At 43.7% G+C, this 127,246-nt stretch overlaps 1 protein-coding gene across 2 annotated transcripts; it reads right to left on the bottom strand.

Annotated features, from left to right (window-relative positions):
* Positions 1 to 17,299: 17,299 nt before the first annotated feature.
* Positions 17,300 to 78,540, bottom strand: IKBKB (inhibitor of nuclear factor kappa B kinase subunit beta). 2 transcript variants are annotated; one of them, XM_055334962.1, is made up of 22 exons: positions 77,728 to 77,744; positions 65,330 to 65,424; positions 64,523 to 64,659; positions 64,246 to 64,363; positions 61,654 to 61,723; positions 43,170 to 43,258; positions 42,032 to 42,121; positions 39,265 to 39,389; positions 35,560 to 35,667; positions 34,030 to 34,159; positions 33,456 to 33,650; positions 32,663 to 32,777; positions 31,537 to 31,660; positions 30,846 to 30,997; positions 30,597 to 30,658; positions 29,430 to 29,539; positions 28,047 to 28,096; positions 27,843 to 27,942; positions 27,487 to 27,634; positions 24,291 to 24,418; positions 21,948 to 22,038; positions 17,300 to 20,879 (listed from the first exon to the last, which is right to left on the bottom strand). In XM_055334962.1, the coding sequence occupies exons 3-22, from the start codon at positions 64,543 to 64,545 to the stop codon at positions 20,817 to 20,819; spliced, it is 2,091 nt and encodes a 696-aa protein (XP_055190937.1). In that variant the 5' UTR covers positions 64,546 to 64,659; positions 65,330 to 65,424; positions 77,728 to 77,744; the 3' UTR covers positions 17,300 to 20,816. The 2 variants fall into 2 exon arrangements, with proteins under 2 accessions (XP_055190937.1, XP_055190936.1); XM_055334961.1 differs by lacking the exon at positions 64,523 to 64,659 and adding an exon at positions 78,402 to 78,540 and having other exon boundaries at positions 17,301 to 20,879; positions 77,728 to 77,850.
* Between the last annotated feature and the right edge of the window lie 48,706 nt (positions 78,541 to 127,246).

The following is a 127,246-nucleotide window of genomic DNA, read 5'->3' as shown; positions in this document are numbered from 1 at the left end:
AGCCACTGGTGAGGATGAACAGGATTAGAGTAGGTAAGGCATGTAAAAACACTTTCAGAGAGAAAAAACAGTATGGTGTATATGAGGAAAATAGAGTATTGGACAGAAGTTGGTGGAGTACGAGGTTAGGAATCAAGATGAGTGTCATTGTAAGCCGGGATGTGGAGACTAGACATTGGTCTTTGGCGCTGTAGAGTCACAGAGGGTTTCAAGCAGCCAAGTAACTCTAACAGCACTATAGAGGATGAATTTTTGTTAAATGGGAGATGTTAGATACATGATCTTAGCCAAAAGGCCGAGAAATAAACAGGAGATGTTAGAACCAGGGAGACTATTTAAGAGCCTAAGACAGGAGAGCATAAGAGAGGAAAATGTTTTTAAATGTAAGAGGTGAAAAATAGGCAGGTCTTGGAAGAGAGGAGTGGGGAAGAGTCTAGCATGATCACTAATCTCTGCCTCACAGGACTTAGTTGATGGCAATGTCATTACTTGAGATCACAGATATACAAATAATAGGTTTGGTAAAAGGGGAGAGAATAAATTCAGTATTTTTGAGGTACTTAGGTATGTTTATGTTTACCACATAGGTAAATATACATATTTGAAGTTTAGGGATATAAATGTACCATCAACATAAAAATGATAAGGAGGCCACAAGCATCCACCATGGAAAAATTCAACATCTCATTTCAGTTTCATAGAATATGCATTCTATTTTGAATCCCCATGAGAAAAGTATAGGCCCATTTAAAATATAAAAATAAATGTAAACATCTGAAATAAAATATTAAGCAACTGAATTTTTTAATTTTTAAATTTTATTTTATTTCATTTCATTTCATTTTAGAGCAAGAGAACATGCTGGGGGTGGGGGTGGAGGACAGAGGGAGAGAGAGAATCTTAAGCAGGCTCCACACCCAGTATGGAGCCCGACTCAGGGCTCTGTCTCAGGACCCTGAGATCATGACCTGAGCCAAAATCAAGAGTCACAAGCTTAACCGACTGAACTACCCAGGCACCCTTAAGTGACTGAATTTAAAAACCAACAATTACAGAACAATGAAACTATTCTGTATGATACGATAATGGTGGATACATGTCATTATAATTTTGTCCAAGCCCATGGAATGTACAACACAAAGGGTGAACTCTAATGTAAACTATGGACTCTGGATGATAATGATGTGTTAATGTAGGTTCATCAACTGTAACAAACGTACCATTCTGGTGAAGGATGTAGATGACAGGAGAGGCTATGACTTGTGAGTGCACAGGGTATATGGGAAATCTCTGTACCTTCTACTCACTTTTACTGTGAATCTAAAATTGCTCTTATAAAATTAAGTCTTTTGGGGCACCTGGGTGGCACAGTCGGTTAAGTGTCTGCCTTCAGCTCAGGTCATGATCTCAGGGTCCTGGGATCGAGCCCCATGTCAGGTTTCTTACTCAATGGAGAGTCTGCTTCCCCCTCTCTATCTGTCCCTCACCCTGGCTCATTCTCTCTCTTGCCTCTCAAGTAAATAAATAAATCTTTAAAAAATAAAATCTATTTTAAAAATTGTGGGCATGTAGAGTTTATTCTATCAGTGCAAGAATAGTTTAACATCAGAAAAGTCTAGAACGATTTCTCACAGTAATAGGAGAGAGGAAAAAATACATCACATGATTATCTCAGTATACAAATAAAAAGCATTTGATAAAGTTCAAACCAATATGGGATTTGATTTGATTTGATTTTTTTAAAAGTAATCTCTACACCCAACATGGGGCTGGAATTCATGACCTGGAGATCCAGAGTCACATGCTCTTCCAACTGACCCAGCCAGGTGACCCCAATTTGTGATTTTGAAAGTGCTCAGAAAACAGACAGAAAATATACTTTACTTGATAAAGACTGCCAGAAGCCCACAGTAAACATAATTTTTGACAGAGAGGGGTGCCTGGGTGGTTCAGTCCATTAAGTGTCTGACTTCGGCTCAGGTCATAATTTCAGGGTTCTGGGATCCAGCCCCACCTTGGGCTCCTTGCTCAGCAGGGAGTCTGCTTGTCCCTCTCCCTCTGCACCCCACCCCTGTTCATGTTCCCTCCGTCTCTCTCTCAAATAAATAAAATGTTTAAAAACATTTTTTTGACAGAGAAACTTTAGTCTCAAAAGAGAGCAAGGATGTCCACTATTTTTTTAAGATTTTATTTATTTATTCACGAGAGACAGAGAGAGACAGAGACATAGGCAGAGGGAGAAGCAGGCTCCCTGCAGGAAGCCCAACGTGGGACTCGATCTTAGGACTCCAGGATCGCATCCTGAGCCAAAGGCAGACGCTCTACCACTGAGCCACCCAGGCATCCCAAAAATCCACTATTACAATTGTGTAAACAGTAAAGACATTAGTATTAGAAAAGACAATACCATAATTATGCACAGCTAAGAGTAACTCTTATACAAGATAACACAATAGAATTAAGATAAACTATTGGAACTAATAAAAGTTCAGTAAGGTTCCCAGATACATGATTGACTTAAAAACATGAATTCTTCTCTACCAGTAACAACCAATGAAGAAGAAACTGTGGAAATAAAACATACTGAAAGAATGACTTAAATGACAGAATAGGAAGTGCAAAGAGGCAAACGATCTATGGTGATAGAGGTCAGAAGACTTGTCCTCTTTGGTCATAAGGGTAATCGGAAGGAAGATCCAAAAGGTGTGAGTGAATTGCATGAGGTAGTTCATGAAGTAGCTCAGACTCCTTCAACACTGTCTGATGTTGCTCTGTGTCCTCTCTCTCAATGCATGTCTGTGGCATGCTGAGGATGTTCTGTACAGCAAGTTAACTAAAGAAGAAAAGCTGCAGTCTGGTTAACAGATGGCCCCACGTGACACGCAGGTACCCCCTAAAAGTAAACCCACTCAGGGGTAGCTCTGAAGCACGGCAGTGAAGGACAACCCTATTGGTGGGCAGAATTTTGAACAGTACAATTTTTGTCCACTTTGTCTGGAATAAGAGATGACCGGAAGTATGAGTCTACTCTGATTCCATGGGCTGTTACTCAGGGATTGTCTGGGTGATCAGGAACTTGTAGAGAATAGGATTGAAGACTGTTGACATGGAAGTCCAGAGAAGAGGCATGTGGATAAACCTCTCAGAATGGATGCAGACTGAAGTTATTCGTGTCTCATGTGAATGCCCACCAGAGGACATCACTGTACAGGAGGCTCTTGATAATAAGCCTGGCAAAAGTATATCGTGAGTTGATGTCAGTCTTTCTGCCCCATCATCTCATTATTTTTTCTGTAGGCTATGAACACAGTGGCCATGGTGACAGGAATGGAGGCTATGCACAGGCTCAACAAGGCTGACCTGGATGATGCTACCATTAACCTGCCAACAGAGAGCAACGCTAGCTCCAATATAGCACAAGGGCCCCGGTAAACAAGGCAGTCAAATAATGGCAATTTGATTATATCAGAAGGAGCAGATGCTTATCTTTACCATCATTGCTCGCTGGAAAAGACACATTTTCTGGACATGGATTTGCTTTCCCTGTCTGCTTCTGCTTGCACCACCATCTGTGGACTCACAGAGCTGCAATCCCTAAAGCACTGCTTCCATCAAAGAATTCATTCATAGCTGAGGAAGTGATTGCTGACTCATATGGTATCTAGTTTTGTTTGTTTTAAAGATTTCATTTGTTTATTATCTTAGAGAGACAGAGCAGGAGCAGAGGGAGGGGCAGAGGGAGAGAGACTCATATGCAGACTCTACTTGGAGCTCAGAGACTGGAGCCTGACACAGGGCTCGATCCCACCACCCAGAGATCATGATCTGAGCCGAGATCATGATCTGAACTGAAATCAAGAGTCACAGGTTCAACTGACTGAGCTATCCAGGCAACCCAGTTTTGTTTTTTTTGTTTTTTTGCTTTTTAAGAAACTGCCCATCTATTCCCGACTATCACTTTATATTCCCACAGTGATGTATGAGAGATCCTGCTTCCCTGCAGGTTCACTTGCACTTGATATTGCTGCCACTTTTTTTTAAGGGGGGGTGGCAGAAGAACAGAGAATCTTAAGCAGAAGCAACCAGCATAGAGGCCAACGTGGGGCTCCATCTCACAACCCAAGATCATAACCTGAGCCAAAATCAAGAGTCAAACGCTTAACCAACTGAGCCATGCAGGTGCCCCATTGCTGCTATTAATTTAGCGATTTTGATAAGTTTGTAGTAGTACCTCATTATTTTAGCTTGTATTTCTTTAGTGACCTGGGATATCAAACATCTCCTTATAAGCTTGCATCCACACCCATTTTGGTGAAATGTCTCTTCATATCTTCCGTTCATTTTCTAAGCAGATTGTTAGTAAAAATGACTGTTTTGAGAATTCTTTATATATTTTGATGAATTCTTTGAGATTTGTAGATTGCAAACATTTCTCCAAGTCTCTAGCTTATCTTTTCATTCTCTTAACTGTATCTTTCACATGAGAAAAGTTTTTAATTTTCATGAAGTCTTTATTTTTATTTATTTTTAAAGATTTTATTTATTTATTTGAGAAAGAGAGAGAAATAGAGAGTGAGCAGTGGGCAGAGAGTTGAGCAGAGAGCCAGACATGGGGCTCAATTCCAGGACCCTGATATCATGACCTGAGCCAAAGGCAGATGCTTAACTGACTGAACCCCCAGGTGCCCCATTTTTTATTTTTAAAATGTTAACTATGCTTGTAATGTCATGTCTAAAAACTTCATCAAACTCTGTACCTTAATATATTTTTTCTAGAAGTTTTGTAGTTTTTTTCTAGACGTTTTATACTTTATTTAAAAAACTTTTATAAAAATGTTTTGTTTTATACTTTTTTCTAGAAATGCTATAGTTTTACATTTTACATTTAAATATATAATCCAATTTAAATTAGTTTTTTGTATAAGTGTGAGAATTAGGTCAATTTTTTTAGTTTATGGGTATCCACCCATTTCTTGAAAAAGACTATCCCTTGAATTGCTTTTGCACCTTTATCAAAAATCAGTTGGCTGTACAGTTGACACTTGAACAATGCAGAGATTACGGGCACTGACCCCTTGTATGTTTGAAAATCTATGGATGACTTCTGACTTCCCCAAAACTTGACTACTATTGACCAGAGCCTTACTGATAATAGTTGATTAACATATAATTTGCATTTTACATGTATTATATCTGTATTCTTACAGTACAGTAAACTAGAGAAAAGGAAATTTTATCAAGAAAATCATAAGGAGGGGCACCTGGGGCACAGTTGGTTGAGCGTTCCATTCTTGGTTTCAGTTCAGGCTGTGATCTCAGGGTTCTAGGATGAAGCCCTGTGTTGAGCTCTGCTAAAGTTTCTCTCTCTCAGGCAGCCCTGGTGGCTCAGCGGTTTAGTGCTACCTTCAGTCCAGGGCCTGATCCTGGAGACCTGGGATTGAGCCCCACGTTGGGCCCCCTGCATGGAGCCTGCTTCTCTCTCTCTGTGTGTCTCTCATGAATAAATAAATAAAATCTTTAGAAAAAAAGATTTCTCTCTCTCTCCCTGCCATGCATGTGTGCTCTCTGTTTCTCTCTCTAAAATAAGTAAATAAATCTTTTAAAAAATCATAAGGAGGAAAAGACACATTTACAGTACTGTACCATATTTATAAAAAAAATCCACATATAAATGGACTTGTACAGTTCAAGGGTCAACTGTACTTGTGTGGGGCTATTTCTAGGTTCTGTATTCTGTTCAGTTGATCCATGTGTCTACATATCTAGTATCACACAGTCTTGATTACTGTATCTATAGAATGTCTTGAAATTGAGTAGAGTTATTATTTCCAGTTCATTCTTCTTTTTCAGAATTACTTTAGCAATTCTAGCTCTTTATATTTCCACATAAATTTTAGGCAAATCTTTCCTATATCTGCAGAAAATATTGCTTGGATTTTGATAGAAATTGTGTTAAACCTGATTATCAATTTGAGGGCAACCAACATTTTAAAATGTTGAGCCATTCAATCCGTAAACATAGTATTTCTCCCTTTATTTAGTTCTTTGAATTCTTTCATCAGCATTTTGTAATTTTTAGCATATGAGTTCTATACGTGTTTTATTAGGTTTAGATCTAAGGATTGATTGGGTTTTGAGTAATTTTATGCTATTGCATTTTTTATTTTGGTTTCATGCATTCATCTAGTATAGAACTTTGTATGTTTATCTTTTTTTTGTATGTTTATCTTATATCCTGTGACCTTGCTGAATTCATTTTTAAAAATTTAAATGACTTTTATTAAGTTTTTAAGTCCAGTTTAGTACCATACAGTGTTATTCTCATTTTTAAGTTTTTAGGTTCTTTTTATAAAAGATTTTATTTATTCTAGAGAGAGGGAGTGTATGTGCAAGCAGAGGGAAAGGGAGAGGGAGGGGAAATGTGGGGCTTGATCCCACAACCCCAAGATCATGACCTGAGCCGAAACCAAGAGTCAGATGCCCAACTGACTGAGCCACCCAGGCACCCTCCTCTCCACTTTTTAGTTTTAAGAGGTTTTTCTATAGATTCTTTGGGATTTCTATACAAATGATCATATCATCTGTAAATAAGGACAGTTTTATTTCTTCATTTCCAACCTCTGTGTCATTTATTTCCTTTTCTTGCCTTATTGTGCTGGCTATAACTCTGGCAAATTTTGTTTGTTGAACAGCAAACGTGAGAGAGGACATCTCTGCTTTATTGGAAATGTAAGGGGAAAAGCATTCAATCTTTCACCATTAGGTAGTATTAGCTGTTGGTTTTTCATAGATGCTCTTTATAAAGTTAAGGAATTTTCCTTCTTTCTATTTTTCTGAGTTTTTATCATGAATGGGTGTTAAAATTTGTCTAGTGATATTCTTTTTTTTTTTAAAAGATTTTATTTATTTATTCATGAGAGACACAGAGAAAAAGAGGCAGAGACATAGGCAAAGGGAGAGAAGCAGGCTCCATGCAGAGAGCCCGATGTGGGACTCAATCCTAGGACTTCAGGATCATGCCCTGGGCTGAAGGCAGGTGCTCAACCGCTGAGCCACCCAGGCATCCCTGTCTGGTGATTTTCTGCATCAGTTGATATGATCATATGATTTTTCTTCTTTAGCCTCTTAATATTATGCTGATTACACTGATTGATTTTGAAATATCGAACCAGCCATGTATCCATGGAATAAACTACACTTGCTCATAGTTGTAACACTGCTGATTTTTCATTAATATTTTGTTAAGGATATTTTCATCTATATTCATGAGGGTATTTATGTGTAATTTTCCTTTTCTTTACTGTTTTTATCTAGTTTTGGTACCATGGTAATGCTGGCTTCATAAAATAAATGGAGAATTCCTCCTATTTTTTGAGAAAAGATAGTATAGAATTAGTGTTAATTTTTCTTTCTGGTTTTGATAGAAATCTCCAGTGAAACCATCTGTTCCTAGAGATTTCTTTTTCAGGAGTTTTGAAATTACAAATTTAGCTTCCCTTACAATTATAAAGATATTTAAATTGTTTCACATTTGGGGCACCTGGGTGGCTCAGTCGATTAAGCATCCAATTTTTAATTTCAGCTCAGGTCATGATCTCAGGATTGTGAGATTGACCCCTGTATTGGGCTCTCCATTTCCCTCTGCCCCTCCCCCTATTCACGTACACGCTCTCTCTCAAAATAAATGCATACATACATATATACATACATACATACATTTTACACTTGATGAGTTGTGATAACTTATGCATTTCAAGTATTTGATTCACTTTATCTGTCATATTCATGCGTGTAGTTGCTTGTAGTATTCCCATATATTTTCTTATTTGGGCAATATAAATAATGCTATCCTGTTTCATTCCTGATATTAATTTGTGCCTTCTCTCTTTGTCAACTTTGTAGAGGTTTGTACATTTTATTGATCTTATCAAAGAACCACTTCACTGTTCTTTTTTTATTTTATTTTAATTTTTAAAAAAGATTTTATTTTATTTTTTTTTATTTTTATTTTTTTTATTTATGATAGTCACACAGAGAGAGAGAGAGAGAGAGAGAGGCAGAGACACAGGCAGAGGGATAAGCAGGCTCCATGCACCGGGAGCCCGACGTGGGACTCGATCCCGGGTCTCCAGGATCGCGCCCTGGGCCAAAGGCAGGCGCCAAACCACTGCGCCACCCAGGGATCCCCTAAAAAAGATTTCATTATTTGAGAGAGAGAGAGAGAGGGAGAGAGCAAGAGACAAAGAGAGAGCATGACAAGGGAAGGGGTAGATGGAGAGGGAGAAGCAGTCCCCCACTGAGCAGGGATCCCAACTCTGGGCTTGATCCCAAGACCCAAGGATCATGACCTGAACTGAAGGCAGACACTTAACTAACTGAGCCACCCAGGCGCCTCCTGGTTGTTCTTGTCTGTTTTGTTTTGTTGTATATTTTTTTATTGGAGTTCGACTTGCCAACATATAGCATAACACCCAGTGCTCATTCCATCAAGTGCCCCCCTCAGTGCCCGTCACCCAGTCACCCCATCCCCCATCCCACCTCCCCTTTCCTCTACCCCTTGTTCGTTTCCCAGAGTTAGGTGTCTCTCATGTTCTGTCATCCTCACTGATATTTCCCACTCATTTTCTCGCCTTTCCTCTTTATTCCCTTTCACTATTTTTTATATTCCCCAAATGAATGAGACCATATAATGTTTGTCCTCAGATTGACTTACTTCACTCAGCATAATACCCTCCAGTTCTATCCACGTTGAAGCAAATGGTGGGTATTCGTCATTTCTAATGGCTGAGTAATATTCCATTGTATACATAAACCACATCTTCTTTATCCATTCATCTTTCAATGGACACCGAGGCTCCTTCCACAGTTTGACTATTGTGGACATTGCTGCAATAACATTGGGGTGCAGGTGTCCTGCCATTTCACTGCATCTGTATCTTTGGGGTAAATCCCCAGCAGTGTAATTGCTGGGTCGTAGGGCAGTTCTATTTTGAACTCTTTGAGGAACCTCCACACAGTTTTCCAGAGTGGCTGCACCAGTTCACATTCCCACCAACAGTGCAACAGGGTTCCCCTTCTCTACATCCTCTCCAACATTTGTTGTTTCCTGTATTGTTAATTTTCACCATTTTCACTGGTGTGAGGTGGTATCTCATTGTGGTTTTGATTTGTAGTTCCCTGATGGCAAGTGATGCAGAGCATTTTCTCATGTGGTTGTTAGCCATGTCTATGTCTTCTTTGGTGAAATTTCTGTTCATGTCTTTTGCCCATTTCATGATTGGATTGTTTCTTTGCTGTTGAGTTTAAACAGTTCTTTATAGATTTTTGTCTTTTTACATTATTTTTTATTTTTTAAAGATTTTATTTATCTATTCATGAGAGACAGAGAGAGAGAGAGAAAGAGAGAGAGAGAGAGAGGCAGAGACACACGCAGAGTGAGAAGCAGGCTCCATGCAGGAAGCCCAATGGAGGACTCGATCCTAAGTCCCCAGGATCACACCCGGGACCGAAGGCAGCGCTAAACCACTGAGCCACCCTGGCTGCCCTCTTTATAGATCTTTGATACTAGCCCTTTATCTGATAGGTCATTTGCAAATATCTTCTTCCATTCTGTAGGTTGTCTTTTAGTTTTGTTGACTGTTTCTTTTGCTGTGCAGAAGCTTTTTATCTTAAGTCCCAATAGTTCATTTTTGCTTTTGTTTCTCTTGCCTTCATGGATGTAACTTGCAAGAACTTGCTGTGGCCAAGTTCAAAACTGGTGTTTCCTGTGTTCTCCTCTAGGATTTTGATGAATTCTTGTCTCACATTTAGATCTTTCATCCATTTTGAGTTTATCTTTGTGTATGGCGTAAGAGAATGGTCTAGATTCATTCTTCTGCACATGGCTGTCCAATTTTCCCAGCACCATTTATTGGAGAGACTGTCTTTCTTCCAGTGGATAGTCTTTCCTGCTTTGTTGAATATTAGTTGATCATAGAGTTGAGGGCCCATTTCTGGGTTCTCTATTCTGTTCCATTGATCTATGTGTCTGTTTTTGTGCCAGTATCACACTGTCTTGATGATCACAGCTTTGTAGTACAACTTGAAACCCGGCATTGTGGTGCCCCTGGCTCTGGTTTTCTTTTTAAATATTCCCCTGGCTATTCGGGGTCTTTTCTGATTCCACACAAATCTTAAGATGATTTGTTCCAACTCTCTGAAGAAAGTCCATAGTAGTTTGAGGGAGATTGCGTTAAATGTGTAGCATAGACATTTTCACAATATTAATTCTTCCAATCCCTGAGCATGGAATATTTTTCCATCTCTTTGTATCTTCCTCAATTTCATTCAGAAGTGTTCTGTGGTTTTTAGGGTATAGATCCTTTACCTCTTTGGTTAGGTTTATTCCTAGGTATCTTACAATTTTGGGTGCAATTGTAAATAGGATTGACTCCTTAATTTCTCTTTCTTCAGTCTCATTGTTAATATATAGAAATGCCACTGATTTCTGGGCATTGATTTTGTATCTTGCCACATTGCCGAATTGTTGTATGAGTTCTAGCAGTCTTGGGGTGGAGTCTTTTGGGTTGTCTATGTACATTACCATGCCATCTGCAAAGAGGGAGAGTTTGACTTCTTCTTTGCCAATTTGAATGCCTTTTATTTCTTTTTGTTGCCTGATTGCTGAATCTAGGACTTCTAGTACTATGTTGAATAGCAGTGGTGAGAGTGGACATCCCTGTCATGTTCCTGATCTTAGGGGAAAGGCTCTCAGTTTTTCCCCATTGAGAACGATATTTGCTGTGGGCTTTTCATAGATGGCTTTAAGATGCTGAGGAATGTTCCCTCTATCTCTACACTCTGAAGAGTTTTGATCAGGAATGGATGCTGTATTTTGTCAAATGCTTTCTCTGCATCTATTGAGAGGATCATATGGTTCTAGTTTTTTTCTCTTGTTGATATGATCTATCACGTTGATTGCTTTACAAGTGTTGAACCAGCCTTGCATCCCGGGGATAAATCCCACTTGGTCATGGTGAATAATCTTCTTAATGTACTGTTGGATCCTATTGGCTAGTATCTTGTTAAGAATTTTTGCATCTCTGTTCATCAGCGATATTGGTCTATAATTCTCCTTTTTGGTGGAGACTTTTTCTGATTTTGGAATTAAGGTGATGCTGGCCTCATTAAACGAGTTTAGAAGTATTCCATCCCTTTCTATCTTTTGGAACAGCTTTAGTAGAATAGGTATTGTTTCTTCTTTAAACGTTTGCTAGAATTCCCCTGGGAAGCCATCTGGCCCTGGACTTTTGTGTCTTGGGAGGTTTTTGATGACTGATTCAATTTTCTCCCTGGTTATTGGCCTGTTCAGCTTTTCTATTTCTTCCTGTTCCAGGTTTGGTAGTTTGTGGTTTTCCAGAAATGCGTCCATTTCATCTAGATTGCCTAATTGATTGGTGTATAGCTGCCCATAATATGTTTTTAAAATCGTTTCTATTTCCTTGGTATTGGTTGTGATCTCTCCTTTTTCATTCATGATTTTATTTTTTTTTAAAGATTTTATTTATTTGTTCACGAGAGACACACACAGAGAAAGAGAGCGAGGTAGAGACACAGGCAGAGGGAGAAGCAGGCTCCATGCAGGAAGCCTGACATGGGACTCAATCCTGGGTCTCCAGGATCAGCTCTGAGCTGAAGGCAGTGCTAAACTGCTGAGCCACCCAGGCTGCCCAGTTCGTGGTTTTATTAATTTGAGTCTTTTCTTTTTTGTTTTTAATAAGGCTGGCTAATGGTTTATCTATCTTACTAATTCTTTCAAAGAACCAACTCCTGGTTTTGTTGATCTGTTCTACAGTTCCTCTGGTCTCTATTTCATTGAGTTCTACTCGAATCTTTATGAACTCTCTTCTGCTTGGTGTAGGTTTTATTTGCTGTTCTTTCTCCAGTACCTTTAGGTGTGAGGTTAGCTTGTGTATTTGAGTTTTTTCCAATTTTTTGAGGGATGCTCGTATTGAGATGTATTTCCCTCTTAGGACTGCTTTTGCTGTATCCCAAAGATTTTGAATGGTTGTATCTTCATTTTCATTAGTTTCCATGACTCTTTTTAATTCTTCTCTGGTTGACCCTTTCATCTTTTAGCAGGATGCTCTTTAACCTCCACTTGTTTGAGTTTCCTCCAAATTTTTTCTTGTGATTGAGTTCAAGTTTCAAAGCATTATGGCCTGAAAATATGCAGGGGACAATCCCAATCTTTTGGTATCAGTTGAGACCTGATTTGTGACCCAGTATGTGGCCTATTCTGAGAAAGTTCCATGTGCACTTGAGAAGAATGTGTACTCAGTTGCCTTTGGATGTAAAGTTCTGTAAATATCTGTGAAATCCATCTGGTCCAGTGTATCATTTAAAGCTCTTGTTTCTTTGGAGATGTTGTGCTTGGAATATCTGTCATTTACAGAAAGTGCCCTGTTGAAGTCTCCCAGTATTAGTGTATTTTTATCTAAGTATGTCCTTACTTTGGTTATTAATTGATTGATATACTTGGCAGCTTCCACATTAGGGGCATAAATATTCATGATTGTTAGGTCCACCTTGTTGGATAGATCCTTTAAGTATGATATAGTGTCCCTCTTCATCTCTTACTAGAGTCTTTGGGATAAAGTTTAATTTTTTTTATTTATTGAGAGAGAGAGAGAGAGAGAAGAAGAAGCAGGCTCCATGCAGGAAGCCTGACATGGGACTCGATCCCAGGTCTCCAGGATCACACCCTGGGCTACAGGTGGTGCTAAACTGCTGCGCCACTGGGGCTGCTGATAAACTTTATCTGATATGAGGATTGCTACTATCCCTGCTCTCTTACGAGGACCATTTGAATGGTAAATGGTTCTCCAACCTTTCATTTTCAAGTTGTAGGTGTCCTTTAGACTCATTAGGTCTAAAATGAGTCTCTTGTAGACATCAAATAGATGGGTCTTGCTTTTTTATCCAGTCTGAAACCCTGCGTCTTTTGATGGGATCATTTAGCCCATTCATGTTCAGAGTTACTATTGAAAGATATGAATTTAGTGTCATTATAATACCTATTCAGCCCCTGTTTTTGCGGATTGTTTCTTTGGGCGTCCTCTTTCTTTTACAGAGTCCCTCTTAATATTTCTTGCAGAGCTGGTTTGGTGGTCACATATTCTTTCAGTTTCTGCCTATCTTGGGACCTCTTTATCTCTCCTTCTATTCTGAATGAGAGCCTTGCTGGATAAAGTATTCTTGGCTGCATGTTCTTCTCATTTAGGACCCTGAATATATCCTGCCAGCCCTTTCTGGCCTGCCAGGTCTCTGTGGAGAGGTCTGCTGTTAATCTAATATTTCTCCCCATATAAGTTAGGAATCTCTTGTCTCTTGCTGCTTTAAGGATTTTTCTCTTGGAATTTGCAAGTTTCACTATTAAATGTTGAGGTGATGAACAGTTTTTATTGATTTTAGTGGGGGACTTCTCTATCTCCTGGATCTGAATGCCTGTTTCCCTCCCCAAATTAGGGAAGTTCTCAGCTATGATTTGTTCAAATATACTTTCTGGCCCTCTGGAACCCCAATTATACTAGAATTTTCCTTCTGAGGCTGTCATTTATTTCCCTTAACCTTTCCTCATGGTCTTTTGTTTTTCTCGTTTTCCCTCAGCTTCCTTCCTTGCCATCAATTTGTCTTCTATGTCACTCACTTTTTCTTCTACCTCATTAACCCTCATCATTAGGACCTCCAGTTTGGATTGCATCTCATTTAATTGATTTTTAATTTAGGCCTGATTAGATCTAAATTCTGTAGTCATGAAGTCTTTTGATTCCTTTATGCTTTTTGTCAGAGCCACCAGTAGCTTTCTAATTGTGCTTCTGAATTGGCTTTCTGACATCGAATTGTAATCCAAATTCTGTAACTCTGTGGCAGACAGTACTGTTTCTGATTCTTTCTTTTTTTTAATTATTTATTTATGATAGTCACAGAGAGAGAGAGAGAGGCAGAGACACAGGCAGAGGGAGAAGCAGGCTCCATGCACCAGGAGCCCAACGTGGGACTCGATCCCGGGTCTCCAGGACCGCGCCCTGGGCCAAAGGCAGGTGCCAAACCACTGCGCCACCCAGGGATCCCTCTGATTCTTTCTTTTGTGGTGAGTTCTTTCTAGTCATTTTGCTCAGTGCAGAGTGGCTGTATGAGCGAGCTGAGTCAAGAATATCAACCACAATCTAAGTAAATTTCACCCTGGATGATTCCTCTGGTTCTATATACTGTAAATCCCTTGACTTCCCCTGGAACTTTCTAGCACTGCTAGGTCCAGAACTTGTTCTTCCCCTGTCCTTCCAGCTGGTCTTCTGGGGGAGGGGCCTGCTGTGCTGATTCTCAGGTGTGTGCACCTGGGGGAGCTGCCCCGCCCCCTGCCGGGTGCATGGCTCAGTGGGAGCTGTTTATTCTGTGAGGCTGCTGTTCCCTGGAGGCTCCCCTCAGTCCTAGGCACAGGGTGACACAAGGAGGAACAACCACACTGGCAGTGGCCAGGTCTCCAGCCCTGGAGTCAGGTCCTGCAGTAACTACCACAGTCTCCCAGTCCTCACTAGCCAGGATGCTCCGGGGCCGGGGGTGCTGACCTGCATAGTTCGGGTCCCTGGCAGCAGGAGAGTCCTCGCTGACGTGTGCCCTCCCCGTCTCCATCTGTCCTGGGGGGGAACACAGGATCCTGAGCTGTGTCCCCTAGAGCCCTGGAATCCGGCTGTGTGCTGCTGGAATCACGCTCTGGGGCCCCGGCTCCGAAGGCAGCAGGGCGCAGCCCCCGCCTAAGCGGCTCCCCAAGGCCCCGCCAGGTGTGCTCTAGCCCTTTACAGCGCTTGGCCTGCGGTCTGTGGTGCGCGCTCCCCCCGGGGGCACTTCCTCTGTTAGTGACTCTGGGAGACTGGAGGCTCCACTGCCCCTCCTGCGGTTCTGCCTGATTTCCCGGCTGAGCACCTTTCCATCCGGGAAGAATCTGGTGCAGAGTTTTAAAGTTTCTGCTTCTCCAGGGCCGGGCTTTCCTGTCCCGGAGGCTTTCGCCACTCGCGGGGCCCCTCCCCCACTGGATTTTTTTTTTCTTTCTACCTTTCTACCTTGTTAGAAGCGCAAACTCCTCTCTCTGTAGCATTCCAGCTGTTCTCTCTTTAAATCTCAGGTCAAGGGGCAACCTCGGTGGCACAGCAGTTTAGCGCCGCCTGCAGCCCACGGTGTGATCCTGGAGACCCGGGATTGAATCCCATGTCAGGCTCCCTGCATGGAGCCTGCTTCCCCTCTGCCTGTGTCTCTGCCTCTCTCTCTTGCTCTGTATCTCTCATGAGTAAATAAAACAAAATCTTTAAAAAAAAATAATAAATCTCAGGTCAAATTCGTAGGGTTTCAGAATGATTTGAAAGTTATCAGTTCCAGAGCTCGCAGGAAGGCAAAGGGCTCCTTCAACGCTCACAATGTGCCCACGGAGGAGCTGTTTGTTTTTTAAAGATGTATTTATTCATGAGAGATAGAGAGAGAGGCAGAGACACAAGCAGAGGGAGAAGCAGGCTCCCTGCAGGAAGCCAGATGCAGAACTCAACCCCAGGACCCCAGGATCATGACCTGAGCCAAAGTCAGATGCTCAACCATTGAGCCACACAGGTGCCCTTGTTACTTTTTTAAAAAGATTTACTTATTTGAGAGAGAGAAAGAGAGAAAGACAGAGAACACATACACATGCACATGACTAGGGGGAGGGGCAGAGGGAGAGAAAGAGAGAATCCTCAACTAGACTCACTGCTGAGTATGGAGCCTGTGCAGGACTCAATCTGAGGACCCTGAGATCATGACCTGAGCCAAAATCAAGAGTTGGATGCTTAACCCACTGAGCCACCTGGCCACCCACCATCTTACTGTTTAGATATTATCTTTTTGTTTTCCTTTTTATCAATTTATTATTTTATCTTTATTGTTTTGCTGCTCTGCTTTTGTTTATTTTGCTCTCTTTTTTTCTAAGTCCTGGAAGTGAGAGCTTAGATTATTTGAGAGGTCCTTCTTTTCTAAAGTACTCTCTTAGTGTTATACATTTCTTTCAATACTTTAGCTGTGTGCCACAGTTAAAATTTTAACTCTTTCTTTCTTTTCTTTCTTTTCTCTTTCTTTTCCTTTCTTCTTTCTTTCTTTTCTTTCTTTCTTTCTTTCTTTCTTTCTTTCTTTCTTTCTTTCTTTCTTTCTTTCTTTCTTTCTTTCTTTCTTTCTTTTTTCCTTTTGAGATTTATTTATTTCAGAGAGAGAGTAAGCAAGTGAGCAAAGGGAGGTGGGGGGCAGAGGAGAGAGGGAGAGAAAATCCCAAGCAGACTGTGCTGAGCATGGACCTCAACATGGAGCTCAATCTCACAATGCTGAGATCATGACCCTGCGATCATGACCTGAGCTGAAACCCAACCAACTGTGAACCCGGTGCCTTCCAGTTATCTGTTACTAATTTCTAGTTTGATTCCATTGTGATCAGAGAACACACTCTGTATGACATCAGTGCTTATAAATGTGTTGAGGTTTGTTTTATGACCCAAGATTTCGTCTATCTTTGTATATGTTCCTTGGGTAATTGAAAGGAATGAATACTCTGCCATTGTTGGAGGTGTGCTCTAAAATTGTTGATGCGGTCCTGTTGGTTGATAGCATTGAGTTCTTCTTTATTCTTTATGTATTGCCCATTTTATATGTAGTTCTATGAATTGTTGAGAAATACTGACAATTCCAACTGATTGTGGATTTATCTCACCTTGCAGTTCTGTTGGTTTTTGCTTCACATGTTTTGCAGCTCTGTTGTTTGGTACATTAAGACTTAGGATTGCTATGTTTTTGGTGGATTACTGCAATTTATTATTGTAATGTTCCTCTCTGTCCCTGGTCATTTTTTTTTTAAATCTCCAATAGTAATGAAGTCATTCCCACATTCTTTTGATTAGTGTTTGCATGGTGTATCTTTTTCATCCTTTTACTTTCAACCTGCTTCAATCATTATATTTGAACTGAGATTCCTGTAGGCAGCATATAGTTGGGTCTTTTAAAAATGGAGAGTGAGAGATGGAGTAGGGGGAGAGGGAGAAGCAGAGTCCTCACTGAACAGGGAGCCCAATTTGGGGCTCGATCCTGGGACTCTGGGATCATGACTCAAGCCAAAGGCAGAGGCTTAACTGATTGAGCCATCCAGATGACATCAAACATAATTTAGAAAACTCCAGAAAAGGAAAGTCTATTGTATTTATCCATACTTTTATTTGGAGACATTAAAGACATTGATGAGGGCTCAGAAAGTGACGAGCATGGTAGATAAAGCTTCTATCATTTTCGAGAATACATATATCATCATCAATAGAATGTTGGTAGAAATATGTATGTTACTTAGCTGAATTATGGTTTGCCATTATGTGGAAAGCAAAACTTGTAGGCAATGAACCTGGATGTTTAGCTGCTTAGATTTCCAAGCAAAGTGTTGAAGGTGTAGCCTGATTTCTCATTGCAACTTACAGTAAAATACAAAATGAAGGAAATGAAGAAAGGTCTAGAAGAAGAAAAAAAACAGCACTTGATGATTTTCAAGGTTTTCAGCCTATCCAGATTGCAAAGGGTGCTAAAATTAAGAAATTCACTATTGGGAAAGCATCCTCTGAAGAGCAGACCAAAGAGGCAACCAGACAACCTTTCACTGAAAAGAGTATGTGTGTGACTTATAGACCCAATCATCTCAGCAGAACCCAGGAATAGTGATGGGGTTGCCTAAGAAAGATCTGTGGACCTTTTATCTAATGGTATGGACTCTCAGAACATACACAGGAGACCTGCAAAATCTTTTTGAGAATAGCACAGAAATCAGGTCGGACTAAGAGGGGTAGAGAGAAGATGAAGAGATGTCTGTTAGACTTCCAAAACTCTGCAGGCTGGGAATGGTTGATAGAGTCACTCAGTTTTAACATATGCTAGCCTTCAAGAAAAAGAATGATTCTGAGGGCACACACTTGGATACAAAGGCAGAGGCTAGAGGAGCAGGCACAGAAGCGGATGCCTATGAGTCACTGCAGGCACAGACTCAAGAAGCCATGAAGTTGGCTTGGGCCCCATGGGCAGAGCCGCAAGTGACAGAGGATTCTCAAGACTTGAAACCTAATGAAATTTACCTAGCTGGATTTTAAGCTTGCTTGGGACTGGTGACTCCTTCATTCTTCTAGATTGGGAGTATCTATTATATGCATATCTCACCTTTGTATCTTGGGAGCTGTAATGGTAACTTGTTTTCTGGTTTCACAGATCCATAGATGGAAGATTTTTGACTCAGGATGATCATGCCAAGTCTCCCCAAATGAGCTGTAGATAATGAAATTCAGGACTTCTGAGTTGACATTTAGATTTTGGTCATGGAGTTGGTTCTGTAATGGGTTGAGACTTTTGGGGATGTTGAGATGGGGTGAATATTTTACATAGGAGAGGAGTATGGATTTTGAGGGGCTAGGTGGTGGATTGTACTGGGTTATATGGTGGTCCCCGCTGAAAGAAACATGGATCTTAAACCCAGAATCTGTGAATATTGCCGTACATGGCAAAGCATGTCATTACATTAAGGGTCTCGAGGAGAGGAGCTTATCCTAGATTATCCAGACCAGCCCTAAATTCAGTCACAAGGGTTCTAATAATAGGCTCACAGGGGAGATTTGACGGGTAGAAGACGAAGTGGCAATATGACCATGAAGGCAGAGATGTAGCCACAAGTGTAGGATCACCTGGACTCATCAGAAGCCAGAGGAAGCAAAGGAAAGACTCTCTCTGCAGTCTTTGGAGGAAGTGCTGTCCTGTCAGCACTTTGATTCTAGCCTACAACTGTGAGAACAGATTTCTGTTGCTTAAAGCTCTGCGGTGGGTAGAATTTGTTACAGCAGCCCTGGGAACCTAGTACCACTAGAGGGAGCAGGCTCTTCAGTTGTGCCTGCTGTTAGTTTTCCCACACCCAATTGGGGACTGATAAGGCAAAAGGAAAACCCAGGGAACTCACCACCACCTCACTCCTCAGGTCCAAGGTCCCTAGCTGGTCTGCCGCCTTCTACCTTTCAGCGACTTCTTATACTTGTTTATAGACAACGGTGAAGGATTTTAGTTATGCTTAAAGGAAAGACTGGGGAAAGTACATCTATTTCATCATCTTGGAAGCAGAAGTCCTACCTCCAGACCTCACTTTTTTAATCAAGTAGCATATACCCGTTACGTTAGTCATTTTAAGCCATTGCTTTGGTGATGTCATTTTCTTACTCAAAATTCTTCAGTGACTCCTGGCTGCCTGTAGGTCCATAACCCTTAGGCCAACATTCCTTCCCTCCCCAATCTGGCCTCATCCCAGCCTGTCTTTCTGGACTTCTTTCCCACTGTGCTCCTCACCAGTGTTTCCAAAATCATGCTGTATCCAACTCTAGCTCTTTGGGATGTTAAAAAATGTTACGTTCACACAAGGGGTGGGGGGAAAGGCTCTGTTGTCAAATGTGTTTGGTAAACAGATTTATACAGTGAAGTCAGTTTACTACAGGACTCTCAGAAACTTTAATATGCTAGGGTACAATGTGAATCTCCAAGAGAATTAAAGCATGAGGCATTTCCTAAACTTGCTTGGCCATGAAACCCTTTGTATGGTTTTCATGGAAGCCAGTTTGTGAAACTCTCCTATTCCAACTTATTTCTGACCAAACTTGCCTATTTGTGATCATCTGAACTCGTTTTGTATTCCTGATTTAATATAAAGAAGTTGTAAAATGTCAAAGAAGCAGTGCTAGTGCTATACGGCACCATCTGATCCATGTACTATTCCATTTTATGACACGTTCCATTAAGTTGGTTTTTGAGTTCCTAAATCCTAAACATAAATATTGTAAAAATAGATTGTGGAACCCAATACAAATGTTTGAGTTATGTTACAAAATATAGAAACTATTTTTTTAAATAAATCGATTTAATAATACTGCTAGCTGATACGAGAAGCAGGAACTCCCCTGTCCCACCACCACCCCACACAGATGTGTCTGAGCAAGGACAAGTGTGGGTACAGTGATCAGCAGACATGGGGCCGACAGATACCCTTTTCTTTTCCTTCCCCACAATGACACACTCCTTGGTGGAATCTGGAACCTGAAGGAAGGAAGCTGCTCTCCTGCCCTGGCTCTAGCGAGTCACTCTGTGTCTGAAAGGACCATGGATGAGGAGAGCTGGTATTCACCTATAACCTTGCTGAAGGTGCACAACCACCAACGTAGTCAGGAAAAGGGAAATTTTAGCAGCAGTGAAATGAAAAGATGAAGAGAAAGGATGGGGCCAGGCCGAGTCTATGATCTAAAAGTCTGTCTGGTTCCGAGTCCAGGTGAAACACTAGTTGTGAGGACAGGTGGATCAGGGCCTCTGGACATCAGGAGGGCTCAGGAGAGGACAGACTGACATCGAGTGTCTTGCATACTTTGTCCTGAAAGAATCACGTGACAGTTGTCCAGTGGTCTGTGGGGCAAGTACTTTGAGCATTTTTTTGGAGCAGAGGAAGTGGCTTGGTCTCCCCAAATGCTCACGCCTGGCATCAGTGTTTGCTGAACCTCTGTGATGGAGGACTTCCAGTGTGCAGACAAGTTGCTGGTAGTGCCCACAGAGGGCCACACCCCTGGCCTGTTGTAAATGTCACAACTCCTGGGGAAGTGAGAAGATCTTTGTCCAGGTGCTGAAGACTCCTGGGACACTGTTATAGCAGGGGCCACCGCGGGAGGGCCTCAGGCCAGGCAGCCCCATCAGGCCTCAGGTCAAGGCCACCCACACAGTCAAGAGGCCTGTTCCAGGCTATTCTGCTCTTCTTCCGTCTGTAACCAGCTCCAGTCTAGAGACTGAAAGTCAACAGGCATGTTAAAAATACAGTGGTCACCAATGCACTTCAGGCTGTTTGTCTTCCTCAGGAGGCAACCAGCACAATTTAGAAGGGAATTTAAATCCTCTCATTAATAGCAGTCTTGTTATTGCAGGCTACTCTTGAGCTAAAACTACATTTTTCAAAACCATACAGGAACTTTCCTTTGGCCTAGCTCGAAGTCCCTCAGATTCTGTGACTATGGAAAGAAGACGGGAAGTTTTAGTATTCCCTGTGGCTCACAGCACTTATTTTTGCCCAACTGTGGGTAGGTGGTATCAAGAGCTAAGCTCAGTACCCATTTTCAGTCCTCCCAGATGACATGGTCTGAGGAGACTTCCTTTTCCTCTGGCAGAAGTGCAAACCAGCAGTGAACTGCTCAAAATATACCGTCAGGAGGAGGACAAATGTCTCCCCAAACCGGAGATGGGACACTTGAATAAACAGGAAGTGATTACAGTCAGCAGTGGTATCTCATCTGATTCTCCTGACAGCTGAGTAGTTAGGCGGAGGCTTGCAGGTCACTGGCTGGGCAGGAGAGGGCCTTTTAAAAATCTGAGGAATGACTCAGGGTCCTCTCAGCAACCTGAGCTTTGCTTTAAAATGTACCTGTGCCTTGACTAGCTTTTTATCAGGTGAGCTTCACTCTAACTAGTACGGCCTACTTAAGCTCTGAGTCCTGGAGAGGTGGGGCTGTGACAGGTTCTTGTTTCATCCCCAGAGTCTGACCCAGCACCCCACACACGCAGACGCCCAGCAGTGCTACAGACACCGCAGGGAGAGAAAGACCTTCTTAGAATGATGTTACCTTCCTGGTAAAAATTAAATGTTACAACGTGTTACAAGGATTAAATGAAATAATGCACATAAAATACTTGTACCCATTCAGTAATTGTTAGCTTTACTATATATAATAATAAATAGGTACTAGAAAAGCATAAGCGTTTACTGAGACAGAGGACAAGCTGGATTGCTTTTGCTTTTGCTTTTTCTGGTGTGCCATGGAAAGGAAGCATATGGAATAGCTGGGATTCACACAGCCCATTACCCTCAAACTCTGGTCCTGTTCTTTGATGGTGTCTTGCATTGCATTTTCTAGCTGGGTGCAGAGAGTATGTGCTTCAGCCACCAGTTCTTCACTAAAGAAAATGATCACATTATTAGAAAATGCTCAGCATGATTTTTCAGAGATAATACTATTGTTTAGGAAATAAATTACAGAGCTTTTGACAAGATTTTTTAAATTAAATTACAATTACTTGGATGCTGTCTTAAAGCACCATGTCCTACTAGTAATCTCATTCGTCTTGTTAAACACTTTTCAGAAGCCCACACCCAGTCATAAATAAGCATTACCATTCACAACATGAAAAAATAGATCTCTTTTTAATATAAAAGTTAGAAGTAAATAAATTCTTTCTGACTTAACTAGATAGCTGAATGTAATTCCCTCCAAACTGCCAATATCTGAAGCTATCTCACAAATCACCTATTTTCCAATTTTCGAAATAGAAAAAAAGATGATATAAACTAAGTTATTTCACAATTTCCACAGTTTCCTTGAGATCTGTGAAAAAGCATGTTCTAGGAACTGATTTCATTTAATCTGCTCTCTCTTTTCTATGATAAGAAATGCACCTGTCCTGTCAAGAACGGCTGTGGGGAGGAAGGGGAGAATATGATAAGCCACTGTCCTATTCCAACTTCAGCTCCATGACACAGAGGCAACCTGTGCTCCCAGGATGACTTTTCCAGAGCTACCAGGATATCACTGGAGGGAATATGCCAAATCCAGGAGGACAGTGCCCTGGAATTCTGCTCACTTTTGGAAGCACGACACTCTGATGGAAGGAGTGCAGGCCACATTTTTGCTTGGCTCCTTCTGCATGGCTACTGACTGGATTGAAGGCTCGGTGCCAGCTCCAAAGGGCAACGTAAGAGGCAGAGGACCTGGTTACCATCCTCAGGCTCACAGGAGATTGGGGAGAAAGTTAAGAATCTAAGGTCATGTACAATGAAGTACCACCACAGTATAGACTATGAACTCCCCAAGCACAGAGCAGGATTTTTAAAACTGCTTTACTGAGATGTAATTTACATACCATAAAGTTCACCCATTTAAGGTGTATAATTTGATAGTTTTAGTATATTTATAGAATTAACACAATCTTTACAATTATCTAGTTTTAAAACATTTTCATCATCCAAAAAGAAACCTTATACCCTTATCAGCCCTTTCCCCTTCCCCGCTTCACCTGCCCTAGATAATCATTCATCTATTTTCTATGTCTGAATATTAGGTCACAGCAATGGCTTTACCATCGCCAGTGCCCAAAGCCTGACATATAGAAGATGTTGAAGAAACTGCGTGGGAACATACCAGAAACAAAAGCACCCACAGGCGGTCCAAGAAGAGAGCTGGGTGTGTGAGTGGTCAGGGCACTGCGGGGGGTGGGGGGAAGCAGATGCGTCCTGCAGATGGGAGGACCTCTCAGGGCAGGACACCGGCCAGAGGTTCTGGAACTTCCCTGTGCATCAGCAACCAGCCAAGGCTTCTGAAAAGCTGCCTGCTGGGCCCACCCCTGAGCAGCTGACTCAGCATCTGCATTTCTAACAAGTACCCAGGTGCTGCTGACACTGCTGCTCTGGATCAGACTTTCAGAACCAGTGGGCTAGGCCAGGAGTTTGTAAGGAACAGGGGGTCAGCCTGGAGAGTGGCTCTGAGGTAGCCACATACATCTGAAAAGGCTCAGCTTGCATCCTCCAGGGGAGTGGGAAGCCACTACAAGTCAAAGTCACTGGCCAAAGAAATAACCTGATCAAATCATATTTTGGGAGGACTCCTTTGACCAGAGAGGGCTTGGAGGCAGTACTGGACAGGAAGCAGGGAGGCCAAATACTTTGCAGAAAGAGCTGAAATGCTCTGTTCACCACCTCGGTGGCAGTGGCCCAGGTGACAGAAGTGGGGGTGAGGACAGGCAGCAGGAGGAAAACCACAGCTTGGTAACTCAGAGTGGTGGGGGGCGAGAGGGAGGAGGCAGGACTATGGGATTTGGCCAGCAGGGTACTCCCTGGGGGGAATCTGGTTTTGAACAACAGATGATGGCTGACAGGACTGTATTATAGTATGTGACTGACTAGCACTTTCAATATCCTCATTAAGCAATTAGTAATCCAGGCCTCAAACAAGAAAAGTACTTAGTTAGCAAGTTATAAGGGACTAGGAGAATAAAACACCACATTTGCCTAGCGTATTAACAAACACAAAGAAAAACATGGACAAGATCACTAGATAAACGAACCCATCTATCAAGGATAAACACGCATTTCCATTCCCACAACCTCCCGAAGCGCCCATGGCTATCACACCAGGTGCTGATCAGTGACCTACCTTTTCTTGATGGCCTCGGGCAAGCTGCTGGGGGCTGGTGAAGGCTGAGCCAGCAGCTGACCAGAGTGACTAAGGCGAGAGGCATTCATGCTGTCTGGGCTGCCGCTGACAGGACCACGGACTTTGCTCTAAAGGACAAAACCAAAAGAAAGTCAATGGAATTTTGGAGCAAGGGGATGATCCCAATTTTGCATTCACACAATGGTATTTTCTCAGGAAACAACTGGTCACAGGACACTAGGTATTCCTACAAGTTATTGGTCAACAACCCTACTCATGACCACAGTTTGCATTTTGGCTTAGAAAATCTATCTGTATCTATCTTTTTGATAGAAGATTGTTTAAAAAAAAAAGATTTTATTTATTTGCAGAGAGTGCACAAAAGTATGAGAGCACAAGCAGGGGGAGCAGCAGAGGGAGAGAGAGAAGCAGATTCCATGCTGAACAGGGAACCCGTGAGCTTGATCCAGGACTCTGAGATCATGACCTGAGCCGAAGGCAGATATGCTTCCCTGACTGAGCCTCCCAGGCACCCTAAATATTCTCAATATAGGGAGATTTGAGTACCTGTATTCATAGGCTTTATTCATTAATCTGGTTGTTTAACAAATTCTCACAAGGAAATTAAGACAGAGGTGGTCTTGCTTTTCCACATAGACGTCTGAGACCCACAAAAAAGGTTGGGAATCGCATCATCTGTGCGATGGCTGAAAGGAAAACCAAGATGTTCCAAGTACCACCCCCAGCCGTCTTCTGGCTGCTGCAGCCACTCCACCTCAGTCAGGCTGACCAGTGGCCCCTGCTCCACTGGCCTGTAGCCTGCAGACATGACCTACTATCAACCTTCTCAGCACCTCATGCGCCTCCCCTCTCCATGTCTCCGGCCAAACTCTCATCTCTTGGCCTCACCATCTCCTCATGCACCTGGCTCCTGCCCTTGCTGAAGCCCGTGGGGCTTCAGTCCCACATCCTTCCTTCCAGCTGAACATCAAGGTCCAGCTTCAAGCAGTCAGTCAAGTCCTGCTGAACGTCACGCAGGGAGAGACCCAGCCATCCACCCCATCTTCTCTGCCTGGGCCTGTGAGTATGGTAGGAGGGCAGCCCATCCTCTGTCCTGTCCTGTGCTCCACAGGGGCTCCAGGACTCCAGCCGCCAGAGCGGCCCCTCTCTCTTGGGAATGAGATCTGTCGAAGTCTCAGATCTGTTCTCCAGCTGCCATGAGGGATTTCTCTAAAACCCAGATATGACCATACTGTTCCCATATTTAACTTCCTGCAACATGAAAGATAAAAATAAATTCTGTGTTTTCTTTTTTTTTTTTTTTAATTTTTTATTTATTTATGATAGTCACACAGTGAGAGAGAGAGAGGCAGAGACACAGGCAGAGGGAGAAGCAGGTTCCATGCACCGGGAGCCTGACGTGGGATTTGATCCCCGGTCTCCAGGATCGCGCCCTGGGCCAAAGGCAGGCGCCAAACCGCAGCGCCACCCAGGGATCCCTGTGGTGTTTTCTATACCTTCAAAACAAAGTGTGGCCTGCAGAAGCCAGCGCTTTCCTCCCCATTCCATTCCATAGGACAGCTTTTCACACACATCACACCACTCTGCGTGCAGCACCCAGAACACACCCACTCCTTCAGGCCAATGTCCTGTGCCTCTGAAAGAGCAAGGTCTTCACTCTGGAATGTCCTCTGCACCTACCTAACTCCTATTCATTCTTCAACTGAAATAACACTTCCTTGTGAAAGTTCTCTGTGCCTCCCTCACCTCCAAGACTGGAGCTGGTGCTCCTCTTTGCACACTGCACTCAGCTTACAGCATGAGCTGCTGATGGACACTTCCTGCCCCCAATTCAAGCTCACTTCCCTGTGTGTGCCCCTCATCAGACTATAAGCTCCTGGGTTGGGCTTCACGCTTTCCTCCTATATCTCCAGTTTTCATGACATTCCTAGGCTCCTGGGTATATAGTCAACGCTCAATAAATGTCATGTGAATGCAGATGGCAGATCAGTCATCGCTGGGAAGACCTCAACTTTCCTCTCCTTCCTAAATCTTCTCTCCTTGTCTTCGCTTTCTTTTTTTCTTCCTTTCCTGCAGGAGGAAATCTCACCCACCCCTTCCCAAGGCCAATCCTTCCACGCATGCTCATCATGCTACACCCCATTGTTCTCAGGACGTGGGTGACTCGACTGTCTCCTACCTCTTGGCTACCGTGAGTCTCCCAGGGCACCGTCTCCTTCTGCTTGGCCTGCAAACCTGCTCCAGTCCATGATCTTAAAAACACCACCCTTGCATCCTGCTTCCACCTTTGACAGCTATCTTCCCATTCTCCTCTTTGCTCTTAAGCACTATCAGTGACGAAATCGCACAGTCATCCCAGGCAACCTCTCTGCAGCCTGCACAGTGTAGGGTCTCTCTCTCTCATCAGCTCGTTTCCATGGCTTCTACCTGACTCTTCGCCTTCTCTGCCTTGGGCTCTTTTCTTGTGTCCCATTTTCTGAGCAATACGCAGTAGAATCTCAGCTACAGTAAGACAGTGGGCACCGAAAGCACAGGTGACAATACTAAGCAGCACAAGATCGGATGAGGATGGACCAGGTCATGCAGACATGCCCTGCACTGGACTACAGGAAGGTCCCCCAAAAGATCTGTGTCCTAGCTCTGGGAACCTCAGAATGTGACCTTACTGGAAAAAGGGTTTTTGTAGCTACAGTTAAGGATCCTGAGAGGAGATTATCCCAGACTACTGAGTTGGGACCCAAATCCAATGGCAAGGGTCCTTGTATGAGACACCCAGAAGACAGATATAGAGAAGAAGGTCTTGTGAAGACACAGGCAGACACAAGAGTGATGTGGCCCACAAGCCAAGGAACATCTGGGGCCACCAGAAGCTGACAGAAGCAAGGAAGGAGTCCCCCTAGAGCTTGCAGAGGGACCCCAGCCCCGTCAACACCTTGGTTTCAGACTTTGGCCTCCAGACTGGGTGGCATACTTCCCTACAGCGGCCACAGGAAAGGCACCCATGCAGAATTACAAACACGGGATGCCTCCCTGCCACTCTACGTCCCAAAGGAGGGGAATGCAAATGAGTGGTTGGTCAGGGGCTTTGTAGTCTCCCTTAGAGGTGGTGACAGCAGGAGGTGGAAAGGCCCTGAGAGGCCTGCGGGCTGAGGGCCTGGCCATAGGGCTCACTCACACAAGCAATCTTCAGGAGGTTCCAGAGCTCCTTCTGCCGCTTCTCCTGAAGCCGGACAACAGTCTTCTCATCTTCGTTCATTAAACTCACCACTTCTTCCACCTTGGGCAACAGTTCCAGAGCCTTCTGCTTACAAACCACAGTTTTACTGTAAAGAATAAATGTGACAAACTCCAGTGGCACTGGGGTTGGAGAAAGTGGGAGAACACAATCCCTGGTAACTAGGAATCCGACAGCAGCTGTGGATAAATTTTCTCCAGATGAAGCAAGTCAGAGGGGAGCCAGAAAAAGACCTCATGTGAGGCCTCACAGTTTCTCCGAATTCCACCCTTGGGCAGGAAGGTCAGGGCGGATACCTGAGCTGCGTATAAATCATTCGCACTTTCTTCTCAAAACCTTGGATGGCCTGCAGGAGCAGCCGGACCATCTCCTGACTGTCGCCATCAGTTCGCTGGTCTGGAAAGAGGGAAGGAGCTGCACAGTTCTTCCCGGTGGCCAGCAGAGCGCCAACGCTGCACACCTCACAAAAGGCACCCGTGGCCCACAGAAGCCCCACTTACCTCTGGGCTTTTCCCGAAGCCTCCTATAAAGCTCCCTCGCCTGCTCTTCTCTGAAACACAGGAAGAAGAAATACATTTAAAACACCAGGTAGGTAATTCCTGCCAGTACAATGAGTGCCTTTTAGAAGCAAGACAGGGGATGCCTGGGTGGCTCAGTGGTTTAGCACCCGCCTTTGGCCCAGGGCATGATCCTGGAGTCCCTGGATCGAGTCCCACATCGGGCTCCCTGCATGGAGCCTGCTTCTTTCTCTGCTTCTTTCTCTATCTGCCTACCTCTCTCTCTCATGAAAAAGTAAATTTAAAAAAATAGAAGCAAGATGGGCATTACGTCTTGATTGGAGGGAATTATTACCCCTGGAGCTATTCCAAGTGATGCCTATAACAAGGCAACGATGGCCCTCATTATTAAACCTGAACAATCTCTAAGGTTTAATGAGCGAGAGTCTCGAGGAAGTGAGTTTCTACTCTGTCCCTTGGAATTTCCTGTCCACATGGCTTCTGCAATAGTGACTCCAGTGCCATCACCTGGAGAGCAAAAGGCCTTCTTGAAACTCAAGCCCAAGGGCAACAGAATCTCCTAACCGTTTCCAGCCTTGGCACAGTGAAAGTGACTGACAATCTCAGAGGTGACTTATTTGAAAACTAAAGGAGAATAAAGGGTTAAATAATTGGAGAAAACACAGAATCTGGATCATGAGATTTCCTGTTTGAGATTCTGGTCCTGAGAACTCTAGTAAAGGCATCAGAGGACCCTGCTGAGCCCAAGTGAGAGCTCCCATATGTGTGATGCAACTCGTCTGCTGCCCGCCCACCTGCACCCTGGGAGCTCCGTGATTCCCTTCAGGTCTGATTCCCTTCAGGTCAGATGGCTTGGCGGGGACGCCTTATCACCCCCTACAGCCAAGGCCAAATTCCTGATAGAGACTCAAATGAACAGTTCTGGATTCAAACTCCTAAGCCCTGCGAGGCTCCTCCTCTGTTCTACTTTCTGCTCTTCAAGCCACACCTGGATCACGGCAGGAGGTATGAACAGTGATGTCTGAAGCCACGGCAAAGGCTGCTTCCATCACAGCCTTTACAGTTTTTGAACCCCTGCTCTACCTGAGTCATCTGAATTGATCACAACTCTGTGAGGGCTGACAGTTCTTCTTGCCACTCGATAGATATGGAAATGAAGGCTGACAGTGATGGTGATTTGCCCTTGCTCATCCCTGGCACTCCTCTGGAACATGCCAATATGCTCCACCAGAGGGTCATTCTCTATAGAATGGTCTCCTACAGCTTCCATAATAACCACACTTGCACTCTTGGACGATTCCCAGACGCATATAGAAACTTGGCTGGGGCGTATGCGGGTTGGTTCACTGGCCAGCTGGTACTCACAGGTCATCCAGCGTCCCCCCCTGCTTCCGCCCCATCGGGCTCCTCTGCAGGTCCACGATGTCCGTCTGCAGTGCCATCATGCGTTCCACCAGGTGCTTCACTTCATTCTCCTGATGAAAAAGCTGTGCTCATGTCAACTGACGTAATAAGAGCCTTCTGAGGTGCAGGATTTGGCGGGCAAGTCGCCCTCCCAAACTCACTGAAGACTCTCAACTGACCGGCTAGAAGGGATACAGACTTTGGAGTCAGATGGCCTGAGTTTGGATCTCAGTCTATCACTTTCTGGTTGTGTGACCCCATGGGCAAATCACCTACAGTTTCCTCCGCCATAAAATAATCCTCTAATGAGGCCATTTTAGGGCCCAGACAAGATACGGTGTATAAAGTATCCAGCCCGGTGCCCAGAACAAAGAAGATGCCCCATGTGTATTCCTTTCTCCCCTTTGTCTATCCCACGTGGAGAGGCCTGGGTGCCTGTGTTTCATAGTTTATGTACATAAGTGCCAGTGTACACTCACTGCCTCTGTGGTTAGGTGAGTTATTATCTATATCATACTCACCTTACACATACACGACGGTATTGGTACATAGAAACTGATGTGAAGACACAGAAGTGAAGGTCCCTCCTCAAGTTCTCAGGAGAAAATGAAAAGTCCAGAAAAGGCCTTGGAGCATTCAGTCTTTGATTTGTGTGAGGTCCACTAAGCCATACTTACTTCCCTTACCTCACAATTAACATTTTTCAGTGGGTACTGGATTTCTGCTGTTCTAAGACTTTATGCCTAGATGACTTCTCTCTATGGATTTAGTGTCCCAACAAAATAGGCCAAACCCCTGGCAGGATGGAGTGTTGACTATTCATATAATGCCCTTTCTAATAGGAAGAAGTCTAGGCCTCCCACAAGGATCCTTCGCATTTGGCTCCTTGTTCAAATCTGTACCAGGTCCGGATAGCTTTCACATCTGCCATTGAGGGGGCCCCTGTACTGCATGCATATCAACTTGGCCTTTTCCCCAGCAAGTCCTAGTTAAGGTCAGAAAGCAGGATGAGGACAACCTGATTCCGGACATACAAACAGACCTAGTGTTTGAGGAGAGAGGGAGAAATGGTAGTGGGAAGCCTCAGCCCCCCTCTGTAAGGACAGGAATTTAAAATGAGTGTCCTACCCGCCCACAGAGCTCCACGGCCTGTTCCATTTCCCTCCAGGCCAGCAGAAGTTTATCTGATGCTGGAAAAAAAAATTGTGGGGGGGGGGAGGGAGAAAAAAACAAAATGAAAACACCACAAAAACAAAATAGAAACAAACAACTCAATTTTAAGAGACAAAAGAAACCTCAAGAAAAAAAAAAAAAAAAAAGAAAGAAAGAAAGAAAGAAATGGTCTCTCCAAGCTCATAGCAGAAAGAGTACACTCACTGATTCCAAACTCAGTTTGCTCACTGTACTTCTCCAAGTCAATCTGGATGCTGGTTTTAAAGAAATCCAATTTGGCTTTGAGCTGCTGAGACATGGAAGCCATAGAATTCTTCATCTTGGAGAGGCAGCTATTATTCCGAAGGAGATTCATCCTGCAGGGACCACAAGAAACAGCCTTTGGGCATCTTTGCAATCCAAATACCATGTCCTGTACAATAACAAAACCACCTCAAACACTGAGGCAGGTCCCTACTCTAATTATTATTATAACATAAGCAGCCACTTCTAATCATAGTTTCCTAGCCCTCTGCTAGCACGAGGTTCTGCAGCAAAATTGGAATTAGGCACAATACCACACAAAGGGCCAGTGACCTGGAGAGCCTGAAGTCAGGGGGTTTTTGCTGACCCAATTGCAATGAGGTTTTCCACATTCCAAATTCTGCCCCTTGTTCAGCCAGCCCAGCCCTCAGTTTACACTCCTGCTCCATGAGCTGACCTCACTCACCTCCTAAAGTCTAAAAGGGCCTCCCTCAACCCTGCCCAGCTGACCACTTCCTGCCCATCCAAACCAGCGTCTCTCTCTTGTCTCTCCTTCCCATTGCTTCTGGGCTCCTGCCTCTGCCACTTTCCTGTGGCAAAAGCCACCAAGCAATTTGAAATAAGTTAAGTCCCAAACCGCCTGGCATAGTACATGGCAGCTCGCTGTCCCTGCTGCAGCCGGTTACAGTCTTCCTTCAGGGTCTGGATGCTGTGCCAGACCTGGCCCCACACTTTCCTCAGCTGGAAGAAAGACAGGTTCCTCTTGGGCTCTTGAACTGGAATAGAGACATAGGCAACTGTCAGAGGATAACTGTCCTACCATGAACCACATCCTACCTCATGACGTCACTGGTACTTTTACACTGCATGGTTGTAGAACTGCTATGCTACTCCAGAGCGGTTTTGGGGGTTAGACCTGGCTACTCTCGTGGACATTTTTTGTACCCCATCAACAGCACAAGTGTGTACCAATCAATACCTATCAATCTGAAGAAACATTTTGTGAACCATGTACAAATAATCACATGTATACAGAAAAGATTTCTGTTTAAAGCAGAAATCTTTCTGCTTTAAACAGAAATCTTTACATTTACAACATTTAAGGTCATACGTAGTTTTCTAAAAATTCAGCTTCAAACAGTAGTCCTGGAACATGCTGAAATAAGCAGTAAGTCTGGAACTAAGACTTTGGATCCTTGATATCTTTATCCTTTTATTCTTTTTTTTTTTTTTTTTAGGATTTTATTTATTTGACAGAGAGAGCGCGAGAGAGCACAAGCCCTCTCTTTGCCCTCTGATTCGATCAAGCTCAGAGGCTTACAGGCAGTATTCTCTGTCCTGTGCTTAAAGTTCTACATTGAGATAGAAATTGAAGACTTCCTTTCCTCTTTTTTGGCTGGGCTACTCGTAAGTCCTAAGTAATGAAGGCTGCCCAGGGACTGGGTAAGCTCATCTCCTTGGTTGTAGACCCCCTCCCCTGGTCCATGTCTCTCCCTCCTACCTTGTCCCAAGCACTGTAGTGATTTTTTGAAAATATTAAATTTTATTTGACAGAGAGAGTGACCATAAGCAGGGGGAGCAGCAGGCAGAGGGAGAAGCAGGCCTCCCACCAAGCAGAGGGCCTGACGTGAGGCTCGATCCTAGAACCTTGGGATCATTACCTGAGTTGGAGGCATACACCCAACTGAGCCACCCAGGCATCCCAAGTGATTAATTAAAACAAAACAAAACAAAACAAAACAAAACAAAACAAAACAAAAAAACAATGATGTTCTTACGAATACAGCTGACACTTTCAGGTTGGGGCCGTGGGGAGATCTGAGTCTCATAGGCGATTTTACTGTTGTCAAAGAGAAAGACAAGGTCCATATCCAGTGTGCGGCCCTCATTCAGCTGCAAAGGGACAAGAACAAGAAGAAATCTTGTGGGTCCCACTCCTGCCTTTTTCAAGTAATAACACAGGGATTTCAGAGCGCTTCCTGCTATTTGCCAATGGCATCATCTTCAGCCAGCAGGTACTGAATTTCCAGGAAGTCTTTTTCAATGACTCCAGGCTAGATGTCCCTTTGTGTTCCCTTTATACTTATCATCCAAAAGTGTGTCTTATTTACTACTTGTTAGTAGTAATAGCTTTTTTATATATACTCTATTATTTTTACTGTGCAATGCAGATGTTCACTATCTCCCTTCCTATCCAATGCTTGGTTCTCATAAGTTAACTTCATCGGTTCCTCGGGACAGGGACCAGGTGGTGCATAGCTGTAGCTGTCCACATGGTTCTGTACGCAAAGGTACACTGGAAACAGCTCTGGCTGACTCGGAGGAGCAAAGCATTGCTTTGGCAATGAAGGCAACAACAGAAAGGCATCTAAGTGGTCTGAAAGTAACAAGTCAACCGTAGAAGGATTCGTGTATCCCATTAGGTATTAGATCGATGCAGGGGATCTCACATTCCAACTAAAAAAACAGAGAGGTACCTGTACCATGCAACAGAGTAGAGCTGAAATCTGAAGAGCCTGGGGGCAAAGTCAGAGTTAAACACCAGGCATTCTGTAAGGAGCAGGGGCTGACCTTGCCGTCTGAAATGCACTGAGCGGCGGGCTTGTCAGGGATCAGTGCCAGCCCAGCTTCCTGCAGCAGCTCCTGGTCCTTCTCGGGGATTCCTGTGTCATGCTGGATTCGGGCCTTCAAGTTCTGCAGGCTCTCATCCTCAGTCACTGGATAGGTGTGAATGATGCCTGTGACCATGTTCAAGATATGAACCAGCTGCAACACAACCCAGATGTTATTGGAAAAAAAAACATCTTTACAGAGAAGCCCAACTCTTTGCCTGTGTCGTCTACCGCTCGCAACATTTTCCAGCCCCACAAAGAAAGGGGCAAGGCTAGCTGGGGGAAAGGAGTCCCAGTGGGAGCAAAGGAACGAGGGTTCCTATATTCTGGTCTTTAATACTCCTGCTTGTCCACAGCTATGACCTTACAACTGAAGTCAGTTAGCACAGGGACAGGCACTCATAGGAGCCCCCTCTCCATGGCTCAGATGGCCCATGACCTGCTTCATAAGGCGCTTTTCTTTCTCCTGAGCCTGGCCACAGCCCCTCAGGGGCCTGACTGCTGCCTCGGGGCTGACCTAGCTCCGCACTTACCTTTAGGTTTAAGATGTCATCCAGGGCCTTGAAGCAACCATTGGGCCCGTACACAGGGTCGGTGCCCCTTTGCCGTGGGTGCCACATCAACATGAGCTGCAGCCACTTCTCCAGTCGCTGTGCCAGGATGCTGAGAAGAACGAGGGCACGGTGTGGGAGGATACCGCTGCACTGCCCTCAGGTGGCCTCCCACACAAAACTGGAAGGTATGCACCTCACACACACTCACCACTACACATACATCCGTGGCAACCAGTATGATTACTGAAAATGAATTTCCCCAAGAGAAAGCGAACATTTCCAGCCAGACTAATGATTTGAGTGCTTATCCTTTTACCTGATCTGCTAAAATACCCCCTGAAATCCCAGATTTCTCAACAGATAGGTCAACAGACCAATGATCACCTGGCTGCAGGAGAGTGAACTGTGAAGCTCTTCATATGCCGCAGCATGTCCTACCTCCAGGTGAGCCCCCTGCCCCAAGCTAGACCCCATTCTGCCAGATTTATTTTAATCCACACCCATCCCATGTCCTCCCTCCTGACCCCCCTGCAGCGCAAAACCCACTCATGGTTCCCACAACAAAGTTCACACTCCTTCCCGGGCACAGGTCTGCCTCATGTAGGCACTCTCAGCCCCCACGAAGGCCAACTCTCTATACACTGCCCCTGGAACATGCCTTTGCTCCCCTCACTCCTTCCCCCGCAGCCTTCCTTCCTCTTCATCTATCCATGTCCTGCACATGTTTCCAGAAAGTTCCAGCTCATCCAAAGTCGTTCCAGCTCTAGTCCACACGCTACCGCTCTCCCCATCCTCTAAATTACTCATGGTAATTATTATCTGCACCACTCGGCTGTGTGTGACTGCCTTGCCACTTTCTTTTGTACTACTACACAATGTTGATATTACTATCTAAGTGTTCACATTCTGGCTCTAAGACTAGTTTGCAATGCTGTGCAAACTACAAAGATTTGTTGACTATGACACAGTATGAGGCTACACAGGAGTGCAAAGAGAAGAAAAACACAATCTGAAAAGGCTTACGGCTGACTAGAAGACAAACCCTATGCAAAACCAAATGTAATACAAAGTAGAAGCGGGATCCCTGGGTGGCGCAGCGGTTTGGCGCCTGCCTTTGGCCCAGGGCGCGATCCTGGAGACCCGGGATCGAGTCCCACGTCGGACTCCCGGCATGGAGCCTGCTTCTCCCTCCTCCTGTGTCTCTGCCTCTCTCTCTCTATGTCTATCATAAATAAATAAATCTTAAAAAAAAAAATACAAAGTAGAAGCTACTAAAGGTGGTAAGAGGTACAGATAAATTGTTATGTGAATTTAGAAAAGAGATCATTTCTAGATGGGGTGAGGAGTGGGAATCCATTCTAAGTTTATGACTGAGATGATCATCTCAAGTCCTTAAGTCACAGGATGCTATCCTGATAACCTCTTGAAAAGCTTTCCGATGTTACTGCAGACACCTATTTCTAAAAAAGGAAGAAAACTACGTAGAGGATATGTGCCACTGTGCCTTACCTGTTCAGATTATTGGGATAGGGTAAGGAGCTTGAAAACTTCACCGCTCCATTCAAGTCCTCACTGACGACAATGTCCATCTCACTCTTCTGCCGGACTTTGGAATGCCTGCAAACATGTCATCTCCTTGATTATAGCCCCCAAGTCACTTGGGCAAGAGGTACTTTACATCTGTAACATATCATTATACAACTGTACAGGATACCCCCGGGTTGCAATTTTATCTTTGGGTAGCAGTCAATGCATCTGCATCTGGCTGGGATGATTACTTTCAGAGCTGAAGAACAGTCTGTACCGCCTGAAGGAGTAGAGGCATCAACCCTCCTGTGCCCAGAGTACCACAGCTAGTACTGCCAACTCCTAATCTCATCCTTAGCTTGTCTTTATAATTTTCTCCACTTTTCATTTTATCTAATACAAAATTCATGTTTTGACAGAGGATACAATTAGAACTTCCAAACCAGGATCACTGCACACGTATCACGTTTATAGGATATACGCGCAACACATGCACACACAACACACTTCCCTCTAAATGTAGGTGACTAAATGTTAACTCTAGTGGTGAATGAATTCACATTTCCCAATTTAGAGAACTTACTGATGCACCGATGCATCGGAAATAGTTTTTGAAGGGGAAAAAATGTTAAACGCAACTAGTTTCAAAACTTTTCAGTGATGAGGAAAATGACTTAAATTTGAATTATGCTTCATAGATAATCAAGTACTTCAACACCGAACACAGGCTTCTTTGCCACAATAATCCCATGTGGTAGGCCCTGTTTTTAGTCCCCCATTCAGTGGTAAGGACATGAAGATTGGTTGACTTGCCCAAGGTCTTATAACTACAGAATGGCAGATCTGGACTCAAACCCAAAGTCTGCCATTCTTTCTACTCTGTCTGAATGTACAAGTCTTTCCTTCCCAAAAACACCTGGGAAATTCAAATAAAAAAATACTTTAGTCCTGAACACTTCTCATAGGCAAGGGGTCAGCTGGCCTGTCTGGAGCATGTGGGAAGCCTACAGGCACTGGCACATGGCAGTGGCCACCGGTTTACAGCTCTGGCTGGTACTATGATTACTGTAAGGCAGGGGCAAGCTTGTCATTAGTCCATCAATGGAAAATTATAAACATAAAAGGACATAGTAAATAAATGTTTATTGGTTACGTCCTGAAAAGTATTTCAAAGTAGCATTACAACAGAATTATGAAGCTCAAACTGCCTCTGTCCTGAAATTACTATCCACTTGCCATCTGAGACGAGAGAGTGAAATTTTTAAAAAGTTGTCTAAGGCATTACAAGACAAATGAGACAGATACTTCTCACAAACTAGTCCAGTGAACAGCTCCTGACTGGGTGTCCAAGTCTGCCTGAAGTGTCACCTGGCCTTCCAGCACTGGAGTGGAGTTCTAAAAAGCTGATTCTGCAGACAACAGACTTACCATATGGATGCTGGGACATTAGGGATATATTTTCAAATAGCACTTGTTCTTCCAGTTTGAATGGATTTTAATTCATCTTGTTAAAAATAATGAAAAAGTTCAACATTTGAACTGAAGAAAAGCAGCAATTCTTTGATTAGTTAAAAATATTGATGTACAGATATTTATTTTTATGATGGTTATAGAATAAGGTGTGACTATAAATTAATGAGCCAATTCCTTAATATTCTAGAACTTATGCAGCTCAACAAGTACTGCTTGTTTTAAAATAAACCACCACAGGAGGGCATACTTTGCCATTTTGCCAGACCAGAAAAGCAGTCACTTGGCCTCATTTCTCTTTGCATTTCCAGCGTTTAGCTTATACATGTTGACTGAACTGGACTGCCATCACAAAAACCACTCTTCTAGAGTTGATTTCCAAGGCTACATCTTATAAGTAAATAATTAATGATGTAAGTTAAGTACCTGTCCTTTGAAAAAGTTACTGTTTTCATTACTTCCAAAAAAGGTATTTAGAAAAATATAATAGCCAGTGCTGGCAATGGTATGGTAAAAGAGGCAGCTTTGTATGTTCCTGGTCAAAAGATTATTTATACAACCTTTCTGTTGAGCATTTTAATACACATCAAAAACCTTTACGATGCACATAATTTTTGATCAGTTAATTCCACTTCTAGGAATTGTCCTAGGGAAATAATTATGGATCCATAAAGATTTCCCTATAAGAACATTATTCTTGGTGTTATTTTAAGAAGCAAAAATTCTAAACCACCTATGCTTCCAATAAAGGGGCATAAATTAAATAAATTTCAGTATAGCCATTCAGTTGCATACCAGATATGACAAATAATGGAAAAACATAAAGAATTTTCAATAGCAAGACTGAGAAGCAGGTTATAGGAGAGTATAATAATTTGTGTTTTTGTAAAAAGTATAACATATACTGAAGAGCCTGGAGACACACAAAAATGTTCGTAGTGGTTCTTTCTGGATTGTGTGAAAGAAATTCTCATGGTGTAAAAATGTTTTGTGAGCACATGCAGGACAGTTCATATTATGTTAATCATTGATGTAAAAAAGAGGTGAAACACAAACGAACCAACAATCAAGTACAGACCAACTTGCTTGTACCCATATGAAACACCCTTGGAAGCACACCAAAAACCAGCAGTAGCAGGTACCTATGGGGAAGGAAGCCAGGTGGTGGGGAGGCTGCCCAGAGGGGACTTTTCAGTGCATAATCTTTTATCACTTTTGGAAGCTTGAACCATATGAACTTATTACTGCTCTAAAACAAAACAATACAAAACAAAAACTGGAAATAAAAACAAAATTTGGGGGATCCCTGGGTGGGTCGGCGGTTTAGCGTCTGCCTTTGGTCCAGGGCGTGGTTCTGGAGTCCCGGGATCGAGTCCCGCGTCACGCTCCCGGCATGGAGCCTGCTTCTCCCTCTGCCTGTGTCTCTGCCCCCGCCCCTCTCTCTCTATGTCTATCATGAATAAATAAAATCTTAAAAAAAAAAAATTTGGAATAAGAGTTGCATCATTTAAATTAGAGTGTGGCCTCTCAATACTCTGAATGAAACCTAATTTAGGGGAATGTTAGTTTTCAAACTACACATTTTGGTAATGATTTACCTTCACATATACAATGAACACTTATACACTTATTTTTGTAATAAAAAAAGGCAAAGATATAATTTTTAAAAAAGTATATCCTTCAGTTTTTTATTTATAAATCTTTTTTCTGGTAATTTTCTTGTGTGCAAATTGGTTCAAATTTTAAGCCACTTTCTTATGCTTTTAAAACAAAAATTTATATTTAGGAATAGTAAAATTTGTCAATAATACACTTCCATGTAAATACTTATCATTTGTCTTGCGTACATGTTCTTTATTTATTTACTAATACACAGCATCTTCAGTATAAGTACACCGTTGTATAAAGCAGTCTGTAAATGTACTGGCATGTTGCTACTGAATACAGGGCAAATATTTATACGGCATTATTTTTAAAGATGTTAACACTTTAACAATTGCTCTACTTTTCCAGGATTTTTGAGCCTGGACTGCCCATGTGCTGGGTCCTAACATGACATCCCCTATGGGAGACATCACCAATGCCTCGGGCCCAGGCTGGAAGTGCCCGGTGAGGTGGGAACAGGTAAAGGATGTGACAAAGACAGGGGGACACACTCCTCCCTACAGGAAGTGCTCCTTGCCCCACCCACAGGCCCCCCCCCAATCCCTCACTCACCACTGCACGGGCTGCCAGTTAGGGAGAAAAGGTCGGAAGCCTGTGATGCACTCAAAAGCCAAGGTGCCAAAGCTCCAGTAATCCACCGTCACCGTGTACTTCTGCTGCTCCAGGAGTTCCGGGGCCTGTGTGAGAATGTGTGGTGGGGAAACACCTGAGCTGCTTCCTCTTCTGAGGAGCTGTCACAGGAGGGGGCTACCTGCCCCTCTAATCATGTCCCCACATGCCCCTGACTCCATCCAGAGCACACTGGCATGTCCATTCCAGGGTGAGGAGGTGACCACATGTGTAACTGGTGGTGTCTAGAATTTTTTGGCACTTCATTCACTCCTGATATTGATACAAGGGCCCCTAGTGGTGTTTTGGGTAGACCAGAGAACATCATATGCCCTTTTCTTGGGTGCAGTGTCCAGGTGGGAAGATAGCTTACATACAACAAAGGAAAATGACACCAGGCTATACACACCAAATGCATACACACACATTAAATGATGACCAAGTCTCTTAAACTGATGTGATTTAGGAATGTGGTCATACAATGAGATGGGATATTTACAATCAGCCAGATGCAGGACTGTTGCCCAAGCAGACACAGCTGAAGTAACCAAGCAAAGCTTTGAAGCACAGAACAGAACCTGGGTCAGAAGAAGGCTCCTCACATAAGTGTCTGTGAGGGGACATTCCAGAAAGGACCATCACAAGCCCAGGCAGGGAGACAGGACCATGGACTGTCTGGCTAGAAGTGTGACCCTTATGGAAGGGTCAAGGAGTGCCAAAAACGAGGAAAAACTGGGGAAGGGTCAGATCAATCTCTGTATCTGGTTATAGACAGAAGCTTTAGTTTTTAAAGGTGAAGATTTGACTGAGCATCCTGGTCAGAGCACGGGGTCACCTCACGTCACTCCTGCTGAACCCATGAGGCTCCCAGAGTATGCTCAGTAGGACCTATGTAATTACATGATATGGACACAGGGCAGGGGCCTAAATCACAGCCCCCCATGGGTCACCACTCTGAGACCTCTATCCAGAGAGCAGGTCATAAAGCGATGGAGCCTATTACCCTACTTGGTAGGATAAGCAGGAAGTATAAATGCACTCAAAGAGACATCAAAGAATTTCTTCTTATTTTTTAAGAACTAGATAAAATATTTAAGCTTATTTAGCCCAGTGGCTTTCAACCTTTTTTTGTTTGTTCATTAAACTGCAGACCCCTCGATTAACCAAAATTTTACTGGTTGTTACCATCCACAAGCAATCTATTACCAAGTCTTATTGAGTCTCTTGCTAGGCATTTCTTTTTTTTTTTTTTTTTTAATTTTAATTTTAATTTTTTTAATTTATTTTTTATTTTTTTATTGGAGTTCAATTTGCCAACATATAGCATAACACCCAGTGCTCATCCCATCAAGTGCCCCCCTCAGTGCCCATCACCCAGTCACCCCCACCCCCCGCCCACCTCCCTTTCCACCACCCCTTGTTTGTTTCCCAGAGTTAGGAGTCTCTAATGTTCTGTCTCCCTTTCTGGTATTTCCTACTCATTTTTTCTCCTTTCCCCTTTATTCCCTTTCACTATTTTTTATATTCCCCAAATGAATGAGACTATATAATGTTTGCTAGGCATTTCTTGACTTATTTTCTACATCCTCAATGCTACTACCAGCTCTGAGCTTCTTATCACAACAGCCTCCTTACTACTTACCCGCTATTTACTCTTGTTCAGTGCAATTCATCCTCCACAATGCATCAAGACTCATCTTTTCAAGGGGTAATCCCAATCCCTCTCCAAATTTAAACCCTTCAGTGTCTTTCTGGTCCTCCATGGACTACATACATCCTTTTCTTCAATCCCTTCTCCTTTTCCCTACCTCCAGCCCCTTCCAGTCCCAGACTAGGTGAGGTCCTCCTAATACATATTTTTATGACACCCCACCCTTTCCCTTTGTAGCACTTGTCACAATTGTAGTTTCTTAGTTTCTGTGTAAGTGTGGGGGGTAATGCCTGCTCTCTCACCAAACTCCAAGCTCCTAAAGACCAAGGAAATGCCAGTCTCTTTCCCATTGCATCGCCAGCTCCCAGCACAGTGCCTGGCACACAGACACAAACTATAATACTCAGTCGGCATTTACTGAGTGAATGAGTGACTAAAATAGAACCCCAATATTTAGACCAAATGATGTACAAATAGGAACTCGGCTCCTTCTTGGTGGCCGAGACAACACATGGAAACTGTGGCTTCTACGGACCAGCTTGGATCTAGTTTAAACTCTTTATTTTCAGATAAAATATTGAAACCCAAGACATTATGGGATGTGTAGAAGGGCACATACTAGCAAAGCCCTTCTGATATCAAAGAAGATAACCATATCCTTCCATTGGGCCTCCACTGGCAAAAAGTGCTAACTTGAGGAACACCTGGGTGGCTCAGTCAGTTAAGCATCTGCCTTTGGCTCAGGTCATGATCTCAGGGTCCTGGGATCAAGTCCCTTATGGGGTTCCCTGCTCAGCAGGGAGTCTGCTTCCCCCTCTCCTTCTGCCCCTCTCCACTTGAGCACACACTCTCTCTAATCTTCTCTCAAATTAAAAAAAAAAAGTGCTGACTTGAACAGATTATATCTCTGTCATACAACAATTCCTATGTATTTGGGAACCGTCTAAAGAGCTGGCAAAATTTAAATACTAGAAGGCAAGGACAGAGAGGAGCCGCTCAAGTTCAGCCATCAGAGAGAAGCTGATAAGCAAACACATAAATCTAAATCTCATTTCTTACCAGGTATTGCAGGGTCCCCACAAAGGAAGTACAAAGACTGCCCTGATCCAGTTCCTTGGCATATCCTAGGTCAATAATTTTGTGTATTAACTGGAAAAAAAAAAGGAGAAATTGGAGGATTATGAAAATACACTGTCTTCTTATAAGAACTGATTGCTGACAAAAGCAGAGGATATTTCTGAATTCCCCAGTAGTATTAGATCCTGAGTTCCTAAGAACCACCAAAGAAGGCTCCCTTCAATATGGCAGATATAAGGCAAGAGAAAACACGCACAGTAAAAAGGCTAAAAAAAGATACATGTTCTCCTTGGCTCTGCAACTAATCACTAGTGGAAGGTCAATATGAATGGACTATGCCCCAGCCCTCAAGACTGCTAAATCTGAACTTTATGAGGTTAAAGACCTTCTCAGGAAATACCCTTAAGTTCTCAAATCTTAGAACACTGGCAAGAATGAGTATGAACCAAAACAAAGGTGAACCCTATGAATAGTCACGGGTCAGGCCCAAAAATGTTGATGGACTGAGCTGGATTACTATATTACTATATTCCTCTCAGCAGACCCCTTGCTTGTCACCCCCAGCCAAACAAAACAAGGCTGTGAAAGGGCACAGTGCCAAGGTGTGGTGCTGTGTGGGGAGGTAACCCCCACACCCAAGCAGGAGGGCCCCTGAGGAGGGCCCCAAGGAGCTCTAGGGAGACTGAAGGCTGGGTCAGACTCTATGGGCAGGTGCCAGCTCCAAATGCCTCCTCTGTGTCACATCCAATGCAAGTTGAGAGCTGGTTTCCAGGTTAGCATCAAACATTGTGCTCTCAAACACACAGGAAACAGAAAGTCTATTTCTAAGAGGTACTGGTCCCAAAGGCTGGGGCGGAGGTGGGAAGAGAAACATTATTTGCCTTATCAGATTCCTGCAACTTGGGCAATTAACAATGTGATCCATTCAGACTTGCCTCCATCTGCAAGCAAGAGCTTTTTGCTGAACTCCATTTCAAATCAAAAAGTGTTCCCAGAGAATCAAAGCAAATACAAAGTCAAGGAAATGCAATTATCAACAAAGATATAAAGGGTGTTCTTTTTCTACCAGAGCAGCTCCCTGAGGCAGTCCCCTGAGGACTTTTCCAGGAAGGTCACTCACTCTTTGCTCTCCTTGCTGCAGGACGATGTTTTCTGGCTTTAGATCCCGATGTATGATTCTGTTTTCATGAAGGTATCTAAGTGCAGAGGCTGAGAGGGTGGAAAGGGGAGTCAATTTTCATTAAACCTAAAAAAGTAGATTTTATTTCAAAATCTCCCATCCTGTGAAAGAGGAATACTGTGTGTCCCCTAACACACACTCTTTCAGTGCACAGACTCACATGGAGGGACAGGGCCTGGGGCAGAAGCTCCTGGGATGAAGTGAAGAGGGACTTGGTTACTGGAGAATTTGGATCACCACAAGAATCTGGCTTTTTCACACAACAAATTCTTAGCCTTCTGTCCACAAAGTCACCAATTAGCCTAGCGCAGTGGTTCTCAAACTGTATTGCCCGGACCAGCAGCATCTAAGCTGGTAAAAAAAGCAAAATTCTGGGATCCAGACCTGCTAAATCTGCAACGTTAGCAGTGACCCCACAATCTGTGTTTTAACAAGCTCTCCAGGTGATGCTGATAAAGTCTGAGAAGGGAGAACGTCGCTGGTGCAGAGGCTCCAAAGTCTAAACTCCACAGGGTGAGAGATGTCAGAGCCAGCTGCAAGGAAGAAGAGATGAGGGGCTCTGTCCCTGCACTTGATAGACCCAACATATTTATTAGGTGCCTGCTTCTCTGCCAAGCTCCGGGAGGGACATAAGAGACATGATGCCCAACTTCAAAGAGCTCAGAATCCAGCTGGGAAGGAAGGAGCCTACACAACCCTGGTTGTGCAGAGATGTGAGGATGCCATACAGGAAGGCCATGGCACAGAGCCAAACAGCTCCTGATGCAGCTGGGCTCCACACTGGATGTGATTTTCACCCATAAAAGAGGTTTAATAACTTTAACGGAAATCCCAGAGCTCGTTGTACTGCAAAAGAAAAAAAAATGGAGTAGGCATTGGAAGGTGATAAAATTATCTTTGTTTGGAGATGATGTGACTATGCTTAGAAACTCAATAGACTCAAAGCTAGAAAGAATTTAGCAACCTGCAAACAAAACAAGTATATTCAAATGAACAGCTTTTCTCTATGTCAGCTATATCCAGCTGAACTAGAAAAAGAAAAAAAAAATCCCATCCACATTAACAACAGAAACTCTAAAATACCATGGGATCAATTTAGGGAGGGGAAAAAAAACTAGCATTAAGTGAGGAAAGTAGGTGGCATAAAGAAGAGCCATACAAATAACATTTAAAAGTTTTAAAAGTTTATGGCAACATGACACTATTCACAAAGTCAAAAGACAAAAAGGCTGAGAAAGAAATATCTGCAACACACACGACAAAAAGTAAATATGCTTAATGGACAAAAAGTTCTTTCAAATTAGTAAGAAAGCAGCTCAGGAGAAAAGGCAGCAATCGACTCAAGAAATGCAAATGGCGAACAACTCTATATCAAGTTGCTCGAGCTCGTGAATAGTCCACAAAGTGCAATTAGAGAAAAATGAAATGCCTTTTCCCACCTCTTCAACCAGCAAGAATTTTAGATGAGAAATAAAGGCATTTCTCTACATGGCTGGAGGGAGTAAAAATTGCTATGCCTTTTTGGGAAGGATATCTATTAAGTCTTAAAATGTACACATCATTTGACCCGTTACTTCCACCTCGAGTAATCTACTTATAAAGTCAAAAGCTTCATAACATACAGACAAGGATGCTTATTGCATACCTTGGAGTACAATACTTAGAAATGAACTCTAAGTCCTTAATTAGGGAACAGCTGGACAAATGATAACAGAGCCACATTATCACAGGCACTGATTTCAAAATCATTTAAGTTTCTAGAGAATATAACTCAGATACAGATAATATGAGTCAGAAGAATGTCAAAGATGGGGCTTCTTTATTATTTTTTTTAAAAAAAGATTTTATTTGTTCATGAGAGACACAGAGAAAGGCAGAGTACCAGGGAGAGGGAGAAGCAGGCTCCATGCAGGGAGCCCAATGGGGAACTCCATCCCAGGACCCTGGGATCACGACCTAAGGCAAAAGCAGATGCTCAACCACTGAGCCACCCAGGCATCTGGGTTTCTTTGTTTTAAAGAGATCATTAGCAATGGGGTGCTTGGGTGGCTTGATTTTTGGCTCAGGTCATGATCTTGGGGTCGTGAGATCGAGCCCCATGTCAGGCTCTGCTCTGGGAATGGAGCCTGCTTGGGATTCTCCCTCTCCTTCAACCTTTGCCCCTCCTTACTTGTGTGCTCTCTCTCTTAAAAGAAATAAAGATTTTTTAAAAAAAGAATCTTAATAAGCAATGACAACACTAAGAGGTTCAACAAGGAGACTCCCCTGTGCTGCCACTATCCCCACCACACACACTCTCTCTCTCTCTCTCTCTCTCTCTCTCTCTCTCTCTCTCTCTCTCTCTCTCTCGTTCTCATCACACCAGACAGAACGCAGGCAAACCAGAGATGCCGGCAGCCTTCCTTGTCGGCTCTACAGAGCAGAAGGCCTTCCATAAAAACCAAGGGGTCAGACACGCTGCATAAAGACTTCATGCTGAAGGTTTTCTGAAAGTCAAAGCCAGATAAACAAATGACTTCCATCCTACTAGGGGAGTTCCATCTCAGAATATTAAATTAATTACAAAACCTCTAATTACATCTGCCCTTTTCACCCAGACTTTGACCACATGGTTCCAGTATTTTATACTGTTCCTTATTTTTCTTTCATAACTGAATACAGGGGACTGGCTTAGGTCCAACAAATGTCCAAATGAAGTGAAAGACTGTAAAATGTTCCAACCTCGCCTGTTCCTGACTGTATTAACTCTTAAAGACTGATACTCCTGGGGGCACCTGGGTGGCTCAGTTGGTTAAGTGTCTGCTTTTGGCTCTCGTCATGATCTCTGGGATGGAGCCCCTGCATCAGGGTCCCTGCTCAGTGGGGAGTCTGCTTGTCCCTCTCCCTCTGCACTTCCCCTCACTTGTGTATACTTGCTCTCTCTCTCTCTCTCTCTCAAATAAACAAAGAGAATCTTAAAAAAAAAAAAAAAGACTGATACTTCTGAGTGGCACGCATCTATTTTACTAATTTTTTTTCTTAGAATGCAAGGGGAGGGGGATAGGGGTAGAGGGAGAGACTCTTAAGCAGACTCTGTGCTAACCATGGAGCCAGACACTGGGTTCCATCCCATGATTCTGAGCCAAAATCAAGAGCTGGACACTTCACTGAATGAGCCACTCAGGTGCCCCTGTGTTTTACTCATTTTTATTAAAGAATCAAGGCAAAAGGGGGATTTGGGTGGCTCGGTTAGTTCAGCATCTACCTTCAGCTCAGCTCATAATCTCAAGGTCCCAGGATCAAGTCCTGTGTCAGGCTCCCTACTACTCAGTGAGGAGTCTGCTTCTCCCTCTCTCCTCCCTCCTCATGCTCTTATAAATAAATAAAATCCTAAAAAAAAAAAAAAAAAAAAAAAAAAAGAATTGGGATCCCTGGGTGGCTCAGTGGTTTAGTGCCTGCCTTCGGCCCAGGGCATGATCCTGGAGTCCCGGGATTGGGCTCCCTGCATGGAGCCTGCTTCTTCCTCTGCCTGTGTCTCTGCCTCTCTCTCTATGTGTGTCTCGTGAATGAATAAATAAAATCTTAAAAAAAAAAAGAATCAAGGCAAAGTACAGCCAAATATTCAAATAACTACACAAACAAGCCTTGCATGCAGGGATGGTGCAGCTGAACCAGAACTCTGGCTGCCTGAGAGTGTGCAGACTGACTGCCTCACAAAGGCCCATTCTGGTGCATGACAAGAGTGTCAGGGTATGAGCTATTTAAAAAAAAAAAAAAAAAAAAAAGCATGGGCTGGTCTGCTCAAAAGCAGAATATGTGAAAGTTGATACTCACTGTGTTTTAAGCAAGTACATACGCCCAGGCTAAGATAACTCCTCTGAAGTCAGATATGCACATCTCACTTCATATAGCATGGGCCCCAAGCTAGTGAGATATCCCAAGAAGCCCCGCTGCTTGGGGCTGGTGATGGAGAAGAGCATTCAGACCAGCCTGAAAGCACTATTCTCTACACCAGGCTGATCAGGAATTGTCATCTGATCTTTAGTGAGGAGGGATGCAAGCTGGTTACTAATCCGCTGATTACTATTAATAGCTGTCTATTTACATTTAAGCAACTGTGCATAATAAACTTTAACCCTCATCTCAGGGCATTTGTTCTCAAATACTTTGTCAACTTCATATTAAGTCTAGAATTAAGGAATTCTTCAAGCATTGTTCTATGTAGTTTGCGGGACTGAGTAAGATAGTTGAAATTTCGATTGGCAACAACTGAAACAGCTCCCCTTACAGGATCAGTCTGTAGGAGGCAGAGCCTGACTGTGTTCCATTTTACAAATAGAACCTGAGGAGCAGTATCACAAAATGAGTCAAACTTGTCCTGAGATGAGAGAACCTAATTTAACTGGATGGAAAATGAGAATTTGAGATGAAGAAAAATACTTTAGCACCTGAAGTTTATTAAAAATCCAAACCCTTAGTGAGAGTGACTGTGTATAAAAATGGAAAACCACAACACAAAGCAGAAAGCCTAAAAAATTTCTCATTCTAGTTCTAGAAGAGCATTGTGAGAAGCACCTACTCAGTGTGAATTTTTAAGCTACACAGTGGCATTTCCTAGACTGGATACCACAGAGTGGGTCCAGGTTAAGGGCTCGCCACAGGAGAACAGTCTCCTCAGTTATCCTTGTCAGGATTGGCATCCAGGTAGTTACCCCAGCTCTCCCTTAGCTCATGAGGAGACATAAAAGATATAACTCAAGAGTTCTTACTGATGAACCAGAATTTCAAATCACAGCTCTTGTATATTTTTTTCAGATTACAAACCACAAATCAGAGAGCCGCCAGAACCAGCTATATTTCCATGTAGAAAAGCAGTAAAGAGTTATATCCATGAATCCCTACCGACTATACCCCAAATTTAAAGGGATTTACTAAAGTCCATGAAGAACATTCTTGTCTGATACATTTCATGGAAAAGAAATGGAAAGATAAATGGACCAAGAAATGGACATGGAGATTAGAGGAGAAAAGAAAGACAGTCATCAACTGACTTAAGTCACCAATGACTAAGAAGTACAACAGGATGTTTGTTCACTTGATAAAAACTATGTTAAAAACGAAACAGGTCCAAAATGGCATCCCTTGCACTAAGGTCATATCACCAACAGGGACTCAATACCTAGCCTAACCATATTTCCAGCCTGTCCTGGGAATGTAATCTTAACTAGTCAGTCTGGAACTACCTGGTCAGCACTAATGAGGTGGTCTGCCTGACAGACCCCTGCCATCCCTCAAAGGAAGGTGACCTTGCCTGAAACAATCCTCTCTCTGCTAGTGACTTCCTTGCCCCTCCCCCTTCTGACTGTAAAATCCTTTCACTCTGTACACCTCCCCTGAGCTCCTTTCTATTTGCTAGATGGGATGCTACCACCCAGTTCATGAATTGTTGAATAAAGCCAACAAGAACTTTACAATTTACTCAGTTGAATTTTGTCTTTCAACATATGTAGTGACAACTGTGGGATCCGAAGGAAACTTCCGATAACATGGGGAAACAAAAATACAGGTATGGCACCCATGACCCCTTTGAGCTCTCCTTCTTGCTGTTCTCCACGGGCCATTGGTATGTTCCTCTCAGTGCTCAGCTCCACTCTCTGTACTAATTGGCAGTTAGATGGCTCCCCATCTAACCGGCTTTCCAGAGTTCCCCATCTGATTGAAATCCCCAGCCCTTGGTTCAATCCTCAGATTCCACCTTGGGAGCTGCTGGTGGCTCAGTTCACAGTTCCTCGTTTGTTTAGGATCCCAGCCCACAGGGCCCATTCCTTGGAGTCTGCTGCTTTAGTCCTTGCCCCAGCCCCAGGTCCATGTTAGGAATCGGTGGTGGTTACCAACCAGGCTCAGACTGGGTCCCATGTGATTTGTGTAGATGAAGGCTACTGTTAACCTCAGAAGCCCAAATCCACAAAACCAGTGGGCACAACTGAGCATTTAAAAGCAATCAGAACGCATTCTACCTAACTCTTGAGACTCCTGGGTCTTAAGCTAGTCTCCCAATTTAAGAATAAATTGGCTACAGAATGAGCTAGATTGACACTAGGGCACCTGCAACCTCAAGAAAATTTCCATGTGATGAAGTACCCTGTAAAACACCTTATAATCACCAAGCCAGCAGTGCATTCCCTTAGGTACTAGGTTGGCTCCAAGAGAATCAAAGCCTTAGCTTTAAAAAAATAAAAATTAATAAAATAAATAAAAATTTTAAAATAACCCTTAAATTCCAGAGTTCAGTGCACCACCTTCCAGCAATCTGCTTATTTAATGACTAAGGACTATAGTTTGGGAAGCTATAAATATCTACGAAAATGGCAAGATCTTACTAAAGACAACCTAGAATTACAAAGGCCAATATGGGGAACATTCCAATTGAACCAGATCCTTTTTTAAAGAAGTATACTTAAAAGCAAGGATTCCCAAATCAAACAAATAGAACAAGATACCTATTTTACTTGATGCATAAAAGCTTCCAAAAAGGCTTCAAGATTCCAAAATAGCTTCACTGAAAGTTTCACTGCAAATAAGCTAATGAAAAATTAGACACAAGAGGTGTCTAAACACCACCTAGGGGTATTTGGATGGCTCAGTTGGTTGAGTGTCCAACCTTTGATTTTGGCTTGGGTCGTGATCTGAGGGTTGTGGGATAAACTCTGTGCTGGGCTCTGTGCTGTGAGTGTGGAGCTGCTTGGGATTCTCTTGCCCTCTACCTCTGTCCCTCCCCCTGCTTACACGCTCCCTCTCTCTTAATAAACAAACAAAAAAACATAACAAAACAAAACAACACCTAGGTCTTCTGTATTGCACCCTCCCAGGGCTGCATCATCAAAAAACTGGCAGGAGGGGCATGTGGGTGGCTCAGTGGTTGAATGGCTGCCTTTGGCTCAGGGAGTGATCCTGGGGTCCTGAGATTGAGTCCCGCATTAGGCTCCCTGTGGGAAGCCTGCTTCTCTGCCTCTGTCTCTGCCTCTCATGAATAAATAAATAAAATCTTAAAAAAAAAAACTGGCCAGGAAATCAATGTTTCATTTGCAATCAACAGGGACAACAGAAAAAAAGGTTTTCTTAAAGGTTTAGTTCACATTCTTCAACATCAACTTGAATGCCCCATATCTGCCTCAGAAGGAGGGCCCCTACTGGTGAGAGGCTGAGGGATTTTCTGGTAAAAGTGCTATGCTATTCTCTTAAATAGCTAAGTAGAACCTGAAATAAGAACTAACTAAAAACCCTTACCAAATTCTGGTAGACACTGGAGCTACACTCTCTACTTTAAACCCCACTCAGAGTCTACAGATGGGATTCTTTTTTTCTTTAAACTTTTATTTATTTATGATAGTCACACACAGAGAGAGCGAGGCAGAGACATAGGCAGAGGGAGAAGCAGGCTCCATGCACCGGGAGCCCGACGTGGGACTCGATCCCGGGTCTCCAGGATCGCACCCTGGGCCAAAGGCAGGCGCTAAACCGCTGCGCCACCCAGGGATCCCTACAAATGGGATTCTTAAAGATTGGCAGAAGCCAGCTAAGCTGAGACTTCATACTAGAGTTAGATATCTTTCTGATACCTCTCTAGAGTAAGCAGTAGAGAGAGGAAAAGAAAATGTCTTTTGCATCCTTCCTGGGAAGGCCTCTTGAGTCCAAAGGATCGTTCAAGACTACCAGGAATATTTACTGTTTGTCCCAGCTCAAATTTGACAAAATATTTGAAAGGATCTTTTTAAAGTAATATCTACACCCAACATGGGGCTTTAACTGACAACCCTGAGATCAAGAGTCCCACACTCTACCAAATGAGCTGGCCAGGAGCCCCTGAAAGGACTTTTTAAAAATAACACCGGTCAGAAGTTGGCCAAATTGGAAGCTGATAATCAGACCCTGACAGGAATTGCTTCTCCCCTAAGCTAAAATAAAACTACATATCCAGAGGAAAAGAAAAAACTTCTGAAGCCTTTGTGGAGGGATTTACTAAAACACTGCAAAGACAAACAGCTCTAAATCCAGAACCTCAATCTTTTTTATTTTTTTTTATTTTTATTTATTTATGATAGTCACACAGAGAGAGAGAGAGAGAGAGAGAGAGGCAGAGACACAGGCAGAGGGAGAAGCAGGCTCCATGCACCGGGAGCCCGATGTGGCATTCGATCCCGGATCTCCAGGATCGCGCCCTGGGCCAAAGGCAGGCGCTAAACCGCTGCACCACCCAGGGATCCCTCTTTTTTATTTTAGTTGGAAATCTTCTCCCTGATGTTAAAAAAAAGTAAACTGCAGATAATGTGGCTTAAATGAGTGGGCCAACCTATGGTATCATTTAAGTTACAGCCCAATTCCTTGAGATATTAAAACCAACTGTCCTTATCTTACGAGTCTTTGCAAAACCAGAAATGCAGCTCCAGAAACAATTTAAAGTCCACCTGTCCTTTTTACCAATTTCTAAACCTCTCCTACTTTTCTCAAAAGGCTTGTAAGGATTGTGAAAATTCTGACCCTAGGGAACAAAAGTACTTCTTGGAGGAACTTAAGTTCTTTCTCTGTGCCTTTGAGAGGTAAATGCTTTACCTAAGAACTCTTATCTAGACCATCCCCAATTCCTAGGACTGAAGAAAAAAAAATCGGGGGAGGTTTTTTACAAATAAAAATTGCTACAGAAGCTCCCTTATCCCAAATCTGATCCACAGCTTCCATACAATTACTTTTAAGGACAGCTACAAATCTTAAGTGTCTTTCATACAAATATTGGTAGAAAAAGCTTTAGACATCTAGATAACCTTATTTCATCTCCCAGAAGCCTGACTTGGATCCAAATGATCCTTTATAAACTAAGGAGTTTTGCATTATCATACTCATCTTACTGCTAAAATTTTAAAGTGAAAGCTATAAGGTCTCTGTTTGCATATGTCTACACAATTACATTTGTCTATACATATGTGTGTTGTAGATGTGTAGGATTTTCTTCCTCTGAATGGTACTGCCAAAATTAATATGCAAAAGAGCTCTATTTAATTGGCTTAAAAACAAACAAGCATTTATATGATGTAAGTATTCCTAAAATTCTCAGAACTATAAGAGAAACTAACCTCAAATGCCTTTCAGGTTCACACGTTCTGGGAAAATACTTGGTGTTAAAGTTAATTTAAGTTTCTTGGTTTAATTAAAATAGACATGTCTTCAGCGTTGTCAGTACTGAATTTAATGCAGACATACATTTATTCTAAATATGTTTATTAATCAAATAACCTCATATTATCATAATATAAATTGTCATATATTCATATGATATCTATCTTATATCATCAACAGGAAAAATAACAGGATGATGGCTGACTTTGATGTCTCATGGAGCTTTCCTTGGTAGTCTAAACAGAAACGTATGCTTCTAAAAATTATTAAATATATTCATACATTTGCCAACATAACAAATATTGGTGCAATAGGCAGTTTACAGCCTGTTAAAGTGCTTAAGTTTTAGTTTTCACTAGAAACTAAGGTTTCTAAAGGTTAAAAATTCTAAATAATATGTAATCAAAGCTACTGGAAATAATAAGAGAAACATCTCTGCACCCAAGGAAAGCAGGGTGTGTGCTTTTGGTAAGAGAAGGTATGAGGAATGGAGAGGCATTTTTGTTGAAGGAAAAGACATTTTGTCCCGACGTGAAGCTAGTTATTTCAGAATAGGAAAGAGGAAAAACATAGGACAAAATGTGAATGTAAAAAAAGATGTAGGTTTTTAAAAAAGGAATCTTTGGGCAAAGAATTTCATGTATGGTCAGGTTAGCTAAGATTAAAATGAATTTATTTGAATAAAAAAGTTTTAATATCAAAAAGAAACTGGTGCAAAATTAGAATTTGGTTTTCTCTCTGTTAAAATGACAAAGTTTTCTTGGACTATTGGTCTAAATGAAGTCTTTCTGATCCTGAACTACCTGGTATTTTGCAGAGGGCTCCTGGAACATCTCAAGATTTATTTTCTCTATACAAAGAGTATGTAAAACTAAATGGACTTATTTGCTATGTTAAATTATATGGAAAGCACTGTCAAATAAGGAGTAATATTAAGCTTTCCTTATACTGCATTTGTCTAGGTATGTAAGTGTTCCAGAAACTATGAAATTCCTGGAAATCTTCATGTATTAGAAGAATATTACCAGTAACAATTCCAGTTATTATCCTAAAATGTTATCACAGAAATCACTAAATTTCCTTATCAAATGAACTCTCATCAGTTCTGTAACAGTAGGTATTTTTAAGTCTTTGTCACTTGCAGAGAGTTACTATTCTACTCTGATGCTCTTTAGAAAGTGTTTCTGCACATGTGCTCCACCTTCAAGGAGAATGGGCTTGGACTTTGGAAAGAACTTTGGCAAGTACAGGATTCTGATAACTTTAAGATCATCATAAAACTGTCCTTAGTAAGAATTTCCAGAAATAATGGAAGAAGTGGATTAAAGCAGAACAAATATAATTAAATGGGACTGAATAACCCAAGGAGGATGATTATGAACTTTTGTTTGAAACACTGCTGGTTCCTCCATGTTTTGTTTTTCCTTTCCAGATTTAAGGAAACTTTTAAAGCTACCTAGGACTTACAGCTATTTGACAAAGCATACCTTTGTAACAAAGGTATGGGTGAAGCATTTCCTTTTTCTCCCTATCTGATCCCTCTAGAAACCAGAAACCCTTGAGTATTCTTTTCAAGGTAATATAGTTAGGTATTTGTGTAAGTTCAATAAGACTCTCTTCTCCTTGTAACAGGACACAATTAGAAATGTGGGCTATATCACCAAGGACTTGACTGAAAGGTCACATTTATGAGAGATGTGTATACTCAGATATGACCAGACAGTTTAAGAAACTGCTAGGAAAAAAACTCATTTGGTACTTTGCTTATAACAGGGTCCTAGCAGCCTTACCAGATGAATAAGAAAGGTCACTCACTTCCTGACAGGCCCAGACACATCAGTATATTTAGGGGAACCTTGAGAAGAGAGAAATTCACCCAAATTATTGGTATTGCAGGTAAAATCTGATGGTAAATCCTTGGCGTGGCCTCCTGGCCTCAGAGGCTTTTAAGGGTTCAATCTGATTCCTTATGACAGGTTCCACAAAGCAGTCTTAAAAGGAGCTTACATGGCTAATCATTATTCCTGCTGCATTTCTGTTAAGTAAACAGGCCAAGTTCAATGCAAACAATTCAGTTTTACTATAATTATCTTTAACTTAAAAAATAGGGGTAACTGTAGAGAGAAAAATTGCACTTTTGTAGATATTAGATTCCAGTACTGTTAATTTTCTTTGAGGTTTTGTTATAGACCTATAAACTAGATTGGATCCTGATAGTTTCTTCAAATATCTGGCTATAACTCTCCAAACTAATGTTTCTAATTTTCTCCCACCCTTCTGATTTGGAATCAATAAAGACAAAGATTAATTGCCCTTGAATCTCCTTGGAAGGGACAACGCCGGGTCTTCCTCACCCACCAGATGGTAGCCAGACTTCAGGGATGTAGGTTGACGTCTACCAATTAAAAAGGGCTCCTTCAGACTTTGGGAACTACACACCAGCTGAAGACCTCAAAATCAAATTGACTAGGAAGAAATAGCTAACACCAACGTAGACTACTTCCACCTAAGCCACCAGATCAAGACTTCATACTTTTAACACGAGATCCTTTCTTCCTCCTTCTCTGTCCTTTATTCTGGCACTGGCCTGGAAAGATAACACCATCACCTGTATCTCGCAGGCCTTTGCTAAGGGGGGTAATACAACCTGCAAACAACCGTTGGGTATGCCACAATGCCAGTAGTTCTATAGTTCTGCCTCTTACACACCTCTGATTTCCAATGTGTCAGTTTCTCTAGAATAAACTTGGCCCCCTCTCTACGGTGTCAGACACCCTAATCCTGAGGGTCCATTTCCCAGTCTCTGGTTAACAATCCTAAACCCAGGGAACCTTGAAGTCAGGCTGTACATAAAGAAAGGGACACAAGAGAAGGGTAACCAAAATAAAAACCACCTGCATGGCCTACCAACCCTTAGATTTTGCTGGCCTCCATTCCAGTCCTGTGCTAGGACTCAAATGGGAATTACCAGGAGGCATTCAAAATTAGCTCCCTCTGGCAGATCCTTGCTTTCCCAGTTGGGAGTACAAATGATCAAGAACCTCACAACTCTTAGAGCAATAGCTGCCCAATAAAAATCCTTAGACTCAAAAAAAAAAAAAATCCTTAGACTCTAACAAAGTACTTCATAACAGTCCTCGATTATCTGGAAACTGAGCAAGGTGTCTATGCTCTGGCCACACTGCTTACTGCCCCTGGATTAACACTTCTGGAGAAGGTAAAACTCAGCTACATAAAATCACTGAACTAAGCCATCTGGCTTAACAAATGGACTCGACACAGTCTCTCTTTGTTTGATTTTTATTGGTTTGGGTCTTGGGAACCATGGCTTTGAAGTACCCTCTAGACATCATGAGTTACCCTGCATATAATAATCATAGTAATCTCCCTGGTACACTGTATTTCCTCAAAAAGTTTTAAATGCCAGTTCATGGCTACTAACCATCAAATGATCTCCCCAAGACTGGAATGTTGAAAAATGAAGAGAGTTACTGACTAAAACAGTGAACCTGAAGTCATGACCAGTGAATACTACAGAGATTCGGCAAAGTCGTGGTCTATGAATAACCACAGAGCACCGACAGAAACTATAAGAACTTCAGAGCCATAGCTGAGGGTGATGCTAATACCACTATAATGATTTTGAAATCATACAAATATATAATTTTGATCATATCTCAGTTAAGTCTGATCCAAAGGGAAGGATTGTTAAAGAGATGACAGGCCAAAAATGGAGTCACTTGTGCTAAGGCCACATCACCAAACTGAGACTTAATACCTAACCTAACTGTAGATTCAGCCTCTCCCAAAATGTAATCTTATTCAGTGTGGAATTACCTGGTCTGCACTAATGAGGTAATCTGCCTGATGGGACCCCTGCCATCCTCAAAAGAAAGGTGACCTTACCTGAAACAATCCTCTCTTTGCTAGTGACTTCCTTGTCCTGGCCCCTTCTGCCTGTCAAAGTCTTTCATTATGTACAGCTCTTCAGAGCTCCTTTCTATTTGCTAGATCGGATGCTGCCCAATTCATGAATCACTGAATAAAGCCACTAAGATCTTTACAATTTACTCAGTTAAAATTTGTTTTTTAACATTTAACACTACTGTGTGCCAGTCACTCCACCTTCACTGGACCTTCCAAGCACAACAAATTAGAAGGCCAAGTGTGAATACGTGGAGAAAGACTGAATCCAGCTGGGGGGTTCCCGGCTAAAATAGCCCCTGTGATTAATCAGCAAGGTAGCAAGGCAGCCATACCAAGTGCTGAGAGAAAACTGCAAAACCATTCTTGTTTGTTCAACAAGTACTGATAAAGTGTCTTGTATTTCCTAGGTATTGTGGAAAATGTGCCACTGAGGCAAGGGGTTTTCTTCACTTACTGCAGGGTCTGGCCAGTGGCCCCTCACACCAGAAATCTGTCCCCACTGTCAAGCACAGGGAATAGAGAGGAGAGATGGGATATGTGACTCGAAGGAGGGCCGAAAGGATCTGGAGCCTTGAAGTGAAAGGGTATAGAGCAGGAAGAGGGCGAGTTCTAGAGACAAGATTCGTGTCTGGATGACTGATGGGAAAATGGGCTGGTGACACAAGAAAGGGATGCCAGCAAGGGATCTGGCTTAAGGAAGAAGTCTAGGACTTGGTAATGGCTTTGGGAGAAGTATACAGACACAGGTAATGGAGTTGAGCAGAGAGCTCAGGGTTGAATACACAGACTCTGGAGAGAATATGGCTGATAAGGAGGTTGTGAGAATAGCCTGGCAAAGAGAATACTGGAAAGCAGTGGGTGGTCAGTCCAGGCACAGAGAGGGGCAATGGGGACGGAGAAGGAATGAAGAAAAAGCACATAGATAAAACTCTGGTGGAAGATGATGCATTAGGGGAGAGGCAGGAGACACTGGGTATGCAGTCAGGCTGGGACAGTGGAGAGAGTGTCAAAGATGTTCTGGGGCACCCATTCTGACAGCCAGCCCCCTATATGATGAAAATGGAATATCGAGTTAGAAGGGACCTTAGAGGCCGCCTAGCCCAAACCCTTCATTTTAAAGTTGAGGACAGGGCAGCCCAGGTGGCTCAGCGGTTTTAGCACCGCCATCAGCCCAGGGCCTGATCCTGGAGACCCAGGATCTAGTCCCACATTGGGCTCCCTGTATGGTGCCTGCTTCTCCCTCTGCCTGCGTCTCTGCCTCTCTCTCTCTCTCTGTCTCTCATGAATAAATAAATAAAATCTTTAAAAAATAAATAAATAAAATAAAATAAAATAAAGTTGAGGACATATAGCCCCAGAGAGTTACCACAGTTTCCCATAGAGAAGAAATGAAAAGACAAATAGACCAAAAGGTCCTTGCCCAGGGTGACAGAGCTGGGAACTTGGAGAAGCCAGAAATGAAAGCCAGTTGTCTTCTCTTTTATTATTAGTAGTTCATTTATGCTTTCCAACATACTTTATATACCAATGATCTGAATTGCTGAGATCGGGTAATCCTGTCATGTTCTAAGTCCACAATTAGAAACACTAAATAGAAAGGCCAATTTGAATGAAGTTCTCTTCCCTAAAGCCCTGTATTCCCTTTGAACCTCTCTCTGCCTTTTAATGCTGAAGCATGGCTGCCTACGAGGCATGGCCACAACAGACACAGATGGTGACTTGGAGAATGAGGCACTGATGAAACGGGGAGGCAGGGTTCCTGAAGATTCCAAGGACAAGATGGTCAGTTCCCACAGTAAATTGGCCATCCAGAGAGTCAAGGAAGATCGACTGAGACTTAAGACCCAGGGCGGTCACAGAGATCACACAACCAGACCACCCAGCTGGGCAGGGCACGCACAGGCAGGTCCCCCTCAGGCAGGGGAATCACGGGCCTCCAGAGTGTCCATCTGTCCTTCAACCTTGAGTGCTCAGGTCAGGAGGAAACACACTGCAATGTTTTCCAAAGAATAACGAGCAAGACCACTTAAATAGAGTCCACTTAGGTGTAACTTCCTTGAGCTATTTTAGGGTTATGTGGAAATTCAGATCATTTCCAGCTGCCTCTGTACCTGTCTCTGGATCTCTTACCAGCATAAGAGAATAATGCCTAATAGGTCTGTCCTGGCATGTGCTCACCAGGCAACGGCTTATTTTCTCATATTTATGCTGTAGTCAATTTAAAGTTCACTGGAAAAATCTTCTCTGTTATCTTGATGCTGCTCTGAGTGGGCATCTCTGTACAATCAGTGGCACAGAGGAGGTTACGTTAAAACAGGTTTAATCCAGAAGAGAAGGCACTGACTTCTGGACCCAGTGGTCAAGGGTGTGGCTCTGACACTTATCTGAAGCCAACCTGGCAGAGAATAGCAGTGGCAACTCCAACAAAGGAAACAGGGTTGGCACTTGGAACAAACTGGAACAAAATATGCTCAGGAAATGTTTCAGAATACAAAAGAGCTAGCTTAGATGTGCTCCAAGAAAAGCTTTTGAACTCCCGCTCAGTGGTGAGATCCTTGCAAAAGAAATAAACTTGATAAATCCTGTACACAAATCAGAAATGGGAAGGAGAAGTATAATACAAGCTTATCAACAACCTCTGCCACAACCACAACACTAGGGGATGTGACTGCTTCCAGAAGATAAATGACACAGGAACAGGTCTGAAGGGTAACCGTTTCTAGGAAAGGAATGTCACAAGGCAACCACCAACCTGGTTTACCAGATCCCAAATCAGGATGACAGGTCTTTCAAAAGGGATGCTATTAATCCAAATACAGAGTGGGGAAGGACACGAGAATGGAACAAACATTTGGTGACCGCATGTTATGCCAGGAGCAGAAAATACTGTGCCGGTGGCTTTTGGTATATCACCTCACTTTATCCTCATAACAACTCTAATGAGGTGACAGTCTCATTTTATAACTAATAAAAGAGATGTTCTTAAAACCTAGGTGACATGCCTAAAGTCACAATGCCAATAAATGGAGGATTGAGTATTTGACTTGGGACTGTAAATTATATGTGGACATCTTTTTTTTTTTTTAAATAGATCCTTACTTATTTTAATTTCCTTTAGGATTTATGTCTTTCATTTGACATTTACAGAAAAGCTGCTATATAAGATACCACTATTCCAGATGCTGACAATACAGCAATGACTAAAATCTCTGCCTTCAGGAATTTAATTCTAGGGACACCTGGGTGGCTCAGATCATGATCCCAAGGTCCTGGGACTGAGCCCCACGTGGGGCTCCCTGCTCAGTTGAGAGCCTGCTTCTCCCTCTGCCTCTGCCCCTGCTTGTGCTTGCTCTCTCACTCACTTTCTCTCAAATAAGTAAGAACTTAATCCTAGTGTATTAGTACTCCAAAAGTTAATCATTTCCAACTTAGGGTTTCTCTTTCTCACAATGAGAAAAGATAAGGAATCAGTGACCTAAAGAATTTCAATATTCATCCACCTACAGGAGAGCTGAACTGCATACACACTTGGAAGTTTACCAGTATTCACTATTCTGACTTACGTATAACTTAAACACACACTTAAAACTTCAATATGTAATATGAAAGCTGTCACATCAGTCAGTGGTAACTGGATATTAATGGCCAGACCAAAGAAGATGCAACCAGTAGAGGCTCTATTAATATCACTAGAGAATCACTTGAGGAAGTAAAAGTTATACGAGGAAGTAGAAAATTCTGTACTCCAGTCAATAAAATGAAAACCTTAATAACTATATGCTGAATGCAAAAATAATCTCACCAGTGAAAGAAAGTATCTGAGAGAATAAAATTTTTAAAAAATGACTTAAACCACTAATCAGAGAGAAATAAAATAAGCTTCCCACAAGGAGCAAAAGAATATTCCCCAACTTACTAACCTGCCTTTAACCCAACTCAACAGAGAATAAATAATTTGGCCACTAGGGTAACAAGATAATCAAGTATTGTCTAAGTAAAACTTGGCTTGGCAAGCCATGTGGCAAAGTGTCAGGAAAATAGGTGGGATTCTTAACCTATGCACCAGACCCTCTAGGCAGACAGAGAGGGCCCTTCCAGTAGACCCACAGAGGCCAACTCATGAAGGAATTGGCCTGGCAAGTTAGTGGTGGACGCCCATTCAAGTCAGATAAAAGGGGTGTGACGTCAACTCATCCTCACTGTGAACTCCATCCAAAGGACAAAGATGTGGAATAAAGAGGGAGATGGAATTTTCTATGTCAGGTTGTTTGGATCCTAACTTGATGTCAGTGCTGGCCTCTCCCTCCCCTCATTTCCTTCTTGTCCACCCTCTATGAAGAGTGGCACAGGGTAAGGGTAAGGTGGACCCACACTGGCACGGCAAAAATGTTGTAGAGACTAGAGGCCTACCTATCCTACCAGGTTTACATATGTGGCAAAACGGTAAGGGCTGGTGAACCCAGCTGAAAGGCACGTGGGTTTCACTGTACTACTCTTTCAACTTTCCTGTACACTTGACATTTTTCTAAAGTATAAAAATAAAAAATGTTTGAGCAAACGAAAAGCATGCAGTTCAAAGTGTTTGCAATGGAAAGGAATGAAGATGGTATCAGTGCCTACATGTGGGGCACACACTCAGTGGTAAGCTCTGGATAACTTTAAATTTTAAATCTCAAACTATCAACTTCTACGAATAAGCTTGAAGATTAAAAAAAAAAAAATAGGTTTGGGTCAGGCCCTCTCTCACTTCTGCTGTCCGTTTCTCTAGGCCGGAGCCCTGTGCTGGTCAGGTGGCCCCCCAACCATGTTCCTGCACAAGGCAGGTGCCAGGGTCCAGAACCTTGTATCTGAGCTCTGTGGTCTATGGTCACTCTTTGCCCTGACCTTCTCAGACAGTGTGGCAGACACTATCATCTGAGGACAGTAACAGTACCAAAGGATTAAACGGGAGTTTTTCCTATGGCTATAATTGGCAAAAGAACTGCCAATGTGGAAGTGGAAAAATTAGTTGCCAAGGGATGAAAGTCATTCAAATGACAACCTGTCCCACTGCTGGCCATTCCAGGAAAGTAGGGAGTGGAGCTTTTTAATGGGAAGGAAATCTGTTATTCTATATACATAATTCACTCTATGACTGAGTCCGGAAGGAAGGGGAATCTATTTGAGTTCAGTACCTGCCTGACTAGCCCTCTGTTGACCTCCGCACCCTGTCTGTACCCCTGTCAACTCCACCCTCTGGAAGGAACAGAGGACCAAAATATCTCCCCTCTGTGCTCCGCAGGGACTCCCAGGGACCCCACACACTCTCCCTGAAGGGCACAGCCTGATTTCCAGGGCTGGGATTTACCGATGTCACTCAGCAGGGTGAGGATGGCTCCTTCCCGCAGGCCACAGCAGTTCTCAAACTGGTTCAGGTACTGTCAAGAAGTTGAAAAGAAGCATCAGAGTGAGCAGTCCCTAACCACCAACAAGCCCACAATGTGTTTTACCAGCAGGAGTCATTTGAGTGCCAACCCCAGCCCTGGGCTTTGGGGACCTGGGCAGCAAGACTGGGAGGCACTGGCCCTAGGTGGAGGAGGAGGAAGCAGCAATGAGAACCCCCACAAGTGCTCAGGTTCTCACCGGTGAGGGGTCTCATTCTAAGGTGACGGATTCTCATTCTCACCTGAGTTGCAGTTCTGAGGGAGACGGGCCAGAGGCTATGCTCAGCCACAGTGGGAGCACAGCTCCTGAGAGGCCCGCAGAGGGCAGAGTGGAAGGTACTCCCTGAAAACCACGCTCTGGCCGCTTCCCCAACATGGCCTCACTGGGTGATGATGGTGGTGGGGAATGCATAACGAGCACTTACTATGTACCTGGGACCAGGCAAACCCTGCACAGATCGCCTCAGCGGAGCTCTACCTACACTGGGTCATATCATCCTCCCACTGTCACCAACACAAGCACTGTTGGGGTTTCCACCTCACGAGTCAGGAGCCTGAGACGGAGGGGTGCCGTGATGTCTGCTCACACAGCCACTGCAGGGCAGCCCTGGAACATGAAGCCACATCTATCTGAGGCCTGAACTCAAACATCTGCCCTCTTTGCCCCCCTGGCCCGGGCTCAATACACTGCTGGCAGTTGGCCTCAAATGAAAACAATGAAGAAAATAACTTCCAACTCAGGGTTATGGTCATTAACTAATATTTATATCCAAGATCATCCAAGAGCCTGTTTCCTGAGCTGGGCATATACATTTCACTCTTTCAGTCCGTTCTGGCTTCTACACCTGCTCATGGGCTAGCCAAGCTCGTCTCTCTGTGCCCAGGGGAGCAGACTCTGAACTTTTAAGAGGAGGGAAAGACAGGCTACTTCATTTGGAGAACAGAGAGAACTGAGGTCCCAGGTGCTCTGGGCAGGCCACCCCCAGGTACAAGACTGCAAGGACTGCCTGCCTCCCTCAGATCACCCTGTGCCCCACACATCAGGTCAATCGTGCTGCTGTGTGCATCATCATCTTCCCTGGCTGATGAGCTCTTCACTGCCTACCAGAGATTGAGTCTTGGGCTTCTGAGCCCTCCGCAATCTGGTCACTTCCCACCAACTCCCACACTATCCTCTAAGAACCACTCACTCAACCGCAACAACATGACTATCTCCCATTTTAAATAACTGCATTTGGTAATCGGATGATTGTCAAAGGTTATGAAAATAAAGAGGAAAACTGAAGCACTATCAAGTCCCCCATTTCCATTCACTATCAGTCCCCTGCCTATAGGTCATGCCAATGACTGTTCGCATCCTGCCTTGGCCCTCCCATGACCTGCCTATCTCCCATGGCAGGAGAAAGCCAGGCGAGCAGATCAACCCTTGTGAGAAATTTCCTTTACAAAAAGAAGGCAGAAGGGGCCAGAAAAGTAAGGAGAACAGCACACGATGCTGGGCCCAGGAAGCTGCTGTGTCAGGAAAGAAGAGATGCCTGGGTACCCTGCTCCCCACCCTCCCCATATAATATCGTGGCCTTTCTTCTAGCATGAAGAGTACAGGAAGGTGTGCACTAACAGACCAACCTCTTTTCAACACAAAAACAACTTAGTTGTCTAGAGCTTTTATTTTTCCTCCTCCTATGTGGCACCATTCAGTTTCATAGAGAGATGGCCTGCGGTTGGCTTCCCACTGCAGCTGTGTGAGGCCTGCTACTCCACCACATCGTTCTAGGCCATAATCTCCATCCTTCACACAGCAATCCCGCTGTACCAACATCACAGGGATGTTGAAAATCAAACCAGGCCAAGTATAAAAGCAGGTTGTACGAGCCAGTTTCAGAAAACGTTAGGGAAGATGGACAGGCGCAATTGTCCCCAAGACAAGGAAGGGCTGCCACCACTGCCCAATGGCAGTGTATGTTCTCATAAAGAGAAGTTAATGTGCTAAAGGGACGAACGCCCAGATGATGAGTCAGTGGTGGCTCTGGAACGTCGGCCCAGTTCCCTGATTATGAAGTCAGCTCCTTCCTGCCTTACTCTGTGACCCTGGGCGCAGCACTGCCACATCTGTGGGACAAAACCCCTCCTAATAAGGACAGCAGTGACGCTGATGCACTGAAGGATTGTGGTAGCCCTAACATGCCCAGGGAAGAAAAGTTTGTTTTGGAATTTGTCCAGTCTTCCCCGTCCTCAAAACCTGGTGACTTTTTCTTTTCATTTTAATAATCACTGTGCAGTACATACAGCAAGCCCTTCCCTGACTTTCTCGTAAAAGCTTCTGATTCAGTCTCTTGATTCACATCACGCACATGTCACCCCACCCCAAGCATGGAATGGGGGATCTGAAAAGAAAAAGCAAGCCCACTGAAATCCCTGTGGCTGCCTGAGCTTCCTGATGATGAAACGGTGGTGCAAAAGGCGTCCCCACTGCCCCTGCCCAGACGGACTGCGCCCTGCTACCCTGGAAGCCTCACCTTTCGGAGATCTCCTCCTTGGCAGTACTCCATGGCCAGCAGGGGCAGGTCATTGGGAGCCAAGTTCTGCATCCCCTCAGGGACATCCCGGGCAGCCACCACATTGGGGTGGTTCAGCCTAGGAAGGAGAGACCAATGAGGGAAAAACCCAGGCTTTGGCTCAAACCCATTCCCCTCCTTTGTCCATGTCTCAGCAAAGCTTTACAACAGAGGCCTGGACTAGCCAAGGGCCCTTAGGAGTAAACAGGAGGATAGAGGTCAGGAACGGGCTACTTACCTCGGTGCCCGGTCAGTTAGCATCCACCCAGCTCTACTTTCAGCACCACGAGCTCAAGGACTGTGAGTGCATCATGTGCAACTTAAGTTTCTTTAGAGTGCCCCATATCAAGTCCTCACTGTACTTCGAAACTGCTTCTAAAAGCATAGAAAGTAGAGGGACTTCCAATCTCATGCCATTCAAGCAGGGATGGGGGGTGTGTGTGCATGTGTCTGTGTGTGCAAACAAGGTGATACCTCTGTTTTTTAAGAGGTTCATAGAAGGAGCACCTCTATGTTTGAGGTCTTCCAAGATGACTCAGTTGCTAGTTTACCTAAATGCTGACCTACCCCCTCACTACCAGGGAGGACAGATCCATCCAGGGGCTGACAGACAGTCCCTGTACCCACACAGGAGAAGTAAGTACCTGCCATTAGTTCACAGCAGTAGAGAGGAACATACCACCTTAGAATTGGAAATAGAGGAGGGAAGAAAAGCATCTTTGGTGACAAAGGAAAATGCACTGTGATGACTATTTTAAATTATTTAATATGAGAAATAAAACTGACCAAAAGCCCTTTATAAGGCTCAGTGTTGGACACTAATGGCCACTCCTCTAGAAGTCATCTGTTAATCCTGACGGAGGGACTGAGATTTATGATTTTCTTTCCTGGATGTAGCATGTGGGGTGGTTGCTCCAGATCCCAAAGCTCAGAGGGCTCCCTCCAGATTTCATTTCCATGCCCCAACGGGGCCCCTCAGCTCCTGTGGTCTCCTCATCCCCCTGCAATGCTGGCCCTCTCTCAGTTTGGTGTACTGGGCCCTCACCTTCTCATGATCTGAATCTCCAGGCACCACCGCTCTCGATTCCGGGGGCTGAGCTCCTGCCGGCACTGCTTGATAGCAATCTGCTCACCTGTTTCCTGCAGAGAGAGCACACACAGGGACGAGATGAGCAGAGCCCACATCCCAACCCACTGAGAAAGCCATGGGTCAAACATAAACTTGTATCCTTAGGGCCCAAAGCATGGATCACAGGACCCCTGGGATCCCAAGGCCCACATATGTACCCACTGATGGATGGTCCCAAGTCGCTCGCCAGCCTATCAGGCTGGCCTCCACACCTTTGCCTCTTCCTTGACTTTCTGTTTCTAGCCATCCAGAGTCAACACCAAGGCCCTGTTTGGTTCCCACCTCCTCCATGAAACCTCTGCTAACCATTCCTGTGAAAGATATTTCTCACTTCTCTGAGCCCCAACTGCTAGATAGAACCATATGACATTGCTGGTATTGACCATTTTGACCTACACAAATGGCACTTCTTTATAACTCAACCTAACAATGCCACATGCTTCCATTGTTCATACAAGAGTGTTGTCTCCCCAGAGAAGGCAAGTCTAGCATGGTGGCTGGAACACAAGATGATTCAAGTTAGCATTTACTAGCTCTGTGACCTGGGGCAGAGTGCTTGATCTGACTCAGTTTCTTCATTTGTAAAATAAGAATACCTATACCCACCTTCTAGGGCTATCATGAAGCTTAGCACCTAGCAGTGTCCAGCCCCTAGGAGGTGTTCAATAATGCTACTGGGAACAGACCCATGTTATGCAAGTACTCCTGGCATTTAAAATCCTTGGAAAGTTGGCTCTGCTCTGCCTTTCCAGCCTCTCTCCCAAGAGGCCACCCTGGGCATCTGACATTGCAGCTGGATTAGACCACCTGTCCAGTCCTATGCTTTTCTAGTCTACACTTTGCTCACATGGGTACACAGGCACTACCAAAGCCTATCTCATCAGGCTCTTACCTTGCTCTCCAAACAGGCAACTCCTTCATTACACATATCTACCAAAGACTTATTTTCTGTAGAGTCATAGGGTTATACTATTTTCTATGTTAAATTACAGGCTTCTCCATCTTCATGTACTTTAACCTCTTCTCCAGTAACTAGCACACTGCCCTTAGCAGAGATTTTGTGAGTGGAAAAGAAGGCAATCAATGAAACATTTTTAGATAATTAACTGACTGCCTGGGTCTGAGGATTAACTCATCCCTTTTCCTTGGTTCTCTAGACAACACCAAGAATCCCAGGGAACAGACTAAAAGGAAAGAGCCCTAAGACCACAGTGCTGACAGCAGCAGGGACAGTGGCTCTGGCCTCAGGTGCTCTGATCACCACAGGGGGTGACCACTACATGGCTGCCCCCTCTTAGGCCCGTAGGGGCCTCCAAGATGGCTGAGGGACAGTCGATGCCTGTGGCTATGCCCCTGGTAGCACCAGCCGAAAGCTGGTCCTGCCATCAGTGAGCAAGCTGACTTATACCAGTATCCTGTATACTGTGGGTACATGCAGCAACAACCTCCCCAACAGCCTTATGTACGAGGGAAGAGCCAACGCCTGCAGCTGGTTACACTAAATCCTTCAACAAGAAAAGATTTCAGAACAGTACCAAAATTCTACTACTTGCCCAATGGAAGGATATTCTAGAGACCCTGACAGATCGTTTTCTTAGTTTTGTCATTTTATGAAAATGCATACTGAAAAGAATTTCAGTTTTTGTAAGTGTAGCAATTCACATGGTGCCCAATGGAACTTTAAAAAGACATATGTTGAGGGGCATCTGGGTGGCTTAGTTGGTTGAGGGTCAGACTCTTGGCTGCAGCTCAGGGCTTAGTGCTCCAGCTCAGGGCTTCTGCTCAAGATTCTGTCCCTCCTTCTTCTTCCCCCTCTGCTCCTCTCCCTGCTCACACATCTCCCCCCACCACACTAAATAAATAAATAAATAAATAAATAAATAAATAAATAAATAAATAAATAAATAAATTCTAAAAAGATACATTGGGAACCGTGGCAGGACCTGTCGGCGTGCACATGGTTGTCCTTACAGCGGCAGAACTACATCACAGCCACACATTTAACAAACTGGCCATGACCCCTGCCAGAACAAAGACCCACACAGTAAGAAAAGGAGCAATAGAAGTCACCTAATGAGCAGAAGTTGTCTAATAAAATCACTGAATCACTGATCATTAGACCAGTCCCTAAAACTGACATTCAAGAAAGATAAGCTTCAGAAATAAGGTGGAAGCATCTTCTGCTTCTTGTAGCTCCAATGCCAGAAAACAGATAGGACATCTCTACGATCCTCTCAGAAGTTGCTTCTAACAAATCCTAATATTGCTGTGGTTAAGCTGTGTGTCATACAGTTACCTCACATGTCTACATTAAAAAAAAAAAAAAACCTACTGAAATAGAATTCACATACCACACAATTCATCCATTTAAAGTGGGCAGTGTAACGGTGTGGGGTATAGTCAGAGTAGTAGAACAAAAACCATAAATCAATTTTAGAACAAGTTCATCACTCCTGGAAGACATTCCATATCCATTAGCTGTCACTCTTCCCCCAGCCCCATGAGCAAGAGCAAACCACCTATCTTTACAGATTTGCCTGTTCTGAATTTTCACATGAATGGATGGACTCACACAATATGTGGTCTTTCGTGGTGGCTTCTTTCACTTAGCATGATGTCTCCAAGGCCCACCCATTTGGTAGCCACATGTCTACTTTTGTAAGGACAAACACTCTTGGGTGCAGCCCGTGGCACTAATAACCAGTTCCTGCCACACCATTCACACATTGCTACTGGAGTCCCGTTGTTTGGCCTAGATCCTGAGGCACTCTCTGAAGAAGAGCTGAACTCTTTCAAAAATCGTAAATCCTGTTGCTACTGAAGCAATCAGTACAGTTGTACAAGCAAACTCGGGTAGAAATCCACCTAAATCTTTTCATGAGTTAGGGAACATGTGAAAATACTGTCTCTTCAATTGACCTACAGACTGTTGGATCTCACAAAATGTTACACCCTCCATATCACGCACTTCCCAATTCTTCTGTCTGTTCTCAAACCGATTTGAATTTGCTTTCAAGTTTCACTTCCCCTTCATGTTCAGACTCAAACATTTTAGCCCAGTTCTATAGTAACTCTGTCAATGGCAGCTCTGCCATGCCAGTAGAGGTGCTTGTTTCCGGTCAGGTGGGATCTCCATGGAAACTGAGACTGGCACGCACAGTTCTACAACTGATGGGCCAAGTGTAAAACGAGGTAATAGTGCTAAGGGAGTCCATTCACCATGTACCATTTTGATGGACAGTCTGATAAGTAACAGTTCAGCAAGAGATACTGCAACTCACGGTTTGTTACCTCAGAATGATTCAGAGCTTAAATCAAGGTATTTAAAGATCTGCATCCATTTTAACTTCAATATACAGAACAGTGTGTTAGGTTTTTGTTTTTGCCTTTTTTTCACTGCTGCTACTAACAAACTGCCACAAACTTAGTGGCTTAAAAAAACACAAATTTATTTTCTTACAGTTCTGAATGTCAGAAGTCTGGTACAGATCTCAATGGGCTAAAATCAAGATGTCAGCAGGACTATGCTCTTTTCTGGAAGCTTTGGGGGAGAATATATTTCCTTGATCTTTGCAGCTCCTAGAAGCTGCCTGTATTTATTGGCCCAGGGTCTCTGCCTCCATCCTCAAAGCTAACAAGGACCACTGACAGTTACATTGCATCATTCTGACCCTGACTGTCCTGCCTTCCTCTTCCACTTCTAAGCCCCTCGTGATTATGCTGGGCTGACCAGATAGTCTGGGATAACCTTCCCATCTAAGGTCAGCCAATTAGTAACTTTACTTAATTCCCCTTTGCCATGATGACCTACCATATTCACAGCGTCAGGGGTTAGGATAGGGACATCTTTGGGAGGAGCTGTTACTCTGCCTACCACAGAGAGTATGCTTTCTTCATAAAAATGACGAATCAAACTTCAAAGGTAGATTAAGTGATTGAGAAAATATTTTATATAATCTAGCTATACACTGGATAATTGTAGATAATTGCCATCTTCTGTCCAACACAAACACTGGATCCAACACATAGCTGTCCCCCGGCCCAAAGCAGAGTCCAGAAATAGATTTTAATACTGAAGACTGATACTAAAAACTGGAGATGTGCTATTAGCCTCAATATCCGAATTCAAATTAAAAAGTGAACTTGGCAATATGAATACTGAACCCATGGTGGGCTAACTGGGCAGAGACACCAGAACTCACTTTCTATTTGTGGACAGCTCAGTCCTATGGCTGTAGGGGAAATCCTAACTCCATGGGCTGGGGAATGTCTTACACGGATACAGACACACTCAACCTTTTCTTATATATAAGGGGCCCTTGAGGCAGTATTCTAAAGCATTCCAGTTTTCCATGAGTAATACTGCATTTGAAACAGAAACCCACACAGAATGACTTTCTGTTGCTAAAAACATACCTGTTCTAGAAAGCAAAATTCAATTAAACAGTTCAGAAACAGACTAAAAATACTGGTTTTGAAACCCTGGGGAGTTTGTTCTTCACTAGCAACAAAACTCCAAGAGCAGAGGATGACTTTCTTTATTTGAGCTGGAACTTCCTAGAGTCTTAGCTCAGTTCTATGGAAACCTAGACTTGGCCCAAATCATCTCAACACCCAACTTCTGGTAAGTGGACTCATGTGGGATGAAATTTAAAGTGGGTTTGTATTTTGAGAAAATGGAGACAGACGCCAACAGTGTCATCCATATTGAATGCAGTTTACTATGAAGGTCCCTCAAGTCTGCGACTCTTTGCACGTGAAAATACAAAACTTGGGGCCCCTGGGGGGCCAGTGGTTGAGCATCTGCCTTTAGCTCAGGGAGTGATCCTGGGGTCCTGGGACTGAGTCGGCATTGGGCTCCCTGCAGGGATCCTGCTTCTCCCTCTGCCTATGTCTCTGCCTCTCTCTCTCTCTCTCTCTCTCTCATTCTCTCTCTCTCTTATGAATAAATAAAACCTTAAAAAAAAAAAACTTGTGTAGAAATAGGGTATAGTATCAAGTCGGGGGGGGGGGGCACCTTTCTCAGATGGCTGAGAGCTACCGAAAGGTGTGACAGCAACAAGTGAGTTCAAGGCCAGTCCACTCAGGAGCTGGCACAGCTTCCTAAAGTTAGCCTTCTTCTCATGAGGAGGGGAAATTTGCTGGAAGCCAAGAGGTACATTCAAACCGTTGGCTCAGAAACCTGTTTTCTGTTACTGTGGCAACCATCCAACAAATCACTGTGGTAAAAGGGAGTAATTAGTAATAACCAGTTCATTCCTTCTCAGGCCCTGCCCTCCAAGATGAATGCTTCAGAGAGGAGGTACAAAGCTAGGCCTAGATAGATCCTAGGGATAGAACCTGGGCCTGAGAGTCAAATGATACAGGGTCTGGCTGCAGCTTCCCCCTGACTCAACCATGCTGACCAATCTATGCTGAGAGGGCTCTGAGTTCAACCCAATCCCTTGGATGCAAACACCCAAGAGAAATAGTGGCCTCCAAATATACTCACAGGGACTTGACAGGTGAAATAAGTCAGGGTTTAACTCCTTCATCCTTCACCTGGTAAATATGTGACACTGAGCCCATTACTTTAGTTTATGGGTCTTTATTCACAAGAGGGAGATGACTCTACCCTGTAGTCAAAACAAGATGGAATGTCTGATACAGAGCAGGCCTTGAGTAAATTACAGTAGCATTGCTTCCTTTCTCTGGCCCTGTGTAGATGTTACTCTACTCATTTGATTTGTATTCTCTTCAGACCATCCACAGTCTATCTCCTTTCTGCTCAAGTTCCATTTCCTCAAGAAGCCTTCCCTCTCTCCTAAGCATTCCAAAAATAATATGGAAAGAGCTTCTAGCACAGCCAGCACAGAGCACTCTGGATAAACAGCAGCCGTTAGTATTTCTACACAATCTGGTGCTTATATTTAGACCTATCTAATATACTGCTGAGTACTCATTTTCCCTCCTCAATTAGAACATAAGCACACTGAGGACAAGGTCATTTCTTTTCTTCCCCTCATGAAGCTTGGGTTGGTGCTCAATAAATTCTTAGTGAACTGACTGAAGTCCTTAAGACTTCAGAACACACACAGAAGCTGAAGTGAGCTTAATCTTGTCCAGTGAGGAAACACGCAAAAGTCAGCACTATTTCATAGAAGAGATAATGACACCTTCGTTTCTAGCTTTAGAACAGCCAGTACATACATTACCTCATGTCATCCTGACAGGCATCCCTTGGGAAACCAGGCAATTCTCAGCCTCTTTCACAGCCAAGTGCACAGAGAATATATTTGCAAGGCACTGTGGAACATTCCCAGATCCTTCATAAAGCAGCTGCTTTATTTCATGCCCAGACATGCTGAGAGCCAAGGAGATCAATATCTAAGTATCCCCAAAAATCCATGGGGAAGTTTAGGCCCAAAGCCATGAAGCTGGCAAGTTAACAGAGCCAGGACTGGAGCCCAGGTATGAGTGACTGAGAGCCATGTGGTTCCCCACCACCCCCCCTTATTCTCAAAAGGTGCTGGGGGCTGACATCACTCAGGTCATCACCCTCTTCCTCTATTTTTAACAGCCTATCTAGTCTGTACTGATCAATGGTTTGTGCTGACCCTGAGGCTGAGGATTTAAGGGAGTACAGATGCAGCAAGGACTGCCAAGGCCCATGCTTGGTAATAGCATCCAAAAACTCTGGGAAACGGGTAGGGGCATTTGGTATACAGCCGTTCCTCACTAAGAAATACTTCTTTACATGCTGTTTTCCAAACAAGAGTTTTTCCTTAGTGCTTCAAAATGATTTAGACTGATTGAAGAGAACTGAGAATGTTATTGGGGTGTCCCTAACCATAGAGTACCCACCATAAAAAAGCCACAGGCCATAATGGAGAAAGCAGGTAGTTGGGATTTGAATAGATACAGGTTCAGATTCCAGCTCCTTCACTTACTAGCTTAGACTCTAGGTAAATGACCTAACCTTTCTGCGCTTCAATTTCCTCAGCAATAAACAGAAATAAGGATAATAGTTCTTGGGGTGCCTGGTTGGCTCAGTTGGAGGAGCATGTGACTCCTGATCTCAGGATTGCAAGTTCAAGCCCCATTTTGGGTGAACAGATTACTTAAATAAACTTAAAAAAAAAAAAAAAAAGACACCAGTTCTTTCTTTTAGGGTTATTATGAAGACTGGAGATAAAGAGTGTAAAATACCTAGCCCAATGATGGCACAAGGTAGGTTCTTAATAAGTGATGGGTCTGATTATTAGGCATTGCATATGTGACTGAGGATACCAATTCTTAGACTCTTTTATGAAATTGCTCTCGTGATAAACTAAAAAGCCTCTCTTTTGTAGACAAGATAAAGTATATGGAGTATCAGGAAATGTACATGGTTGCAAAGTATAATCATCATACTGACTAGAGTCACGTTATCAAAACCACCCTGTCCCACCTGCTTTCTTCAAGATGCTCTGAACACTGGGGCATCCACCAAAGAACACACTATGCTTGCTCTGATCCTGGACATCAACTGAAGATGCACTCCTCAACTGAAGATGCACTCCTCAGCACTACAGCAGTCCTGAGGATTTCCCCACCTGAGGAACAACCCAGAAAGGGGATGAAGAGCTTCCCAGACTGAGCCAGGCTCATCAACAAGGTTACACTAAGTATTTGTGAAAGCTGACTCCTCCTGCTCCCTCAGCCCTCACCTTCGATTCCACCATAGAGTCTAAATAGCTCTTAGATCTGCCCACTTCTCTGCATCTCCACTGCCATCAGCCCACTCTAATCTCTCACCTGTCCCATCTCCAAAAGCTTCATGACTGGCCTCCCCACATGACAGGCCAGTGCCCGTGGTGTCCTGGTACCAGCTCTTCTGAGAGCAGATTGTTAAGTATTCGGGAGTTCAGTGAGACCTGCTTGTTAAACTGTCAGTGGGTTGAAACAAGCCCTGGTGGAAGTAGTTACCCTGTGGAGGTTGGTAAACACTACTAATCAGGATGTGATTTCCCAGCACACCAGGGCCTGGGCCCCTTCCAAACTGTTCCTGCAGTCAAAGTGAACCCCCTTCCAACAGCTTCCTATTGCTCTTCAGATAAAAATATAAGCTCTTGGCAGGGTCTCATTGTTACCTTCTCTGTTCCAGCCTCCCTTGCACCTGGCTCCCCTCTTCCTCCCTTCTGGGCCCACTGGCCTTCCAGTCCCACCAGCTTGCCAAGACCTGTCCCACACAGGGGTTCTGAATAGGCTGCTCCCTCTTCCTGGAACTCTCCTCCCACTCTCCCAGCTGAGCTAAGCCTGGCTAAGCTGGGCCAACTTCTACCAATAACTCAGAGTTCTGCTTATGCACCACTTCCTTGAAGAAGCCTTTCCCTGACCTCCTGACCGATCACTGCCGTGGGCCCCTCTCCTGTGTCACACTTATGATAGTTGGGAGTTTACATTTGTAATGACTGATTGATGGCTCTTTCCCTTTTCCAATAAGGTCTTTATAGAAAGTGAATGACTTTATGCACGTGACACACATATAACATAAAGACAATTGCTGTGCGGGAAATGAAAGAAAGCCAAAACCAGAAAGGGCCCCAGCTGACCAGGAACTCAGAGCCTTGACAGGACACATTCTTATACACAAAGACAAAAAGGCCATATAGGAAGCAGGCCAAATGAGTGAAACTGAAGGAATTCAGGGGAAGAACTAATTTCCATAGAATGAAGGAGTCCATGGCAACTTTACTGAGGAGGTGGTCTGCAGCTATCCTGATTATGTAAAGCTGTCCAGGAGACAGAGGCTTGTCCCACAGAAGGCTCAGCCAACCAACTTTTTGGGAGCCAAAAAGAGGAGGTAATGCTAAGAAAGACACGGTGAGGCCAGACTGTCAGTTTGACTTTAGCTTTTTAAAAAATAAAGATTAAAAAAAAAGAACGAAAGAAAGAACAACCATCAACAAAATGAAAAGGCAACCTAGGGAGGAGATATCTGCAAATGATATATTCAATAAGGGGTTAATATGCAAAATATAAAAGGAACATACACAGCTCAACACCCAAAAAACCTAATGATCCAGTTAAAAAATGGGCAGAAAACCTGAATAGACTTTCCCCAAAGAAGATGTACAAATGGACAGCAGACACATGAAAAGACTCTCAACATCACTCATCATGGAAATGCAAATCAAAACTACAATGAGCTATCACCTCACATGTGTCAGACTGGCTAAAATGAGAGAGAGAAGAAACAACAGGTGTTGGCAAGGATGTGAAGAAAGGGGAACCCTCATGCACTGTTAGTGGAAATGCAAACTGATGAAGCCACTGTGGAAAGCAGTGTGGAGGTTCCTCAAAAACTTAAAAATAGAACTATCATATGATCCAGTAATTCCACTGCTGTGTATTTAAACACAGAAAACAAAACACTAATTCGAAAACACTAGTATATGCACCCCTATGTTTATTGCAGCATTATTTATGACCACCAAGAGAGGGAAGTAACCTAAGTGTCCATGAATAGAAGAATGGATAAAGAAGATGTGTGTGTATGTATACATACATATACATATATGTGTATATAAATGTGTATATGTACACACACATGCACGTATATATATACATAAAATATCCCATGCAATGGAATATCACTCAGCCATTAAAAAGAATGAAGTCTTGCCATTTTGACAACACAGATGGATGTAATGAGTATTACCTTAATGAAATAAGTTGAGGAAAAAATGTCATATGATTTCATTTCATGTGCAATCTAAACAAATGAATGAACAAACAAAAAAAGGAGAAACAGACACATAAATACAGAGAACTGGGGGGACCTGGGAGGCTCAGTTGGTTAAGTGCCTGCTTTCGGCTCAGGTCATAATCCTGGGTCCTGGGATCGAGCCCTGCACTGGGCTTCCCTGCTCAGTAGGGAATCTGCTTCTCTCTCCCTCTTCCCCTCATATCTGCTCATGGTCTCTCTCAAATGAATAAATAAAAGATGTTTAAATAAATAAATAAATACATACATACAGAGAACTGGTGGTTGCCAGAGGGAGAGTTGGGGGATAGTTGAAATAGGTGAAGGAATTAAGAGGTACAAACTTTCAGTACCATAAATAAGTCATGGGGGGATGAAAAGTACAGCATGGGAAATATAGTCAATAATACTGTGAGAACATTGGATGGGGACAGATGGGGACTATATTTTTCATGGTGAGCACTGTATAATGTATAGAATCGTCAAATCACTATGTTGTACACCTAAAACTAATGTAATAATGTATGCCAACTTCAATTAAAAAATAAAATAAAAATGAAAAACAAGGTAAGGTTTTCGAATAGGGGAATTTGAAAGTAATTCTAGAAGACTAATCCATACACACACACACACACACACACACACACACACACACACATTTTTTTTCAGGCCCATATCTATAAAGCCAGGAACAAATTCCATCTGACAATAGCTTTCCAAATTCATAGAGTAACTGGAGGCCATTCTGAGCTAGAAATGACAGACACATGGCACACCTGGACAGAACTCTTTTTGAGGAAAACCATCTCTACTTCAGCTGCTGAGATATTTGCTGCAGTCAAGAATCTAAAAGCTGTGGCCTATCTAGAAGCAGCCCAGCCCAGGTATATGTGGGGCCATAGAATGATCTGGCTCTTATGTTGTAATGTGAGGCCCACAGCTCTACTCGGACCAGAACACATTTGAGCCAGCTGTGGCTCAAAGGAATTCCAGCTGTGGCTCAAAGGAATTCTGGTTTCCCAGTTCAATGTGGGAATTACCACCTCCAGAACTGGACTCTGCCCTCCAGCTCTGGCTCCCACTCCTCCAGGGGTCGTTCCATCTACTCAGAGCTGACAGGACTCAGGGCAGGGCCTAGAATGTCTTCCAACTAACTGATAAAGGAGCGTGGCTGTCTGGAATGACCCTCTGATGTGGCTGGCCAGTAGCCTTGATGACTCTCTCTCTGGCTGCTGCAGCTGGCTCCCAAGAAGTGGTACACTTCCTTTCAGTCCAAAAAAGTGCTCAGCAGCCCCTGATCAAAAAGCAAGTGCTTCCTTCAAGGACTTCGGGGGTCTGATTTTGGAGTCAGGAAGCCAACTTCAGTTACTCAGTGACTGGGGGTTCCCTAGAGCAGTGGTCTCCAAATGGGGTAGATGTGCACCAGGGTTACCCAAGACTGGAATCCAAAACAATTAAATAGAAATTAAGCTTTTTTGATATTAACTTTATGAAATCTTCCTCAGATTATTTTTCAGAAGATCATATATCTCGTGGACCCAAGGTATACTGAGGAAAATGGGCATTCCACAGGGAGTGGTGGACAGGGGCCTATGGAGACATGTTTCAGGTTACATGTGCCCCTGCTTAGGTGGATTATGGATCGTAGTATCTGAGGTCAATAAAATGACTCTCACAAAATGGACAAGTGGCTAAAGAAATTTCTGCAGAGGACTTCAGTACATGTAACACCAGCATAAGCAAACAGGAATATGGAGGAACACTTCTACTGTGAGAAACTAAACTCATTTCAGACACATAAAGAGCAAAAACAATCAGGATCTAATCAGTCAGAAATAGGTCCAAATAATTCCAAATTATAAAAATTATTTGAAATACGGATTTTCACCCACTGTCCATGATAAGTCTCTGTTTCATTATGGATCTGTATAGTCTGTGCTGTGCAGTATTGCAAACAATAGTGGGAACACATAATTAGTATGTATTTAAAATATTTTTGAGCTAATTCTTTATTTTTTTATTTTTATTTTTTTTAATTTTTTTTTAACTTTTATTTATTTATGATAGTCACAGAGAGAGAGGCAGAGACACAGGCAGAGGGAGAAGCAAGCTCCATGCACCGGGAGCCCGACGTGGGATCCGATCCCAGGTCTCCAGGATCGCGCCCTGGGCCAAAGGCAGGCGCCAAACCGCTGCGCCACTCAGGGATCCCTGAGCTAATTCTTTAAACACTTAAATATATTTTACGATGCTCATTCTTTAAATTTTCCAATTTTTGTATTTCGATATTAGTACACAATATATTAGTACATGACAGCGTGATGATAATAAAGATACTAGTTTAAGATATATAAAAGTTAAAATATTTTTACAATTTGGGGGCCATAGTCAGTAAAGCTTGGAGACCACTTAGAGGCAGCTGAGCAGCTCGGAAGCCCCCTCACGGTTCCCGTTTCTCACTCTCCCCCAAGAAGCCCAGGGCCAAGGACGAACCCCGTCCCACACCCAGCACAGTGTAGGGCGGAGGCAGTTCCCAGGAGCCTGTCTTCCCGGCCTCTGGCTCAGCCCAGGTGCACAGCGCCCCTACCTGATTGTGCCAGCGGATCACGTTTCCAAATCCCCCTGTCCCAAGTCGTTCTTTCATCTCCCAGGCCCCACATGTTTGGGTTGGCAGAGAAGGTGACCAGCTCATGCTGCTGCCGTGCTAACTCTGTAAACAATTTGGCGTAGGGGACAAAAGATCAAGGTTAAGAGAAAATGGAACTCAAGCAGACGGAGAAGCTAAGAGACAACACTGCCCTTCGGTGCGAGAGAGGAGCTGGTTTTCACTTTATAAATGAACCAGGCTGTCTGGTTTGGTTTTGGGTTTGGGTAGCCAACTTTTGTCACCCCACCCCCACCCCGCTCAGCCGTAAGGGAAGGAGGCGGGGAGGACAGTCACTCGGAGGCCCGCAGAGGGCATCCCCCGGACCGCAGCGAGGGCGCCCTGGCCCGCGCGCTCTGCCCTGGGTGGCCGGGGCACGCTCTCCGGTCACGTGTGTCCTCACACGGTCCGAACTAACCACGGCTCGGTCCCAGAGCCCCCGCCTCGAGGCGGCCCCCGGAGTCACCCCGGCTCCCGCGGTCCGCCCGGAGAGCCCGACTTCTCAGCCCGACCCCAGGCTCTCCGGGAGCCTCAGGGAGGAGGGGGCGAGCTCGCGGGCGCCGAGGGGCGCGGGGTCTGCCGGCCGCACCTGGCCCGCAGCCGCCCGAGGGACTCACCTGTCGGCAGGGGCGCGGGGCGGGGCAGCCGCTCCCCAGCACCGGGGAGGCGGGGGCTAGGGCGGCCAAACCGGGGGCTCTGGCACCTCCCCGAAGACATTAAAATGCGGGAATCTCAAACGGGCCAGCGCAGCGCCACTTCCTCAAACACTTCCTGCTCTGACGTCACGGGGCACGTGGGCCGCGCGCCCTTAAAGGAGCCGCCGCGCCACAGGGGGCCCGGGGGGGGGTCCTCGCCGCGGTGACCCGCCGGCGCGGCGCGCGGCTTCCAGCGGGCGCCCCCACACCCGGACAGGCGGTGCCCCTGGGGCCCTAAGGTGAACCCGAGTGCGCCGGACTCGGTACACGGTGACTGGAACCTGCGGCGGTTTCGGGGACGGGGGAGACGGGGATTTCCTCCCGGGAACCCTCCGGGGGGTAATGGACGCCGCTTCCTGGGCTGCTCCCTAGCTGGAATTTCCCGCGCCCGCCAGGGTTTCCTTTCGGCCTGCTGACACCTGCCCGGCCCCCCTCCTCCGGCTGCGTCCTCCGTCCGCAGGGCTCGGGGCTCGGGGCTCGGGGCTCGGGGCCCAGCACGACCAGTCACGGATGTGCTCCCAGGAAGCCACAGCCTCTACTACCTCCTTCAAGAAAAATGAAAGGAGGGAAAACCTCGTAGTGCTAACACGAAGCTGCAGCTTGCGCCGCAGTGATGCAGGCAAGTTGTAAGAGAAGCCGGCAGCCCTGAGGTTTGCCGGTCCGCTGCTACCTGCCTGACGTGGTAATAAGGTGTGCTGTGGAGTTTCCCAGTTCTGTGCCTTGTACTAACACCAAGCTGGTGTGTGTTGGTAGATTGACCCAAGCAGGAAGAATGGCGTTAGAGGAAACCTGAAGAATATAGCTCCCATTTATAGGATGCTTCCGAAGCGCCAGCTGCTGCCGACACACACTGTACTTAGAATTCCTTCTGCAGATCCCCAGGGCAACCCTCCACATCGGGAGGGACTGGATTCTTGTTCTTGTTATCCCCATTTTTTAAAAAAGATTTATTTACTTATGATAGACACACACACGCACACAGAGGCAGAGACACAGGTAGAGGGAGAAGCAGGCTCCATGCACCGGGAGCCCGACGTGGGACTCGATCCCGGGTCTCCAGGATCGCGCCCTGGGCCAAAGGCAGGCGCCAAACCGCTGAGCCACCCAGGGATCCCCTTGTTATCCCCATTTTATAGGTGATAAAACTGATGTGCAGATAGGAAAATATGTCCAAGTCACAGGCTAGTAAGTGGATGAACTGATAGTCCAACCCAAGAGGCTGGTTTTTAGGTCCAAGCTTTTAATATTTGATGAAAAGTATCATACTAAGAAATTCGGAAAGAGGCAAACTGGAGTTTGAATCCTCACACTGCTATTGACTGACTACTCTGAGATTTGGGGGCCAATTACTTAATCATTCCAAGCGTCTATTTCTCTCTTTTTTTTTTTTTTTCCAGATTTTATTTATTTATTTGACTGAGAGAGCACAAGGTGGGAGGGGCAGAGGGAGAAGCAGGATCCCTGCTGAACAGGGAGCCTGACACTCACACTTGCGGTTCCATCCCAGGACCTGGGATCATGACCTGAGCCAATGACAGATGCTTAATGACTGAGCCACCCAGGCGCCCCCATTTCTCTTCTTTAAAATGTGGGCAGTATTAGGTTGAATCGAAGGAAGTCGCCATTTTTTTTAGTAAAACAAAAACAGTTGAAACACGAGCAACAAACATCAGTGTTTTCATCTAGTTTAGCCCAAGAGCAGTAGGAGGACAGGAGGACACCAGCAGAGTTGTCCTAGACAGATGAGTTAATAATACCAATGGCCATGCCCAACACAGAGAACACCTGTCTGCAGAAAACCTGAGGCTGAAGTCAATTTAGGAACATAGTGACATGGTTTGTAGTGGTGGGTTACAGAGTGCACAGCCAAGAAAGAATTCTTCAGACATCTTTGATGCAAAAAGGTGGTTTTATTAAAGCATGGGAACAAGACCTATGGGCAGAAAGAGCTGCTGCCCCAGGATTGTGAGGAACAACTGATTATATACTTTGGAGATGAGGGAAGTAAAGACCAAGGGAAGTTTCCAAAAGGACTTTCATATACTAAAGAAGACTCACAGGATCCTGGAGGCCTTGCTGTTGCCTAGCCGAGGTTGTTTCTCCCTCTAGCAAAGCATTAACATTAAGAACAGTTGGGAGTTTCCTGGAGGCATGTTATACTCTGCTTGCCCAAGTGTTTGTCAATAGGCTGAAGGTTATAAGGAAATTTAGTTTCATCTACATTTCCTTCTGCCATTGTTCCCCACATCATTCCCCCTGAACAATTTTGACCCTTAAATCTTTAAGGTTGTCGAGGGTGGAAGGTCTCATCTTCTGTAACTTCTTCCTGCTGATAGGGGTACAGAGAGATGTCCCTACCTATGCGTCCGCATTGGTCAGTTGGGGAATTTATATACATAGGTGTTACCAAAGTCCAAGGTACACGACATATGTGTACCTCCCTGAGTAGAAAGGATCATTTATCAGCTGGAAGCTATGGCAGTGAAGTCTTGGCACCAGGCAAGGAGACAGGAGAAAAGACAACAAAATAAGGTTAATAGTATAGTGAGAAAGAGAAGCCCAATAAAAATGGCATTGATGGTAAACTAAAATTTTTCTCCTGCTCTTTATTGTCCTTTAAAGAGAAGTTTGAGATCTTCCACAGGTTCACGGGAATAAGAAGCCACATTAGTTTGCTCATTGGATTCCTGTGAAGGCAGTACAGGTTTTATACTTGATATAGAAGCTCATGAAGAGTACCTCTCTCATTTTATTTCAGTGGGAATACATAATATGACCCAGCAGGGGTCCTTCCATTTTGGAGTTAAAACCCCTGCTGTAAAAAAAAAAAAAAAAAAAAAAACCTGCTGTAAATAAACCATCTCTCTGGGGTTTATATGGGGTGGTTTGCTAGTGACTATCATATCAGGTTTAGAGAGAATATAGTTTGCATATTTATTTAGAAATTTATGAATTAACCCGGCCTCAGAGCATTATAGTCTCCACCAATTGCCTATAGTAACTCAAAGGGACTTAACCCTATTGGTTGTTTTGGGGCAATCCTCGCTCTGAGAAGCCCTACTGGTAAGAGAGTAATCCAGTTTTCTTGAGTCTCAATGCTTAAAATAGAATATCTACAAAGATGTGTTGTTTTTTTTTACAAAGATGTGTTATTGAAACATTTTCTCTATAGTCTGTAATCACCCTCATTTTATTCTTTTTAAGATTTTATTTATATGAGAGAGTGAGCATAATGGGGGAGGGGTAGAAGGAGAGCGAGGGAGAAAGAGAGAAGCCAAGGCAGACTCCCTGCTGAGCCTGACATGGGGTTCAGAGCTCTACCCCAGGACCCTGGGATCATGACCTGAGCTGAAGGCAGATGCTTAACTGACTAAGCCACCCAGATGCCCCTATAATCACCCTCATTTTAAATCAGAGATAGCCAATTCAAGACTAATTCATTTGAAAAATAAGTCCAGTTTTAACAAACTTGTCCTAATTATTTACGTAAGTTCAGCAAGAATAGTGATTGATATTATAGATCTTTTAGAATCTGCTTTGCTGGAACTTTTTATAAGGAATCTCTAGATTGAACTTTTAGTAGCCTCTCTAGGCCAGAAACTAAGCCAAGTACTTGCCATCAGACATGCCTGCAGTACCTGTAGATTTGGGCAAATTCCTCTCCCTGAGGTCCCCAAGGTATCCTGAAGTTCCCGCACCTGCCAGGAAGTGACATTCTTTACTCACCTGTAAGGCACCTGGAAACTTTGTGAGCAAGGTGTCAGGCCAACATTTCCATGAGGCTCTATTGGCTTCATGCTTCATAAAGTCAACCTTAGTTCCTTAAAGCTGCCTGGTCATATCTGAGTCTATGCAGTTCCCTCAAATATGACATTCCAGTCAAAGCCTTGGTAAAATACCGGTGTTTCCAATGATGTCCTGTTACAAGGAGAACAGATTCCTATTGAACTAATGCAAATGACCATGATTACCAAGAAGAAAGAATACTCACTGAGACCTTTTGAATTTCAGAGGGGTCTACTATAGAGAAAAGTTAAATGCTTCAATTTGTTCACAGAGGAATATTTTATCCCATTTCTGTACATCATGGATATCTTAAGAGAAGGTTTCCTTGATCTGGAAGAGCAAACATTTAGTGAACCACCAATGATTCAAACAGGAGTCGCAAAAGCCATAATCAATTCTTCAGTTCATTTAGTCCCATGTTACTAATTCTTGGTTCAGCGTGAATGCAGCTTTTACATGGAAGTCTTAAGGTGGGCAGCTGTCCTGGTGACTTAGGTGACTGGTGCCCAAGACAGACTACTTTGTATAAGAACAGATGAAGAGAAGGCATCAAGTTTCTGGGTCTTATTACCATTCTGGCAGGTACTAACATCCTGCCAAAAGGCAGAGTTTCTTCTCCTCATAGAGTAGCCGTGGGCTAGAGGATTGCAGCCGGAGCAATGGGCATGAAAGTGTACCAACAAGACTGTACTCCTTGGAGTGCCCGGGTGGCTCAGTGGTTGAGCGTCTACCCCAGGTTGTGATCCTAGGGTCCTGGGATGGAGTCCTGCATCGAGCTCCCTGCAGGGATCCTGCTTCTCCTTCTACCTCTGCTTGTGTCTCTGCCTCTCTCTCTCTCTCTCTCTCTCTCTCTCTCTCTTCTCTCTCTGTCTCTCAGGAATAAATAAGTAAAATTTTTAAAAAGTAAAAAGACTGTACTCCTTGAAGGCCTTTGGAGTGAAAGCAAAAGGACAAGAGATGAAGGATTCACTGACTTTGCACTGTGGCTTAGAGTCCAGTGAGAACACTTGAAGCCCCAGGTTGGGCACCAAAATGCTGTGGTTTCAAGTGGTGGGGTTTGGAGTCCACACCCAAGAAAGAAGTCTTGAGACATCTTTTGTGCAAAAAAAAAAAAAAAAAAAAAAGGTTTTATTAAAGCACCGGGACGGGACCCATGGGCAGAAAGAGCTGCTGCCCCAGGATTGTGAGGAACAAATGATTATATACTTTAGGGTTGTGGGAAGTAAAGACCAAGGGAAGTTTCCAAAAGGACTTTCATATAGTAAAGAAGACTCACCGGATCCTGGAGGCCTTGCTGTTGTCAAGCTAAGGTTGCTCTTCCCTCTAGCAAATCTTTAACATTAAAACAGCTGGGAGTTTCCTGGAGGCATGTTATGGTTTGCCTGTGTCAAGTATTTGTCAATGGGCTACAGGTTATAAGGAAATTTAATTATATCTACATTTCCTTTTGCCTTTGTTCCCCATATCAATATGTCAAACTAAACAGGTCATCTGTGCCAGCACCGCTCCCAGCACCCTCCCCCCATATTTACCCTATAATCACTGCTAATTAGCACACTCAGTTTCAAAGCAGGAAGAGAAAGGAGCATGACTGAATAATTGTAAAGCATTTAGAATTGTGCCTGATATATTGTAAGTGTAATATAAGTGTTTGTTTAATAAATAAAACGTATTGAGCACCTAAATGTTCTGGGCCCTATCGAAAGCCTATAGGACATAAAAAATGTCTCTTTAAATCCTGTCACTCTGCAAATCACTGTTCCTGAGAAACTTAGCAAGACATCCACAGATTTGCCAAAGATTGATTCTGTACCACTATAATTTAAGAGTTCTCAATTGCTCAGCTCAATATAACTTGTTTTCAGGACACCTGGATGGCTCAGCAGTTGAGCCTCTGCCTTTGGCTCAGGGCATGATCCTGGGGTCCTGGGATCAGGTCCCACGTCGGGCTTCCTGCATGGAGCCTGCTTCTTCCTCTGCCTCTGTCTCTGCCTCTCTCTCTCTCTCTCTCTCTCTGCGTCTCTCATGAATAAATAAATAAAATCTTAAAAAAAATAACTTGTTTTCAACTGAACATAAATCTCTCTGATAAGGTCACATATATTTAGATTCTTTAAAAATTTGATGATGGCCCAGGAAGGGGCCTCCAGACCTTATCATATCCCACGACGTTTATCATCTTAAGCCCCGTTTTCCCTCAAGATAAGACATGTCCACTGTCTACATCTGGTCTCTATCCTGCTCTACAGACATGAGCAGGCTGTCTGCAAAAAAAAACATTTTCAGATGCAGCAAAAAACAAACCAAAAACCAACCAACCAAACATATCTCTTTTTCTTCCTGCTTCGAGGCTTAGTGTGCTTTTTAGCAGTGACTATAGGGTAATGAAGAAATACTGACCAGCCTGAGTGCCTGGCACAGTTCTGGGTACCACTAACTCAGGGGATCCAAGCAATGTAACTCTCATCAGAGGTACCTAGAATCTAATTGAGGGTGTGAGATCCATGGAGAGGCATCAACTAATGAGTAATAAGGACCAGGCAATAAAAAAAAAATCTGTGCTAATTTGTTCTGCTGTGGAGGCAGTACAGTATTAGTGATAAGGATACATTTTCTAAAGGGTTTATTTTAGGATAAAATCTTCTGAGGATAAATCAAAGATAACTATCTCCTTACGCAGTCTTTTGTGTAATCAGTTGGGAAAACTCTGCTCTTTCACCTAATAGCAGCCAGGCAAAGCAGCACTAAGCTCTTTTGAATGAAGAAAGAATGGTTTTCTGAACAATCTGGGAGCTGAGTCATACATAGTAAGAGAGGCCGGATTAACAGGTAGGAAGGCAATGAAATAGACCACTCAGAATAGGAAGGATTTGCCCAGCCCCCCAAGCCCCCAGGAAACCAGCTCTGGTTCAGTGATTTCAGCAACTCATTATCTTTCCAATTTTGTCTTATTCCAGCCCTGCAGAGAGAAGACTGCAAGTCAGTACTTGCTCCCTCAACAAACAAAAATTCTTCGGCCAGAAAAGTTGAAAAACTTGTTAGCTGGAAGACAGGAAAAAACCGCTTTTCTTCTAGGGGAGCTGGTAGGTGATGCAGGAGAGCTGGTGGAGACTGAGGGTGAGCCAGAACCTCTAGGGGATCAGCGCAGAACTAGCTGTAAAAGGAGAGAAAAGACAGCTAACTTCCACCTCTGCGAATGAGATGTGGGCCAAGAGTGAAACTTTAGAGAAGCAGAGCCTGCTAGGCCACTGTGCCTCAAATCTTGCACAAAACACTGAAAGCTGAGGATTTAGGGCACTTGAGTCACCCTTACTGGAGGAAGATAGATTGGGGGAGGAAATCTCTTGGCATGCTCCACATGCCACACATTTTTACACACACGTTTCTATTCCAGTAAATCCAATGAAAGAGGAAGAAGTAACTAAAGGACAGCTGGCCAACCCTTGGCAGTGCTGGCAGGGAAAAACTGACTACAGGCTGGGCGTACATGTTTATACCGCCTGGCAGGTGTGTTTCTTCACTTACTTTCATTCTGAGCTTTTACTCCATGGAAGCAGAGATTTTGTTCACTGCTGCATTCCCAATTCCTGGAACATGCTAGAGATATAACTCAATGTAAATTTACTGGATGAATGAATAAGTCGCCAACGCAAAGCTACTGGGTTCCATAGCACTTGGTTATACTGGAGTCTGAGAGACATGGATTCTAATCCTGACTTTGAGATCTCGGGCAATTTACTAAACCTCACTAAGCCTCAGTTTTCTCATCTGTAAAATGGGGGCTAATGAAAACTATCCTTATAGTTCTAAGGTATAGATGAGGGCAGCCCGGGTGGCTCAGTGGTTTAGCGCCGCCTTCAGTCCAAGGCCTGATCCTGGAGACCTGGGATCAAGTCCCATGTCAGGCTCTGCATGAAGCCTGCTTGTCCCTCGGCCTCCCTCCCTCTCTCTCTCTCTCTCTCTCTCTCTCTAATGAATAAATAAATAAAATCTTTAAAAAAAAAGATTTTATTTTAAGTAGTCCCTACATCCAACGTGAGGCTCGAACTCATGACCCCAAGATCGAGAGTAATATGCTCTACTTGACAGAGCCAGCCAGGTGCCCCCACAAAATTTCTAATCTCCCTTTTTAAATGGGTCCTCTTCTCTACCATCCCTGAGCATTTTGTCTCTACACTTCTAGTCCAGTTCTTCAGAGCACTACTCATTGTTTTTAGAGAGTTCAGCTTTTTATGGAACATGTTACAAAAGAGGTCAAGAACAAAGCCTTCGTCATCATTGGACTGTTCAGGTGCTTCTTTTTTTAAAAAAACATTTTATTTATTTATGATAGTCACAGAGAGATAGAGAGAGAGGCAGAGACAAAGGCAGAGGGAGAAGCAGGCTCCATGCACCGGGAGCCCGATGTGGGACTCGATCCCGGGTCTCCAGGATCACGCCCTGGGCCAAAGGCAGGCACCAAACCATTGCACCACCCAGGGATCCCTGTTCAGGTGCTTCTTTCTTGGCTTCCAATCTCTTCTCTTATGTTGAGGCAGCAGTAGTGGAAGTGACAGGACCTCCTGGGGGCACGGCACCAGCCCCTCCACTGCAGCTCTGGTTCCCGATCTTGACATGGGCCAGGGTGAGACACAGGACAAAAAGAAGATCAGATGTTTGGTAATAAGACATTTACCCTGCCATCCAGATGGGTCATTCAGATAAAAGTTTTCTCTGGCAAAAGCTCTCTCTCTTTCTCTCTTTCCCTCTCTCTCTCTGAGCCAGACTTCCTATTCAAATTTTTTTAGGCGGTTAAGGGGAAGTAAAAGTTTTCTTGAGTCTGCTAGGTCATGATTGCCTTCAGCTCAAAATAATCCAAAAGCCAAAGTGGCATATTTTGAGGTCACATATTCTGGTCCCATTCAAGGGTTGAGGAGATGCAGGTGAGCTCAGAGTGAGGCCACGGTGCCAAGCATGAAGGCAGGGTCTTACTCCAACCTGGCCTTCCTCAGAAGGACTGAGCACCTTGGCACAGCTGCAGAAAGGGGTGCTCACAAATTTCCACACAATATTAGTTTATTGTTTATTGTCTGCCTTCTCCAATACTGTCAGCTGCAGGCTTGCCTATTCGGTGCCCCACGTCACCCAGTACAGACCACCATGTAATAATAATAATAATAATAATAATAATAATAATAATAATAGCAAGCATTTATGACTGCAGGGCAGGTGCTCTATAATTCTTCCTGTATTGGAAGAATGTAATCTATCTCTGAATCATTTTGCCATCCTGGCCTGTGGGGCCTGTTCTTTGCCCAGGCATAGGAGTCAGTCCTTTCCTTCAAATTCATCCAAATGATTCTTGGTATTTCACAGAGATCACCAGAAGTCTGGAGAGATGGAAGAATGTGCATCACAGTGCCACAGCAATTTGAAATTAAACTCCAGACAACTTCCCTTTAGAAGTTCCCATTTCTACCACCCGGCTTTTAGTCCCACCAGCCCTTCCCCCAGCTTCTCAGACCTCCCGCTCCTGAACAAAGAACAGATCACTCTTGGTTGTTCCTGCAGAGCCCAGCTCTGCTCAGCCACAACCCCCAATCTCAGCTCTGTCCTGAAGAGGAGCTTGCAACCAGGGGCTGTGAGAGGCTCCACACAGCCTCTAACTTCCACTCTGATTCCCAGTGCCTAGGCTGCAGCCCAAAGCTTGTCCCGTGTCCCTGCTGATGCCACATCGACCAGCTTCTCAGGCCGACATGACCTACTCGAGATTCTCTGCAACCCCTGGAAGGCTTCCGCTTGGCATGAGCAAGTTCTGAGCTAAATGGGCCACCTATGCTGTGTCTAATTTCTTTCTCTCTCCCTGCCCAGCCACCACTTTCTATAAGAAAAATGCACCTATAGTGATTTGCTATGAATTATGCCTCCCCTAGAAGGCAGAAACACCAATCTGAGTCAATTCACACTGTCCGGTGGGCAAAATGGCATGACCCAGAGGGACACCTGGCTGGCTCAGCGGTTGAGCATCTATGCCTTTGGCTCAGGGCATGATCCCGGGGTCCTGGGATGGAGTCCCTGCATGGAGCCTGCTTCTCCCTCTGCCTGTGTCTCTGCCTCTGTCTCTGTGTCTCTCATGAATAAATAAATAAAATCTTAAAAAAAAATGACATGACCCAGAAAGATAGTTCCTTGGAGAGAAAAAACTATAGATCCCTATTCATTTTATTATCAGAAGATATCAGATAACTTAAATGCACAGATAATCTCTCTACTTCGCTTTGATCCTTTTAAAAAATCAGGTTTATGGAGCTATAACTCTATAAATTCTATATAATAAAATTTACCAATTTTAAGTGTACAATTTATTTATTTCTTTTTTTTATTTATTGGAGAGAGAGAGAGACAGAGAGAGCATAAGTAGGGAGGAAGAGCAGAGGGAGAGGGAGAAGCAGACTCTGCTGAGCAGGGAGCCCGACATGGGGCTCAATCTCAGGACCTCGAGATCATGACCTGAGCCAAAGGCAGATGCTCAACTGACTAAGCCACCCAGGTGCCCCTTAACTGTACAGTTTAATGAGTTATTTTACGATTGTATATAGCCTAGTAACTGTCACGAGAATCACTCTATAGAACATGTCTATCACCCCAAAAGATACCCCCATACTCCTTTCCTTGCCATTGACCCCTCCCCTGGCTCCTGACCACCAGCCCCTGGCAGCCACTGATGTAGTTGGTATAGTTTTACAGCTTGGCCCATTTTCTTTTCTTTTCTTTTCTTTTCTTTTCTTTTCTTTTCTTTTCTTTCTTTTCTTTTCTTTTTCTTTTCCATTTTCATTTAACTTCTTAGCAGTCATTTCTAGAAAACTGCTAAGGTGTGGTCAGACTGCTGGGTTGAGCTGGATTTCTCATGCCAGAGAATCAGAGGCCAGAGATGACCAAACAACTGACCCAGCAGGGATGGTCTCCAGAATAACACAGGGTTGAGCTAGCAGAGGCAGGGAAGGACTGCTATCACTGAGCCTGCAGAGCCTGTGCCAAGAATGAGGAACAGAGAGGAAAGGAAAAGCCAGCGCACAGTCTGGGTTGGGGTGGGGAGGTAGGAAGGCCACACCACCCTCCAAGATGGGAACTTTAATCACAGGCCTGGGCTGTGTTGCAATTCAACTGTCAGACCCAAATCCATCCTGAGCCAGGCTGTCCTCAGCACTTCCCCTTGTCAGGGCCCTGTCCCACCTACCTGCCAGTTCCAACTTCTCCTTTCTGCAGGAGGCTGACCATTCTCAAGGCTCCCAGACCACCAACTAGGTCAACCAGGTCTTGGCCCCTGGGCCACCCCCCTTCCCGGCTCAGGAGCCAGGGGCAGTGTGGGGGGGGGCGGGGGTTCTATCTGAGTGCATCGCCCCAACTCCTCTCTCTTCTCTCCCTTGGGTCTCCATCTCCAAGTTAAGGCCGTTTTCTCTGAGTGCTCAGGGCTCTTTGTTGGAGCATTTGAGTGGAAAGAAGGAAAGGAAGGCAATTAACATGTATTGAACATCTTTCACCAGAGGGAAGGAAAAATTCAAACGAGAAGAAAGGTGCTAAACGAAAAGTAAAAACCTCTCTCCGTGTCTTGATTCCTGGCCTGTCCCCCAAGAGCCAACACTGTCAAACATTTCTTGTAGCTCCTTTGCCCAGGAGTAGGGTCGGGGGATATCGTGTCAAAGCAACATGATATTCACATAGCTCTGCACCGCCCCTTTATCACCCCAGAATTCACCTTGGAGTGCTTTCATGCTAGCATATATATTAATTTTGATATGATTTCAAGCTTACAGAAAACCTGTGAGAATAATAGAAAGAACTCGTGACCCAGATTCACTAATTATTTGCACTTCAGCCCTTTTACTTAACCGTTTTCTCTGTATCTACCTCATCTGCATATTATTTTTCCTCAGCCATTTTAAAGTACGTTGGGGACACTATACCCCCACCCCTAATTTCCGCAGTGTGGATTTACTAAGAATAGGACCTTCTCTTACATAACCACAGTTCAATTATTACAATCAGGACACTTAACATTGATACTATTACCTGATTCACAGTATGTGCTTAAATTCTGTCAGTTATTCCAGTGATATTCTTTTTATCTAGTCCAAGATCACACATTGTATTGTATTTAATTTTCCTAGCCCTTTTTCTTCTCTGGAGACATTCCCCAGCTTTTCTTTGTATTCCTTGAGGTTAACATTTTTAAGGAGCACATGCTAGTATAGAATATGAGTTTGTCTGGCATGATGATGTGTCTGTTTCACAGTAGCATCTCAGAGGGCACATGATGTCACTGTATCCCACTCACTACTGGTGCTCTTGATTTTGGTCACTTGGCTAAATCTGTCAGATTTCTACCCCTGTAAAGTTGCTCTTTTCCCTTTGTAATTAAGGAGATTCTTGTAAATGTCCAATTCTTCATCAAACTTTCATCCATTCAATTCAGCATCCATTGATAACTTTCCTTCTATCATTCTTATAGTTGGAATTCTATTCTAGAGAAGTTGGGTTTTTTTGTTGGCATTCTACTATAAAAAAAAGAGCTTTCCTTTCTCTGCCATTTAATTGTTTGTGTTTGTTTATATTAGTGATCTTTGATACTTATGTTATTCAATGAGTTATAATCCAATGGACAGTGAAAGCCACTTCAAATTTAAGTGTCCTTTTGATATGTCTCCATCATCCTTTGAGCACTTCCTTACATTTTGCTGCAAAAAGATGTCTTTTAGGATCATCTCACAGTTTTTTTCTTTTTTCTTTTTTTTTTAAGGACTTAATTATTTATTTGAGAGAGAGGGAGGGAGTGTGAGAGAGAGCATGAGCTGGGGGAGAGGCAAACGGAGAGGGAGAAGCAGACCCTCGCTAAGCGGGGAACCCGATGCGATGTGGGGCTTGATCCTAGGACCCCAGGATCATGACCTGAGCAGAAGGCAGACCCTTATTCAGCTGAGCCACCCAGGTGCCCCCATCTCACATTTTCTATGCAGTCGCAGCCACCCTGGAATCAGCCTTTTCTCCCAGGAGTCCTGGCTCCTTTTAGTGGAGAATGGTATTTGGAAACCAAGATTAAGCTGCTGGCAGCTCAGACATTTTCACCTGATTGATTTATCAGCTGAGTATTATTCTATGGTATGTATGCAACATAATTTACATAACCAGTCACTTCTAGTGGACATTTCGACTGTTATTAGATTTTTGCTAATACAAAAGTGTGCTGCTATGAATATTCTTGCACATATATCTTGGCTGACATTTGGAAATGTCTGTAGGGCAGATTTCTAGCAATGAAATGCTAGAATTATACATTCAAAAACATGATACGTTTCCAATTATTCCTTGAAAAGACTTAGAAAACTATACTGATTCCCATATATTCCCATCAATGAGGTATGGAAATGTCTGTTAAACCATATCTTACTAACTCTGAAGACTAACAAAATTTAAAAATTTTGTCAATTTGGGCAACCTGGGTGGCTCAGCGGTTTAGTGCCGCCTTTGGCCCAGGGTGTGATCCTGGAGACCCGGGATGGAGTCCCACGTCGGGCTCCCTGCATGGAGCCTGCTTCTCCCTCTGCCTGTGTCTCTGCCTCTGTCTCTGTGTCTCTCATGAATAAATAAAGTCTTTAAAAAATTTAGCCTTTTGACAAAATTTCTCTCAACCTATTTTCTGACACTGCTTAGTGTTATTTTTTTGTTATTGTGAAAAACTTTTAAACATTCATGATAGCCAATTTACTGATGTTTTCTGGCTTCTGGGCTTTATATTCTGTTTAGATAAGCCTTCCTTACTGCAAGATTATTTTTAAAAATCTGATTTTCTCTTTGTACATTTGTAGTTTCTTTCTTTCCTTCTTTCTTTCTTTCTTTCTTTCTTTCTTTCTTTCTTTCTTTCTTTTTCTTTCTTTCTTTCTTTCTTTCTTTCTTTCTTTCTTTCTTTCTTTCTTTCTTCTTTCTTTCTTTCGAGTTAGTGATCCATTTAGAATTTCTTTTTGTATGAGGAATAAAGTAGTAATTCATCACTATGTTTCCCCCAAGGAGCTAGCTTATCATGCTAGCCACTTATTTAATAATCCATCTTATTGGGGTCCCCGGGTGGCTCAGTCGATTATGCATCTGCCTTTGGATCAGGTCATGATCCCAGAGTCCTGGGATGGAGCACTGAGTGTGAGGGTCAGGCTTCCTGCTCAGTGGGGAGTCTGCTTCTCCCTCTGTCCCTCCCCTCCTTGTGCTCTCTCTTTCTCAGATAAATAAATAAAATCTTTTTAAAAATCCATCTTATTTCTTACTTCATTGAAACATCACCTTTCTCAGAAATGTCATTCTCATTTGTTTTGAATCTATTTTTGAATTGTGTTTTGTTCAGTTTTCTCTTACTCCCTGGAGGTGGGGGGGGGACTATTTTAATTACTGCAGCTTCATAATATGTTTTAATATCTGGAAGATAATACATGAAAAATTTTCTCCATCATTGCTAATGAAGAAAAGGAGAGGAGATAAAGCAACTTGTGCCAGGCTACAGAGAAGTTAATAGAATGGGGGACCCACACCAGCCTCTTCATTTCTCTTCAGGGCTTATTTGAAAGGCAGACAATCATCATATGGTTTCACTCATACATGGAATATAAGAAATAGTGAAAGGGATTATAAGGGAAAGGAGGATAACTGAGTGGGAAAAATTAGAGAAGAAGACAAATCATGAGACTTCTGACTCTGGGAAACAAAGGGTTGCTGGAGGGGAGGAGGGTGGGGAATGGGGTGACTGGGTATCAGGCATTAAGGAGGGCACTTGATGGGATGAGCACTGGATGTTATACTATATATTGGCAAGCTAAATTTATATAAAATATCTTTAAAAATAAAATTTAAAAAAAGAAACAAAAAAAGAAATGTATTGCCTTACAGTGGGATCTAGCAGGTTTTGATGTCTTATTAGGATTCAGAAGAGTCATGAGCTCTGCCGCCTTCACTGCACCCCTGCCCCCTAACAATAAAGGTCTTGCAGATAATCTCAGACAGTCCTAGTTAATGGGAGTATTCTTTGCTTTATGTAATAGATACTTCTGAAAGGTTGTATTAACCAACTTTTATAAAGTGAATCCTTTTTCATCAGAATTAGAAAGAGTCCCTGTTTAAAAGAATGCTTTAAAGATCTTCTAGGAAAACAGAGTCTTTTTGCTATTGTAAAATTTCCTCCTTCATGTGGGGGTCTCCCAATAGGATGGGGGCCACCAAATGTAGGGTGACCCGATCGGGTGGAGGCCTGCAATGTAGTGTGGGTGCTGAGAGAACTCACTGGAGGCAGAACAAAAGGATAGAAGTTTATTGAATGCACTTCAAGGGAGCAGCAGGCAGGACAGCAAGGGGGACTGTCTGCCAGGAGGTGGGGGTGGGGGCGGTGGGGGTGGTAGTTAAAGGGGGAAGGAGAGGAGGTATGGGAATGTAGGGAATTCTCCTTTTTTGGGACCTGTGTCCAGGGGTAAGTAACCCATTGGTCAGCTAGAGCCTATGGCAATTTTGAGGTAAGTGGTCTGGTGGGCCTGTCCATACTCAGCCAGGGGCTTGAGGGTCCCTGTGGGCCTTTTACCTTACTCAGCTTTCCATGGTTCAATTTGGTTGCCTCAAAGCGGCCTCTACACTTCACCTTTCTGTTTTGTGATTCATATTTGGAGAGGATATCAGAGTCTCTTAAAAAGAGGCAAACCCGGGATCCCTGGGTGGCGCAGCGGTTTGGCGCCTGCCTTTGGCCCAGGGCGCGATCCTGGAGACCCGGGATCGAATCCCACGTCGGGCTCCCGGTGCATGGAGCCTGCTTCTCCCTCTGCCTGTGTCTCTGCCTCTCTCTCCCTCTCTCTGTGTATCTCATGAATAAATAAAATATTAAAAAAAAAGAGGCAAACCCACCCTATTAGAGTCCAATCACATTATGCCCAGTGTACAATGAAACCAAAGATATCTGTGAAAGAAGCAATAAGGTAGAGATCAGAGCCTCCTGGGGAGATCCTTCTTACTTCATCAGCATCTGCTATTCACTTAGCAGTTGTCTGGCAAAAATGACCAGCCAGGGCAGCCCCAGTGGCTCAGCGGTTTAGCACCGCCTTCAGCCTAGGGCGTGATCCTGGAGACCTGGGACGGAGTCCCTTGTCAGGCTTCCTGCATGGAGCCTGTTTCTCCCTCTGCCTGTGTCTCTGCCTCTCTCTCTGTCTGTCTCTCATTAATAAATAAATAAAATCTTTAAAAAAAAATGACCAGCCAGACAAATGATGGTATCAACAGTCTAAAGAATCAGTTCATCTTCCTTACTCAGGAAGCTTGAAATTGCAGCATAGGGACAGAACAAAGGCTGGAAAACTGCTGGAGAAACTGACTCTCCTCACTGGGAGGCTGTGGTTTTCTGCAACAAGATCAAGAGAGTATCTCTTGCACCTAGATGTTTACTGATACAGCAGACCTAGGATTTAGTGAGCATCACTCTGTGGCTGATCTGTGCTAGGGGCTTCATATAAATCTATAAATTTATAAACTGGATCCTCATATATAAGTCTTATGACCTACACTTTTCCTACTTAAATGCATTTCAAGGGATGTCTGGGTGGCTCAGTGGCTGAGCGTCTGCCTTTGGCTCAGGTCGTGATACCAGGGTGTGCTGAGATTGAGTCCCCACATTGGGTTCCCTGCAAGGAGTCTGCTTCTCCCCTGCCTGTGTCTCTGACTCTCTCTGTGTATCTCTTGTGAATAAATAAATAAAATCTTAAAAAAAAAAAAAAGACTCAGGCTGAGAAGGGGAAGGGCATCCCTTAGTTTACCAGACACAAGAGCTCTCACCTGGAAAATGCTGGGAAACAAACATTTTGGAAAGCAATTTGGCAATAACTATCACAACATTTGATTCTGCATACATGTGGAACTCGCAATTCCACTTCTAGGGGTTTCTATGAAATTCTTTTTTTTTTTAAAGATTTTATTTATTCATGATAGACAGAGAGAGAGAGAGACAGGCAGAAGGAGAAGCAGGCTCCATGCAGGGAGCCCAACGTGGGACTCCAGGATTGCGCCCTGGGCCAAAGGCAGGCGCCAAACCGCTGAGCCACCCAGGGATCCCCGGTTTCTATGAAATTCTTGATGTGTGCAAAGATACATATACAAGGATGTTTATTGCAGTGTGTATAATGGCTGACACTTGGGACAGCCATTAATGGGGAAATGGTTAAGAAGTGATACATCCACCCAACAGGATATGAAGCTGCTATTAAAAAGAATAAGAATGAGCAGAGATCTATTTTGAAGACATTGAAAATATTAAGTAGAAAAAGATTGCAGGGGAGTATCTCTGTGAGTGGCCTTGTGGGCGTTTTCACTTTCTTTTTTTTTTTTCTAATTTTTATTTATTTATGATAGTCACATAGAATGAGAGAGAGAAAGGCAGAGACACAGGCAGAGGGAGAAGCAGGCTCCATGCACCGGGAGCCCGACGTGGGATTCGATCCCGGGTCTCCAGGATCGCGCCCTGGGCCAAAGGCAGGCGCCAAACCGCTGCGCCACCCAGGGATCCCAGCGTTTTCACTTTCTGTACTATACATTGCTGTATTGTTCTGATTTTTCCCCCTAAAATACATTGCTTTGCATTTCTGAAGTGCATTTAAAAAGCCAGCAACCTGACCTGCCACTGAGACTTTGCTTACACATCCATTGAAAGTACTGAGTAGGGACGCCTGGGTGGCTCAGCGGTTGAGCATCTGCCTTCAGCTCAGGGTGTGATCCTGGAGTCCTGGGATCGAGTCCCACATCGGGTTCCCTGCATAGAGCCTGCTTCTCCCTCTGCCTGTGTCTCTGCCTCTCTCTGTGTGTCTCTCATGAATAAATAAATAAAATCTTAAAAAAAAAAAAAAAAGAAAGTACTGAGGGATCAGGTGTCTTTATCTGTTTTGCTGCTTTCCTCAGATCAGGAGTGTCATCCGATCACAATGCTTTCAGTTCTCTGGGGAGCCCAAGCAGAAAACAGAAAGTTATTCCTCACATGCAGAGAATTGTACAAAGTATGATTTCTAAACAAAGGCTTAACAGCCCCTTTAGGCTTGGGCTTTCCTGATGTCCTTTGCTCTCCCCCCTTGGTTGCAGATTACCCTCTGTCTAGGAAAAGGCACACAGATCTTGGTGCAATTGCATTAGGAAAACAGACAAAGCACAGCCTATGTATACCACTGACTCCCATTCAGATGGCAAGTTCATTTGTAGGAGATTTTCTTGAGGATTTCCTATATATTGCTGGAGCAGTCAGTATGGCAGTCAGTATCTGAACCCAGGTTTTACGGATTCAAAAGCCTGTGCTAAGGAACAGATTTGAAAAATCGGATGTCCACACAAAAAAGAATGAAATTGGACCTTACTGTATACCATGCAAAAAATTAACTGAAAGTGGATCACATACAACTGGATGGTGGAAAACCCAAATAATCCAATTTAAAAATGGGCAAAAGGGGGTGTCTAGCTAGCTCATTCGGTGGAACACACAACTCTTGATCTCTGGATGGTGAGTTCGAGTTCCACATTGGGTAGAGATTAACTCAAAAATAAAAATCTTAGGAGCGCCTGAGTGGCTCAGTTGGTTAAGTGTCTGCCTTCAGCTCAGGTCATGATTTCAGGGTCCTTGGATCAAGCCCTCATGTTGGGCTCCTTGCTCAGTGGTGAGTCTGCTTCTCCCTCTTCCTCTGGCCCTCTCTCTGCTCCTGCTCTCTTTTTCTCTCTCTCAAATAAATAAATAACATCTATTAAAAAAATAAAAATCTTTATTTTAAAAAATGGACAAAGGACCTGAACAGACATTTTTTTAAAGAAAACATGCAAATGACCAATAGGTACTTTAAAAGGTGCCCAACATCACTCATCATCAGGAAATGCAAATCAAAACCACAATCAGATATCATCTTACATCCATCAGGATGGCTATAAAAAACAAAAACAAAAACAGGAAATAAATGTTGGTGAGGATGTGGAGAAATTAGAACGTTGTACACGGTTGGTGAGAATGTAAAACAGTAGAGCATCTGTGGAGAACAGTATGGCAGTTCCTCAAAAATTTAAAAATAGAATTACCATGCGGTCAAGCAATCCTATTTCCGGATACATACCCCAAATAACTGAAAGCAGAGACTTGAAGAATATTTATACAACTTTGTTCATAGTAGCATTGCTGCAATATGCAAAAAGTGGAAGCGACCCATGTGTCCATTGATAAATGAATGGATGAACAAAAGTGGTACATAAACACAACAGAAAATTATTCACCCTTAAAAAAGGAAGGACAGTATGGCACATGCTACGACATGGATGAAGCTTGAGGACATTATGCTAAGTGAAATAAACCAGTCACAAAAAGACAAAGATTGCATGATTCCACTTCTTTGAGGTACCTAGAGTGATTAAACGCATAGAAACAGAGTAGAATGGTGGTTGCCCGGGGCAGTGGAGAGCTGCTTAATTAGTACAGAGTTTTCATTTTGCAAGTTGAAGAGTCCTGGAGATGTGTGTTGGTGATGGTCGCCCAGCAACGTGAATATACGTAATGCCACTGAATGGTACACTTAGAAATGGCTGAGATAGCAAATTTTACATTATGTATATTTCTTTTTTTCCTTTTTTTTCATTATGTGTATTTCAACACAATTAAAAAAAATTTGAATAGTCCATGCTAGTTCTCCAATGTAGAACCTACATTGTTTCTCCAAAGTGTGCCCCACAGACCATTAATTTCTTAAAAGTTCAGATTCTTGGGCTTCACCCCCACCCTGTGAGATAGTACCCTAGAAGGAAAAGCCCAGGAATCTGCCTTTCGCCAAGTTCAGATGATTCCTAACCCCACCAGTTTGAGAACCATTGTGTCACAACCAAATGGCCAACTTGGGGAACATAGGCAGCTTTCTTACACATCATAGCGCTCTGCCTGGGAACAGTGAAGACTGGGACTTTGAAAATCAAAATGAACCACAAGGGGCGCCTGGCTGGCTTAGGGGAGCATGCGTCTCTGGATCTCCGGGTTGTGAATTCAACTAGTCCCACGTTGGATATAGAGATTACTTAAAAATAAAAAATCTTTTAAAAAGTGGGGAGAGGGGGATGCCTGGGTGGCTCAGCAATTGAGCATCTGCCTTCAGCCCAGGGCATGATCCTGGGGTCCCAGGATCGAGTCCCACATCGGACTCCCTGCTTGGAGCCTGCTTCTCCCTCTGCCTGTGTCTCTGCCTCTCTCTGTGTCTCTCATGAGTAAACAAATAAAATCTTCAAAAAAAAAAAAAAGTGGGGAGAGGGTGCCTGGATGGCTTGGTCAGTTGAGCAACCAACTCATGGTATTGACTGGATCATGGTGTTGGGGTCCTGAGATTAAGCCCTGCACCAGGTTCCACACAGTGCAGTCTGCTTCTCCCCCTCCCTCTCACTCTGCTATTCCACCTGCTCCTCTTTCTCTCTCTCCCTAAAATAAATAAATAAAAATGTTTTTAAAAACCAAAAAGAACCACAAAGTCATCTTGTTTTTGCAGCATGGGCATAGTCAGTGAGCATCCCACTCCCAGTCCTCACCACCCTCACCTGGAGGTTCAGGGATGCTGCCTTACAGCTGGGCCTCGTGCATGGCTGACCTGAGTCAGGCCTGGTTCAGACATGAGGTTGACCTCCCTAACCTCATAAAGTGGGGAAATAATAACTGTCCCACTACATTGGCCTGAAGATGAAATGAGAAATACATACAAACTGATTTAAAGTAGTAAGTAAATATAAATCATTATTATTGTAGAACTCTGAAAACAAATCATTTTGGCAATAGCACACTCTCAGATCAGTCTCTTGAATGCAACAGAAGACCTTCCTCTATAGGGTATAAAATAAGTACAGGGTTAGAGCTGATGTGCAATTGTCCTTGTACAGTTTAGGAAATAGTCCTCACTGTCTTCCCATCCCTGGCCTGATTACAGAGAGCAGCTCCATGTGGCTGGATAATCCATTCATAGGTCACAATTTAATATATACAATTAATTATAAATTCCTTTTTTTGAATAATTATTCCAATGCAGGAGTACAGTAAATAAGATTAAAAGAAGCAAAAGGGGGGCACCTGGCTGGCTCAGTTAGTGGCACATGTTACTCTTGGTCTCGGGGTTGCAAGTTTGAGAACCACATTTGAGTATAGAGATTACTTAAAAATAAGATCTTAAAAAAAAATAAGATCTTAAAAAAATAAAAGTAAAAATAGATAAAAGAAGTAAAAGAAATTTGGCACACTTAAATCAGGTCTGTTTGCCCAAAACATAATTTGTAGCACCATATGTGTCCAGTCACGTATCCAACTGCCCCAATCTTAGGGCAATAGGTATTCTCTCTCATTCTCCAGGTGGGAAGCCCAGAATGGACTGTTTTACTATCTTATTATCCCAATCAGGGTAATTAATCACTTCATGTTGAGTGAAGATCAGATGAGAAAACTGTGAGGCTTTAAGTAATCATAAAATCACCCACCCATGTGACAAATGGATGGGCCTGGATTTCCACATTGTATTTGGGTGACCTCAAAGCATGACAAAACTCCCAAATAAAATCACTAATATTATTTAACAAAAAGTGTTCATATATCACCCATGAAACCAAAACCTGATTACTAGAAGTAGTTAACCCCCGATATAATAAGAAACCTGTTTTGGAGTTTACATAAGACAACATAGCCTTGAGGTCAGATCAGAATACCCTCATGGGGTAACTGCTAATAAACCAAGGTATGCTCAATGATTAAAGTCCTATATCATCTGAGTTCAGCCTAGTTATATCCTAATTTTTCCAATATAAACAAAATTCTAGACCATGCTATTCTAAAAGTTCAAATATTATGCAACTACAGGTGCTCTTAAAATTATTTACTGCAGCAGCTGGGCAGTTTATTCTTATTTTAATGTTCTGAACACCAGTCCCTCACTGTAGTCCCTTGCACTTAGAAACTTTGGGTTCTTTTTTTTTAAAAAAAAGATTTGATTTATTTATTCATGAGAGACACAGGGAGAGAGGGAGAGACACAGGGAGAGAGGCAGAGAGAGAAGCAGGCTCCATGCAGGGAGCCCAACGCGGGACCCGATCCCGGGTCTCCAGGATCATGCCATGAGCTGAAGGCAGCACTAAACCACTGAGCCACCCGGGCTGCCCCCAAACTTTGGGTTCTCATAACTATTGTCTCACTTACACACAATCCTCTGACCAAACCGCCTCACACCAAAGTGGCCTCAGGCAGCACGACAGCAGTAGCGCAGGAGAATCCTGTGGAGTTCTGCTAGTTGACATTCTGATGTTCTGCTGTCTATCATGTTGATTAAGTTATTATTGTTATTAATCCTCATCACAACCTCTGAGTTGTGGTTAGGATTAGAAAGGCCTTTGGGCTCCAAGAACAGAGAAGACCCAGACCTGTGTCCTGAGTGACCTACCTGTCATCAGCAAGCCGGTTCCACAGCAGGCACATGGAAGTGGTGATGTGGCGTCTCCAGTCCCCGGTGTCCCCTAGCCCTCCTGGAGAGGATCAGACATATCAGAAGTAGCCGGGAGAGCCTCTGAGGACCAGCGAGGAGAGGTGGACCCCATTAGCAGATGTGGCGCTCATTGGCTGTATAGAGCAGAGGCTGTGGAAGGACTGTGGTCAGCAGTGGCAGACCCCGTGGAGTGAGGGCAGTGACCGAGGACCAGTCGACACCTTTGTGGGGGGCAGCAGAAAATAGCATGGGCTTCAGAGTGCTCCCACCCCTACAAATCCAACCACTATTCAAAAAAATTCTTTTTTTAGGGGATCCCTGGGTGGCGCAGCGGTTTGGCGCCTGCCTTTGGCCCAGGGCGCGATCCTGGAGACCCGGGATCGAATCCCATGTCGGGCTCCTGGTGCATGGAGCCTGCTTCTCCCTCTGCCTGTGTCTCTGCCTCTCTCTCTCTCTGTGACTATCATAAGTAAATAAAAATTTAAAAAAATTCTTTTTTTAAAGATCGTATTTCTTTATTGGAGAGAGAGAGCACGAGGGAGGGGGCAGAGGGAGAGGGAGAAGCAGACTCCCCGCTGATCATGGACCTCCCCCCCAAAACGTGGGGCTGGATCCCAGGACCCGGGGGTCATGACCTGAGCTGAAGACAGACACCTGACTGAGCCCTCAGGTACCCTCAAACTCAACCACTATTAATTAACCAACCACACGTAGCTAGTTTTTATCTTATGTTTGTTATTGCTTATAGGGGCCCTACCTCCCTTATATACCCCCCTGGCAACATCTATGTTAATATTTCTAATTTTCCTATTACTTTCAGTGCCCAGTGCTACTGTGAGGGGAGGCTGTCTAATCAGAGCACCTGACACCTGTAACATTGGGCCTGTCCGAAACCTTAACTATTTTCCAACAGAAGAATTTTTCTCCCAACCGTAGGGTTGATTCTCTTAACTGTCTTTACTTTGAATTGAGGCTCTTTATTTTGCCATATCAGGGAGCCTCTCTCCCTAAGTAAATCAGCTACCAGAACTAAGCCTGAGTCCCACCCATTCTTTCTCTTCTGCCAGATTTAACAACACAGCTCTTACCACTACTACTCATAAGGAGATGACCTTACTTTTCCATGTTAACTCCACCACATTCTACTACAAATGGCTAAAACTCTCCATATTTTTTGTTTCTGGTGTGTTTCCACCTGCTCACTGAAGCCGCTTTAAAATCTTTGACAGACAGGGCTCTGCTCAGCGAGGAGCCTGCTTCTCCCTCTGCTTGATGCTCAGCCTACTTGTGCTCTCTGTCTCTCTCTCAAATAAATAAATAAAATCAGGAAAAAAAATAAAATCGTTGACAGGTGATTTAACCATCTCTATCATCTCAATCTTTGCATTTATTCATGATCATCATTTTTCATTGAGTTTAAGGTTTTCCTGATACTTGATTTGATGAGTGATTTTTTTTTAAGTTTTATTTATTTATTCATGATAGCCAGAGAGAGAGAGAGAGAGACAGAGAGAGAGAGAGAGGCAGAGACAGAAACAGGCTCTATGCTGGGAGCCCAATGCGGGACTCGATCCCAGGACTCCAGGATCGCGCCCTGGGCCAAAGGCAGGCTCCAAACTACTGAGCCACCCAGAGATCCCCCGATTTTTTTTTTTTTTTTAATTGAAACTTGGAAGGGCAGCCGGGATGGCTCAGCGGTTTAGCGCCACCTTCAACCCAGGGTGTGATCCTGGAGACCATAGATCGAATCCCACGGCAGGGGGATTTCAGTTCTGGTCATGATCTCAGGGTCCTGAGATTGAGCCATGAGTGGGGCTCTGCACTCAGCGTGGAATCTGCTTGTCCCCCTCCCTCCCACCAATTCTCATACTCTCCTTCTCTCTCTCTTTCAAATAAATAAATCTTTAAAAATTAATTAAAAACTTAAAAAGCTGGATTATTTTAAAGCAACTCCAAAATATCATTTAATTTTACCCATAAGTATGTCAGAATGTATCTATATAGATAAAGCCTTAAAAAAATAAAATCACAAAAAAATAAATAAATAAAATCACAATACCATAACACATATAACAAAATTAACAATAATTCCTTAATATTCCCTAAAGCTTAACCTGTGTTTAATATTGCTCAATTGCCCTTGAAATTATTTTTTTGGTTTGTTTAAATCCAGATCCAAACAAAGTTCACATATTGCATCTGGTTGATAGGTCTCTTAAGTTTTTTTTTAAAAAAAAAATTTTTTTAAGATTTTATTTATTCATGAGAGACACAGAGAGAGGCAGAGACATAGGCAGAGGGAGAAGCAGACTCCATGCAGAAGCCTGATGTGGGACTCGATCCTGGGACTCCAGGACCACGCCCTGGGCCGAAGGCAGGCACTAAACCACTGAGCCATCAGGGATCCCCAAGTTTTTTTAAAAATTGATAACATGTTCCTATTTCCTTCTTTTCCCACAGGCCATGAATTTATTGAATAAAACAGGTTATTAGATACAGATTTTCTTATTTTACAGATTTGACTGATTGACTCCTTGGGTCATTTAGCATGTTCCTCTGTCCTATTTTTCTTTAATTGAAATATATTTGACATGTAACATGCTAGTTTCAGGTATTCAACATAATGGTTGCATATATGTATATACTGTGAAATGATCACCACGGTAAGTGTATGGTTGATCCTTGAACAACATGCATTTGAACTGCATGGGTTCATTTATATGTAGATTTTTAAAAACAAATACAGTACAGTACCGCAAATGTATTTTCTCTTATGGTTTTCTTAGTAACATTTTCTTTTTTCTAGCTTACTTTATAGCTTACGGGCTTTTCTAGCTTACTGTAAGAATATAGCATGTAATACATATGACATACAGAACATGTGTTAATTGACTATGTTATTAGTAAGGCTTCTGGTCAACAGTAGGCTGTTAAGTTTTGGGGGAGTCAAAAGTTATACATGGATTTTCGACTACGTGGGGCTCAGCGTCCATAACCTAATGTTGTTCAAGGGCCAGTTGTAGTTAACATTCATCATCATACATAGTTACAAACTTTTCCAACTGAGCCAATGCCAATCTGGGAGGGTGGGGCTCCTCTTTACTGCTGGGAACTGTCAGAGTCCCAGCTCCCCATGTGGTCTCCGCTGACCCCTGGTTGGGGGTGGGAGGAGTGACCTTGTTACCACTGAGTATTGGAGAAAGTCCTTGTTCTTCATGAGGCTCCAGAAGGGAGAGTAGTAGGAACACATCATTCCAGGTGGGGGAGATAGGAGATCTGGGCTCCCTGCTCAGCCTTTCCAGTATGGATGAGTGTGGTCTATCTCCTCTCCACCTTTCCGAGTCATCTTAAGTTTGTTTTATATACAATGTCCAGGGTTTCTAGTTGTACTTAGCAGGAGGAATAGGGAAAAGGGTATCTACATCATCTTCCTGGAAGCAGAAGAACCTGTTTTTTTTAAATCTTATTTATTTATTTGAGTGAGAGAGAAAGAGAGTGCACAGAGAGAGAGAGAGAGAGAGTCAGAGGGAGAAGCAGACCCTCTACTGAGCAGGGAGCCTAATGTGGGACTCAATCCCAGGACCCTGGGATCGTGACCTGAGCCGGAGGCAGACACTTAACTGACTGAGCCACCCAGTTGCCCCAAACTTATCCATTTTCACTATTGACTCTAAGGGATATATCTGTAACAAGACTTAAAATCACAAACGACTTTTCCATCAGCAATAATAGCTACAGCACTAATTCAAGCATATGAAAGTTTATAGAAGCAAAAACCCATATAATCTCTAATGGTTGAACTTTTGTATTACTTACTTAATAATTCAAATCATGAGACAATTCAATGGAGTACTATTTGTTTGAGGACTATGAACATTACTATCAGCGGAGTTAACAAGCTAGCTTTTTTCCTCCTGTTAGTCTAATTGGGGCAAACTTGGGGCACCTGGCTGGCTTAGCTAGAAGATCATATGACTTTTGATCTCAGGGTTGTGAGTTCGAGCTCCACATTGGGTATGGAGATTACTTAAATATTTTTAAAAATAATAATAATTGGGGCAAACTTGTAATTAATGCTTCTTTTTAAAAAATCTAGCATTACTCACTTATTAATAGGTCCAAATTTAGTTATTAATTCTCTTTGTAATTATACAGTCATTATAATGGAATATAGCACATATATACACCATTTAAATTGTACTAACCCATCTTTTGTATAAACATACATAAATTTATGTGTAATCTCTCTTGTACTCTTATAACCTAACCTTAAAATTATTCTTGGATTCAAGTACTATAAATACAATTTAAATTAGACCTTGGATTGTGATGTTACCTTAGTAGAAGTTTATTACTTCTTAATTTCTAAGAAAGATTTTAAGAATTTCTAGTTCCTGTTACTTATATAACAGTGGTTTTTTTTTTTTCAGGTTTTAGATACTGGTAGTTATTTTTTGGTTTTAGGTGATACTCCAAGTTTAAAAGCATTATTATATTTAATATTTTAATAGTAATAACCTGATGATGGCTCTTGCTACCTTATCCACACGTTTGAACAAGTTATATCAATAGTCACATTACCTTAAAATAACTATTTCTGGCACCTAGGTGGCTCAGTCAGTTGGGCATCTGACTCTTGATTTCAGCTTGGGTTGAGATCTTGAGGTTGTGAGATCGAGCCCTGAGTTGGGCTCCATGCTCGGCAGGGAGCCCGTTTGAGATTCTCTTTCCTTCTCCCTCTGCCTATCCTCCTCTGCTCTCTTTCTCTCTCTCTCTCTCTCAAACAAATAATAAATAAATAAATCTTTAAAGAAATAGTTATTCCTAATGCCTTTATAAGCAGTCTTGTCCCTACAGGACAGATGATTACTATTTTAAACCTGCATTGATCAATAATCCAAGTATTTAGACTAGTCAAAAGTGTTAAATTTGATTATATTTCAGCAATCTTTATTTCCTACATGCCCTTTTAATGACATGGTACATTCTGAAATTTTCAAAAATGAGTACATACTTACTTAAATATTAATCAATTACTTTAAACATTTACCCTCATTTATAAACAGTATAATTAATTACTCTTAACAATTTTATCAAACTTTTTCTGAAGAAGACATAGAAATCATGTCATGTTATTAATTAGTTAATGATATGTTTAAATAGATGCAAACACAGCCTCTCCTCCAAGTAGTTCCCTCTAAACATGTTGAAAAAGTCAGCTCTGAATCATGTTTTGAAAAATTTATAATTAGTTCTATTTCATAAGCTTTTTTTTAGGGGGGAGGGGGCAGAGAGAGAGAATCTTAAGCAGACTCCATACCCTATGCAGAGCCCAACATAGGGCTTAATCTCACAACCCTAAGATCACAACCTGAGCTGAAATCAAGAGCTAGACACTTAACTGATTAAGCCACCCAGGCACCCCTGCTTCATACGCTTTTAGCTAATTTTTATATTCAGTTGTACTTGGCTACGCATTTAGATACTTGAAGCACCTAAGAAATCTCCCCAGCGTGGTCTCTGGTCATGACTGCCATATCCTGTAGAAGTCTTCCACCACTAACAGCCTTACCTCATACCAGGAAGAGCAGGACTAGGGTCTGTTTACACTACCTAAATCTAATATCCCCTAGAGAAAATAAAATAAAAGGAAAAAAGTCAAAACAAAACGTTTGAATCATAAACCTCTGTTTATGAGCCCAGACAACACTGCTTATAACTATCCATGAAAAAATTACATTTTAAAAATAGTTCCTTTTTCAACAAAAGTTGAAAAGGTCAAAAGACCTACTAGGAGTAATAATAATGCCAACTGAAATTAATCAAACCTACTAAAAAGAAGATAAATTGGGGCACCTGGGTAACTCCCTTTCCCTGTGTTCCTCCTCCTGCTCTCTCTCAAATAAATAAATAAAATCTTTTTTAAAAATGCAGAGGTGGCAAATAAGCATATGAAAAGATGCTCCTCATCATATGTCATTGAGGAATTACAAATCAAAACAACAGGATACCACTAGACACTTATTAGAATGGCCAAAATCCAAAACACTGGCAATACCAGATGCTGACAAAGATGTGGGGCAACAGGAAATCTCTCCTTCATTGCTGGGGGGAATGCAAAGGTACAGCCATTTTAGAAGACAGTCTGTCAGTTTATTACAAAACTAAACATACTCTAACCATATGGTCCAATAATCCTGCTCCTTGATATTTACCCAAATGAGTTGTAAACTTATGTCCACACAAAAATCCACACCCGGATGTTTATAGCAGCTTTATTTATAATTGCCAAAGCTTGGAAACAACCAAGATGTCCTTCAGTAGGTGAAGGGACTGAGGTACATCCAAACAATGGAAATTTATTTAACTGTTAGTTTGCAACCATCCTGGAAGCATCCTGGCTATTATCTGAAACTGGCCCCTGGAGGCAAAGGGCAGGGAGAGGACAAAGAAAGAAGCAGGCCACTCCTGGTTGGTAGGTGACAGTTTTTATAAGAGAGGGACTTACATATGAGACTTATCTTGGGTGGCAGCAAGATAGATGGATCCCTACCACCACATCATAAAACTTCATGTCTTTATGTAACTGGGTTCAGTCATGTACACTGTGCAGGTGTTTTCAACATCACATCACTATCCCAATGTTATGTCGTTGGAGCCCCTTCTGAGAGCAAGAAAGGCAAGAGGAGCCCACATTTCAAGGACAGGGAAGCGAGTGAGGAACTTCTGATAACCCACCTCCAGCTCACAGGTCAACTGGCAGTCGTGTCTTTTTGATGGCCTTCCCCAACGCCAGCACCAAAAAGCTATGAGCTATCAAGCCATGATACGACATGGAGAAACTTAAAATGTCTATTATGAAGTGAAAGAAGGCCATCTGAAAATGCTATATACTGTATGATCCCAACTATATGACATTCTGGAAAAGGCAAAACTATGGAGAGAATAAAAAGATCTGGGGATCCCTGGGTGGTTCAGCAGTTCAGTGCCTGCCTTTGGCTCAGGTGGTGATCCTGGGGTCCTAGGATTGAGTCCCGCATCAGTCTCCTGCCATGGAGCCTGCTTCTCCCTCTGCCTGTGTCTCTGCCTGTGTGTGTGTGTGTGTGTGTGTGTGTGTGTGTGTGTGTGTGTGTCTATCATGAATAAAAAAAAATCTAAAAAGATCAGTGGCTGCCAGGAGTTAGGGGGCAAGGAGGCATGAACAGGTGGAGCACATAGGATTTTATAGAGTAGTGAAACTATTCTGTGTATTATAATGATGGATACATTTGTACAACATCAGGAGTGAGGCCTAATGAAAACAATGGACTTTGGGCAATAATGATGTGTCAATGTACTTTCATCAGCTACATCAGTTATAACAAACAAACTACTCCGGTAGTGGGATGTTGATGGAGGGAGGCTGTACCAATGGGGGGAGCCAGGGGTTTATAGGACTTTCCTATACCTTCCTTTCAATTTTACTATGAACCTAAAAATTCTCTAAAAATAAAGTCTATTTTTAAAGATTTATTTATTTATTTTAGAGAGAGAGAGCTCGCAAGGGGAGAGGCAGAGGGAGAGGAAGAGAGAAATTGAAGTAGACTCCACACTGAGTATAGATCCCAACACTGGGATCCCCATGACTCTGAGATCATAACCTGAACCAAAACCAAGAGTCATACATTCACCCACTTCACCACCAAGTGCCCCTGAAGTCTATTTTCAAAAAAATGATCTTGGGGTCGTGGGATGGAGCCCAGCATTGGGCTCAGTGCTCAGTGCAGAGTCTGCATGAGGGTTCTCTCTCCCTCTGCCTCTCTTGCTCATGCTCTCTCTGTGTAAAAAACAAATGAATAAATATTATTTTAAAAAATTTTATTCCCCAGTCTCCCCATTTACCTCAGAGACGTCTATTTTTCTGTCTTTTTAATCGGGGAGGGGGGAGGTGGTGGTTGTAGCTCCCATTATTTTTTTTATTAAGAAGTACCCCTCCACCCGGAGGCTCCCCGGTCTCCCAGCCCCATGTACAGAGCCCCCCCGGGCCCCGCCCATGTAGCCCCCAGGCCCTCCGCAATCTCACTTTTTGTGAATAAATTTATTAAGAAAAAATAAATAAATAAAAGATTTTATTTATTTATTCATGAGAGACACAGAAAGAGGGAGGCAGCGACACAGGCAGAGGGAGAAGCAGGTTCTGCAGGAGCCCAATGACTCCAAGACTCCAGGATCATGCCCTGAGCCAAAGGCAGACACTCAACCTCTGAGCCACCCAGGCATCCCTCAAGAATGTCTTGATAGCTTTTGTTACCTTGTACTTTGTTATGCTCTTCAGTCTTTCTCATCCAGCAGTTCTCCCATCCCTTTTCGTTCTCACTGATCTTGACCTTTTGATGAGTCCAGGACAATTGTCTTGTGGAATGTTCCATAGTCTGGATTTGCCTAGAGTTATCTAACTGGCTTCTTGATATATATATATATATATATATATATATATATATATATATATATATTTATTTTTTTTTTTTATTTTTTGCTTCTTGATTTTTTAACTTTTCCCCTCCCCCCTGGACTTCTTATTCTAGGGAATATTTTGTGGGTGATTTTGCATGCTTTTTGCATTACAGTAGGAGGTCCATACTGAGATTGTCACACAATGTGTGAGGCTGATGTAAATCATTTTTAAAGTGGTGATCACCAGGGATGCCAGTCTGGCTTAGTCTGTGGAGCATGTGATCTCGGTTGATCTCGGTGTTGTACATTTGAGCCTCATGTTGGTATAGAGATTACTTAAAATAAAATCTTAAAAAAAAAAAGTGGTGACTCCAAAGCTCTCCATTATAAAAGTACATTTTCTCTTTGAGATTCACAATTATTCTATGGCTGGGACTTTGGTGCCACAAAAATATTCTGTTCACTAATAATCTTTCACCTAATGGTTTTAGCATCTATTGATGATCATAGTTTGAATAAATGATTACACCTGGGGGTACAAATTGTGACTTTAGGAAAATGACTTTAATATTAGAGAATACGTAAGTCAAGACCCTGGTTAGAATTAGATATTTTACCATGCTTTATCCTAAACTAACACAGACACAGCATTTTTTGCTGAAGAACTGCTAGCAATGGCTTAAAACTCAAACGTGTGCTTCTTGTATCTCTCTGAGAGTCTGTTCTGTAACGTATAGTCTCCTACACCTCAGCTTCCTTACCCCTATGTCAGCAAAGTTTTCATTCAGCAGAAGAGTAAGCACGAGTACAACCATAAAACCACCAGGAAAAGGTGCAGCTTTTGGATTAAGAATAAATGACTATGTTCTCTAGAGCACAGTACTTAGGAAAGTCTCTGTGGTTCCATAGTCCAAAGGAAGATTTAATCATTAAGAAAAACTGTAAAAAGTGCGCATATACCACTTCACTCTCTCCTCAATGAAAAATATGTACAAATCTGATTGTCTTATTTCTAATGTGTCCAATTGTTTGTTAAAGAGTACTGGTCGATTATCAGAATTAAGCCACTTAATTGATGCCTGCTGTTATGTCTTCTAGGAATTTTTGGCAATACAAATACAAATCATGTTGGGGAGCCTGGGTGGCTCAGTTGGTTAAGCGTCTGCCTTCAGCTCTTCAGCTCGGGTCATGATCCCAGGGTCTTGGGATTGAGCCCCACATCAGGCTCCCTGCTGAGCAAGGAGTCTGCTTCTCCCTCTCTCTCTGCCCCTCCCCCTAGGGGCTCATGTACCTGTCTGCTCTCTCTCTCTCAAATAAATAAAATCTTTAAAAAACTAAACAAAACAAGACAAACAAATACAAATCATGTATTCGATTGGGACTTGTAGTTGAGATGCATCAGAGCATGGTAAGTAGTACACTCGAATGAGCCCAGTTATAGCTTATTTATTTGGGAGAACTCTATTGACTCTGGACTCACCCCAATCCTTTCCTAAGTCTCATTAAAGTGTGCTTCACATTCATGTTCAATTATAGAAGTGAAAAAAACATTGAGGATTTTAAGAAATTACTATAAGAAAATGACAAAGGAATTGTGAAAGTTAGCAAAGGCTAAAACTTGCATCTCTGGCATAAAAAATTAACCAGAACCATACACCCCAAATCTTACCGTTTTGAAATCCCGTAACTAAATGAACAACTCATGAACAGTTAATACCGTGAAGTCATCTATGTCGCAATATAGTGAGAGGGGTTATTAGTAAGGGGGAGAGGCCAGCTCCGCCTAGAGATAGTCAACTGTCTAAAATGGGATTCAGGTTAAACTTTGAATGCACTTTCAGCAATAATAACCTCAAGTCTCATTTAACAGGAAAAGAAAGTACAGTTCTTTTGAAATAGGAAATATTCTTTTTCAATAAATAAAACTGCCAAAAATTCCTGGTAGACATAACAGCAGGCATCAATTAAGTGGCTTAGTTCTGATAATCAACAAGTAATCTTTAACGAGCAATTGGACACATTTGTAGAAGAAATAATACTTATGTAGGTTATAAAGAATAAAATCAGATTTGTAAGTATACCTTCATTTAAAGGAAAGTAGGATAGGAGGCTGGAAAGGCGAGCTGGGGACCAGGTGGCAGGTTGGGGAGAGGTAGGGGGGCTTGAGCACATTCTCCCAGAGGTAGCAGGGAGCTGACGAATGTTCTGGGGCAAGGTGACAATCTGAAGAAGGCATTGTTGGGAGATGAGCAGGAACAACGCTCTGGGAAATGATAACAACTAATCTGGGGCATCCTGGGTATGCTAGGCCTGGTGGATATTCTTTCTCTGAGCCTCACAGCCATTCTGCAAAGTGAATATTGTCCCTGTTTTACAAACAAGGAACAGTCTCAGAGAGCATGTATCTCACTAAAGGCAACACTGCTGGCAAATTGTGAGACTAAGGTTCAGACAAGTGTGTTGACTCTAAAGATGGCCTTCTTTCCTCTACCCCAGGCAGTGGCCATGAGGAAACCTTGCCCTCTGTTCTTAGGCCCCTGAGATGAGGACCAAGGGCCATAGGATTTCTGCTGTCTTTCCAGGGATAGTGGTCACCTAGAGAACTGTCTTCCCCCTGCCCAGTCTTTGCCACTTTACTAGCTGTGTGAACTCAGAAGAGTCACCTCCCCTTCACTCTGAACCTCTCAAGGCTTGGCAAAGGAATGAAGAAACAGGACACCGGATATACATAACCTATGTAAGATGGGAATTTCAGGCGTGACGTATTTGGCTGTGATCCTCAAATGTGTCACTTTAAAAATTTTCTACTCTCACTTCCTTCTTACCTAGCCACCTATCATTGCCACTTGAAGCAGGAGGAGACAGATGCATGCAAGGAAAAACATCGTGAAGGAGGAGGAATTATTGGGGGCTGGTAATGTTTTCTGGACTTAGACTAGAGTTGGATTCAGAATAGCTAAAGAATATTGGTTTCCAGGTTGAAGTATGGGGCTAGGAACTTTTTTTTTTTTGAAGATTTTATTTATTTATTCGACAGAAAGAGAGAGAGAGAGAGAGAGAGCACAAGCAGGGGGAGTGGCAGAGGGAAAGGGAGAAGCAGGTTCCCTGCGGAGCAAGGAGCCTAATGTGGGGCTGGACCCCGGGATCATGACCTGAGCCGAAGGCAGACACTTAACCACTGAGCCACCCAGGTGCCCCAAGACCATTTTTAAGTACAGTTGCAAAATCACGTACTGTTGTTTCTCACACTCACGTGTGCATACAAATCACACAAGGATCTTATTAGAATAAAGATTCTGATTTACTAGGTCTGCAGAGAGGCCTGAGATCCTCCCAGTAGGTGTGGATGCCTCTTGGAATAGCAAGAAGCCAGGCTTCTAGAAAGGACAAACCCCGGTGAAGGGCCTTAGAAGGTCTTGGAGTGGAGCAAGCGTGGAACACCTAAATAAAAGACATTTGTATAAATGATATACTTTAATATTCATTATTTAATTCAACAAATATTAATTGAACACCTACCGGTTAAATGCCTGGCATATATGGCAGAGGAAAAAAGAGACATGTTCTGGTGAACTACCCTCACTTTCAGAGGGTGGAATTAAAGAACCAAAATGTTCAGGAACTAAGCAACCAAAGTCAGCACAGGATGATGAGCCAGGGGTGATGCCTCAGCAGGAATCTCTGGAATGCTTCTCACTTCGTGACCTCAGGCAATAGAGAGCACAGCTGCGCCCCTTTAGGGCTCAAAGGCTGCATTGAGGGGCTCCTTTCTCCCCCCAGGGACCCGGGCTCTGGCTCCCCCCAGGGAGCTACTGGGGCTGCCCCCCCCCCCACCTGATTTTGAAAATAAAGTTTTATCAGCGACAGTTTTAGTGCAGCTAACTCAGGTGCCCCCTTAGTGTCTGGGGCACTTTCACACTGCAATGATCAGAGGGCCTGTCAAGCCGAGAATTTTTGTCTTCTGTCCCTTTACAGCAAAACTCTGTGGAATTCTCTAGTATATTGTATAACTATACTGGTATAGTGAGTATAGTTAGGGCTCTCCTATAGTTAGTGGTGTTCACCTCCTGTGCAATTGAAAATCTGAGTATAGAGGCGCCTGGTGGCTCAGTGGTTGAACATCTGCCTTTGGCTCAGGTCATGATCCTGGGGTCCTGGGATTGAGTCCCCGCATAGGGCTCCCTGCAGGGAGCCTGCTTCTCCCTCTGCCTGTGTCTCTGCCTCTCTGTGTGTCTCTCACAAATAAATAAATAAAATCTTAAAAAAAAAACTGAGTATAATGTTTTGACTCTCCAAAAACTTAATTACTAATAGCCTACAATTGACTAGAAGCTTTACCTATAACATTTGATTAATACATATTTTGTATATTATTATATCTTGTGTTCCTACAATAAAGTTAGCTAGAAAAAAGAAAACATTATTAAGAAAATCATAAGAAATAGAAAATACATTTACAGTACTGTATGTATTTATAAAAAAAAAACAACAACCCTGAGTCTAAGTGGACTCACACAGCTGTGCAAGGTCAACTGTACAACCTTATCTCCCCTTACTAGACTGCTAGTTACCTGACGGCAGAGTGAGTGTAACTTGCCTCTATGATCCCAGTGTGTAGCACACTGCCCAACACATAGCAAAGGATCCAGTAAATGTCTGCTAAGTGAGAGACTGAGCACATAAATCAATGAATGCCTGTGTCTTCTTCTGTCTCCCTGATCTCTAGGTGGAGTGAGGACCCACCCTATGGCTTGAATTTAGAGACATGGGATTTGTTTGATGGAGATGAAGCTTCCAGGATCTCAGTTCAGGTATCAGAATGAAATGGTGAAATAAAGCAGCTTTATTTATCTAGATCATGAAAAGATCAATAACATAAAAAGTCTCACTCTCTCTGCAAAGTGCTCCTGAGGATGGCTCCTAGGATACCCCAGAAGTATAAAGACAGAACAGTGGAAAACCAGGACCTGGAGCTGTGTGCACCTATCTCTTCTGTCGGAGGAAGAGTTATACAGTCAGGTTTTATAAAGAAGGAAAGCGACTAATCAAATCAGCTGGTCATGAAGTGATAATGACTGTGCATTAAACTGGCTGGGACTTTTTAGACCTTTTTTTTGTGGAGGGTCGTAACTGGGCCTTTTCTCAGATAGACAGCATCTCTTACCCTGTAGCCATATTTAACTTTGTTTAATTTCATTTCTTTGTGGCAGGAAGGTTTATTTCATGATGTTTTGGGGAGAGAGAGAGAGAGAGAGAGAGAGAGACCCTGGCATCCCGATTCTAATACCAGTGTTTGGGGGGGGGTGGCAGGGCGCTTGAGGGGAGGGAAGGGGAAGGCAGAGGGAGAGGGAGAAGCAGACTCCCTGCTGAGCTGGGAGTCGGATTCCAGGGCTTCCAGGACCCCAGGATCATGACCCAAGCCCCAAAAGCAGACCCTCAATCATCTGAGCCACCCAGGCACCCCCCCCTTTGTCTTCTTGCTCCCCTTTCTGCTTTGTTTGCTAACACGCCATGCCCCAAGCCACAGAGCTAGACATAGGCTCCAGGCCGCGCCAGCCCCCAGAATCTTTCTTGGGTGGTGGGCTGTAAGAATTTGAGCCGGAGCTTCGGTGTCTGTCCCCCCAGGCCTGGAGCCCGGCCTGAGAGGAGAGGAGAGGTGGTGAGCAGAGGCCCCGGCGGCCGGCGGCGGCTTACTGGTTGCCCCTGCCGGGGGGGGGCTCAGTGCTCAGGGCAGTTCAAGGGGCCATTCGCAGCAGCAGGCGTGCCAGGCAGCTGGCCACCGCAGGCCCCAAGGGTCGCCTTCCTAACAGCCCTTCCGCATCTCAGGGACAGTGTTGGCGAGCGCTTGTCCCTCCTGGGTGGTGTTGCCTGTGCTGCACAGGCGAACTCTGGAGTCAGGCTGCATTAAATCCTGTCACTCACAAGTTGTATGACATTGGGCGAGTGACTGTCACTCTTTCGGTGCTTTGGTTTTCTCATCTGCAAATGGGACGGTCACAGCACCAGCCCCCCAGGATTAACTCCGTAGGGGGAGCAGCGGCCAACAGCCTGCATGGGAACCTGGGCCTCCTTTGAATAAACCTATAGAAAACAGTGCTTTGAAATCACAGCCAGATCAAGGGAGCCAGAGCGGCCAAGCGTCTGACTCCTTGGCGACAGGAGTGCCGGTGGTGACTCTCTTGGTTCCAGCATGAGGCTGGCCGGTGGGGCAGCCATCCACCCCCACCCCCAGCCCCCACAGCCCCCCCACGGCCCCCGCCGGCAACGCGGGAGGGCCGAGACCCAACCACTGAGTTCGTGGGGACCTTTGGGAAGATGATCGATGAGCGTGTGGGCGCCCTGCTGGACAGAACCACTTCAGATGTATTTTTGTTGAGTGCTTCACCTCTAGTTATTTATAGGAATCCAGCTTTCAGGCAGCACTTCCAGTTTAGGACAAGCAGAGTGTCTAAAGGAAATGATGCTGCTTCACCCTCCTGGCCCTTTGCTCCCGGTCCTGTTGGCCCCCCAGGCCCTCAATCGCACCTGCAGGGCTGCCTGACACCAGGGTGGCCCGAACAGAGTCCCTCGCAGCCCGGTTGCCAGGCCGAGTGTACAAGGGTAGGTGCACATCCTTCCCCACCTCGCCTGCCCTTTAACCCCTCGGTTTTGGCCTGTACCCTTCATGAAGATTCTTCATAGCGAATAATGATTTGACTTCTCTGGGTACCTGGCTGACTCAGTCGGTAGAGCACATGACTCCTGATCCCGGAATCTTGAGTTCAAGCCCCATGTTGGGCATAGAGTTTACTTAAGAAAAAGGAATTGACTAATTTTTACGTAGCCATGTCTTGCCAATGATCAATTTACCCTCTCCAAAACTCCTCTGAAGGTAGGCAGTGTTGGGTTTCATTCCCATTTTACGGATGAGGCTTCAGGAGCTCAGGATGCTTGACCTCTGGACTGCATCTGTGCTATTACAGGCAGTCAGCCTCTGGGTGGATGTGTTCCAGATGTGAGCCTGTTTGTCCCACTTGTTTCCTGTTGCCTCTCTCAGCTGGAAAGTGGCTTCCCCAGTCTGGCCCCAGGGCAGCAGGCAGGGCTGCTCCTCCAGACAGAACACAGCATCCTCTGGCTTCCCCAGTCTGGCTGCTCGCTGAGCACAGGCCAAGAGGACGCGCCACCATGGTGAGGCTTATGTCCAGTGGGAGTTCACGACTACAGGGACAACTTTACTTACTCTGGAAAGGACATGCCTTTGGCATCTCTAGGGATGGAAAAAGAGTGATCTGTTCCAGGCTCGACAGGGTGGAGGCAGGTGGGAAGGGCCAAGCACCACTGCAGCTGCAGCTTCTGGGTGTTGATGCTCTCCCCCTGTCCTGGAGGCTACAGCGAGGTAAGATCAGTGGTTCGGGGGTGCTCACATAGGGGGTGCGAGCTGAGATGCCCAGGAGGAGATGTGGGGCTAGTCACAGGACTAGTCCCATTAGTGAGGGAGACAAGCAGGAGAAAATGTCATATGCAGCCTCAGGAACATTCCATGGGAGACCAAGAGCCTGCTACACGGCGCTGCCTTGAGGGAAGAGTTCAGGGGTGGCATGTACCACAGGAAGCCATTTGGCATGTGAGCCTACCACAACAGGATCCCTCTGGCCAAAATGCCATGAGAGTCTGTTTCTGATGTGGTGTGGATTCTCCTGGTTGCAGGACAGACAAAAATATCAACCAACTCCATCATCATTTGAGTTGCCTCCTATGGGAGGCCGACGTTGGGTTCTCTGGCCGCTGACAGGTGGCCTAAAGGAGGACAGAAGCTCTGCTGCATGGCATCAGGGCTGGAGTCCAGATTTTATTTTGGTTGGCCTCATTGGGCTCCCTCATTATAAGAGAGCAGTTCTGTGGCCAGAGGCAAGACCTCTCTGGGCCTCAGTTTCTTGCCCTGTAAATTGGGTACGACACCTTCTCTGTCCCCCTCATAGGGTATCGTGTGTAAGAAGAATAGATGTGAGAGTGTATATGAAAGAGCTTTGTAGGGATCCCTGGGTGGCGCAGAGGTTTGGCGCCTGCCTTTGGCCCAGGGCGCGATCCTGGAGACCCGGGATCGAATCCCACATCAGGCTCCTGGTGCATGGAGCCTGCTTCTCCCTCTGCCTGTGTCTCTGCCTCTCTCTCTCTCTCTGTGACTATCAAAAAATAAATAAAATAAAATAAAAATAAAAAAAAAAGAGAGCTTTGTAAAAGACAAAGCACTTCGCAAAATCAGTTATTAGCCATGACCACATGGTGGTTCAATTCAGGTTCCCAAGGGAGATTTTGGCTTCTCTTTATTTAAAGTCTCCTTCTTCTCTCTATCTTCTCTCCAAATAGGTACCTCCGTGGGTATCAGAGCTGTGGTATGGTGACATGGAGGGCCACAAAATTACCGCCACCTGTTGGAAATAATTTCTACTTTCCTTTATGACTCAGATTACCTTCCACTTCCCCAAAGACTACTTTCCTTCTCTTTGTGTTACCTGCCCCCATAGCCACAAGGTTCCCCACCTCCTGGTCCATGGATCCTCTGCCCTTTAGCACCTGCCCTCCCGATCTCTGACCCCTTTGCCTTTATCCAGCCTGGACACAGAGACCCATTGTCCAGGGTCCACAACATGCTAGAAATTCTCACACTAGAAAATCATATTCTAAATTCACAGTGTGGACCCTGGCCCTTTCAACACTCTCTACTGAGAGGCTCACCCACTCCCTTAGTTTCCAACACTATTTCAGAAGAGTTGCTCTTCAGATCTTTAGCTATAACCTCTCTTGTGCTGTTAACTCTCTGGGGAGTGTGTTTTTTTAATAAGTGGGCACCTGGGTGACTCAGTCAGGTAAGCGTCCGACTCTTGATTTCAGCTTAAATTATGACCTTGGAGTTATGAGATGGAGCCCCGAGTCAGGCTCCTTGCTCAGTGCTGGAGTCTGCTTAGGATTTTCTCCCTTGTCCTCTGTCCCTCCCTCCACCCACTTGCCCACGCATGCGCACTCTCTCTAAAATCAATCAATCTTAGAAAAAAAAATTGGCCTCATAGTGTTTTGTAACCTGATGTAGTTCTTGTACCAACATCATCTCTACAGTAGCCCAAACACGTCAAATAGTAACCTAGGAATGGGTGGGTCTGTGACCTTGACCTGTTAAAATTGATGGTCATGACAGGTAGGTAGGTAAGTAGTCACAAAGGTTTTTTGTTTTGTTTTGTTTTGTTTTGTTTTTTAAGACTTATCTATTTATTTTGGAGAGAGAGAGAGAGAGAGAGCAAGTGCACAAGCAGGAGGGGCAGAAGGAGATGGAGACAGAGCCCAAAGCAGACTCTGTGTTGAGCACAGAGCCCAATGCGGGGTAATTCCACAATCTTGAGATCATGACCTGAGCCAAAACCAAGAGTTGGAGGCTCAACTGACTATGCCACCCAGACACCCCCACACAGTCTTTCTTTTAAATAGGAGGTCAGGTCAGAATATTCAGATCAACAAGAACTCGTTCAGTGCTCTGAGTTCTGGCAACTTCTCTCAGTTTCTAATAAAAGCTGGACTGAGCCACCCCACCCCTGAACCAACACAATGAGATAGGACAAGTGACATTTGGAATGTGATTAAAGTCATCAGTCTGAAATCAAACAGGAAACTTAGTGCCCCATAGATAAAGGAAGGCTAGGGGAAAATTTTGATCTCCGGTTCACTCAGATTGGTGCAAACTGCTCACAGGGGAAAAAATGTACATTTCAGTCAGGATGAGTTATAAAGAATCTTGTAAGATATGCATCATTTCCCTGAGGTGGAGTTTGGAGAAACAGGGAGCTGTGGAAAGCTACACCAGAACTTTATTCACTGGGCAAAAATGCTTGACTCAGGAAGAAGGCCACGGGAGCAGAGTCCTGTGATGCCTGCCACAGGAGGAAGGTGGGTCCAGTGTAAACAGTATGTTTCTGTCACCCTGAACATGTGCTGTTCCCCAGCTGGTGACCAGAACTGATGCAGAGCCTACCCTGCGTAAGTCATCATGCCTCCCCTATCAGGGATGATCTCATCACAGAGGTGAGGAGGGCTTGGCGGCTCTCTCCAAAGAGCCTGTCCCCGACACACAGCAAGGACTAGCACTTTGGGGTCAGACTGAGTGATCTGTGCCCATGTGGTTTGGGTTATCACTGCTGTCGTTCTAAAACAAAAAGAAATTACCAGAAAGGCTGAAAGGAGACAAATCAAAGACTGCAAGGAGACAACCTACCAGGTTTGGTGGCACTAGGTACCTTAGGGCGTACAGCAGCAGAGGAGACCAGCATTCCAGCACTGGCCCAGCAGCACACACCTGTGTCCTCGGAAGTCACTTCTCAGGGTTGTCAAGTATAAAGTAAGGGATTAGAATAGCTCAGTTCATCTAAATTTAATTGAGCACAGACACCCTTAAAATCATAAGATGTTGATAGAATACTTATAGCTAATGATTAAATAAGATATGCCTAGATATAAGCAGGTGGCAGTGGTTGATTTCATGGACCAATGAATCTCTGCAAAAAAAGCCCCCCAAAACTAGATTCTTGGGTATAAATAAATATAAGATTAAATATAATTTTAAAATATCAGGAAGGGCTGTATTTTGCATTTTCAAATAAATATTTTATTTTATTTTATTTTTTTAAAGATTTACTTATTTATTCATGATAGACACATAGAGAGAGAGGTGGAGACACAGGCAGAGGGAGAAGCAGGCTCCACGCAGGGAGCCCAACGTGGGACTCCATCCCGGGACTCCAGGATCGCGCCCTGGGCCGAAGGCAGGCGCTAAACTGCTGAGCCACCCAGGGATCCCCCTCAAATAAATATTTTAATTAATAGACTTTTTTTTTTAGAGAAGTTTTAGATTTACAGAAAAATTGAACAGGAAGTACATAGTTGTCCTATATACCCCTCTCTTCCCTGACATCCCTGACACAGTTTCCTTCATCATTAATTTGTGTTGAGTGTGGTTAATTTTGGCGGGGGGCGGGGGGCGAGACAGGAGGGAGCAAAGGGAGAGGGAGAGAGAATCTTAGACAGGTTCCACACTGGGCATGGAGCCTGAGGCAGGGGCTGATCTTACAACCCTGAGTCAAAATCAAGAGTCGGGCACTCGGGGCAGCCCAGGTGGCTCAGTGTTTTAGCGCCTGCCATCGGCCCAGGGTCTGATCCTGGAGACTGGGGATTGAGTCCCACATCAGGCTCCCGGCATGGAGCCTGCTTCTCCCTCTGTCTGTGTCTTTGCCTCTCTCTCTGTGTGTCTCTCATGAATAAATAAAATCTTAAAAAAAAAAAAAAAAAAGGTCCCTCTAGGCATGGGCAAAAAGAGTGAGAGGTTTTCCCTACAAAGCGCTTTCCCTTTGAAGAAAGACCTAGGAAAGGTACAGAGCTGCAAAGTATGTTCACAAAACAGCTTATTAGGGGCACCTGGTGGCTCGATTGGACGTCTACCTTCAGCTCAGGTCCTGATCCCAGGGTCCTGGGATGGAGCCTCAAGTCCAGCTTCCTGCTTCTTTCTCTCTCTCTCCCTCTGCCCCTCCCCACCGCTCATTTTCCCTCCCCCTCTCTTCCTCTCTCTCTCACATAAATAAATGAAATCTTTAATTTAAAAAACCCAGCTTATTAAATCACCAATTGCATGTCACTTTCCTCAGAGTGTTTTCTTTCCTGTGTTATCCTACTTGAGCCAAATAATAATGCTGTGAGTTTATTGCTCTCAAGGAAGCTACAGCGCAAGGCAAACTGGCCCAGAGTCATCCAAATAATTTCAGAGAAAAAAAGACAAACTTCCTGATTTAGAGCCCCAGGCTCTCTCCAGCAGCCAGCCCTCTCACCAGGGAGCAAGCACAGGTAGACAGGTGCCTGTTTACTCATTCTAGAAATTTGAAACTGGAGGTCACGTCTCAGAGGCCAAAGGGGTCACCTAGAACTAAGGACAGAAGTCATTTTAGAGAATCGGAGGTGTGTGGGGGGGGGCTCAGTTCCCTTAAAGAAGGAATTGATGGAAAGTGAGATGTATTCGAGAAGGGTTTGAATAGATGCATGGATAACTTTATAACAGGTTAAAGAAAATTCCTAATCTTTCAACGCATTGTCCTAGACAAGACTGTCCTTCCGGTGCCTTGTCAGAGACTGCTGGACATGTTCATACTAGTCTGGATCCACGGTGGAGTTTGGTACATCTCTTTTTACTAAGACAATTTAAAAGTATCATGAAAGGAATTGCAAAACACGATCATCAAAAAATCTGACACTTGATTTTTCTCTCCCAATCTTTTTTAGTGCATATATATGATGTTTACATGGCTTATATTACAGCACATATACATATTGGGTTTTTGCTTCTTTTGGGTGAGGTGATTTATGATCAGTTTTGACTTTCTGTATAATTATATTGTCAGTCATTATAATGGCTATGTAATATTGCATTATACTAACATAGTATTCCCCCATTTTTGGACATAAGTTATTCTCAATTTTTAGATAGCCAAAATAATGTTTTATACCTACATTTTCTTGTATAGGAATTTTAAAAATTTGTTTCATTGATCTACATACAGTTGACCCTTAGACAACATGGGTTTGAACTGCCTGCGTCCACCTATAGGTGGATTTTTTAAAAATCTGCTGTAAATGTTTTTTCTCTTCCTTATGATTTTCTTAATAACATTTCTTTTCTCTGGCCTACTTTTTTGTAAGAATGCAGTATATAATACACAGAACACACAAAATACGTGTTAACCAACTGTTTATGTTATCGGTAAGGCTTACAGTCAACAGTGAGCTATTAGTTATATTTGGGGGGAGTCAAAGGTATACAAGGATTTTCAACAGTGGGGGGGGGGTTGGCACCCCTATGCAGAAGTAGAATTACTTCTTCAAGAGGATAATCCAATTTTTTACCTTTTTATTTTGAAATAATTTCAAACTTATAGAAGAGTTGCAAGAAGAGTACAGAGAACTCCAGTACCGTCTCGTGAATGATTTTCTCTCTTTTTAAAAATATTTTATTTATTTATTTATTCATGAGAGACACACAGAGAGAGAGGCTGAGACACAGGCAGAGGGAGAAGCAGGCTTCACACAGGGAGCCCGACACTGGACTCGATCCCGGGACTCCAGGATCAAGCCCTGGGCGGAAGGTGGCGCCAAACTGCTGAGCCACCTGGGCTGCCCTCATGAATGACTCTTAACAAAAACAACCACCTTTAAAGGCACTTCTCAAGAGTTTAGCCTATTTGATGTTTCTTGGTGTTTATGTGGAATTCAGGTCACTGATACAGCTGAGCAATTTGGGAGGCTGTAGTTGGGATGAAGGCGTAGACAGTGCAGGCCATATACCACATCACTTTTGTTATGATATCTACTTGATTCCTTAAAAACCCTGATGGCCTGGATGCCTGAGTGGCTCAGTCAATTAAGTGGCCACCTTTGGCTCAGGTCATGATCCCGGGGTCCTGGGATGGAGCCCCGTGTCGGGTTCCCTGCTTAGCCGGGAGTCTGCTTCTCCTTTTCCCTCTGCCTCTGCTTGTGCTCTCTCTCAAATACATTTTTAAAATAAAATATTAAAAAAAAAAAAAACTACCCTGATGGCTAACAGTTAGGTTGTACACAAAATTTCTGTCTTCTGGCCCAAACCATCTTGTCCTAAGGTTCTTGTCCATTTCTCTTTTCTTGGAGTTTCCACAGACATCACGTCATTTCTTAGTCAGCTGACTGGGGTCTCAGTGCAGTTTTTGCTTTCATGCGCCATCCCTGCACCCACTCCAGTGAAAAGGGGTCCCTGCTGGTGACTCACACATTCTGCAAGGGACAGTCACCCCCACAGAGTGCCAGGCTGAGCAAGCTCTGTAGGAATACTTCCTTTCGGTTTCTCTGAGCCCATTTTGTTTTCATGTTATCTGGGCCTGGGGGGTTTTATTTCTCTTCCTTGAAAGCAAAGGGTTTTGATACAATTTTCCCCAGGAGATGACTTCACCAGGACTTCTTTTTTCTCTTTCCCTCCTCCGCAGCAATGCCTTGACTAGAATCAAGGTCCCCATTGTCACTGCATCAGCTTCTCTGCACCTACCTCCTCCTTCTCAGGCTTCCCCGAAGAAAAACAATCTCATATTTAATAGGAACACAAAGGCCCCAGTTCCCATGTTCCTAACAAGGTATAATCTGGTCTGAGTCATTTGGGTGTATTTCAGCAAAGCTCAGGGGTACCTCTTGGTGACCGGAAACCCCTTCTCTCAATCTCCTGCTCTTGGCCCAGCCCTCTCTCCCTCAAAACCCCAGCCTACAGTTGGCTAGGGGCCCACAGGCAGCTTCTCCCCACTGGAGACTACTTTGAAGGTTGTGATTGAATTTGCATTTTAACTGGTCGCTAAACCCTAAGGGGATGCATTTCTAAAGGTGGAATTGTAGGAATCCCAACAAGTAGTGGGAAGGGCTCTCCCTCCCCACTCCCAGATCACACCTGGTATATAAACCCTGGCATCCAGATCCTACCCCCCTGCTCAGGCTTTAGGAGCCTTACCCAGACTCCAATGTCTGTGTGATCTAAGGATTAAACATAATTGTTTGGGAGCAAATCATCCTCTACAGGAGTTCAGATTAAAGACTCTTCATATTTTTAACTCTTTGAGGAACCTCCACACAGTTTTCCAGAGTGGCTGTACCAGTTCACTTTTCCAACAACAGTGCAAGAGGAAGGTTCCCCTTTCTCCACATCCTCTCCAACATTTGTTGTTTCCTGTCTTGTTATTTCCCCATTCTCACTGGTGTGAGGTGGTATCTCATTGTGGTTTTGATTTATATTTCCCTGATGGCCAGTGATGCAGAGCATTTTCTCATGTGCTTGTTGGCCATGTCTGTGTCTTCCTCTGTAAAATTTCTGTTCATGTCTTTGCCCATTTCAGGATTGGATTGTTTGTTTCTTTTTTTTTTTTTTGAAAGTTCTTTTTTTAAATTTTTTTTAAAAATGTTTATTTATTTATGATAGTCACAGAGAGAAAGAGAGAGAGAGAGGCAGAGACACAGACAGAGGGAGAAGCAGGCTCCATGCACCGGGAGCCTGATGTGGGATTCGATCCCGGGTCTCCAGGATCGCGCCCTGGGCCAAAGGCAGGCGCTAAACTGCTGCGCCACCCAGGGATCCCTGTTTGTTTCTTTGCTGTTGAGTTTAATAAGTTCTTTATAGATCTTGGAAACTAGCCCTTTATCTGATAGGTCATTTGCAAACATCTTCTCCCACACTGTAGGTTGTCTTTGAGTTTTGTTGACTGTATCCTTTGCTGTGCAAAAGCTGCTTATTTTGATGAAGTCCCAATAGTTCATTTTTGCTTTTGGTTTCTCTTGCCTTCATGGATGTAACTTGCAAGAAGTTGCTGTGGCCAAGTTCAAAAAGGGTGTTGCCTGTGTTCTCCTCTAGGATTTTGATGGACTCTTGTCTCACATTTAGATCTTTCATCCATTTTGAGTTTATCTTTGTGTATGGTGCAAGAGAGTGGTCTAGTTTCCTTCTTCTGCATGTGGATGTCCAATATTCCCAGTATCATTTATTGAAGAGACTGTCTTTTTTCCAGAGGATAGTCTTTCCTCCTTTGTCGAATATTAGTTGACCATAGAGTTGAGGGTCCACTTCTGGGTTCTCTCTTCTGTTCCATTGATCTATGTGTCTGGTTTTGTGCCAGTACCACACTGTCTTGATGACCACAGCTTTGTAGTACAACCTGAAATCTGGCATTGTGATGCCCCCAGCTATGGTTTTCTTTTTTAATATTTCCCTTGCTATTTGGGGTCTTTTCTGATTCCACACAAATCTTTTTTTTTTTAAATTTATTTGTTCATGATAGACATGGGGGTGGGGGCAGAGACACAGGCAGAGGGAGAAGCAGGCTCCATGCGGGAAGCCTGACATGGGACTCAATCCCGGGACTCCAGGATCGCGCCCTGGGCCAAAGGCAGGCGCCAAACTGCTGAGCCACCCAGGGGTCCCCTGATTCCACACAAATCTCAAGATGATTTGTTCCAACTCTCTGAAGAAAGTCCATGGTATTTTGATAAGGATTGCGTTAAACGTATAAATTGCCCGGGGTAACATTGACATTTTAACAATATTAATTCTTCCAATCCATGAGTATGGAATGTTTTTCCATCTCTTTGTGTCGTCCTCAATTTCTTTCAGAAGTGTTCTGTAGTTTTTTGGCTATAGATCCTTTACCTCTTCGGTTAGGTTTATTCTTAGGTATCTTATGCTTTTGGGTGCAATTGTAAATGGGATTGACTCCTTAATTTCTCTTTCTTCAGTCTCATTGTTAGTGTATAGAAATGCCACTGATTTCTGGGCATTGATTTTGTATCCTGCCACACTGCCAAATTGCTGTATCTGTTCTAGCAATCTTGGGGTGGAGTCTCTGCCCTATGACCCAGCAATTGCACTGCTGGGGATTTACCCAAAGATACAGATGCAATGAAATGCTGGAACACCTGCACCCTAATCTTTATAGCAGCAATGTCTACAATAGCCAAACTGTGGAAGGAGCCTCGATTGTCCACCAAAAGATGAATGGATAAAGAAGATGTGATCTATATATACAATGGAATATTACTCAGCCATTAGAAATGACAAATACCCACCATTTGCTTCAACATGGATGGAACTGGAGGGTATTATGCTGAGTGAAGTAAGTCAATCGGAGAAGGACAAACATTATATGGTCTCATTCATTTGGGGAGTATAAAAATAGTGAAAGGGAATAAAGAGGAAAGGAGAGAAAATGAGTGAAAATATTAGTGAGGGTGATAAACCATGAGAGACATCTAACTCTGGGAAACGAACAAGGGGTGGTGGAAAGGGAGGTGGGTGGGGGGTTGGGGGGACTGGGTGACGGGCACTAAGGGGGGCACTCGGCGGGATGAGTACTGGGTGTTATGCTATATGTTGCCAAACTGAACTCCAATAATATATACATATATATATATATATTAAAGAAAGAAAGATTTCAATAAAAATAAATAAATAAAAAAATAAAGACTTTTTATACCACCTCTCCATCCCCGCTGAACCAAATTGCCATGAAAAGCCCCTGGCCCCTATTGTGGCATCCCACTTAAGGGAAGTAGACATCTCCATAGGACAGGGCCACCCTTTGCTGCAGCTTCTCTGATGTCTCCATGCTCTGTACCTAACTTGGCCCCACACTTCTCCTTTTCTATAATAGCCATTGGCAGAGCTACTGTTCCAAAAAAAATAGAAACACCCTTTGACTTTGGGCCCAACTACCTGATTTTCCCACCTCAAAATCAGCCCTCATTGCTTGAGTACATTCAGGATCAGAATATACAGAATCTGGCCTCCCCTAGAAGAGCCCTCTCTTGTTCTCTCTTTTCCCACTGCCTTGTCTCAGCCACACACCGACCAATGATACAGATGCCATGTATGGAGCCCTGCGATTAGACATCGTTGCTCTAATCCATGCCAGTGACCTCAGCAGCGTGAGCTCAGCACGACTACAAACCCTTGCTGAGGTCACATCCCTCATTACTGGTACAGCTGGCTCAAGCCTAAGCCTCTCCCTACACCTGCAGCTTATCAGTCATCGGTAGGTGTTAACAGGTCAGACAGGTTGCCCCGTTTCCAGGAGCGGTTACATTTAAGAGCAAACTCCAGAACGGGGGAAAGCTTCCCTCAGTTTAAGGGATGGATAGCCAAGGAGAGGATTCAGGTGAGGCTGTGCAGAAAAAAGGTTTAGACAGAGCGTTGGCTCAACAGCCCCATCCCCACCTTTATTCCATATCCCCCACCCCTGGGGAATGCTGGAGCTGAAGACCTCAGTCATCACTTTGCAGAGAAGTGCAATGATTATCTCCATGATTGTGGGGCTGAGGAGTGGCAGGGCAGGTGCCTGGTGCAGATTCCAGGCTGGGGTACTTTCCACTGCAGAAGAGCCCTGCCTGCCTTTGCTTACCCCCCCCCCCCAAGCCTGCACCCCAAGTGCTCCAACCCTGGCACTTCTGCTCCTGGAGGGAACCAGTCAACCTGTCCAG

Source organism: Nyctereutes procyonoides, unplaced genomic scaffold (genome assembly GCF_905146905.1).
Source record: "Nyctereutes procyonoides isolate TBG_1078 unplaced genomic scaffold, NYPRO_anot_genome, whole genome shotgun sequence".
NCBI lineage: Eukaryota > Metazoa > Chordata > Mammalia > Carnivora > Canidae > Nyctereutes > Nyctereutes procyonoides.
Note: the sequence above shows the minus strand (reverse complement) of the source record. Positions and strands in the feature narration are given on the sequence as shown.

What these genes read in the sequence shown, in the direction of transcription:
- IKBKB (XM_055334961.1), bottom strand. Translation starts at nt 77,832, where the DNA reads ATGAGCTGGTCACCTTCTCTGCCAACCCAAACATGTGGGGCCTGGGAG. An exon ending in ATGATTTATACGCAGCTCAG is followed by an intron (nt 27,635 to 27,842) that starts GTATCCGCCCTG and finishes TATTCTTTACAG; the next exon opens with TAAAACTGTGGTTTGTAAGC. An exon ending in CCCGAGGCCATCAAGAAAAG is followed by an intron (nt 22,039 to 24,290) that starts GTAGGTCACTGA and finishes CATTTTCTTTAG; the next exon opens with TGAAGAACTGGTGGCTGAAG.